The sequence below is a fragment of the Scyliorhinus canicula genome, chromosome 16 (genome assembly GCF_902713615.1).
Source record: "Scyliorhinus canicula chromosome 16, sScyCan1.1, whole genome shotgun sequence".
In the NCBI taxonomy this organism is placed as follows: domain Eukaryota; kingdom Metazoa; phylum Chordata; class Chondrichthyes; order Carcharhiniformes; family Scyliorhinidae; genus Scyliorhinus; species Scyliorhinus canicula.
Genome location: NC_052161.1, coordinates 121,247,156 through 121,390,937, shown reverse-complemented (window position 1 = coordinate 121,390,937; position 143,782 = coordinate 121,247,156). Strand labels below are relative to the sequence as shown.

The window sequence follows — 143,782 nt, the reverse complement described above, 5'->3', positions numbered from 1 at the left end:
GTCCACGTAAACTCCTGTCCTTTAAATGTGAAGGCAAATTTGTACCGGCACGCCTTTGCCAATGGGATTGACCAGAAGCCATTGCTAATGTCCAAAACCGTGAAATATTTGGAGTGGAGTCCCTGTTTGAGCATGGTCTCGGGACTTGTTGCTACCGTGGGGGCTACTGCTGGGGTTACTTTGTTGAGTTCCCGATAATCAATGGTCAGACGCCATGATCCGTCGGGCTTCCTCACTGGCCAAATAGGTGCATTATTGGTCGAGGCTACTGTCCTAAGTACCCCTTGCTCTAATAAGCTTTCTATCACTTTTCCAATTTCTCCCTCTGCTTCTAGGAGAAATCGGTACTGTCTCTGTGGTCCGGGGTCAGGTCCAGTAACTTGAACTTGTCCAGTCATTCTGCCGCAGTCGTGCCGGTGACTGGCAAATGCTGTCCTGTGTCGGTTCAAAACTGCCCTAACCTGTTTGTCCGTGCTAAGCGTGGTCAGGTCGAAACAATAGTCACCTACTGTGCTAATCCTGTTTGCGTACTCTCCTACTGTGAGAGTTGCGGGTGCTCTGTACGATTTTGCCATTCTCCAGCCACACTGATTGACTGGATCAACGACAGGCTGTGGGCATTCATGAAATCAATACCCAGTATGTGTTCTGCTGTGCGGGGCAGATTAACTAAAACAATGGGGTGTCTGGTGGAGATGTTCCCTAGCTGAATTGCTACGGGGGCTGCAATGTGACCCTGCTGCGAGTGACCTGTAAATCCGCTGAGTGTAATTGTGGATGTGGTCGGCCACGTGTCTGCCTGTGCTGTAATGGTGGAATTAATTATTGTGCAGGACCCTCCTGTGTCCCAAAGTAATTCTATGGGCTTCCCTCTAACCTTTGCTGTGACTACCGGCCTTCCGGATCGGTCCCAGAGGGTGTCACAGACCCAAGTGGGGGAGCCCGAACACCGTCAGTCCGTTCCGTCCACATTGGTCTGTCCTGACTGCGTCCCTATACTGTGAATAGGCTTAGGTTTGTCCCTGTTCAGAGTGCCTGTCTGCTGGCCTCTCTGAGATCTCTGTGGGCAGTTGCATTTCCTTGCAAAATGTCCTAATTGTCCACAGTTGTAGCATTCCTGCGACTTCTGTGGGGGGCTGTTCTTTCCCTCGTTTACCCATGCGGGGTTTTGGTGCGCTCTCACTGCCTGAATATCTGCTGCAGCCTGAGCTTCCTCTGGGGTCTTTAATTTAACTTTGCCCTGGACAGATTGTTCCCAAGCGCGGGACAATCTTTTCAGAACCCATTTCTCATTATGGGCCTCTTCTGAGGGGTCATAACTACTACAAACATTCTGTCCTGCATCTGTGGCGTGGGAGATTATGGTGCGGGTCCATTTAATCATATTGTCTCGGTTTAAATGTGCGCGGTCTAATTCACCAAAAACGGCAGTGAAATGGATCCACAGCCTTCCTGCGAATGCTGTGGGATGCTCTGTCCTCTTTTGCCTACACTTATTTAGGCCTTCGACTGGGTCTCCTCTGTTATACCCTATCGCGTCTAAAATGGATGTATGCATCTCTTCGAGGGTGCCTCCTCCAACGTTCTGTGGGTCGGGGAGGGCTGCAACTACTGATGGGTCTAAACTCAAAACTGTGAGCTTCACTTGCTCTCTTTCATCCAGGCCGTACATGGTAGCCTGCTGTTTCACTTTCGTGAAAATTGGTGGGGGTCTGCGGTGGGGAGGAACGGGGTGATTTTCTCACATGCGTCCCTGAGTCGGGTTACAGTTAAGGGGGTGGTGTAGGTGACGTCGGGTGCGCCTTCTGTGGTTGCCTTTCTTTGGGTGGTGACTGGGTTCATAGGTGCGGGTGCTATCTGATCTGTGGGGGGTTGGGGCGCTTTCCTTTTCTGTTGCTCTGCTGGCGCACATGTTCCCTGAACATAGCGCTGCGCGGTTTCGCTCAATTCTTGCCAATCAGGGGCATTTTCCTCATCTAACCGTGTTCCAAAGGTGCTTTGGAACCCATTCTGTACTGAAAGCAACGATTGCAGCTCTGCAATCTGCTTCCTACACTTTGCGTGGTCCACTGTGCTCTGTCTTTGCTCAGTGGTGGCAGCATGGAGTGCTCTTAAAGCTGCCTTTAGGTCAGAGCATTGCCTCTGCAATGCCTCTACCTGCTTTTCTGACTCTTCTCGTATCAGGACTGCACGCTGCACATCTTGATAGGCTTTTTCGTATTGGGTCTGGGAACTGCTCAGATGGGCTAGACACGACTGATGTGCCCTCTTGGCATCATCCACCTCTCTATCCTTCTCTGCCAGCTTCCCTCTTAGCTCGAGGTTTTCCCTTTCGATGTCCCTGACATCCACTTTACTCATTCTATTCCTCTCCACTAACTCTGCTCGGAGCGTCCGAACGACCTCCTCTGTGCCTCGCAATTGTGCCAAACAGGACACAATTGCCATCGGCTTGCGTGCTTTACTTAGATTCTTTTTATGAATTTGGGAGAGGTTTTCCCACCAAGTATGTCCTATACTCCCGGGCCCTGTCTCCTCATTGACACAAAACTCATTCCAAAGGGGCCATCCTTTCCCTTTGAGATATTTTCGGAGTTCCAGCTCCCATATGGGACACTGGCCTACTCTGCTACTGCTGGTCGCTGCGACCACGAACTGCTCTGGGTTCATGAGGCGTTCCATTGCCTGCATGGCCATTTCCTCTTTCTGTCTTTAATTTGGAACGGGGGATGATCAGGTAATGTTTTAAAATATGGGTACGGCTTTTGCTATATTCCGATTATAAAACTCCCGACAGTTTGTCGCAACAAAAATCTCTCAGGTTAACCTTACAACCCTGTTAGTTACGCTTCCGAATTATCGTTATTGATTTGAACTCCTTGAACACCTGTGGTATTTCCTTTTTCCCAATTGGATTTCCAATTCAAATTTCTGGGTTCTCTCGGAGTGGGGGGGCCACTTCTTTTTTTTAAAATAAATTTAGATTACCCAATTATTTTTTCCAATTAAGGGGCAATTTAGCGTGGCCAATCCACCTACTCTGCACATTTTTTTTGGGTTGTGAGGGCGAAACCCACGCAGACACGGGGAGAATGTACAAACTCCACACGGACAGTGACCCAGAGCCGGGATCGAACTTGGACCTCAGCGCCGCGAGGCGGTTGTGCTAACCACTAGGCCACCGTGCTGCCCGGGGGGCCACTTCTAATCGAGTCCCGTCTGGATGTCGCCACTAAATGTTGCTCGTTTTGGGTGAGTGTGCTTAACACTCACTTGGCTCGGTTTCTCATTCTAAGCTCTGCAGTCGCCAGGTGCCGTAAAGACACCGTCACAAGTTTCAAGGTCAAATTCAAAGCAATAAAGCTGTACACCAATTAGTAAGTCCAAAACAATTAGAGTTTATTATAACACAATTATAATAACACTCATGCACACGCTAAAGATTAAACCTACTTCTACCACTAAACAACTAATACTTAGCTAAGAAGGAACTGCGAGGTCAGGGAACAAGGCCTTTGTTCTGGTCTGGTCTGCAGGCTTCGGATCACTATCAGTCGGCAAGGGTGTAAGTAATGCCGGTTTCAGGTAGCGGTCGTCGTTAGGCACTTACTTATTGGCGGCTGCTGCTCAACGGCTGATGTAGAAGACAGGGGTCTGGAGGCTGGAGTCGGAGGCCGGAGACAGGAGACTGAACCATGTGTGGGACCTTTCTTTTATAGGTCCCAGGGGGTCCGCGCCCCTTTGGGCGGGCTCCCTCACCTGCTGGGGATCGATTGGGCCTCTTCCCAATCGATATGGTTTGAACCCCCCAATCCTAGGGCCGTTCCTTGATCGCTGGGGCGGTTCTTAGGACTTATTGTCCTGGGCTTCTCTGGCTCCACCGTGTCTGGTCTGCTATTGAATGTATCGATTGATACTTAATTTGTGTCCATTGTACCTGGGACTGGCCCGGTATCACCTCATTAATATGCTAACGGCTTTCCATTTACAACGCTGCCTGATCTCTGCAGCTGTCGGGAAACCGGTTTCTGCAAGTGTCTCAATGCATAATTGCTCTGCAAGCTGTTTGCTCTTTAACATGTCCGTTTTCCCTGCACTCTTTGCAGTCTTCCATTTTGTGTTCGTTAGTGGCCATCTTAGATGGCTACACTTGTTACCCCTGGCTAGCTGGAATTTTTCTGTCAGTTCGTCCAGTGTTGCAATCCTGCCGTCCGTGTATAGGTCCCTGACTGTCAGTGTCCCTCCATCCTGCCTCCACCTTTTGAAGGTGGCGTCAGTCAGTGCTGGTGTGAACCTATGGTTGTTGCAGATGGGAGCCTTGTCCGACATTTTGGTCAGGCCAAATTGCTGCCGCAGTTGGTTCCAGGATTGGAGGGTGGCTATCACCACCGGGCTGCTGGAGTGTTTTTTGGCTGGGGATGGGAGTGCTGCCGTGGCGAGAGCCCGGAGGGAGGTCCCCGTGCAGGAAGCCTCTTCCGCATGCACCCACTCGGCTTCTGGCTCCTTGATCCATCCCCGTATTCGCTCGCCTGTCGCCGCCCAGTGGTAGAATTGTAGGTTTGGGAGGATAGCCCCCCACTGGATTTTGTTTTTTGTAGGACCTTCTTTGGGATCCTAGCATTTCTCCCCCCCCCCATACGAACGCCATGATTAGTTTGTCCAGCGCTTTGAAAAAGGCCTTGGGGATGTAGATCGGAATGGATCTAAACAGGAAGAGGTACCTGGGCAGTACGGCTGGACTCTCCCCGTGAGGGAGAGTGGGAGTGTGTTCCATCTTTGCAGGTCCTTTTTTACTTCCTCCGTCAGACTGGTGAGGTTCCATTTGTGGATCCCCAGGTAGCGGGATTTGTGTCAGGCTTGTTTAAACGGCAGTCCCGTTAGTGCTGCCCCCCCCCCCCCCCCCCCCCCCCTACTTGTGGGTGTACTGGGAAGATCTCGCTTGTGCTCATGTTGAGTTTGTAGACCGAGAAGGCTCCAAACTATTTCAGGAGCACAATGATTCCGCCCATACTGCTCTGTGGGTCCGAGATGTAGAGGAGCAGGTCATCTGCATAGAGTGAGACTCTGTGCTCTCTGCCTCCCCTTCGGATCCCCCTCCAGCTTTTTGCTGCCCTGAGGGCGATTGCTCGCGGTTCGATCGCTAGTGCGAACAGCAGCGGGGACAATGGGTATCCTTGTCAGTTTCCTCTGTGCAGCTGGAAGTATCGGGAGTTGGTATTGTTGGTCCGTACGCTCGCCATGGGAGCGTTGTATAGGAGCTTTACCCAGGAGGTGAACCCTGTTCCAAGCCCGAACCGCTCCAGTACCTCTGTGAGGTATTTCCATTCGACTCTGTCAAAGGCCTTTTCTGCATCTAGGGAGACTATCATCTCTGGTGTTCTCTCCCCAGAGTGGGTCATTATCACGTGTACTCTCTCTAATTCCTTCCTCGGGTATGGTGTCCAGAACTAAAGAGCCAGGATCAGCTTTGTTCCAACTAGGTCTCTTTGTTCCACTATTCAGTTGGTTACAACAGAGTTTGAATTTAAGAGGGAGGTGATATTGCCAATTTAATATGTATTTGTCCATGTATAGCTTGGAGCAAGAAGTCAGTCAGCCTTAAGTTTAGTTTCCTTACGTTTTTAATCACCAAAACTCACTCAGGTAAAGATACAGAAATTATTAACAAAAGGCTTAAAATGTACAAACATGTTCAACTACCGACTAATGCAGGAACAGCATTTACAAGTGAGCAAAAGCAAAATAAATCTGCAAAATAAAAAACAAGGAACCAGTCAGAAAAAAAATATTTACAGTGTTGAAAGATCCCTGGGATTACTCAATGGAGAAATTTGTGTTGATTCTCCTTTAAGAACTTTCAGCTTGTAGCAATGAGGTCTTCTGGTGGGTTTTTCAAATCACAAAAAGAGCTTGTTTTGACAAGAGAGATTTCAGAAGAATGACAGATGAGATTAAGGCTGTTAACCCTGTGGCTGTCACTCCCTAACTATACAAGATCCAGTATGTTTTCACCCAAGAGCAGGATCACACAACCTCTCTCTGAAAGTTTCATAGACGCCGTCTCCATAAAAATCAGCTTGTCATCTTTGCAAATGCAATATAATAGTTTCTGTAGCCAGTGTCCTTTACATAGGTTCAAAAAGTGCAATACATATGTATGTCAAGCTGATGATGTTATAAATTAACATATTCAATATAACACATATTTGTACCAGCTTGGATAAAATAATATCTTGAGAACAGAAAACAAAGAGTTGTGGTAAATGTTTTTCGGACTAAGGGATTGTGTTCTCCAGGGGTCAGTGCTAGGTCACTGAATTTTTGATACACATGAATAGCTCGGACATTTGAATAATGAGTAAAATTGTAAAATTTGATGATGTGACACAGAGAGAATCTTGGGTTGTATAAATAGAGATGCTGAGTACAAAAGTGGGGCAGTTATGCTAAAATTTTATAAGATTCTGGTCAGGCCACAGCGAGTATATTGCGATCAGTCTGGTCACTATATTTCGGAAAGGATATTAGAGTCCTTGAGAGGGTACAGAGGAGATTCACCATAATGGTTCCATGGAAGAGGGACTGTAGCTACAAGATTAGCTGAGAAATGCTGGGGTTATTTTCCTTGAAGCAACAGGATTGAGGGCAGATTTGATAGACGTGTACAATCTGACAGGTTTAGAGTTGATAGATAAAGAAAGTTTTTTCCCCCCGGTAGCTGGTGACACAGGAACTAGGGGATCCAGATTTATTAATAATAATAATAATCGCTTATTGTCGCAAGTAGGCTTCAGTGAAGTTACTGTGAAAAGCCCCTAGTCGCCACATTCCGGCGCCTGTTCGGGGAGGCCAATACAGGAATTGAACCCGCGCTGCTGGCATTACAAGCCAGCTGTTTAGCCCACTGTGCTAAACCAGCCCCAAGGTTTTGGGCAAGAGATGTAGGGCAAATGTGACACATCAAACTTATGGTGTCACTTACCTGGAACCTGCCACTGATATGGGCAGTGGAAGCAGAGATCCAGGGATGATTTCAAAAGGAAATTAGATGGGTACTTGAGAATAAACTTGCTCAGGGAAATGGGACTGGCGGGATTGCTGGCATAGACTCAATGGGCTGAATTGCCTCCTCCCGTGCCACAGGGAGTCTATGACTCTGTGACTCTGCCTCCGCCATACTCTCGGGAACTGCTTTCCAGATCCACTCACTGCTTCAAAGTTTTTTTTCACTATTGGCTCATTTGCCAAACACTGTGAATTGATGTCCTTTGGTTCTTGACCCTTCCACTAATGAGAACAGTTTCTCTTTATCTAATTTGTACAGACCCCGCGTGAGTTTGAACACTTCCATTAAATATCCTCTCAAACTTTTATTCTCTATGGCAAACAACTCCAGCTTCTCTAGTCCATCCACACAACTGACGTCCGTCTTCCCTGGAACCATTCTTACAAGTGTTTTTTACACCCTCACATCCTTCCTCTAGTGCAGTGCCCAGAATTAGATACATGACTCCAGTTGAGACCAAACCATAAATTGTTAAAGATTAGTCATAACGTCCTTGCTTTTGCAGTCTACGCCTCTATTTATAAAACCTGAATGTCCTTTTAACCATTTTCTGAACCTGCCCTGCCACCTCCACCGACTTGTACACACATCCCCCCAGGTGGCTCTGCTCCTGCACCCACTTTAGAGTTGTATCCTCCATTTCATATTGACTCTCTGCATTTTTCACGTCAAAATGTATCACAGAACCCCTTCTTTAGGCTTCTCTCCATTAAATGTCATCTTGCCCATGTCCACCCATCTCACCAGCCTGTCCATGTCTCTTGATGTTTATCGCTATCCTCCTTACAATGCCTCAAAGTTTAGTGTCATCTGCAGTGCACACCCCAAGCCTAAATCATTAACATGTCCAGAAATGCAGTGGTCACAGCTCCATTCCTCGGGTGACCCTCTTTGTATACCTTCCAGTGTATGACCACAACACCCCGTTTCCTGTCACTCAACCAACCTCACGTCAGCCACTCTTCCTTTTATTCCATGGGCTTCAACATTGCTGGAGATTGTATGAAGTGTCACTTCACCAAATGCCTTTTAGGAATCTATATGCACCGTGCCAACCACATCACCCTCAGTCACTGCACTTCAAAGTAATTTATTGGGAGTGAAATGTTTTGGGACACCCTGAGTTTAGTTGTTTCCTGTTAGTCGTTCGCTGCTAAGGGAGATAAAAGGGTGGTAGGCAGTGAAGGGATTTTCCCATCTCTGTCAGAAATTGAGTCATTACTTCCCCCTCTTCCTGAGTCTCTCCTCTATCAGGGGGTTGGGGGTGGGGCAGTGCCCTCTGAACCCAGACAGAGACATCACCGGCTTGCATTTAATTTGGGGCTCATTGGGGCTGGTTTAGCTCACTTGGCTAAATCGCTGGCTTTTAAATCAGACCAAGCAGGCCAGCAGCACGGTTTGATTCCCGTACCAGCCTCCCCGGACAGGCGCCGGAATGTGGCGACTAGGGGCTTTTCACAGTAACTTCATTGAAGCCTACTCGTGACAATAAGCGATTTTCATTTCATTTTGATGCAGTGACATCATGCAGCACGGTGGGAGAGGAACGGGGGATGGGGGGGGACGGACGTTCCAGGAGACACATACTGGCCTCGTACAGACTGGCCCCAGACCAGCACAGGCTGGTACGGTGCTGGGTAGCACAGACTGGCACATCCAAGCATGGCAGAGAGAGAGCAGTGAGGCCAAGGAGGTTTGACTGAGTCCAGCGCTACCCCTCTCTCCCCAACTCAAGTCAGGTGTCCCTGAGAAACTTCTATTGGTCAATCACTGTTCCTTGACCCTTTCTCAGATTACTCTGCTGTACATTTTTCATTAAAGCAAATTTTCAGCCTTGACATTTAAATCGAGTCAGACTGAGAAGGTTCTCACCCAAGAACAGAGTGTGACAGGAAACTGCTCAACCCTGATTAGATCAGTTGTTAAAAGGTTAAATGAAAAATATCAAGAAATTGACGCACAGCATCATCTTGCAAATTGAAGGAAAACGCCCAGTCGGTGGACTCATTGTTTCACAAGAATCTGAGCATAACCGAGCCTTCTTCCTCTTTATCCGCCCCAGCAAGTGTTTGATTGGACACCGTCGACGGGACCTTACATCCTCCATAAACCGGAGCTCATTGATTACGCTGTTCACCCAAATCCTAACTCGCACCCGGGGCTGGATTCTCCGCCACGCCACTTTTCAGCCTCTACCCGCCAGCGGGATTCTCCGTTACGCCGGCCGGTCAGTGGGGTTTCCCATTGTGGGGCAGCCCCACGCCATCGGGAAACCCCGGGTGCCGGCAAAACCGAGCATCCCGCCGGCAGAGAATCCCACCCCTGGTCTCCATTCATCCAATCGCCCCATTACACCCTGACCTATATTGGCTTTCAGCCCAGCAACACTTTGGGTGGGATTCTCCAGTCCCCAGCCGCTGGTTTCTCGGCCGTTCACTGGCAGCAGGATGCTATCTTCCCGCCGCGTGTCAATGGCATTCCCTATTGTAACCACCCCACGCCACTGGAAAGGGGGGGGGGGGGGGAGGTACACTGTCGGCTGGAAAAGTGAATACCAACGACTGGACTGCCCTTGTTTTAAAATTCATATTCTTGCTTACTAAAACCCTACCCTACCATATCTAAGTTCCTCCATTCCCACAACCCTTCAAGTTCAAGAAATTCGTCAATGCTGATCTCTTGCCCATTCTCGGGTTTAATCTCCACAGCTTTGCTTTCAACTTCCTAAACTCGGGAATTCCATCCTTAAACCTCTCTCTCCTCTTTAAAAAAATCTACCTCTGTAACTAAGCTTTCCACCTGCAACCCAAATAACTCCTGATGCGGTTTGGTGCCTGTGGTAGTCACCACTGATGTATATACTGTATATATGGGTTTTACGGTAAGGCCCCTGTACTACAGGTACGGGGTGGGGGGTAGATCCCTGCCTGCTGGCTCCGCCCAGTAGGCAGAGTATAAATATGTGTGCTCCCCGTACAGCAGCCATTTCGTCAGTTGCTGTAGGAGGCCACACATCTCTGTGAAATAAAGCCTCGATTACATTCTACTCTTGTCTCGTCGTAATTGATAGTGCAACAGTGCCAAACTTTGTTTGTGAATAATCCTGTGAAGTATCTTTAGGCCATTTTACTCTAAAAGGAGCTTTCACTGTTCAGACTACTGAACATAAATGGATCGCAAGTGCCCCCTCCTGGCCTCCTGCAATATTTCACCAGTACAAACGGAACATTTTCCCCACACAGCTTTGCATTTCATTTCTCATCCCATCTCATCACAGATCTGTGAGGACAGTATTTAAATCCCCTCCCATATTCTTGTATAATAATCCTGACACAGATGGAGGTATTTGGAGGCAGTTGAATTAAATTACTAGAATGATCCAGCAATTTATTAGTGATAATTGCAGATCCAACTGCTCCCCACCCCCACTCCTCCCAGAGCTTTATTCTGTATCTAACCCCGTCCCATCAAACACTCCCAGAACAGATAAGTACAGGGTTAGATACAGAGTAAAGCTCGCTCTACACTGTCCCCAAGTGACCTGTGAAGTGATGGGAGAGAATCGCTCGCCCAAGCAGATTCACTATCCACCAGCTTTCAAAGTCAATAGAAGCAGACACACTGGGAACGCTTTTGTCAAAAAAGGGGAGAAAATTGCTGGCCCAAGAAAACCAAGGAAGGAACTGGGAGTTTTATAATCCAACAATGGTGAGCTTTGACAATCACTGACCTCACTCAACACACAGTAGCTCAGCACAACAATCTGCATTTAAAGACATCCAGCTAATCTACCCATACCCTGCCCCACAGACCCTGTGCCCAGTTGGTCAGCACCCTCTCACCAGTCTGGGCCCTGTGTCCAGTCAGTGCCTGAGACCTGAGCCCAGTTGTTCAGTGCCTCAACACACAGTACCCACAGCACCCAATCTCTGGGGTATCATATCAGAGCCCTGAAGTTTGCATCAGTGTCAGTGAAATCTTGTTGATATTTCATGGAATCACTGCCTCGATCGAAAGGAAAATTTGACTTATTTGTTTAAAACTCAGACTATGTGATGAATCTCCATTTCAGAACTATGTAGGCAATCCCAAATTTCACTCATAGTCCAGAGGCACTGCACTCACAAGTGGGTGTGACAGTGAGTGTGAACTCACCACATTCTCAGTGGTTCAGCTGTCACCCCAAGTCAGAGGGTCAGTGAGAACTGAGAGCCAATCACTAACCACTGACCGGCCGTCGCTGCTCGATTCTGCCACTGCCTGCCCATTACCAGTCACCTCCTCTTCCTTGTCGAAGCGGTACACAGCAAACTGCCCGTCCCCCCCAAAAAAAACCCCACCATCCTCCCCGTCATCAGTTAAGTGATCTCAGGGTGTGTGGACTCTTGACACAAACAGATCTGCAACTCTGCACAGCTTCATACGGAGTTGGGGGTCTCAACTAATTTGCCCTGAAATCCAGCTTCTCAGCCCAGTCAAACAGAGAGTCAGCCGAGCACAGTGCAGGGAACATCAATAAAAGATTCTTTGAAGTCAGATTACAGCAAAACCAGAAATAAGGAAAAAGAAACGAGTCTCACTGTCAGCATCAAGGGACCACCACCAACGCTGAGGCATCAAAACTACTCAGCAGTCCTGTCCAATATTCAGTCCACTCCAAAGATTCTACACTGTGTTTAACTTGGTGTGTTTAAATGCCCGACCCTGTTAGCCACTAGAAAAGTTGAACTCTTCTCCTGGATAACTCCAGGTAGCAGGATCAGTGTTCCAATCGGGAGACCCCGCTCTGTGTCTACCATCAGCTTGCATTATTTGTTGGCTTTGTCAGTCAGTGGCCACGTGGCTTGCTCCAGCTCTCAGTAATCAGCCACAGGTATGGGGTCACGGTAAAGTTTCCCCTCCTCCTCCACCGGGAATATGTGGGAGTCCCCTGCATTCTGCGACTTCATCGACTCCTGCTGTGGAAAGTGGACATGGGATTCTGGGTGCGTAATGATGGGATCTTCCTGGTCTGGGTTGACACAATTTCCGGGATCCACTCCCACGTATATAGGGGTCACAATGTAGACAGAGCCTGAAAGAAAGACAGAAAGTGTCTTCTGTTAGTGAAGGGGTTTGGAATATTGAAAGAGGAAGGGAGGGCTGAATAAAGAATTCTGGTTGAGGAATATCCCTTGATAAAGAGAGAAGCAAGATGAAACAGAGATGGAGACTGACAGACCGGTTTGAGAAGTTCTCACCTTTCGCCCTGCTGGATAAGAATAAACTTTTGAAATATTCCTTGCGTTTAGAAAGCAAACTGGCGACGATGAGGATGATCATAAAGGCAAGAAGCAATCCAATTGCCAAGTACAAAGCAACCATTTGTCCTGTAACACAGCAAAAGAGAGACACCAGATCAGAGTATGTCTAGGGAGTAAGACAGAGAACAGCCTGCATTTATATAGCATCTCCAACATATATTAACAAATATCTACGTCTTCACTTTCTCTCTGTTGTAATCTCACTCTTTCTTGAGTGCAACAGCAAAAGACCACGAGAGAACAAGGTGGGGAGAGAGAAAAAGAGGTCACACTTTGTCACACTGTTCTATCTAACGAACAGCCAGTTTCCTCCAAGGATTCAGCAATTGTCTTGAATTGATAGAATCCCACACATCCTGTCCCTTTTCTTTCTCAGTACCCAGGGATACATACCATCTATCTTTGGGGATTTTATTTTTTGAACCCTTGCAGCCTATCTTGGTCTTCCATCTGACTTACAACAGTTTAAAGAAGCATGTTTTTGGGGGCACCTCTTGTGAATAAGGAAGGGTGTTTATTCAAAATATTTACTATTTTGTGCAAATTTCCCATCTCAAATTGTTTGCATCTATAAGAACATAAGAACTAGGAGCAGGAGTAGGCCATCTGGCCCCTCGAGCCTGCTCCGCCATTCAATGAGATCATGGCTGATCTTTTGTGGACTCAGCTCCACTTTCCGGCCCGAACACCATAACCCTTAATCCCTTTATTCTTCAAAAAACTATCTATCTTTACCTTAAAAACATGTAATGAAGGAGCCTCAACTGCTTCACTGGGCAAGGAATTCCATAGATTCACAACCCTTTGGGTGAAGAAGTTCCTCCTAAACTCAGTCCTAAATCTACTTCCCCTTATTTTGAGGCTATGTTTCCAGCTGACAGCTCTCCTGTTGTTGTGGCTCCAAGGGAATGTTTCACCATTATATTTCGCCTCAAATTTTTTAGCCTTTTGTGACATGGCAGGCGGTAATTACCAGGCTGCCCAAGTCTTAAAGGGAATCTTGGGACAAGCTATCACAACAATTTGCATTTTACAGTGAGAAGTTAGGAGCAGAAATTTCAAACCACTTTTGGGGATTCTTAATATTAAATTTAAGCATTTGGTTTTTAAAAAGAAAACTTAAACACACAAGATTAGATTCACAGAGTTAACAGTTGTTCTACAAACATTTCCCAAAAGATTTCTGCTCAGTTAAACTCCCCTTTTGGGCAACAGTCCTCATAGATTTTCTTCATAAAAATACCAGGGAAGATTACCGGAAACATCCACTGTTGCTGCAGGGTCTCGGAGGGAGGCAGAAAGGCACTTTCTTCACAGGTCTGTGTTAGCACACATGCTTTCAGGATCTCATGGCCTCACACCTACTCTACAACCTTCAATCGCTCTTTAAATATATTTTTCCCCTTTCACTTTTAAATGTATTTCTTTTACATCCCTTTGGAAGTTCCCTTTCCCAGAACATACAGATCTTCCATGTTTTTTTAGTAAGAAGCCTTACAACACCCAGGTTAAAGTCCAACAGGTTTGTTTCGAATCACTAGCTTTCGGAGCACAGCTCCTTCCTCACGTGAATAAAGAGGAGGGTTCCACAAACATATAGAAAAATTAACTGATGCAAGATCATCTTGCATTTACAATCTTGGCCAATTGTACATTCATCTTTTGAAATACAGCAGTTAAATTCAAGTCACTTTCCTTATCTTCCTAATGTAAATTCCCATTCATCCTGCTCACTGGCCTTATCTTAGTCCTGTTCAATGCAAAGTACCTGCTTTCAAACCTAATCCCTTTTGATGTTTCTAACTTTTCAGTAAACTGTCCTCAGTCTAATTCATTTAGTCACACCCACCCACACAAGCCTGTTCCACAGAACACCACAGTGATATTGGGAAAATATTGAAAAATATGATATTTTTCGTTCCACTTTCCCAGGCTCTCTCTCTACACCCTTACCTGGATTGTATGTTTGCGAGTTCGTCTGTTAGCAAAAGGTTAAGGGGTGCATTGGAATGAGCCCTGCACTAGGGATGAGGATGGGGACAAAAAAAATCATTCAGGTTTACAGAGATTCCCAAGTTGACTCACTGTTTCCTTTGGGTGTTGTGACTGCAGTGGATAACGTTGTCAGATTCAGCTTGTCGTCGATTGGCAGCCAGGTGGAGATAGCGAGGATGCTGGTTGCTATGGTGCTGGTTCTGGTCGCTGGGCTGCAGACAGCATCTTCAGAGGATGTACCTTCTTTCACTAAATGTGTATTTAACTGGGAGCAGCTGGAGGAAGAACAGACAAAAAGCAAAGTCAATGAGAGTACAAGTACCTGGGCCCACTGAAGCTCATTTCTTGAAACGCGAACCTCTCCTTCAGGCAGAACATAAGAACTAGGAGCAGGGGTAGGCCATCTGGCCCCTCGAGCCTGCTCCGCCATTCAATGAGATCATGGCTGATCTTTTGTGGACTCAGCTCCACTTTCCGGCCCGAACACCATAACCCTTAATCCCTTTATTCTTCATATCAACCGTGCTGAGCGTGCCTCTTGGTGGAATGGGCATGGCCAAACCCAGTAGGCCGCACAGCTGTGACCAACTGACTTGGGGGAAGGCTGTGGAGCAGGGGCGGGTGAGGGGAGAGTGGTTGTCCCTGGCTGATTCTGACACTTGCACATAAAGACCAGCAACAGACAGGTATGTGTTCCAGCCTCCATTTTGTAAATCTCTTGCCATGAAAGAAGGAAAAACTAGCATTGATGTAGCACTTTTCGCACCCTCAGAACATCCCAAAGCATTTTTTCAGTCAGTCAAATGCTTTTGAAATATGCCAACATTAACCAGTGTGGCAGCTGACATGTGCAGCTTGGGTGAAATGGATGACTTTATTTTATAATGCTCCTGTAAAGCACCTTGGGACGTTTTATGACATGAAAGTATTTTGATCAGCTGTTGTTGTACAGTTTTCAAAGCCCTCACCACATGGGTTTTCCTTGCCTCTCATATCTGGGTTAATTGTTGACTCACTGATGGAGAGGGGGCGGCATGGTGGTGCATGGTTAGCACTGCTGCCTACGGTGCTGAGGACCTGGGTTCGATCCCGGCCCTGGGTCACTGTCCGTGTGGAGTTTGCACATTGTCCCCGTGTCTGCGTGGGTCTCAATCCCACAACCCAAAGATGTGCTGGTTAGGTGGATTGGCCACGCTAAATTGTCCCTTAATTGGAAAAAAAAATTGTGTACTCAAATTTAAACAAAAAACTCACTGATGGAGGCTGATTGCAATGATTAGTCAACAATGACCAGTTAATCTGTTTCAATAATATTGATTGAAAGATAAATACGTATTAATTATTGGGGTGACTACACTTAGGATATTGTGTAGCATTCTGGTCAGAAAGGATATTGCAGCTATTGAAAGGGTAGAGCTCAAGAACGAGAGAGCACATACTTAAAGTGATTTGCAAAAGAAGCAAAACTGATGAGAGAAAAATCTTTTTCACTGAACGAGTGGTTTGGGTCTGGACTGCACTGTTTGGAAGTGTAGTGGAGGCAGGTTCAATTGAAGCATTCAAGACGGCATTAGATGATTACTTGAATAGAAACAGTGTGCAGGGGTACAGGGGATAAGGCAGGAGGATGGTACTAAGGCATGATACTTGTTCGGAGATCTGGTGCAAACATGATGGGCCGAATGGCCTTCTGCGGTGTAACAATTCTGTGATGCCATGAGAGCAACTGGAACGATTGAGGACTTGGAGAAATTGGATTCACATTACTATCTTCTCAGGGCAGAAGGAGGCTATTCGGCCCATCCAGTCTGCACTGGCTCTCTGAAAGAGCATTGTACCTTGTCCCACTGCCCCCTGCCTTATCCCTGTAACCTTGCACATTCTTTCTTTTCAGGTAGCAATCCAATTCCCTTATGAATACCACGATTGGGCAGCACGGTGGTGCAGTGGTAGCACTGCAGTCTCACGGCGCCGAGGTCCCAGGTTCGATCCCTGCTCTGGGTCACTGTCCATGTAGAATTTGCACATTCTCCCTGTGTTTGCATGTGTCTCACCCCCACAACCCACAGATGTGCAGGGTAGGTGGATTGGCCATGCTAAATTGCCCCTTAATTGGAAAAAATGAATTGGGTACTCTAAAATTTTTTTTAAATTAATACCTCGATTGAACCTGCGGCCACCACCCTCTCAGGAAGTTTGTTCCTGAATGCAACCACCCTCTTGAGTGAAAAGAACTTTACCTAGATCAATTCAACCCCTTTTTCCTATTATTTCAAATTTGTGCCCTCGCGTTCTTGATGCTCTCTTGAGTGGAAAGTTTCTCACTATTTTCCCTGTCCATACCCCTCAGGATCTTGAAAACATCTATCAAGTCTCCTCTCTGCCTTCTTCTTTCCAAGGAAAAGAGTCCCAACCAATATATCCTCAGTTCCTCATCTCTGGAACCATTCACGTAAATGTCTGGAGAGCGATTAAGTGAATAGGGCCATGTTCACACTAGAAACAAGGTTTTTTTTTAAATTTAAAAGAAAAATAAATTTAGAGTACTCAATGCATTTTTCCAATTAAGGGGCAATTTAGCATGGCCAATCCACCTATCCTGCACATCTTTGGGTTGTGGGGACGAAACCCACGCAGACACGGGGAGAATGTGCAAACTCCACACGGACAGTGACCCAGGGCCGGGATCGAACCTGGGACCTCGGCGCCGTGAGGCAGCAGTGCTAACCACTGTGCCACCGTGCTGCCCTCACTGGAAACAAGGTTGAGAAATGGTGTGGTTGCTGTTTTTGGGACTCTAAAGTTGCTGAATAATGCCCAACATGAAAAGCTCTTTCACCTTGTCCAGAACAGTTGAACCAGAGGGCACGGCCTGAACTTTAACAGGGGATAAATTCAAGCCTGGTGTGCACGAATTACATTTCAGTGAACGAGCGGTCAAGCGATGGCCCCCCTGGAGGAATGATGGAAACACGGAGTGCTCATTTACCCACATGAAAACGAGGGATTTCTTTCAGAAAGTAACATTTTGGGGTACAGTACATGAGCAGTTTAAAACTTGACATGTGAGTGTAGCTCGCTTGGGAGAAACAGATGACTTTATTTTACCTTGCGCCTGTAAAGTATCTTGGGACGTTTTATGACATTAAAGGATTATGATCAGCTGTTGTTCAGTTTTCAAAGCCCTCACCACAGGGGTTTTCCTTGCCTCATGTCTTGGTTTGCTGTTGACTCACTGATAGAGGCTGATTGCAATGAGTAGTCAACAATTCCATGATTTTTTAATGACCAGGGTGGTAAATCATGAAGTAAATGGACCTTGTTTTTTCCCAATAAAGCAATTGCTACATTTCTCATCCATTGTGCAACCATAAATCCCATCAGTGAATGGTGGCTACGGAGGGCTGACCTTGCCCTCATCCAACATGCAATGATCCTGTTCTGTAATTCTAATTCAGTTCTGTAGAATATCATTTGGATCCAAAACATTGATCCTGTTTCCCTCCACAGATGCTCCCAGACCAGCTGAGTTTATCCAACATTTTCTGTTTTGGATTCAATAATACTTTCCATCAGGGATCTCAGAGTATTCATCAGGATGGCCAGAGAAATAGGCACGTGAGGCCAATTGTAGCTCCCCCTACAGCCGGGACTAAAGCAAAGAACCAAGAAGGCATCCTGGGCATCTCCTGCTCCAGGTCCTTCATTTCAATTAGGAAATCCTTAGCCTCACCACCACAAGCAACGTCTCTGCTCAATCCACTTGTGTTGCCTGTACTGGGGTCTTCTCTAACTGGGAGCGATCAGTGAGGCACCCAGGCATTCACTCACTTGGTATGAGGCCGGCACTTGGCAGAATCAGATAGGACATCGGAAAAGGTGCCCTTGGGGCAAGGTTTGCAGACAGTGTCTTTACTGGAGTTTCCTGTCGATAAAGCAGAAAGAAAGTGAGCAAGAGACAAATGATAATCACTGGGTGATCATGCTTAATCAACATTAAATTCAACTGACAAGTTTACCAAAAAAGAACAGCTGCATTAAAGCTGCTGATAAAAACTCCTGACCACGGCTACTGCATCCTGCGCTTTACTAACACTGTGCTCGTCTGATCTGTGCTTGTCCCGGTCTGCGCCCACCGATAATACGCTCCATCCGGTCCTCGCGAACGACTTTGGAACAATTTTCAACCCAACCTCATTCCAACAGAAAATATTCTGCCTAAATTTAACACAATTTTAACACACCTTTGGGCTGTTCAGAATTTTTCGCATTGTGGGGCGTAATCAAAATATCATGTATGCAGTCCACACCAGTTCATTCAAATTAAAGATGGTTTCATGTTAAATCTTTGGTTCATATCTGTTAGTACTGCCAGTTTCCGATTGCTACAGGATTGTGACATCACTGTCTGCCCAGTACCCTGTCCCAGGATGGAGGAGATGGTGGCAAAGTAGTGATGTCACTGAACTAATAATGCAGAGGCCCAGTCTCATGCTCTGAGTACAGGGGATCAGATCCCACCACACCAGAAATTTTAATTCAATTCTGAAAACAATTTCAGTAATGCCCTTGAGGGAAGGAAATCTGCTGTCCACACCTGGTCTGGCCTACATGTGACTCCAGACGCACAGCAAAGTGATTGGCTCTTAACTGCCCTCTGAAATGGCCTAGCAAGCCACTCAGTTCAAGGGTAATTAGGAATGGGCTACAAATGCTGGCCTTGCCAGCTCTGCCCACATCCCATGAAAGTGTAAAGAAGGACATTACTGTCTCTCACACCGCACAGCTTCCTGATCTCTGCCAATCTCAGTCTCCTCTCTCAGCCCAATTCACTCTGTAATTCTATCCTCTCCATGCGGGTTGAAACTCAGAGAATCTATTACTCACCGGTTTTGATCACTCCTTCTCCCACCCTGCACTTTTGGTGCTGGACGCAATGATCGCAGAAGTTGAGACTCTGAGATTTGCAGTACATTCCTGGTTTACAAGCACAGATCTGCCTATTTGTTGGGGAACATCTTTGAACTTCTTGCTGATCTAAAGAAATAAATCAGGAGGCAGAAGTTGCATTAATCACATTCCTGGGATATGAGGAGGTGCTGCTGAGACTTTCATAGAGCCATGCAGCACAGAAACAGGCCCTTCTGCCCATCGTGTCTGTGCCAGCCATCATACACCTATCTACTATAACCCCGTTTTCCAGCACTTGGTCCGTATCCTTGTATGCTATGGCGCTTCAAGTGCCCATCTAAATGCTTCTTAAATGTTGTGCGGTTCCAGCCTTTACCCCCCCCCCTTCCGGCAGTGAGTTCCAAATGCCCGCCACCCTCTGCGTGAAGATGTTTTTTCTCAAATCCCCTCTAAATATCCTGCCCCTTGCATGATCCTGAATTTAAAATTTGCTACAACTCCTCCATGTCCAGTTACTTTGCTTTGAACGTGTTCCTGCGCTGGGTTCCACATTCCAGCCATTCGCACAAGTGATATTCAACTTTGGAGGGCATCACAGCAAAGATGAATCCTGCTCCCAGCCAAGAGAGACACTTGGTTGAATTCCCCAGCTGCTGGTCAGAACAGGGATGCTGGCTGATCTGCTTCTACCCAATGCAGAGACACTGAGTCCAATTGCTGCCCCTGTTGCACCAACTGGTCATTGGAGTATCATAGCCAGTCACACTCCAGAGGTAAGAATGGGGCAGGAAGTGATCAGAATTGGAGTGGAGATGGGTGGCAAGTTAACAGTGATTAGCACTGTTGCTTCACAGCACCAGGGTCCCAGGTTCAATTCCCGGCTTGGGTCACTGTCTGTGCGGAGTCTGCAAGTTCTCCCCGTGTCTGTGTGGGTTTCCTCCGGGTGCTCCGTTTCCTCACACAGTCCCGAAAGACGTGCTTGTTAGGTGAATTGGACATTCTGAATTCTCCCTCAGCATACCCGAACAGGCAAGTAGGGGATTTTCACAGCAACTTCATTGCAGTGTTAATGTAAGCGTACTTGCGACAATAATAAAGATTATTATTACTACATTGGAGATATAGGACGTCAGTGGGGTGCGAATCTTGGGGTCCATTGGGGGAGGGTGGGTAATTTCCCAAAGTGTATTAAGATTATTTTGGATCTGACAGTTCTTGATCTGATTCTCTAGTCTGACTATGATGCATTTACAAATTTAAGTTGAGATTTACCGTTTTGACAGGTTCCCACACAGAGGGTGCACTCGTATGAATTACTCCATTCCTCTTTGTATGTGCTGTTTTTACAATGTTCACAGATAGTATCATCATTAGACGTGCATTCAACTTTTCGATATAACCCTGAAATCAAAACCAGAAAGAAGTGTGAATTTGCATGTAATGAGAAAGAGATCAAACCAGATTTCTAGCCTCTAATTATATGGCTGGTTAATGTCGTGTACAGGAAGGTCTGCAGTGCCAGGCTCATGTTTATTTCTACTTCAGGAGGAAATGAGCAACAGAGTACAGTTGTGTGTGAATGTGAGCAAGCATGTGTAATTACAATTAATGTTAGGAAGGGGACACAGGTCAGGAGAGATAGTGTGGGCCTACTTGACATTGATCTAGTTCGATGGAAATGTGGCCGAGTGTGGAGTGTGATCTAAGTACATTAGGTACAAAAGGGTGAAGTGCAACAGTGAATGAGCCTGCAAGGATAGCTGTGAACGCCATCATGATGCGAAAATATTGGAGCGCTAATTTCAGTCGGTTGCACTAGCGTGTCGCCCGGATGGACAACTCACAAAAAGGAAACCTAAAATCTTTCAGGAATTTCTACGTACAAAAAGGATAATCAAAGGAAGGGCGGACCAAAAAGGAGATCTTGCTGTGGATACAAAGTATTGAATCGGTACTTTAAGAATCTATCTTCACGTTATCCCAATGTTACCGGAAAACAAAAGGTACTAAAGAAACGGAAAAGATAAAAATAGATCAAATGGAAGCACTTATACAAGGTTGGCAGCTTCAAGGGAAAGTCCAGATGAGCAGTGTCCTAGATTATTGAGAAGGGTGGAAATTTCAGAAGCTCGGTCAATGGTGCCAGAGGACTGGAGAATTATTAATAACAGTGCAGAGAGATAAATGCTATAATGGCAGACCAGTCAGTGATGGGGAAAAGTTTAGAGGCATCACCCAGGACAAAATTGATTGGTACTTGGATAATATGTGTAAATAAGTGAAACCCAGCAGAGATGTGCTAATGCAAACTGTGTTTGAGTAACCTGATTGAGTTCTTTAATGAATAGGGTTATAAAAACAGAAAATGCTGGATAAACTCAGCAGGGATGGCAGCATCTATGGAGAGAGGAACAGAGTTAATGTTTCACGTCCATATTCTACAGAATGGAATTTGGGTTGATGAAGACAATGGCCCTTAATGACCCATTTGCATCCATTTAGCAGGCCAGGCATCCTATTCCCCTGCCCTCCATGATTCGCTGGTCCCCTGGACTTGGAATCATGTGGGTGGGAATCACAAAGATCTCACCAAACGTGAGCCTGACGTGGTGGTCCCCACAGTGGGCTAAGGGGGTAACTCCTGAAGCGAGTTGCCCCCAAAGTCCATCCGAAGGCCAGCCCCCCCCCCCCCCCCCCCGCCTACAATACACAACCCGAGTACCCCTCCTGTATCAGACCCCTCATCTTCTTTCATGGGTGACTGACTCTGCAACCCCAATGTTTACAAACACCAACCACATCAAAGAGAGATAAGTGGATTCCAATCATTGCATTCCAAACACTCAAGTGTGTGATTGAAATGCACTTACCTCTCTTTGATGTGGTTGATGTTTGCAAACATTGGGGTTTCAGCACTTAGAGTCACTCACCGATGAAGGGAGTTGAATGAATCAAGGCTGCAGCTGTTTTGTGGAAGCTGCCAATCAGAGCCCACTACGAGAAATGAATAATGGGTTGCAGCTACAGGATCTGAGGGGTTTAGACACAGGTCACAGTGTTCTTTTACCAGGAATGGGTATATGGCGCTTCCAGGTGCGTGTTAATACTCTCCCTCTAACTAGGAGGTCTGTGTGGGGTGGAGTTCCTTTAGTTAGGGTGTCCCCCTATTAACGGGGTGCCTGTGTGGGGGCCCCTATTAAGGAGGTCCCAATATTAAGGGGGCCCCTGTGGGGGTCTCCCTATTAAGGGGATCCCATTTGGGGTCTCCCTATTAAGGGGGCCCTTGTGGGAGGTCTCTCTACTAAGGGAATCCCGTGGGGTGAGTCAATCCGTACTTGGGAGAAGGGGGGCACCCAGAAAACCCAGGGTGGAGGGCTGCTTTGCGATGCAGGGGGATGGGGGGAAAACGCAGGACTTCGCTATCGGTACGCTCAAAATGGCGGCTCAATAGCAGGATTCCCTAGAGATAAATTTGCATGGCAAGGAATTGCGAATTGCTTCCTGATATGCTCTCCCAGAGGGAATGTGAATCAGTAGCAATTCTCCTCCGGCGGGAGAACGTAGGATGCTCCATCCAGCAATGCCTGAATCGCGAAATATGATTGGGCAGAGAATTCAGTGTCAGCTGGAAATCCAAGTTGGTGCCAGGCACCAAACGGAATGCCATACTCCAATCCCTCAACAGTGGCGGAATGCGTCCTACGCCACACACTGGCGTGGGCATGCAAATGGTACAGTAACACCATTGGCATTTAATTAATGGGCCCTACCCGGCATTCCCCGCGATGCTCAGCCTCTGTCAAGAGGAATTACAGATGGTGAGGTTCACCCACGGTATTTCAAATCGCGACACGGGCGCCGTGGTTGCTGAGGATGAGAGAGGGGAAACGAAGAGTGTCCAACATCGCTATAGTGTGCTGACAGTTGGCTTTTTTGACATATATTTAGAGTCCCCAATTAATTTTTTCCAATTAAGGGGCAATTTAGTGTGGCCAATCCACCTACGCTGCACATCTTTGGGTTGTGGGGGTGAAACCCACGCAGACACGGGGAGAATGTGCAAACTCCACGCAGACATTGACCCAGAGCCAGGATCGAACCTGGGACCTCGGTGCCGTGAGGCCACAGTGCTAACCACTGCGCCACAGTGCTGCCCTGTGTGCTGACAGTTGTGTCGCTAGCTGAGGGGCATCGTCCAGGGCCAGCGAGAGTAGTGGAGGGCAGCCTCGAGGTGGGCCATGCGGTGGGGAGGACAGGTACAGACCACCATTGCCGCAGCCTGCAAGGCAGCCATCCGGCTGCATGCCGCTGGCTACCCCTTTGCGCCACGGGTGGTATCGGTGCCTCCCAGGTACCCTCTGGCCCCAAGCTGACCGACCAATGGGATGGGAGTGCTCCAGCACAACAGTGCCATCACCTTGGCTGGGATGAGCATCAGCTCGCATCGGAATTCAACGTTCTACGTGGCGCCGGTGCTCGCCCATTAACGGGACCAGAATCGGGCCGAACACTGGCACCGCTTTCGTCCAAGTAGAACACTCGCGATTCAGTCTCAGCGTCAGCACTTAGTCTCCCGAACAGAGAATCTCGCCCAATGCATTTGATGTTTTCTTATTTGGACTTTCAAGAAGTGTTTGATAAAGTACCACAAAATGTCTGTTAGGCTACAAAATTGGCTCAGAGTCAGAAAACATAGTAGTGACGAAGTGATGTTTTTCAGATTAGAGTGAAGTACATATTGGAATCCACGCTGGGATCTCTGCTCTTTTTGATATATATTAAATGGGTGGGGAGGGCATAACGTCAAAGTTTGCTGATGGCACAAAGCAATGTATTAAACACTCGACAAAGCTTCAGGGGGACATAGAGTTCTGGTGAAATGACCAGACACATGGCCGATGAAGATTAAAGTCGAAAAATGTGATGTGACTCATGGTGGTAGGGCGAGGGGAGGCAATATAAAAGTAAATGGTCCGGTTTTAAAGAGAGTGCAGGGTCAGAGAGATCGCAGATCTAACCCAGGTCTTTGAAAGGAGCAGGACAAGTCAAAGATATAGAGTCATCGAGGTTTACAGCATGGAAACAGGCCCTTCGGCCCAACTTGTCCATGCCGCCCAGTTTTTAACCACTAAACTAGTCCCAATTGCCTGCATTTGACCCATAACCCTCGATAATCAGCTTTAATATATTGAATCCTTGTGGCTTTATAAATAAAGAAATAGAACACAAAAACAAGGAAGTTAGGCTAAACCTTTGCAAATTGCGTTCATAAAGGAATTCATTAAATACTTGAAAGGGAAATATCTTCAAAGTTACGGGGTAAGAGCAGAGGAGTGAATGAATTGAACATCTCTCTCAATGAGCAATCAAAAGTACAAAAGGCTGAATTATCTCCTTCTGTGCTGTATCATTTTATCGTCACTACTTGCGTTCCAGGAAATTATTCAGCACTTTTTGCAGTTCTGAATGAGCGGGGCTGGGTTAATAGGGGACACTGTTTCTGTTTTAATGGGCTTGGGTACGCCAAGTGTTCTTCTGGGAACCTTAAGATACAGCATGTGGTCCAGTTACTGATATTCGAGTAATATAGCACTGTCCTCACTTCAGCTCTGACTGCTGCATGCCCTGTACCAGCCTCATTGCTGCCACTGTTTTGGTTTGAAAATAATAGTGAAAGTAAGATGGGGACAGAGTGAGCAGTGTGTAGGAGGCTGCACTGTGCAACTCTTGCAGATTAAAATCAACCAGTCAGAAAGAAAAATTAGATCAAGTGCGACAAATGGGAAAGAGACAATGAGCACCATTCCCATGTACTTACCTCAAACCTCAAACGGATAAATTGAAGCCCAGAGCTGGATGCTGGCTCCATATTGCCCTCCCACAACGCTCTTAACTCCAAGACTCAACAATTAGCATATGAACGAGACACAGCAGAGGCAGGGCAATGACACCGAACTACAGAATTTGGAGTATCTGATTGAGATGTATAGATTATTGTGTGGGGCAGAGAAGGGAATCTACAATATGATTTAAACCAGGGCACAGGCCACAATGGAAAGTAGGGCAGAGGAAATAAGAATAAATATCAGAAAAGGGTTATATGCTCAAAAAGAGTTCAAAATGATCAGAGTAAATCTACTCAGCAAAGTTATAAAAGCAGGGACGGCATAGTGGCACAGTGGTTAGCACTGCTGTGTCACGGCTCCGAGGACCCAGGTTCGATCCCGGCTCTGGGTCGCTGTCTGTGGATCTTGCCCCCACAACTCAAAGTTTAGGCTAAGTAGCTTGGCCACGCTAAATTGCCCTTTAATTTAAAAAAGCAAAGCGATAAAAGCAAAATAATCAGGCCCACTCTAAATACAAGAAGCTTTACCTTGTTACTAACCCATGATGGTACCCACCCTGGGAGTGTTTTATGGGACAGGGTAGAGGGAATGGATCTAACTCGTACTACATACAGTTGCCACGGGGCAAGTGAAAATGTGTTTCACTTTTTTTTAAAATTTAGAATACCCAATTCACTTTTTTCCAATTAAGTGGCAATTTAGCGTGTCCAATTCACCGACCCTGCACATCTTTTTGTTGTGGGAGTGAAACTCACACAAACACGGGGAGAATGTGCAAACTCCACACGGACAGTGAGCCAGAGCCAGGATCGAACCTGGGACCTCAGCGCCATGAGACTGTAGTGCTAACCACTGCGCCACCGTGCTGCCCTAAATGTGTTTCACTCCTAGCACTGGGAGCAGTCACCTTAAATGAACATAAAGTTTATCAGAAGCAGTTGCTGTCCCTCAGATGTTGAGGAATCATAGAATCCCTACTGTGAAGAAGGAGGCCATTCGACCCATCGAGTCAGCACCCACCCTTCGAAAGAGCACTCTACCCATGTCCACTCCCCCATCTATCTCACCTTAGCCCCATAGCCTGCACATCCCTGGACATCAAGGGTCAATTTAGCATGGCCAACCCACCTAACCCACACATTTGTGGACTGTGGGAAGTAACCAGAACACCCAGAGGAAACCCAAGCAGACACGGGGAGAATGTGCAAACTCCACACAGCCAGTGACCCAAGACCAGAATTGAACCTGGGTCCCTGATCCTGTGAGCAGCAGTGCTAACCACTGTGCCACCATGCCAGAACTGCAGTCCGAGATGGTGAGTGACAAGGTACAGAACATGAATGACACAATCCTGTTCACGAGACTTTGAGGGTCACAGTAATGCTCGATCAATGACTCCAGAAGCGAGATTGGATGACAATTGAAGGCTTTATTGGACTAGATGTTTCCCCCAGCAGCGCAGGTACAGAATGCAGCAGCTGGGGAGACACAGACTCTTATACTCCGCCTTACTGGGCGGAACCAGCAGGCAGGCTTCACCAATGATCTTACTGTCTCAGGTACCTCCCACACCAACGATCTTACAGCATCAACCAGGTACCGTAATACCCCTAATACCGACTACCACACACAGCAACACGAGGTCTGAGCCAGACTGACAATCGGAGGAAGGTCTAACCCAACTGAGAGTAGCCACATTTCTATAGTTTTGTTTAAAATATGTTTGTGGAGTTTGAGGTATGCGTGTGGGAGAAGCAGCGACTATTCCCTGATACAGACTGGAATTGAAGCCTTTGGTAACTGGGTTGAAACCTCTTAATGATGTGGAGATGCCGGCGTTGGACTGGGGTGAGCACAGTAAGAAGTCTTACAACACCAGGTTAAAATCCAACAGGTTTGTTTCAAACACTAGCTTTCGGAGCGCAGCTCCTTCTATTCACCTGAGGAAGGAGCAGTGCTCTGAAAGCTAGTGTTTGAAACAAACATGTTGGACTTTAACCTGGTGTTGTAAGACTTCTTACGAAACCTCTTAAGTTATAGCACCAGCGTGAAAGCTTCTGTCGCTCACGTGACAGAAAATTATTGACCAATAATTGATCATTGATCTCTGTGTCATGCAGGATGTGAATCAGAGCTAAAATGCAGCTGGGTCACAGTAGGAACTGACAATGCAGGTTTGTAATAAACATACCAAAATTATTATCCTGAATCACATTTTTAAATAAATTTAGAGCACCCAATTCTTTTTTTCCCAAATAAGGGGCAATTTAGCATGGCCAATCCACCTACCGTGCACATCTTGGGTTGTGGGGTTGAGACCCAATCAGACACGGGGAGAATGTGCGAACTCCATACGGACAGTGACCCAGGGCCGGGATTGAACCCAGGCCACTGTACTGCTTCCTTTTCATATACTTACCAAGTTTTAAAAATTATCACAGTCTCTATGTCGATAACCCTTTGTGCTAGAATATTTGTGTTACATTAACCCTCCGTGTGAAAGTAAAGCTCATTTCACACCTCTCTTCCTTTGAGACTCTCAATCAGGGCCCTGGATCATTCACTCTTTTCCCTCTCAAATCGTTTTGCAGTGTTCGAGAGCCTTTGTTCATTGTTCCCTTAACTTCTGCTTGACTGAAATGAATCTATGCAGTTGCATCCCTTGGGAGTGTTTGATGGAGCAGTGCGAAAGGAGGTTTACTCTGTATCTAACGCATCGCTGCATGTACCCTGGGAGCATTCTCAATGGGACACTATGCAACAGGAACATTGCCCTGCAACCAACTCCTGTCCTGGGAGTGTTTGATGGGGCAGTGTAGAGGGAGCTTTACTCTGTATCTAACCCCGTGCTGTACCTGCCCTGGAAGTGTTTGATGGGGACAGTGTAGAGGGAGCTTTACTCTGTATCTAACCCCGTGCTGTACCTGTCCTGGGAGTGTTTGATGGGGACAGTGTAGAGGGAGCTTTACACTGTATCTAACCCCGTGCTGTACCTGTCCTGGGAGTGTTTGATGGGACAGTGTAGAGAGAACTTTACTCTGTATCTAACCCCGTGCTGTACCTGGCCTGGGAGTGTTTGATGGGGCAGTGTAGAGGGAGCTTTACACTGTATCTAACCCCGTGCTGTACCTGGCCTGGGAGTGTTTGATGGGGCAGTGTTGAGGGAGCTTTACACTGTATCTAACCCCGTGCTGTACCTGGCCTGGGAGTGTTTGATGGGGCAGTGTAGAGGGAGCTTTACACTGTATCTAACCCCGTGCTGTACCTGGCCTGGGAGTGTTTGATGGGGCAGTGTAGAGGGAGCTTTACTCTGTATCTAACCCCGTGCTGTACCTGGCCTGGGAGTGTTTGATGGGGCAGTGTTGAGGGAGCTTTACACTGTATCTAACGCCGTGCTGTACCTGGCCTGGGAGTGTTTGATGGGGACAGTGTAGAGGGAGCTTTACTCTATATCTAAACCCGTGCTGTACCTGGCCTGGGAGTGTTTGATGGGGACAGTGTAGAGAGAGCTTTACTCTGTATCTAACCCCGTGCTGTACCTGGCCTGGGAGTGTTTGATGGGGCAGTGTAGAGGGAGCTTTACTCTGTATCTAAACCCGTGCTGTACCTGGCCTGGGAGTGTTTGATGGGGCAGTGTTGAGGGAGCTTTACACTGTATCTAACGCCGTGCTGTACCTGGCCTGGGAGTGTTTGATGGGGCAGTGTTGAGGGAGCTTTACTCTGTATCTAAACCCGTGCTGTACCTGGCCTGGGAGTGTTTGATGGGGACAGTGTAGAGAGAGCTTTACTCTGTATCTAAACCCGTGCTGAACCTGGCCTGGGAGTGTTTGATGGGGACAGTGTTGAGGGAGCTTTACACTGTATTCCTGGTAACTGAGAGCAGTCAAAGTGTTCTTTGGTCTGTTCTGGTTGAATCATAACCTGGTACTAAAACCTTTTGTGGTTACATTGATGGGGTTGCAGTGGTGGTCGGTAGTGGGGTAGGGTCATGTGTGCATGGTCAATAGTGTGTAAAAGAGGGTAGCACGGTGGCGCAGTAGTAGCACTGCAGTCTCACGGCGCCGAGGTCCCAGATTCGATCCCGGCTCTGGGTCACCGTCCGTGTGGAGTTTGCACATTCTCCCCGTGTTTGCGTGGGTTTCGCCCCCACAACCCAAGATGTGCAAGGTAGGTGGATTGAACATGCTAAATTGCCCCTTAATTGGAAAAAATGAATTGGGTACTCTAAATTTAAAAAAACTTTTTAAAAAAGGGTGTGTAAAAGATGATATGTACCTGGACGGCAATAGGAGCAGCATCGATCCTGATCGTCATTGTAGTATTGGTTCTCCTCACAAGTCATCTTATATGCTTGATACCTCTAGCGAGACACAAGAGAGAGTGAGAGGAGGGTCAGCGGTTGATCAATAAGCATTCAGGAAATTTCATGTGTCTGGGATAAATATGCTGCCTTTAGATTCTAGTTCTCCGATCCCACCGCTCTTCCACAGCACCAAGCCTGCCTTTGTACTAGTGTCTAGTTCTAGTCACTGCAATGCCAGGAGGCTGTCAACCATTAGAGACAGAGAAGAGAGGAGTAAACAAGACTGATTTCCAATATCGGGTGTCTGAGACTTGAGGCAAGGGAGGCAGGGGCTGTCAGGTCATCCCTAATGCCCCCCTTGTCCATTACGGCTGGTGTTTCAAAGGTTTGAATTGATCTCATCTTACACTTTTTGTCTCGTTTGTTCATTATGAAAAGGGTCTGGTGGAAAAACGTCTCATTTGGAAACTAAAGAAATGAGCCAAAAACAAAGTGTGTTCAATTTATTATAGTTTCATCTCTGGCTAATTTTCTCCACAATGTGAATCTCGCAGATATATTGTATGCAAATTATCAACGGGATGATTTTCCATCAGGCTGTGGGTCACACAATTGGTTAAAATAAAACAAAAGGCAATTTGCCAGCACTCACGGCCTATTAGGATCCAGGGAAATGGGTTTAGAACAGGCTCACAACCGGCATAAATGTGCAAAACAATAGAACTCTGAATGGTGAACAGTCCACAATTGAGTGAGCTCACAGCACAATGGGAGGAAACCCACTTGAAGTGGGCAATAATGCAATATAAAAAGCTACATACAGAGTGTAACCTCAGCTCTTCAGCCTGTGAATTCCTAACTCCTCAGACCTTCAGGGAGAGGAGGGGGAGCTGAACCCCAGTGAGAGTCAGCACCTTCAGGGAGAGGAGGGGGAGCTGAACCCCAGTGAGAGTCAGCACCTTCAGGGAGAGGACGGGGAACTGAACCCCAGTGAGAGTCAGCACCTTCAGGGAGAGGAGGGGGAGCTGAACCCCAGTGAGAGTCAGCACCTTCAGGGAGAGGAGGGGGAGCTGAACCCCAGTGAGAGTCAGCACCTTCAGGGAGAGGAGGGGGAGCTGTACCCCAGTGAGAGTCAGCACCTTCAGGGAGAGGAGGGGGAGCTGGACCCCAGTGAGAGTCAGCACCTTCAGGGAGAGGAGGGGGAGCTGAACCCCAGTGAGAGTCAGCACCTTCAGGGAGAGGAGGGGGAACTGAACCCCAGTGAGAGTCAGCACCTTCAGGGAGAGGAGGGGGAGCTGAACCCCAGTGAGAGTCAGCACCTTCAGGGAGAGGAGGGGGAGCTGAACCCCAGTGAGAGTCAGCACCTTCAGGGAGAGGAGGGGGAACTGAACCCCAGTGAGAGTCAGCACCTTCAGGGAGAGGAGGGGGTGCTGAACCCCAGTGAGAGTCAGTACCTCGAGGAGGGGAACGGCTAGATTGATGAGACTTTAATGTAATCTTCCTTTTTAATTCAGTCTCCCAAGTTTCTGTTTTAACTCTTTGTCTCTGTCCCCATTGATCTCAGCTGGTTCTGTTTCATTGAAGAAAATACACATTAAGACTGTTGCCTTGGTTCAGGACATGATAAGGTGGGGGGGGGGGGGGGGGGGGGGGTGGAGCACCCCAAGTCAGACGACATCAATATGTATACAAGAACCACACACATACTGTAAATATTAAATGTTAAATGATACTGTATAAATTGAAAATACCAATGAAAATATGTTTTTAAAATGTCAGAATAAAAAGGCAACTTTAGCTTGAATCATGAGGGCACGAAGAGCACCATATTTTGAGGGACACTGGCACAGTGGTAATGGAGGGGTGATAGGGGCTTTTCACAGTAACTTCATACTTGTGACAATAAAAGATTATTATTATTATAGCAATCCAGAGGCCAAATTACTGCTCTGGGGACATGGGTTCAAATCCCACCTTGGCAGCTGGATACATTCAGTCAGTCTGTAATTCACAGCAAGTCTCTTTAATAGTGACCATGAAACCATTGTTTTTTTTTAAATAAACATTTTATTGAGGTATTTATGGTTTTACAACAACAACAAAATAAACAATGTACATGAATTTAAAAACAGAGTGCAAAAGCTGTCTTCCTCCCTTACAGGTCCCACCTTTACTAACCCCTCATTCTAAACTAAGCTAACCACCAGCCCTCCCCCCCCCCCCCCCCCCACCCCTTCTGCTGACGATTAATTTTCCGCAAAGAAGTCAACGAATAGTTGCCATCTCCGGGTGAACCCTAACAGTGACCCTCTCAAGGCCAACTTGATTTTCTCCAAACAGAGAAAGCTACCATGTCCGATAGCCAGGTCTCTGACTTCGGGGGCTTTGAGTCCCTCCAAGCTAATAGTATCCGCCTCCGGGCTACCAGGGAAGCAAAGGCCAGAACGTCTGCCTCTTTCTCCTCCTGGATTCCCGGGTCTTCCGACACACCGAAAATCGCCACCTCTGGACTCAGCGCCACCCTTGTTTTCAATACTTTGGACATGACATTCGCAAACCCCTGCCAGAACCCCCCAAGCTTCGGGCATGCCCAGAACATATGGACATGGTTCGCTGGCCCTCCTGCACACCTATCTTCTACCACAAAGAACCTGCTCATCCGGGCCACTGTCATGTGGACCCGGTGAACGACCTTGAATTGTTTGAGCCTGGCACATGATGTGGACACGTTGACTCTACTCAACGCGTCCGCCAGAGACCCTCCTCTATCTCTCCTCCTAACTCCTCTTCCCATTTGTGTTTCAGCTCCTCTGTCTGCATCTCCTCTGACCCCATGAGTTCCTTGTAAATGTCAGAAACCCTCCCTTCTCCCACCCACACTCCAGAAACTACCTTGTCCTATATCCCCCTTGATGGTAGGTGTGGGAAGGTTGAGACCTGCCTGCGTAGGAAGTCCCACGCCTGCAGGTACCTAAATTCATTTACCCTTGCCAATCCAAATTTCTCCTCCAGCTCCCTCAAGCCTGGAAAGCTCCCCTCTATAAACATATCTCCCATCCTCTCAATCCCTGCTCTCTGCCATCTCCGAACCCTCCATCCATCCTTCCAGGAGCAAACCGGTGGTTATTACAGATTGGGAACCAGACCGATGCTCCCTCCGCCCCCACATGCTTCCTCCATTGCCCCCAGACCCTCAGGGCCGCCACCACCACGGGCTGGTGGAGTACCGTGCCAGCGGGAATGGCAGAGGTGCCGTTACCAACGCCCCAAACTGGTGCCCTTGCATTAGGCTTCCTCAACATGCTCCCATACCCACCCTCCCCCCCCCCCCCCCACCACCACCACCACCACCAACTTCCAGATCATGGCTATATTCGCCGCCCAATAATAATTACTAAAGTTTGGCAGCGCCAGCCCGCCCTACCCCCGGCTCCGCTCAAGCATCCCCTTTGTTACTCGTGGGGTCTTACCCGCCCATACAAAGCCAGTGATTACCATATTGACCCGTTTAAAGAAGGACCGTGGAATAAAGATGGGGAGACACTGAAACACAAACAGGAATCTCGGGAGGACCGTCATCTTCACCACCTGCACCCTCCCAGCGAGTGACAACAGAAGCGCCTCCGAAAATCATCCTTCATTTGGTCTACTAACCGGGTCAGATTTAACTTGTGTAGCCATTCCCATGCCACCTGGATGTCTAGGTACCGGAAGCTTCCCCCCACCACCCTAAACGGCAGATCCCCCAATCGCCTCTCCTGCCCCCTTGCCTGGGCCGCAAACATCTCACTTTTCCCCATATTTAGTTTATATCCTGAAAACTGGCCAAATTCCCCCAGAGTCCTTATAATTTCTTCCATCCCCTCCAGTGGGTCCGAAACAAACAGGAGCAGGTCGTCTGCATAAAGCGAGACTCTGTGTTCCACACCCTCCCGGACCAGCCCCTTGAGGCTCTCAGCGCAATTGCCAGCGGCTCTATGGCCAATGCAAACAGCAGTGGGGAGAGGGAGCATCCCTGTCTCGTCCCCCGGTGCAGCCTGAAATAGTCCGATGTTGACCTATTTGTCCGTACGCTCGCAACAGGAGCCTGATACAACAACCTGACCCAGTCAATAAAGCCCCACCCAAATCCGAATCGCCCCAGTACCTCCCACAAATATTCCCATTCCACCTGATCAAAGCCTTCTCTGCGTCCATTGCGACCACTACCTCCACATCCCTACCTTCTGGTTTAGCTCACTGAGCTAAATCGAGGCTGGTTTAGCTCACTGAGCTAAATCGCTGGCTTTTAAAGCAGACCAAGCAGGCCAGCAGCACGGTTCGATTCCCGCACCAGCCTCCCCGAACAGGCGCCGGAATGTGGCGACTAGGGGCTTTTCACAGTAACTTCATTGAAGCCTACTTGTGACAATAAGCGATTTCCATTTCCATTCTGGGGGTATCATGATCACATTTAACAACCTTCTTACTTTGGCCGCCAACTACCTACCCTTAACAAATTCTGTCTGGTCCTCCCCAATCACGTCCGGAACACAGTCTTCAATCCTAGAGGACAAGATTTTGGCCAGCAGTTTGGCATCCACATTCAATAGGGATATTGGCCTGTAGGACCCACATAGCTCCGGGTCCTTATCTCGCTTCAGGATCAATGAGATCGTGGCCTGTGACATCGTCAGGGGAAGCACCCCACGCTCCCTTGCCTCATTGAATGTCCTCATCAACAACGGCCCCAATATCCCAGAGAACCTTTTATAAAACTCCACTGGGTATCCGATCGGCTCCGTAGCTTTACCCGACTGCATGGCCTTCAGACCCTCTGCTATTTCTTCCAACCCGATCGGGGCCCCCAGCCCTTCTACCAACCCCCCCCCCCCCCACCTTCGGGAAATTCAGCCCCCTAAAAAGTGCCTCATCCCCTCCGGCCTAGCTAGGTGTTCCGACCCATACAGCCTACTATAAAACTCCTTGAACGCCTTATTCATCCTGCTGAGTCTCATACCAGGTTCCCGTTCCCATCCTTTACTTTCCCTATCTCCCTGGCTGCCTCCCTCTTTGTAATCTGCTGCGCAAGCATTCTGCTGGCCATCGCCCCATGCTCATAGATCGCCCCCCCCCCCCCTCGCCTTTCTAATCTGCTGCGCAAGCATTTTGCCGGCCTTTTCCTCATGCTCATAGATCGCCCCCCTCAGCTGCTCTACCACTCTCCCTGTAGTTAACAAGCCAAACTCCGCCTGTAGCCTCCATCGTTCCCTTAGACACCCTGCCTCTGGGGTCTCCGCATACCTCCTGTCGACTTGCAATATTTCCTTTATCAGTCGGTCCGTCTCTGCTATGTCTGCCTTCTCCCTATGGGCCTGTATATAGATCAGCTCCCCTCTAACCACCGCCTTCAATGCCTCCCAGACCACCGCCTCTGAAACTTCACCCGTGTTGTTGACTTCCAGGTAGTTCTGAATACATTTCCTCAGCCACCCGCACACCTCTCGTCAGCTAACAGTCCCACGTCCAGCCTCCAGTGCGGGCACTGGCTACTCTGCCTCGCACTGTAGGTCAACCCAGTGCGGGGCATGATCTGAGATTGTGATCGCCGAATACCCAGTGTCCACTAACCCTGTCAGTAGAGCCCTGTTCAAATTTAAAAATTTATCCGGGAGTACACTTTATGCACGTGTGAGTTGAAGGAGAACTCCTTCACTCTCGGCTGCCCAAATCTCCAGGGGTCCACCCCCCTCCCCCATCAGCTCCATAAACAACTTTAGCTCCTTTGGCATTGCTGGCACCCTGCTTATCCTTGAGCTCAACCGGTCTAGCCCAGGGTCAATAACTGTGTTAAAGTCCCCTCCCATGACAAACTTGTGCGAATCCAGGTCCGGGATCTTCCCCAGCATCCTCTCTCTAAACTCCACATCATCCCAATTTGGCTCGTACACATTTACTAGTTCCACCGGCATCCCCTCCAGTTTCCCACTGGCCATAATGTACCGACCTCCCACATCCGCAACTATTCTTCCCGTCTCAAATACCACTCGCTTATTAATCAGGATCGTGACCCCTCTAGTCTTCGAATCCAGCCCCGAGTGAAAGACCTGTCTGACCCATCCCTTCCTTAATCTGATCTGATCAGTTACTCTAAGGTGCGTCTCCTGTAACATTACCACCTCCGCCTTCAGTCCTCTCAAATGCGCGAACACGCGTGCTCTCTTAACCGGCCCATTTAGCCCTCTCACATTCCATGTGATCAGCCTAGTTTGGGGGGGGGGGGCTCATCGCCTTCCCCCCTTCGCCAATCAGCCATCACCTTTCTTGGGCCAGACTCCAGCCTGCGCCCAGTAACAGCGCTATGTAAACCAACCCTTCAACAAGCATAACATCTGCTCATCCCCCACTGTGCTTCTGTGAGCTAGCCCGCCCAGTTAGCTTGGTGACCCCCGCCCATGGCGCCAGACATTCTCCCATTCTTCTCCTGGCCACCTCCGCATTCAGGTCCTGATAGATCCGCCGGATACTGTTCTCCCATTTACAACTCCGTGTCTGCCTGGCCCACCGTAAAATACGCTCCTTGTCCAAGTACCTGCGGAATCTCACCACCATTGCCCTCGGGGGGACCCCACTCGCGGCTTCCTTGCGAGTGCTCTGTGAGCCCTGTCCACCTCCAAGGGTCGGGAGAACATCCCATCCCCCAGCAACGTCTCGAACATGCCCGCTATGTATGCCCCAGCGTCCGCTCCTTCGGACCCCTCCGGGAGACCGACGATCCTCAAGTTCTGCCGGCGGGACCTATTCTCTAGATCCTCCACATTCTCCAGGGGCCTTTTCTGCTGGTCTCTCAGCATCCCCACCTCCAACTCCACTGCAGTTTGATGTTCCTCCTCCTCAGCCAGCGCCTTCACTACTTTCTGGATCGCCCGACCTTGGGCATCCAACCTAAGCTCCAGCCGCGCAATCGATTCTTTAATCGGGTCCAAGCATTCCTGTTTCTGCTTGGCGAAGCCCTCCTGTATAAACTGCATCAGCTGCTCCGTTAACTGTTGGGTCGAAAAGCCAGGACTCCGACCATCCGCCGTGCTTTCTCCCGCTGCAGCTTCAGCCCAAGCCTTCTCTGTTCGTCTGTTTCTTCCTTTGCGAGCACTTCTAGTCCACCTCTCCATGCACCGATGTAGGAATCCACTCCATTATTGCCTCTACCATCAATTTACCAAATCAAGTCCGATAAGAAATCGGGGGAAAAGGTCCAAAGGTGCGACCCGAGCAGGAGCCACCAAATGTGCGGCCTTCTCCTTCATAGCCGCCACCGGAAGTCTTCCAGGAAGCCATTGTTGATTGTCTGAAAAACCCCATCTAGTTCACAAAAGTCCTTTAGGGAAGGAAATCTGTCAGCCTGGTCTGGCCTATATGTGATAACTGGACAGATCACCCAGCATTGAATTAGGCACTGCAAACAAAGCCTGACCCTGCCATGTCCTCCTTACTAACATCTGGAGCTTGTGCCAAAATTAGGAGAGTTGTCCCATAGACTAGTCAAGCCGGACATAGTCATCCTCGTGGAATCATACCTTACAGATAATGTCCCTCACCAACCTGGGTATATCCAGAGGGGGTTGCAGAATGGTACACAGTCAGGGGAAAGGTGCTCTCGGAGTTCTCAAATTAACCCCTGACCCCATGAAGTCTCATAGCATCAGGTCAAACGTGGGTAAGGAAACCTCCTGCTGATTACCACCTCAGCTGATGAATCAGTACACCTCCATGTTGAACATCAATTGCAAGAAGCATTGAGGACGGCAAGAGCACAGAATGTACACTGCATGGAGATCTTCAATGTCCACCACCAAGAGTGGCTTGGTAGAACCTCTATTGATCAAGCTGGCTGTGTCCTGAAGGATATAGCTCCTCGGCTAGAATTGTGGCAGGTGGTGATGGAAACAGCCAAAGGGAAAAACCTACTTGACCTTATCCTCAGCAACCTACCTGTTGTAGATGCATTTGTCCATGATAGTATAGGTAGGAGTGGGGACAAAATCCCACCATTACATTGAGGATGCCCTCCAATTGTGTTGTGTAGCACTACTGCTGTACAAAATGCAATAACACTTTGAGCAGATCTAGCAACTCAAGACTGGGCATCCATGAGGCGCACCTAGAAATATGAACTACTATAACGAGATAAGCTCAAAGTGTCAAAAGTATCCCCAGATCGCGAGCTCCAGAGAAGTGAAGACAAATATTGTTTCCAGGCAATTAAAAAACAAACTGTCTGCTGAAAGGATTACCTTTTCTGCAGAACCTATAATAAATATATTTATAATAAATATAAACATATTCAGGGTCACATAACTTTAAAACTTCTCTAACTACAAAGAAAAACTCATTTTTCAACTTAATCTATCAAAATCTTGTGTTATATTCTTCAACTTTGCCCAAATTTAATCTTTTTGTCTATCCTTTTTTCCTGCTTTGAACCGGTTTTCAATTTCCAACGTTCATTACTTAACCAGGTTTGAAAGAAATCTTAGTTTATTTTTTTGAACTTTTCTTTTGGTTTTTTCAATATGTTTGAGCCTTCCATCACGTTTTACTGCGCGGCAGAGGTGCCGGTTGGAATCCACCCCTGGTTTTGTATTTTTCCAGTTAGTTTACAATTTGGGCGATGTGAAGGCACCCTTCACCTTCCCATTCTGTAATGAACTGGAGTTCCACCTTTTCAGCATAAGCCTCATCAGCGCCTGACGCCATGGTTCACGGTTCCTCTGTCCGCTCTCGGGGCATCCCTCTACAATTCCCAATGACTATTCCATTCCCGGTTTGGATTTGTCCTTTTACTCAGCTGTTGATCTACGCAGTAGTTGGTCGGGAGTATAATCAAAGCTAATACTCACCAAACCGTAATCCTGCCTTCACTACTGTATTGAGCGGATTCCATCCTCATCGCCAGTTGTCAGGGGATCCGGCTATCTAACCACATTGGTTTTTTTCCTCAATTCAAAGAGACTAGATGCAGACAGGATTCTTCTTTCACTGGTTTATTCGAGCATGCAGGGGAGCCATCGCCACAAAATGGCGTACACGCTCCTTAAACAACACATTAAGTCTTATACTTTTGCATTATCTCATAGTTATTTGCAAATACCAATCAAAGATGGACGAAATATATTATCTTTAACCCATTACAATTAGTTTTCCTACTTATGACACTCAATATACATGATTATATTTACTCGGGGCAGCACGGTGGCGCAGTGGTTAGCACTGCTGACTGCGGCGCTGAGGACCTGCGTTCGATCCCGGCCCCGGGCCACTGTCTGTGTGGAGTTTGCACATTCTCCCGTGTCTGTGTGGGTTTTCCCCCCACAACGCAAAGATGTGCAGGGTAGGTTGATTGGCCACACTAAATTGCCCCTAATTGGAAAAAAATAATTGGGTACTCTAAATTTATTTTTTTAAATGATTATATTTAACCAATTACAGCATCTATATGCTTCTCTAATTACAATACCCAATCACTAAAAGGCACATCTACATAATTACACTATCAGCAAACACACATCCGTAGTCCTTGAATGTTATCTGTATCCTCTAACGTTTTATCAAAGCTCCCATCCTCTTGTCCATTGTTCATCTTGTTTGTGTAGCCCAAACAATGGGAACATACTGTACTCAATAGAAAAGGGGAATTCTGCCGCATTCACTGATTTTAACCCTATCAATAGACTTCAGCCAATTTAATTCCCTCCAGGTGACATCAATAAACAGTGGAAGGCACTGGATAATGCAAAGGGTCTGGGCCTTTATAAACATGTGCTCCAGAACTACCTGTGCTCCTGACCAAGTTTTCCAGTGCAGCGACAACACTGGCATCAACCAGGCAATGTGGAAAATTGGCCAAGTATGTCTTTTCCACAAAAAGCAGGAAAAATCCAACCTGGCCAATTACTGCACCATCAGTCGTTCATCAGTAAAGTGATGGCAGAGGTCATCAACAGTGTTACCAGGCAGCATTTACTGAGCAATAACCTGCTCACTGAAGCTCAGTTTGGGTTTTGCGAGGGCCACTCAGGGCCTGATCTCATTACAACCTGAGTCCAAACATGGACAAAGGAGCTGAACTCCAGAGGTGAGATGAGAGTTATTACCCTTAACATCAAGGCTGTATTTGACTAAATGTAGCATCAAGGAGCCCGAGCAAAACTGGAGTCAATGCAAATCAGAGAGAAAACTCTCCACTGGTTGGAGTCATGCCCAATATAAAGGATGATAGTTGTGGTTGTTGGAGGCCAATCATCTCAGCTCCTGGACATCACTGCAAGAGTTCCTCGAGGAGTGTCCGAGGCCCAACCATTTTCAGCTGCTTCACCAATTACCTTCTCTCCATCATAAAGTCAGATGTGGGGATGTTCACTGATGATTCCACAATGTTCAGCACCATTCGCAACTCCTCAGATACTGAAGTAGTCTGTGGCCAGATGCAGCAAGACCGATGCAATATTCAGGCTTGGGCTGACAAGTAGCAAGTAACATTCACGACACACAAGTGCCAGGCAATGATCATCTCCAACAAGAAAAATATCCAACCATCTCCCCTTGACACTCAATGGCATTCTCATAGCTGAATCCCCGCCTATCAACATCCTGGGGATTACCATTGACCAGAAACTGAACTTGACTAGCCATTTGACTACTTTGGCTACAAGAGCAGGTCAGAAGCTGGGATGCCCAGGGGGAAGGGCGATGGTGATGCTTGGAACGCCGGGGGGGGGGGGGGGGGGGGGGGAGGGGGCTGCCTCCAGTTTGCTTGTGACTATTAGCTGTACCTGCAGTCTGATCCACAGATTTAAATTCAGTCACAGGAGGAAGCAAATCATTTATATATTGTCTGTTCACTGACAAAATCTTCCAGCCACTCACAGTGTTGGAATCCTGGATGAGAACCAGCTATTTGCAATATGTAAAACTGTGAGGAAAGGTTACTGCACCACAGGTATCGTTTCTGTTAAAACAAACTTTAATTTAAACGCAGAATTGACCACATCAACAACAGAGAAAGTTTTACAGTTAACAGTTAAAATAGCTCTTAAGTCAAAGTAACTGACTTCCTAAACCTGCCATTTTATTCCAATTAAGTAAACCAATATATTTCAGATATCACTCATGGATAAAGTCAATAACCAGGTTTCTACTTGCTTTTCTCTGTGCAGAATCTTTGGACAGAGGACCCTTCAGGACCAAACTGAAACACACCTGTTCAAATGAGAGCTCTAGGGCCAACTGACTTTTCAGATAGACCTGGTTCCCCCCATTAACTACATCATCTGTACCCAAAGCATTAGGCATTTTTTGCCTCTTCTTACAAGATGTCCCTTGACTTGTTTAGCCAGGACCAAACTTAATACACCTCATAAATTATCTGTACTTCGGGGTTCCTTCAAATTAAACAATATTCCATTAGCTAGCTATCTGTAAACAAGTAAATGGTTCTCAATATCTATTGGCAGAACATTTCACCTGCAAACCACTGATTATCTTACGTTTATGACCCCTTAATCCTAACTCCAGCAGTCATACTGTCTGTATGCATCTTTCTTAATCCAGGCCTTAATAACGTTACTACAAAAAATATAAAATATGACAATTTCTTACATTCATCACACTCAGCAAGTGGTCAGCAAAATACCAGAAGGACGAAACTATTGGGAGGCAAGGGTCAGTACTGAGGGAGTGCCGCACTGTCAGAGGGTCAGTACTGAGGGAGTGCCGCACTGTCAGAGGGTCAGTACTGAGGGAGTGCTGCACTGCCAAAGGGGCAGTACTGAGGGAGTGCTGCACTGCCGAAGGGTCAGTACTGAGGGAGTGCTGCACTGTCAGAGGGTCAGTACTGAGGGAGTGTCGCAGTGTCAGAGGGTCAGTACTGGGGGAGTGCTGCACTGTCAGAGGGGTCAGTACTGAGGGAGTGCTGCACTGCCAAAGGGGCAGTACTGAGGGAGTGCTGCACTGCCGAAGGGTCAGTACTGAGGGAGTGCTGCACTGTCAGAGTGTCAGTACTGAGGGAATGCTGCACTGTCAGAGGGTCAGTACTGAGGGAGTGCTGCACTGCCAAAGGGTCAGTACTGAGGGAATGCTGCACTGTCAGAGGGTCAGTACTGAGGGAGTGCTGCACTGCCGAAGGGTCAGTACTGAGGGAGTGCTGCACTGTCAGAGGGTCAGTACTGAGGGAGTGCTGCACTGTCAGAGGGTCAGTACTGAGGGAATGCTGCACTGCCGAAGGGTCAGTATTGAGGGAGTGCTGCACTGTCAGAGGGTCAGTACTGAGGGAGTGCTGCACTGCCGAAGGGTCAGTACTGGGGGAGTGCTGCACTGTCAGAGGGTCAGTACTGAGGGAGAGCCGCACTGTCAGAGGGTCAGTACTGAGGGAGTGTCGCAGTATCAGAGGGTTAGTACTGAGGGAGTGCTGCACTGCCGAAGGGTCAGTACTGAGGGAATGCTGCACTGCCGAAGGGTCAGTATTGAGGGAGTGCTGCACTGTCAGAGGGTCAGTACTGGGGGAGTGCTGCACTGTCAGAGGGTCAGTACTGAGGGAGTGCTACACTGCTGGAGGGGTAGTACTGAGGGAGTGCCGCAGTGTGAGAGGGTCAGTACTGAGGGAATGCTGCACTGTCAGAGGGTCAGTACTGAGGGAGCCCCGCACTGTCAGAGGGTCAGTACTGAGGGAGTGCTGCACTGTCAGAGGGTCAGTACTGAGGGAGTGCTGCACTGTCAGAGGGTCAGTACTGAGGGAGTGCTGCACTGTCAGAGGGTCAGTACTGAGGGAATGCTGCACTGTCAGAGGGTCAGTACTGAGGGAGTGCTGCACTGCCGAAGGGTCAGTACTGAGGGAATGCTGCACTGCCGAAGGGTCAGTACTGAGGGAATGCTGCACTGTCAGAGGGTCAGTACTGAGGGAATGCTGCACTGTCAGAGGGTCAGTACTGAGGGAGTGCTGCACTGTCAGAGGGTCAGTACTGAGGGAGTGCTGCAGTGCCGGAGGGGTAGTACAGTAAGAAGTCTTACAACACCAGGTTAAAGTCCAACAGGTTTGTTTCAAACACGAGCTTTCGGAGCACGGCTCCTTCTTCAGGTGAATCCGATATGCAGAAGCCTCCGAAAGCTCGTGTTTGAAACAAACCTGTTGGACTTTAACCTGGTGTTGTAAGACTTCTTACTGTGATCACCCCAGTCCAACGCCGGCATCTCCACATCATGGAGGGGTAGTACTGAGGGAATGCTGCACTGTCAGAGGGTCAGTACTGAGGGAGTGCTGCACTGCCGAAGGGTCAGTACTGAGGGAGTGCTGCACTGCCGGAGGGGCAATACTCAGGGAGTGCCACACTGCTGGAAGGGCAGTATTCAGGGAGTGCCGCACTCTCAGAGGGGCAGTACTGAGGGGGTGCCGCACTGCCGGTGGGACAGTACAGGGAGTGCCACACTGTCAAAGGGGCAGTACTGAGGGGGTGCCGCACTGCTGGGGGGGGTAGTACTCAGGGAGTGCCACACTGCCGGAGGGACAGTACTGAGGGAATGCCACACTGCCGGAGGGACAGTACTGAGGGAGTGCCACACTGTCAAAGGGGCAATACTCAGGGAGTGCCACACTGCCGGAGGGACAGTACTGAGGGAATGCCACACTGTCGGAGGGACAGTACAGGGAGTGCCACACTGTCAAAGGGGCAGTACTCAGGGAGTGCCACACTGGTGGAATAGCCTAATTTTAGTTGGGAATTTAAATCGAGGCTTCTGCATATATAAGATCCCATTGTACTATTGAAGAGGAGTGGAGGAGTTCTCACCATTATCCGGAGGTCAATATTCCTCCCTCAATCAACATTACCAAAAGCAGTTTAACTAGTTGTTGAGAACTACTTAGTTTCATTCAAAATGTTGACCGGTTAGACTGCAGAACGACATTCATTTCAATTCATTGTGCAAGGTGCAATTAAATATTTCCAAGGTGTAAAAAGTTCGATCCAAAAGTACAGCCAGTTTTCACAATTTAGCTGAGGCATCACTGAAGATCAAGAACTATCAGCAATCAGTTGCACTGTGCAGGTCAGTAGGGTGGGGAAGGATCAAAGCTTCCTCACTCTGGGGCAGCACAGTGGCCTAGTGGTTAGCACAACCGCCTCACGGCGCTGAGGTCCCAGGTTCAATCCTGGCTCTGGGTCACTGTCCGTGTGGAGTTTGCACATTCGCCCCGTGTCTGCGTGGGTTTCGCCCCCACAACCCAAAAATGTGTAGAGTAGGTGGATTGGCCGCGCTAAATTGCCCCTTAATTGGAAAAAATAATTGGGTAATCTAAATTTATTTAAAAAAAGCTTCCTCACTCTGCTGACTGTGAGTTATCATGTTTATCGCCTCAATATCAGTGAGGAAATGGGAAGTGATAAGGTTCCCAGTAATGGACAACAAGCCCAGTGACATTAATGTGGTGGAGAACACTCCCCCTCCTTTGGCTTAGATCAAGCGTGAGATCAGGTGTAATGCCTGTTCTTGTCCACTTGGATGTCTCTTTAGAATCATAGAATTTACAGTGCAGAAGGAGGCCATTCGGCCCATCGAATCTGCACCAGCCCTTGGAAAGAGCACCCTACTTAAGCCCAGGCTTCGACCCTATCCCTGTAACCCAGTAACCCGACCTAACCTTTTTGGACATTAAGGGGCAATTTAGCATGGCCAATCCACCTAACCAAAAAGCCCCTGGTCGCCACACTCCGGCGCCTGTTCGGGTACACGGAGGCAGAATTCAGAATGTCCAAATTACCTAACAGCACGTCTTTCGAGACTTGTGGGAGGAAACACACGTAGACACAGGGAGAACGTGCAGACTCCACACAGACAATGCCCCAAGCCGGGAATCGAACCTGGGACCCTGGTGCTGTGAAGCAACAGTGCTAATGACTGTGCTACCGTGCTGCCCCCTTTTGTGGGCTCCATGAATTGGATTCAATTTGAATATTATTTGTTTTCTGGAGCAAGTGTGGTGATTAAGGGCTAGCCCTGTCTGCTCTGCGCCTTAGCTTTGTAACTCTGAGAAAGATATTTTTTTAAAGTGGGGTAGAGACCCTGCTGATCTTAACAGGCCACATTGTCTCTGGTCTCCCAGTCCAGCCCTCCCTACTTGCACAGACCGCTGAATGTCGAGGGCAGGTTTAAAGTTTACGTGTGGCTCTATAATTTTGTGAATTCGAGATGAATACAATGAGAAACCTGAGGTCAGTGACTGAACATATTATTATGTGGCAGGTCCAAACTTCTCTCAGACCCGAGAATCGAGAAAGGGACAACTCAACAAGAATGAGGTGACACTGATAGATAAACTGAATCAGATATAATTACACTGCACGGTTGGGAGCTCATTTAGAGGATGATCACACATTTCTGCTTGATTATAGAATCTTCTCACGCAAGCATCCCTCTCCTTCTGTTCCCAGTACACTGATGAGAAACACTAAATCATTGAAGGAAAGGTGCCATCTCATTGTTGCATGCTTCTCACTGGCATGCAGTTGTGAATGGGTTCACCATGGTAACCAGCACCAAGGTATCTGCCCAGCCAGCTAGATGCTGACAAAGGTGTGAAGAGGAATGGGCGACCTGGCTTGATACATTTTAATAATCTGGCAACTCACTTCTCAAACAGAGATCTACCTGACATGACCCATATAGCTTATCACTTTGATGTTGCCATTACTGTCCCATGTGCAATTAATATGAGGTCACAAAGTTACATGGGACAATTCGCCCCTGCCAATTAACCCTGAATATTCCGGTTTTCAGCACTGTAGGTAAATTGTGTAACTTGTGCACGTGCAGCCCTGAACTAGGGGAGCAGCCCACTGCCACATGACCCTCAGTGCAGGAACAGTTAATACAACTCCCCCGGCCATGCGACAGGTTGCCAGGCCAAGTGAAGACTCTTATTGTCATGGCAACAGAGTGGTTAGCACTGTTGCTTCACAGCTCCAGGATCCCAGGTTAGATTCCCGGCTTGGGTCACTGTCTGTACGGAGTCTGCACGTTCTCCCCGTGTCTGCGTGGGTTTCCTCCGGGTGCTCCGGTTTCCTCCCATAATCCTAAAATGTGCAGGTTAGGTGGATTGGTCATGCTAAATTGCCCTTAGTGTCCAAAAAAGGTTAGGTGGGGTTACTGGGTTACGTGGATAGAGTGGAGGTGTGGTCTTAAGTAGGGTGCTCTTTCCAAGGGCCGGTGCAGACTGGATGGGCTGAGTGGCCTCCTTCTGCACTGTAAATTCTATGATGTTGCAGCCTAGACTCCCGGATCAGAGGGGACCGCGGGAGAGCAGCTGTGGCCCCTGGGCCCCAGTCCACGCAGAGAGGAAGAGGCAGGGTGGAAACAGCAGGGGAAAAGGGAGACATTACAGCTTTCAACTCTCCAAGCCAGTGTGTACTGACCAATACCTTTACAGAACACCTGTGCTGCGCTGGCCACAGACAGAATGTCAACTGAATTGCTTTCTTACTGAGCAATGTCCGTGCTATAAGCATTAATACAAGAAGCAACTTCTAACTGAAAAGGGAGCGGGTTGGATTCGGGAATGGGGATAGACAATGGCTCTGGGTCTTCCCAATATTTGATCTCAGGAAATGTCAGCTCATCTCATCCAGGATGGTATATCGTGTGAAGAATCAGAGCGGTGTTAAGAGAGGAGGTGGTGTGTTAGAGGTGTTATTAGTGAACATGTGAACACGAGCAACTTCTTAATTATAAATATACAAAGGTGCCTGACTAAGTGAGTCCTGATTATGTGAATTACTTCCTCCCCCCCACCCCCCGTGACTGATGAGAATATATCAATTAAACGGCTGTGGATTGCTAGTTTCTGTTGCTAATTGTCCACTGCCTGACACATATTTGATGCTCAGAAAGTGACTGATTCAGAGAAATTGTTCACTCTGAAAATTGATCTGGTTAAATTTTGAATAGCTTCATGAGATGTTTGATCTCTGTACTAACCACATGAATCACACTGGTCGACAGTTCATGAATTCAACCTATTCCAGGAACGATGAAACAGCAAAACAAAATAGAATATATCCTTGGAGCTAAGTCAGTCCCAATCAATTTAATACATGCACATGATTCTCACCAAGTTCTACAAGTAAATGTGTTGTTTTTCCCTGGTAATGACCTACCTCCCCTGTGGCGTACAGTTTCAAAGATTGGCTATATCTAGGGATACATCGGCATTGTTATCCCGTATCAGCCTCCCCGAACAGGTGCCAGAATGTGGCGACTAGGGGCTTTTCACAGTAACTTCATTTGAAGCCTACTCGTGACAATAAGCGATTTTCATTTCATTTTATCCCCAATCCCGATCAATTTCTGATTTAAGTTGGGTAAAATAAAAATAAGATTTAAAAAATATTCTTAAAATTCTATTCTTCTGTTCCCCGAGAGGCAAATTTGCTAGTTATTTTTCTTTTAAAAATCCACCCACTCTTCCCTTAAATCCTGTATTAATCCAAAACTAATCCCATTGACTCTCCGGCCAGAGGGAAAAGCCTTTTCCATTCACTCCACTAAAATTTAGCATTTATTTTTAAACTCTCCCTTTGTAACCTCCTCTGCTCCATTATAAACACGTCCCCTACCTCAAAGCATTCCTCCTAAAAGCAAATAAGCTCTCATCCCTGACAACTTCATGGTTAATTCGCAATTTAGTTTCATGCAGGTACCATCCAGGCTGAGTTGCTGCTGGAGTTGGCGCGGAGTTTGTGTTAATTGCCTCTTCGGCAGAAAGTCGCACTTTCCCGCTGGGATCAGTGGACCTGGAGTGGGAATGCTTCTGAATATTTCTCGCCGCTAACTCGAGGGACTGATTGAGGCCAGTTGTCGCCACAGAACAAACCCCGACACAGCGAATTCCCACTTATGTTCATCCTGCTGCCTGGCTGGGACCCGCAGAGACAGGTCCAGCAACACGCCCCCTCCCCAGGGGGCAGAGGTCCAGCAACTCGCCCCCCTGCCCAGGGGGCAGAGGTCCAGCAACTCGCCCCCCTCTCCAGGGGGCAGAGGTCCATCAACTCGCCCCCTCCCCAGGGGGCAGAGGTCCAGCAACTCGCCCCCCTCCCCAGGGGGCAGAGGTCCAGCAACTCGCCCCCCTCCCCAGGGGGCAGAGGTCCAGCAACTCGCCCCCTGCTCAGGGGGCAGAGATCCAGCAACTCGCCCCCCTCCCCAGGGGGCAGAGGTCCAGCAACTCGCCCCCCTCCCCAGGGGGCAGAGGTCCAGCAACTCGCCCCCCTCCCCAGGGGGCAGAGGTCCAGCAACTCGCCCCCTGCTCAGGGGGCAGAGATCCAGCAACTCGCCCCCTCCCCAGGGGGCAGAGGTCCAGCAACTCACCCCCTCCCCAGGGCACAGTAGTCCAACAATGGATTCCTTCCCGAAGGGGTCAGAGATCCAACTCCCCCCCCCCCCCCCCACCCAAAAGACAGTGGTCCAACCCAGCCTCCAGGAGCAGTGGTACAAACTCCCCTCCCTCGGCAGTGGTCCAGCACTGCCCCCCGGGAGGCAGTGGTCCAGCACTGCCCCCACCCCCGTGCCCGAACAGAGCCGGACACCCATTCAGTTGGCTCTGGATGATCAGCAACGTCTCTCAGCCCCATTCACACACACACACACTGCAGTCTGTACCTCGCTCCACGCCGCTGCCGTTAGCAGCCAGAGGCAGAAGGGAGCCGCTGTACTCCGCTGCCCCATCATTCTGCTGGCTGGTGTTGGGATGTGGACCAGTTGAAGAGGAATTGCTCCGGGAATCAGCTCAGCTCCTTGGCAGATCCACTCTGAATCTGACTGCCAGACCCGGGGCACGTGTCCTCCACCGCGGGGAGGAGCCAGGGAGGCGGCTCCACACCAATCGCTGAACAGAATGGATACACGAGCTTACAGTGCAGAATCAGCGGCCATTCGGCCCATCCTGTCCTTGCTGGCTCCCTCGGAGAGCAGCTCAGCCTCTTCCCCTTATTTTCCTCATCCACGGCCCTTTTGAACAAGACCCACAGGCAGAACATTTTCCATCCCAACTATCTGCATGTCGAAAACAAAAATTCCCCCCTGTTCCCCTCTGCTGCTTTTACCAATCACTTTAAATCGGTGTCCTCCAGTTCTGTACCCTTCGCCATTGCAAAGCTTTCCCCTGCCAACTCTGCCCAGACCAGGTCTGATTTTGCACATCTCTCTCTAATCTCCTCTTAAACTCCTCTTTTGCAGATGACACTAAAATAGGTGGGTCAGTAAGTTGCAATAAAGAAATATAAATTTACAAATGGATATGGGATAGGTTGGGTGAGTGTGCGGGTCCAAACTTGTCAGATGGAGTTTAACGAGGGCTTTGTCCATTTTGGTCGGAAAAATAGAAAGGTGACTTATTGTCTAAATGGAGGGACACTTCAGAGTGCTTCTGTCCAGAGGGATCTGGTGGTAGGGGGGGGGGGGGGGGGGGGAGAGAGAGGGGGGCACATACATGAATGGCAGAAAACTAGCATGAAGGTACAGCAGATAATAAGGAAGGCAAATGGAATTTTATCATTTATTGCCAAAGGAATAGAGTTTAAAAGTAGGGAAATGTTGCTGCAACTGTACAAGTTAGTGAGACCTCACCTGGAGTACTGTGTACAGTTTTGGTCCCTTTACTTGAGGAGGGATGTGGTTACATTGGAGGGAGTTCAGAGGATGTTCACTAGATTGATTCCAGAGGTGAGGGGTTTGTCTTATGAAGAAAGATTGTAACTGAAGTCCCTCATTCCCAGAGCAATTCTCATAAACCTTTATCTGTACCTTGTCCAATGCCCATCTTTTCTGAAGTGTGATCTCCAGAATTGGACATGAGATTCCAATTGAGGCTGTGTGGTGTTTTGCAAAGGTTCACTATCATCTCCTTGCTTTTTGAAAATATATTTTTATTGTGGTTTTACATTTCAACAAACAACACAATAAAACCACAGGAATGGCACAGCACCACAAGAAAAAGTAAAAGCTTAACATAGATGAATACAGAGGAGAGCAAGGCAACAGCAGTGCAATTGGGTCTTTACAGTCATTTGACATAAGTTGATAACTTCTAAAATTCCCAGCAGAGAAGAAGGGGGAAACAGGATAGAACTTGATAAAATGGTGCACACCTTCCCACGTGGTGATTTCTCGTAATTACCATGAGAGCTCAGGATAACGTTTTCATGCCGTGTTTGGGCACGCACCAATATACATCACCCTCAACTCCAGCAACGCCAGAGGCAGCAATGCCACATCACCACCTCCTTCCTTAGTATATGATGCACGATCAATAACTCCCAAAGCGAGATTGGAGGACAATTGAAGGCTTCCCCGTGTGTGCGTGGGTTTCCTCCGGGTGCTCCGGTTTCCTCCCACAGTCCAAAGATGTGCAGGTTAGGATTGGCCATGATAAAATTGCCCTTAGTGTTGGGTGGGGTTACTGGGTTATGGGGATAGGGTGGAGGTGTGGACCTTGGGTAGGGTGCTCTTTCCAAGAGCCGGTGCAGACTCGATGGGCCGAATGGCCTCCTTCTGCACTGTAAATTCTATGAATCTATGAACAGATGTCTCCCCTAGCAGCGCAGGTACAGAATGCAGCAGCTAAGGAAACACAGACTCTTATACTCCGCCTTACTGGGTGGAACCAGCAGGCAGCCAATGATCTTACAGTATCAGGTACCTCCAACACCAATGATCTTACAGCATCAGGTACCTCCAACCTAGGTACTGTAATACCCCTAATACCGACTACCACATTCACCCCCTGTTAGAAAAAGAGTCCGGCGGGGGTGGTGGTTTTGCGTTGTAGTGGTGGAGGTTATGGCGGTACCCGTCGGTAGTACAGTGTTTCGCCTTTTTATATGTCACACAAATTATTTACAGGTATATATTTACAGATACATTTCATAATGAAGCTATTAGTCAATCGGGGTCCCTGGTCGTCCTCTGTGATCGTCGCAATCTCGGCGGTGATGCAGGCGCCGGCTCGGGCATCCATGACTCCGGGAGTGTGGCTTCTTCAGCTTCATCACCCCTGGGTGGGACCAGTGGAAGGAAGTACAGTCTGCAGTGTGGACCCTCTCGATCAACGGGTCCGATTTGTGCACCCGCACGTGTTTGCAGAGCAGAATGGGTCCAGGAGCTGCCAGCCAGGTTGGGAGCGAGGACCCGGAGGAGGTCTTCCTAGGGAAGATAAGGAGATGTTCATGAGGTGTTTAGCTGGTCGTGGTACACAGTAGTGATCGAATGGAGTGGAGTGCATCGGGGAGGACCTCCTGCCAGCGGGAGACTGGGAGATTCCTGGACTGGAGGGCCAGTAGGACGGTCTTCCAGACCGTCCCGTTCTCCCTCTCCACCTGCCCGTTTCCCCAGGGGTTGTAACTGGTCGTCCTACTGGAGGCAATGCCCTTGCTGAGCAGGAATTGGTGCAGTTCGTCGCTCATGAAAGAGAACCCCCTATTGCTGTGGATGTAAGCAGGGAAACCGAACAGTGTAAAGATACTGTGGAGGGCTTTTATGATGGTGGCTGCGGTCATGTTGGGACAGGGGATGGCGAACGGGAACCGGGAGTACTCGTCAATAACGTTCAGGAAGTACGTGTTGCGGTCGGTGGAGGGGAGGGGCCCTTTGAAGTCCATGCTGAGGCGTTCATAGGGGTGGGAAGCCTTCATCAGGTGCGCTTTATCTGGCCGGTAGAAGTGCGGCTTGCACTCCACGCAGATTTGGCAGTTCCTTGTGATGGTCCTGACCTCCTTGATGGAGTAGGGCAGGTTGCGGGTTTTGATAAAATGGAAGAAACGAGTGACCCCCGGGTGGCAGAGGTCATCGTGAAGGGTCCGGAATCGGTCCACTTGTGCATTTGCACATGTGCTGTGGTATAGGGCATCAGGAGGCTCGTTTCGCTTCCCGGGACGATACAAGATCTCGTAGTTGTAGGTGGAGAGCTCGATCCTCCACCGAAAGATCTTATCGTTCTTTATCTTGCCCCACTGTGCATTATCGAACATGAAAGCTACCGACCGTTGGTCAGTGAGAATCGTAAATCTCCTGCTGGCCAGGTAATGCCTTCAATGCCGCACAGCTTCTACTATGGCTTGGGCCTCCTTTTCAACGGAGGAATGACGGATTTCGGAGGCATGGAGGGTGCGTGAGAAGAAGGCCATGGTCCTGCCCGCTTGGTTGAGGATGGCCGCCAGAGCTATATCGGATGCGTCACTCTCAACTTGGAAGGGAAGGGACTCATCGATTGCATGCATCGTGGCCTTTGCGATGTCTGCCTTTATGCGACTGAAGGCCTGGCGGGCCTCTGCCGACAGGGGGAAAACCGTGGATTGGATTAGTGGGCGGGTCTTGTCCGCATAATTGGGGACCCACTGGGCGTAATATGAAAAAAACCCCAGGTAACGTTTCAGGGCCTTGGAGCAGTGGGGGAGGGGAAACTCCATGAGGGTGTGCATGCGTTCAGGGTCGGGGCCTATGACTCCATTGTGCATTACGTAACCGAGGATGGCTAGACGGTCGGTGCTGAATACGCATTTCTCCTTGTTATAGGTCAGGTTAAGGAGACTGGTGGTATGGAGGAATCTGCGGAGGTTGGTGTCGTGGTCCTGCTGGTCATGTCCGCAGATGGTGACGTTGTCGATGTACGGAAACGTGGCCCGCAAACCGTACCGGTCAACCATTCGGTCTATCTCTCGTTGGAAGACCGAGGCCCCATTTGTGACACCGAAGGGAACCCTTAGGAAGCGGTAGAGCCACCCATCTGCTTCGAATGCAGTGTACTTGCGGTCGTCTGGGCAAATGGGGAGCTGGTGGTAGGCAGATTTGAGGTCCACCGTGGGAAAGACCTTCAGTGCAATCTGATTGACCAAATCAGATATGCGGGGGAGAGGGTACGCGTCGAGCTGCGTATACCTGTTGATGGTCTGACTGTAATCGATGACCATCCTGTGCTTCTCCCCGGTCTTTACAACCACAACTTGAGCTCTCCAGGGGCTGTTGCTAACCTGATGAAGGTCCGGTCCTGGGCACTATACCATCTGCTCCTGGTGGCGACGGGTTTGCAATCGGGGGTGAGGTTTGCAAACAGGGAAGGTGGGTCAACCTTGAGGGTCGTGAGACTGCAGACAGTGAGAGGGGGTATAGTGCCGTTGAATTTAAAGGTTAAGCTCTGGAGGTTACATTGGAAGTCCAATCCCAGGAGTGTGGCAGCGCAGAGGTGAGGGAGGACATAGAGACGGAAATTGCTGAACTCTCTTCCCTGGACTGTGAGGTTAGCTATGCAGTACCCCTTGATCTCTACAGAGTGAGACCCGGAGGCCAGAGAGATTTTCTGGTTAACTGGGTATATAGGGAGGGAGCAAAGCCTTACCGTATTGGGATGTATAAAGCTCTCTGTGCTCCCGTAGTCGATCAGGCACGATGTCTTGTGTCCGTTGATGAGTACAGTCGTCATAGCGGTCGAAAGAGTTCGGGGCGGAGACTGGTCCAGTGTCACTGAGGCAAGTCGTAGCAGAAACTGATGGATTTCCTCGGGCGGTGTGCGGTCATCTGAATCGGGATCTTGAGACTCCAGCCAAGATGGCGGCGCCCACAGGTCGCACATGGCCAGGGGTGGGCAAGATGGTGATGCCCACGAAGCGCACGTGGTCCCTGGGGGACAAGATGGCGCCGCCCGGTGTCCGCACGTGGGTCGCGGGATCGAAGATGGCGGCGCCCACGGGCCGCACGTGGCCTGCGAGGAGGGGAATGGTGGCGGCCCCGGTTCGCCTCCGGAGACAGCGGCGACCGCCCGGGCCTAGCATACCGCCACAAAATGCCTATTCTTCCCACAGACCTTGTAAGTTGTGGATCGGGCTGGGCAGCGTTGCCGGGGGTGCTTTGCTTGCCAGCAAAAATAACATCGGGGCCCCCTGGGGTTGCCTGGCAGCCGCACGGCACAAGCCTGTGGGCGGGGGTTGGGGATGCGTCGGAATCGGCTGCGGGTGGGGTCCACGCTGCCCATGGGGCTGCCCCGCGGTCGGGGACATACGCTCGGGCGTTGCGGGAGGCTACGTCTAAGGGGCTTGCGAATGCCCGTTCCTCCTTGAGACCCAGCGTCTCCTTTTCCATCAGCCGCTGGCGGATCTGCGAGGACAGCATACCTGCAACGAAGGCGTCCTGGATTAAAAGTTTGGTGTGGTCATTGGCTGAAACTTGCGGACAGTCACAGTTCCTCCCTAGTAATAGCAGTGCGCGGTAGAATTCATCTAGCAATTCCCCGGAATTTGTCGTCTGGTAGCTAGAAGATGTTGGGCGTAAACTTGATTTACTGGGTGAATGTAGTGTCCTTTCAATAGGGTCATCGCGGCCTCAAAACCGTCCGCGTCCTCGATGAGCGTGTAGATTTCTGGGCTCACCCTTGAGTAGAGAACTTGCAGTTTCTGGTCCTCCATGGGTGTAGTTGTGGCCATCCTGATGTATCTGTTGAAACACGCCAGCCAGTGTTTAAAGGTCGCTGCTGAGTTTGCCGCGTGGGGGCTAAGTTGCAGACACTCCGGCTTGATGCGGAGCTCCATTCTTCAAATCTAGTTCAATAAATTGATGCACGATCAATAACTCCTGAAGCGAGATTGTAGGACAATTGAAGGCTTTATTGAACTAGATGTTTCCCCCAGCAGCGCAGGTACAGAATGCAGCAGCTAGGGAAACACAGACTCTTATACTCCGCCTTACTGGGCAAAATCAGCAGGCAGGCTTCACCAATGATCTAACAGCATCAGGTACCTCCAACCTAGGTACCGTAATACCCCTACTACCGACTACCACAGTATACCAGACCCATCTGCATCCTGCAGGATTCAATCATGGATTAACTCGCCCCGTCCATAAAAGAAAAAAAAAATAGTGTGCGAGAACCCCAGTTTGAAAGGGGTGTTAAACATACACCACACAGCTCAACATAACCCCAATCTCAGGCCCAGTTCAGAACCAACATCATTCTGTGCAATTATACAGGGAGGACCAGCAGCTACTTGTTCAGATTATGATCAATGACGTCGACGCCTCCCAACAAAAGGGATAGGGATTTACCAGGAGTGGTTCACAGGATAACAAAGGGTCAGAACACAAATGTGGGTCCGTATTCCCCTGGCGCATGCCTACCATCATGAAGAAGAGAAAAAAAAACCTGCTCAATCAAATAATAGCGCCACAACCAAAAGGAAGGCAACAGGATATCAACTAAAGCACAGAACACAGTTCAAATCCAGGCCCCTATGCACAGAAGAGTCCTCTCAGGATGTCCCTAATAGGTGCCTTGAGAAGGGACATCCCAAGTTCTGGGGGGGGGGCAACAGGATACCAAACACCGCACCGGAACTGGCCTCGCCCAGCACACGCGGAAACACAAAATTCACTGCCTCTAGGATCTCTAGCACACCCCAAAACCTAGACCCCAGCCATTCCTACACCTCCTCAACCGCACCCAGGGCAGTGCACCTCCCCACTGAACAGCACACAGCTCACCTAGATGAAGAGAAGGAAACAAAAACCAAGAAGAAATCGCCCGAGTTGGCCGAGGAACAATCGACAAATCAATCAAGGATTAATTCAGCTTACCGTGGCGTGCGCCACTACCCATTTCCAGAGAACAGCGACCTCAAGGAAAAGTCATAAGGAATCCGGTCCTTCCGAGGATATATAATCTGCTCAGGCACGGATTCTTAAATTCAAAATGACAAAAAAAGAAATTCTGATACAGTTAGCTCTAACTGGGGGGCTCTCCTCGAACTCAGTGAGGGTTTAACTAACCCTATCATCTACCCCCACCATCCACCCTTCACCCTCACCATCCACCCATCATCCCCACAATCCACCCATCACCTCACTCATCTACAGTATAAACGAGATAAGGGGTATCAAAGAAAGCACTCCCCTCCCATAACCACAAGATCTGTAACAAATAATGACAAAAAAGGAGTAAAACTGCACAGACCACATTTCACATAGTCAATTTAATATGGTTTTTACGAGAACAAGATAACAGACAACAATTCGCCCTCATGCTCGCATCTCAGACGCCCTTACAGGAGATTAACAGTATAAATTATCAATAGCATTATCACAAGGGAAACCATCCAGGATTAATAATAATAATGATAATCTTTATGGATAAACTCTGGAGTAGGAGCAGGGGTGAAGGCATTTTTTAACAGATTTTTGACAGAGCAAAGAAATGTCTTTATATTTTTAAATTACAAGTTGGATTATCCAGAAAATCAGAAGAATAGCATTGGAGAAAATCTTTTAATTTTATAAGCATTTATTTACAGAAGTGCATATTACAAACATGTGCCTCCTCACCCCAACCACAATGGTTTCAATATGTTTGTTTTTGTAGGGAGACAAATTAATCCCCTCATTAATGCCTGTCATCGGCATAATAGGGAGGCACGATAGCACAGTGGTTAGCACTGTTACTTTCCAGTGCCAGAAACCCGGGTTCCATTCCCAGCTTGGGTCACTGTCTGTGCGGCGTCTCCATGTTCTCCCTGTGTCTGCATGGGTTTCCTCCGGGTGCTCCGGTTTCTTCCCACATGTCCCGATAGACGCGCTGCTTAGGTGAATTAACCATTCTGAATTTTCCCTCAGTGTACCCGAACAGGCGCTGGAGTGTAGCGTCTACGGGGCTTTCACAATACATTCATTGCAGTGTCAATGTAAGAAGGCACAGGGAGGAGAAATTACCAAGTTTGGGAGAAAAACGACCGTGAAAAAGGGGGTTAACGGAAGTCCGCCGGGGAGTGAAACAGGAACTGTAAGGAAAGTGGAGGCTGGAGCACCAGGGGAGGCTGGAGCACCAGGGGAGGCCGCATCACTCACAGCCGAAGAGAGGTGATGACTGTGGAACTTGACAAACAGTTCACAGAGCACATGGAAGCGATGAAGAAGGAGATGGGGGCGGTATTGAAAGTGCTGGTGGAGGAGGCGATTTCCCCGGTGAGGACGGCGGTATTGAGCGCAGCGGCGGAAGTGCGGGAGCAAGGCGAGACACTGAAGGAAGTGGAAGAGACATTATCGCAGCACAATGGTCAACTTACTTCGATGGGGAAGGAGATGCAGAGGGTGATAGAGACCAACAAGGGTCTGCGAGCCAAAATGGAAGACCTGGAAAACAGATCCATGCGGCAGAATCTGAGGATTGTGGGTCTGCCCGAAGGGGTGGAAGGCCCGAGGCTGACGGAGTATTTTGCCGTGATGTTGGCAAAGCTATTGGGGGAGGGGGATGATCCTTCCCGATATGAACTGGATTGGGCTCATCGGTCGTGGAGGCCTGTACCAAAGGCGAATGAGCCGCCAAGAGTAGTAACTGTGTGTTTCCGTAGGTATGGCGTGAAGGAGAAGGTCCTGTGCTGGGCAAAGCAGAAGCGGGTGGTGCAGTGGGATGGAGATGGTATATGTATATACCAGGACTTTACGGTGGAGCTGGCGAGGAGGCGGGCTGCCATCAGTGAAGAAGGCACTGTACATCAGCAAGGTGCAGTGAGGCATAGTATATCCAGCTAAGTTGAGGGTGACCTACAAATCCAAGAACTTTAATTTTGGGACGGCGGAAGCAGCGGAGGAGTTTGCGAAGGCAGAAGGACTGTGGTTGAATTGAGAAATGGTCGTGTACCAATGTAACCTCATGTAACTTTATTTTTTCACTGCGTGTTGGTGTATGTACTGAATGAGTCGACGCTGTATATATATGGACAAGGGAAGAGATGGGACTTTCATTTGCAATGATGGTTCTTTGGGGCTTGGGTGTGTATGCAGGGTTTGTGTGCTAAAGGGGATTTCTTGGTTTTCCTGGGACCAGGCAAGGGGGAAGGAGACCCGGGTGGGAATCTCCACGCTGGCCGGTTTAACCCGGCCAGTGAATGGGAGTGAGGTGGGGGGAGGGGCTGCGGCCATCGGAGCCTGGTAGAACAGGTCTCGGTGAGTCTAGCCGGGGTGAAAAGTTGGGGGGAAGGAACCGAGTTTGGGGGAAGGTGTTTACAAGAGGAAGCGGAGGGGAGGAGTCTGGGAGGGGGAGGGGGTATCTACAATTCATGGGTGTCATTCACAGTACTCTTTCAGGGATTGGATGGCATTGAATATTGGGGGGGGGGGGGGTTGGGGGTAGACTGTATATGCCAATGGTGACCATAGGCGATTCCTGATTCTTTTTTCCACCTTGGGAGGTTTAGTTTTATTTGATATTGATATTGTCAGGTGGGCCGTGTTTGGGGGGTGGTGGGAGGATGGGATCGCTTTTGTTGGTAGGGGGATTGACATTGTATTCGTTACCGTTTACTGTTTGTTGGTGGGGTGTAAATTCTGAAGAACATGTGAAAATGGAGAATAAAGATATTTATAAAAATAAAGATTGGCCTCAGGACCCCTTGTTTATTTTCTAATTTAGAGTACCCAATTAATTTTTTCCAATTAAGGGACATTTAGTGTGGCCAATCCACCTACCTTGCACATCTTTGGGTTGTGGGGGCGAAACCCACGCAAACACGGGGAGAATGTGCAAACTCCACACGGACAGTGACCCAGGACCAGGATCGAAGCTGGGATCAGAGCTAACCCACTGTGCCAACCTGCTGCTCCTGAATTCCCAGTTGATTTCTTGGTGAATATCTTATAGTGTTGGCCTCTGGTTTTGCATCTGCCCATGAATAGCTGTGTTTACAATATCAAGTTCTAACAAGAATTAAGTGCTTGTTTTAAATCTCAATCAGAAACTGGCCTTTGTTCTGAATGTTTTATTACAAAACTTTGAATAATCTCCTGACGTTTCTCACTCTGCCTTTTAGTTTCTGATTCTTTTATTGAGATGACGAAGCAGTTTCAGGTTTGTAGCAGATGAGCACGGTTCAACTAAGTATGGTCAGCACTTCCCAGCAAAACTAAGATTGAGAAAGTTCCATTATTACCCAACCTAAGTTATCGAGCAGCTGAGACTTACCCCCCACCCCATCCGCCGAATCTTTGCTCATTTCAGGGGGACTCAATGCCTTACCAAGCAGAGCCGCTCCAGAACTCTTTGGGTGCTGCTCTGGATCTGGTAGTTCCACGTGTCTAACGCAGCTCACCAGCTATGCTGCATTTGACCTTAATTTTACCCTTTGCTAAGTTGTCTGAGACTCTGAGATCCTGGGCTTTTTATCGGTGTCTGCGGAGAGCACGGTTGTGGGATGGATTGGATATGCATGAGACCCGAAAAAGGCTGATTTTTATAAACTAAAAAAATCTATTTCTTTCCCATTTAAATTAAAGATTTGCGTTATATATTGCCTTTCACAATATCAGTATGTCCCAAAGCACTTTGCCGCAAATTAAGTATTTTAATGTTGCAGTAGAAGAAACGTGAATTAAATTTGTACGAAGCAAGACCTCGCATACAGCTGTGTGATAAATGACTAGATAATCTGTTTAGTATCTTGACGAGGCATTTAACTCTGAGCTGAACCTCCTGTCTGATCGTCTAGCAGTTACTTCCAACTCTGCAACATAGCCCATCTCTGCCCTTTCCTCAGCTTATCTGCTGCTGAAGCCCTGATACATGCCTTTGTTACCTCTAGATTTGACTATTCCAGTGATCTCTTGGCCAGCTATCTTGCACTCTCCATAAACAGGAGCTCACCAAAAACTCAAGATTCCTACATCCTAACCTGCACCAAGTCCCATTTGCCCATCTTACCTGTGGTCCCCGAGCTCCACTGGCTCTTAGAATTGCTATAGTGCAGAAGGAGACCATCCAGCCCATCGAGTCTGCACTAACCCTCTGAAAGAGCACTCCCCCAAGACCCACACCCCCGACCTATCCCCTCAACCATAAGACATAGGAGCAGTATTAGGCCATTTGACCCATCGAGTCGGCTTCGCCATGTAATCACGGCTGATATGTTTCTTATCCCCATTCTCCTGCCTTCTCCCCATAACCCCAGATCCTCTTATTAATCAAGAACCTATCTATCTCTGTCTTAAAGACACTCAGTGATTTGGCCTCCACAGCCTTCTGTGACATAGAGTTCCACAGATTCACTACACTCTGGCTGAAGAAATTCCTCCTCATCACAGTTTTAAAGGATCGTCCCTTCAGTCTGAGGCTGTGAACTCGGGTTCTAGTTTTTCCTACAAGTGGAAACATCCTCTCCATGTCCACTCTATCCAGGCCTCTCAGTATCCTGTAAGTTTCATTAAGATCCCCCCTCATCCTTCTAAACTCTAACGAGTACAGACCCAGAGTCCTTAACCGTTCCTCATGTGACAAGTTCTTCATTCCGGGAATCATTCACGTGAACCTCCTCGGGACCCTTACCAAGGCCAGCACATCCTTCCTTAGATACTGGGCTCAAAACTGCTCACAATATTCCAAATGGGGTCTGACCAGAGCCTTATACAGCCTCAGAAGTACATCACTGCTCCTGTATTCTAGCCCTCTCAACATGAATGCTAACATTGCATTTGCCTTCCTAATTGCCGACTGAACCTGCACGTTAACTTTAAGAAAATCTTGAGCTAGGGCTCCTAAGTCCCTCTGTGCTTCTGATTTCTTAAGCTTTTTCCATTTAGAAAATAGTCTATGCCTCCAGTCTTCCTATTGTATTCCATCTGCCACATCTAACCACTGTGCCACCGTGCTGCCCTTTTATCATGCACTTCTAAGTATTCCGCAATCTCATCTTTAATAATGGACTCTAAAATCTTACCAATGACCAAAGTCAGGCTAACCGGCCTACATTTCCCGTCTTCTGCCTCCCTCCCTCCTTTTTTAAAAATAAATTTAGAGTACCCAATTATTTTTTCCAATTAAGCGGATATTTAGCGAGGCCAATCCACCTACCCTGCACATCTTTGGGTTGTGTGGGGGGGGGGGGGGGGGGGGAGATACACAGCTTTCTCCTTTAGAACCCTGGGGTGTAGTCCATCCAGTCGACCACCTTCAGACCTTTCAGTTTCCCCAGAACCTTCTACTTAGTGATGGCCACTGGGCCACTGCACTCACCTCTACCCCCCCCCCCCCCCCCCCCCCCCAATTCTCCGGACGTTCTGGTCTGTTCCACCATGAAGACTAATGCAAATAAACTATTCAGTTCTTCTGCCATTTTTTTGTTTGGATGTTGTGGATAGCACAATCGCTTCACAGCTCCAGGGTCCCAGGTTCGATTCCGGCTTCGGTCTCTGTCTGTGTGGAGTCTGCACATCCTCCCCGTGTGTGCGTGGGTTTCCTCCGGGTGCTCCAGTTTCCTCCCACAGTCCAAAGATGTGCAGGTTAGGTGGATTGGCCATGATAAATTGCCCTTAGTGTGTCCAAAATTGCCCTTAGTGTTGGGTGGGGTTACCGGGATATGGGGATAGGGTGGAGGTGTTAACCTTGGGTAGGGTGATCTTTCCAGGAGTCGGTGCAGACTCAATGGGCCGAATGGCCTCCTTCTGCACTGTAAATTCTATGATCTATGATTAATACTACTTCTCCAGCCTTATTTTCCAGTGATCCAATGTCTATTCTTGCCTCTCACTTAGCTTTTACCCTACGCATTGATTACCTAGCCTATGTGTCTTTTCTCTTTTTTTAAATAAATTTAGTGTATCCAATTAATTTTTTCCAATTATGGCGAAATTTTGCATGACCAATCCACCTACCCTGCACATCTTTGGGTTGTGGGGGCGAAACCCACGCAAACACGGGGAGAATGTGCAAACTCCACACGGACAGTGACTCAGAGCCGGGGTCGAAACTGGGACCTTGGCGCCGTGAGGCAGTAGTGCTAATCCACTGCGCCACCGTGCTGCCCCTAACCTGCACGTCTTTGGACACTAAGGGGTAATCTACAGAACTTGCACATCTTTGGATTGAGAGAAGAAACCGGAGCATCCAGAGGAAATCCACGCAGACACGGGGAGAACGTGCAAACTTCACAAAGTCACCCTAGGCTGGAATTGAATTTGGATCGCTGGCGCTGTGAGGCAGTAGTGCTAACCACAGTACCATACTCTTGGTCCAACAATGCCTCAATGGTAAAATTCTCTTTCTCATTGTAAAACCCACCGTATCCTCACCATTCCTTATCTCTGTAATCTCCCCAAATCCTACAGCCCCCATAGAACTCTACTTTCCTCCAATTCTGGCTTCTTCAGCGTCCCTGATTTTTACACTGTCACTGGGTAGCCATACCTTCAGTAGCAGTGGGCCTAGGTGCTGAAATTTCCTGCCAAAACAAGCAATCATGGTCACCACTCAAACTACATTTCCTGCCGAAATCTCTCCACCTCTCTCTCTCTCCTTCTTTAAAAGTAACCTTTGGACCACTTTTTGAGTTACCTGCCCTCATACCTCCTTATGTTGCTCACATCATTTTTTAAAAATTGAATATCACTTCTTCTGTGAAGCACCTTGGAATGCTTTATAGTGCTGAGGTCACTACGAAAGTGTCAATTGTTCTTGCTGTGGATACATTCTGGCCAGGATATGAGAAGCTTCCCCTCCTCTTTTTTAAAACAATGTCAGAATGAAAATGGTACCTCCAAATGCGCAGCACTCTCTCAATACTGCTCTTGGAGAGTCAATCTAGATGTTGTGCTCATGTCTCTGGAGTTGTACTTGAACACACGATCTTCTGACTCAGAGGCCAGTAAGCTGCCACTGAAATCAAGGCTTACTCAATTTATTTTTATCTCAATAAATTTATTTTTATTTTGACACCACAATAAAGCCAGAGTTGAGCCATCCAAGGGGTTTGGGAGTTGGAGCAGGGGTGGGGAAGTGGGATTTAATGCAGTTTGAGTGGTGACCATGATTGCTTGTTTTGGAGGGAGGTATGCAGTGTTGCCCCCCCCCCCCCCCCCCCCCACCCCCAGGGGTCAGTGTTGGGATGACTGCTCTTTTCGATATACATTAATGACGTGGACCTGGACACACAAGGAGTCATTTGAAAGGGTGCAGAACACCACACAACTCAGAAGTGCAATACTGAGAAAGATAGTGACAGAAACCAGGAGGACATAGAGAGACTGGTGAAATGAGAAGTCACAAGGCAAGTGACTTGATACATTGTGGTAGAAAAATGAGAAGAGGCAATATAAACTGGTACAATTTGAAAGAGTTTCCAGAAACAGAATGACCTGGGGTCCATGTACACAAATCATTGAAGGTGGCAGGACAGTTTGAGACGGCTGTTAAATGGAGTACAAAATCAAGGAAGTTAAATCACTAAATAGGCCCTAGTTGGAGTCCAAAAGATTTGCAGGTTAGATGGATTGACCATGCTAAAATTTCCCTTAAGTGTCCAGGGATGTGCAGGTTATGTGGAATTACAAGGTTAGGGCAAGGGAGTGGGACTAGGTAGGCTGCTTTTTCAGAGGGTTGATGCAGACTTGATGGGCCAAATGGCCTCCTTCAGCATTTCAGGGATTCTATGTCTATTGTGACCAATTCTAGGCATTGCACTTTAAGAAGGATGCCAGGCCTTAGAGAAAGTACAGATGAGAGGTGCTAGAATAGTACCACAGATGAGGGACTTTAGGTTATGCAGAGATTGGAGAAACTGTGTGTGGTGCTGTGCTTGTGAATAGTATTTTACGCAGTTAGCAATGCGACCTCCAACCAGCCGCCGGCTTCAGACCTTGGTCATTTGATGTGGAAGACTCATCAGTTGGTAGTAAGGCGTACAACAGGACAGTCTCACATCGCATAGTTCCAGAGCATCCTGGTCTGTATAATATTCTGCATGTTATCTTTCCACGTGTTCTTCAATAAATCATCATTCTAGTTATGTCACCAGTCGGTCTGTTAGCATTATTGCAATGGCAAGATGACAGAACAGAACATGGTACCAGGAGGATTGAACATTTAAAGGTAACAGCAGAAAAGACAAAATAAAACCGGCCGAAGAACGAAAAAAGATTCTTCAACCGACCTGGTAAACTGCAACATGTGACGACTCAATACAAACAATGGTGAAGCTTGAGGTGGAAGGTTTAAAGGCACCCCAACGGTTCAAGTATTGGGTAATGTAGAGGAAAACGTGTGTGTTTTCAAAAAGCAGTTTAAGCTCTATGTTTCAGCCCTTGGCCTGCAGGCACAGCATGATGAGAGGCATTGCTGCTCACGGTGGCAGGTCCACAAGCTATCAAAATCTCCAGTACTTTTGCTTTCAATAGCAAAGAGGAAAGCAAGAGATATGATCAAGTGATAGAGTACTTCAATCGGCAATGCTCTCTGGAAAAAATGAGACATTTGACATTTGAAAGATATATTTTTCGAAAGCGTACCCAGAAACCAGGCGAATCTTTTAACAGTTTTGTCACTGATTGAGACTGAAGGAGCAGTCCTGCAATTTCAGTAATCTAAAATCTTCGATGGTCCGCAACCAAATAGTATTTGGCATATTAAATGACAAACTCAGTGAGAGATTGCTGCAGGAAGAAGATCTGATATTGGAAAATGCAATTAAGATTTGCCATGAAAGTGTGTTGCTGCACAGCCAATCAGTCCACTCAGCTCAAAACATTTTTGCGGCAACATGAAAGAAGATGCATGTGCCATCAGCACTGTTACGCAGTTCGTTAAGAAAAGTGGTATCAGTGTGGGCGGCCATTTTAAGCGGCCGATCGGGTCCACCATCTTATGCCAGAAATGTGACAATCAACATGGTCCACGGCAATGTCCAGCATATGGAAAAGTATTTTCCAGGTGTGGCTATACAAATCACTTTGCGAAACAAAGTTTTTTGGGTCCTTCAACAGATTAAATCAGAGTAATTAATGCAGTGGAGGTGATGACCCGAGAAGAGCAGTTCTTCATTGATCTAATTGCAGATAAGGACCAGAGCAGTCCAACCAAAAAAAGTGAAGAAGTCCTTCTGAATAGTCATGAGCAGCTGTATGGTCCAACCGCGAGTAGCCAGACGGTTACTGCGACTCTCAACGAGATATGCTGGTGCACTCATTCGATGAGAAGCAAGCGAAAGAAAGTCCAGGTGAAAGATAACAAATCTTTTTGTTACCAAGTGAGGCGCTAAAAGAGCCAAAGGGAATTCCAGACTTCTGGTTAAGAGTCTTCAAGAAAGGGCGCCACGTGGCGCAGTGGTTAGCACTGGGACTACGGCATGAGGACCCGGGTTCAAACCTCGGCCCTGGGTCACTGTCTGTGGTGTTTGCATATTCTCCCCCCCGTCTGCGTGGATTTCACCCCCATAACCCAAAGATGTGCAGGTTAGGTGAATTGGCCACACTAAATTGCCCTTTAATTGGAAAAAAAATAATTGTGTGCTCTAAATTTATTAAAAATAACTTTAAAAAGTCTTCAAGAAGACCTATATACTCAGTGGTATGATACAGAAGCATGGTGAGCTTATAGTAAAGCATCTACAAGATCTGAATGTTAGGCAGCATAGTGGCGCAGTGGTTAGCACTGCTGCCTCATGGCGCAGAGGTCCCAGCTCTGGGTCACTGTCCGTGTTGAGTTTGCACATTCTCCCCGTGTTTGCATAGGTTTTGCCCCCACAACACAAAGATGTGCAGGCTAGGTGGATTAGCCCCGCTAAATTGCCCTTTAATTGGAAAACATTAATTGGATACTCTAGATTTATTTATTTTTTAATCCGAATGTTAAATGTTCAGAGCTTACACAGCCAATGAGCGTCACTTTGGAGTTTAAGTTTGAACCAAATGAGTATTTTACAAACAAGGCAATTACAAAAGCTTATCAGCTGAAATCGCAGCCTGACAAGCGTGAATTCTCATTCTGTGACGAACCAGAAATCACTGGATGCACAGGGTGCCAGGTTGACTGGAAGAATGGAAAAAGTGTTACATTGAAGAACATTAAAATGAAGGCAAAGTATAACGGTTGGAGCACTCTCAAAACGGTTATGAAAACTGTACCAAATGACTCATTCTTTCATTTATTCAGTCCTCCAGAAGCTCCGCAGCATGGAATGTTAAATAAATATTCTGCAGCAAGACTCGCTGCTGACTTTGAAATTGGTTGCCTCCTGGGTGAACACATAATTCCATATGCAATGTCATACCTTACAGGAGAAGTCTTTGCTAATGATACTGACTCAGAGGATGAGTACCTTGATGATATTTACGAAGACCATGAAGACGATGAAGAAAGCAAAGGTTTGGAGGATGAGCCGGAGCTGGATGAATATGAAACGCTAGTGAAGCTGTTTGGCGGGAGATGGCAAACTCAGTGAGGGAGCCTGTGCAGCACTACACCGGTGGTATGGCAGGAATGACGAGGTGATCACAAGGGACGTCCAGCCTGTGCCAGACACCGAGAAGTACGAACGCTCTGAGATGGCAAACATAGAGATGGAAAGTAAGATTGCAGTAGCAGATACCTCAGAGGAAAATGATGTTGCTCCAAACCAACTAAAAATAGAAGACATAGTACCCATTCTGGAGAAACTAGCTCCAGAAGCATAAATGATCATCACAACCCTATGAAAAAGTTAAGACAGTGGACTCCCCAATAATCAAGGCCACTCCACTGAAGAATGAGCTAGAAAGCAAGTGTCGGCGTCCGTATGCAGTTTCCACGGTGACGGATGATACGTACATAATAGTACATGATAAGGATGAGCCACAACCTGTATCTGTATGCAGCTCCACAACGACAGTTGATACTGGGTTTGGATGCAGTTCCAAGGCGTTGGATGATATATATATATATACACTATCATAAGATGAGGATGAGTCACTACATGGTCTCTCTGGGAAAGATGATTTGGCATATTAATTTCAAGTGACGAGCAGCCATTACTTGAGGCTCAAGCACAAGATGTAGGGACAGCGTCCAACTCTGGGGACACTAATCCAACCCAGACACAAAGTGTGAGGCAACCCAGACACCAGACTGCAATCCAACCCAGACACCAGAGTGCGATCCAACCAGACACCAGAGTGTAATCCAACCCAGACACCAGAGTGCAATCCAACCCAGACACCAGAGTGCAATCCAACCCAGACACCAGAGTGAAATCCAACCTAGACACCAGACTGCAATCCAACCCAGACACCAGAGTGTAAGGCAACCCAATCACCAGAGTAAAATCCAACCCAGACACCAGAGTGCAATCCAACCCAGACCAGAGTGCAATCCAACCCAGACACCAGAGTGTAATCCAACCCAGACACCAGAGTGCGATCCAACCCACACACCAGAGTGCAATCCAACCCAGACACCAGAGGGCGATCCGACCCAGACACCAGAGTGCAATCCAACCCAGACACGAGAGTGTAATCCAACCCAGACACCAGAGTGCGATCCAACCCACACACCAGAGTGCAATCCAACCCAGACACCAGAGGGCGATCCGACCCAGACACCAGAGTCTAAGGCTCTGCAGCTGGTCGCTGAAGGTGCTGACTTAACCACCACCGCACAGTCCCTCAAAAGTACGCCAACACCAGACGTCTCTGCAGACGACTCATAAACTACTGCTCCCATGGTGCAGGCCATCTACCAGACCCAAACGGAAAAAGAGAAGCAGTCACAAAATCGCCTTCAGAAAAGACAAGACGAGCAGTCATAGAATCAGTCACAAATCACACCCAAAACAAAAAGAGGAAGAGGAGAGTGGGAGCACCATGAATCCGAGAGTGGGGGCACGGCGAGTCCGAGAGTGGGGGCACCGTGAGTCTGAGAGTGGGGGCACAGTGAGTCAGAGTGGGGGCACCGTGAGTCTGAGAGTGTGGGGCAACCATGAGTCTGAGAGTGGGGGCACCGTGAGTCTGAGAGTGGGGGCACCGTGAGTCTGAGAGTGGGGGCACCGTGAGTCTGAGAGTGGGGGCACCTTGAGTCCGAGAGTGGGGGCACCTTGAGTCCGAGAGTGGGGGGCACCGTGAGTCTGAGAGTGGGGGCACCGTGAGTCCGAGAGTGGGGGGCACCGTGAGTCCGAGGAGTGGGGGCACCGTGAGTCCCAGAGTGGGGGAGCCACCGTGAGTCTGAGAGTGGGGGCACCATGGGGGGCACCATGAGTCCGAGAGTGGGGGCACCGTGAGTCTGAGAGTGGGGGCACCGTGAGTCTGAGAGTGGTGGCACCGTGAGTCTGAGAGTGGGGGCACCATGGGGGGCACCATGAGTCCGAGAGTGGGGGCACCATGAGTCTGAGAGTGGGGGCACCGTGAGTCTGAGAGTGGGGGGCACCGTGAGTCTGAGAGTGGGTGGCACCGTGAGTCTGAGAGTGGGGGCACCGTGATCTGAGAGTGGGGGCACCGTGAGTCTGAGAGTGGGGGCACCAATGGGGGGCACCGTGAGTCTGAGAGTGGGGGCACCGTGAGTCTGAGAGTGGGGGCACCGTGAGTCTGAGAGTGGGGGCACCTTGAGTCTGAGAGTGGGGGCACCATGGGGGGCACCATGAGTCCGAGAGTGGGGGCACCATGGGGGGCACTATGAGTCCGAGAGTGGGGGCAACCATGGGGGCACCATGAGTCCGAGAGTGGGGGCACCATGGGGGGGCACCATGAGTCCGAGAGTGGGGGCACCGTAAGTCAGAGAGTGGGGTTCACCGTGCTGTCCCAGAGAGTGGGGGCACCATGAGTCCCGACTTGGGGGCACCGGAGTCAGAGAGTGGGGGCACATGAGTCTGAGAGTGGGGGCACCGTGAGTCGAGAGTGGGGCACCGTGAGTCCGAGAGTGGGGAACCATGAGTCCGAGAGTGGGGGGCACCGTGAGTCAGAGAGTGGGGTGCACCGTGAGGTCTGAGAGTGGGGGCCCCGTGAGTCTGAGAGTGGGGGGCACCGTGAGTCTGAGAGTGGGGGCACCATGTGTCTGAGAGGTTGGGGGCACCGTGAGTCTGAGAGTGGGGGCACCGCGAGTCTGAGTGGTGGGCACCGTGAGTCCGAGAGTGGGGGCACCGTGAGTCTGTGAGTGGGGGCACCATGAGTCCGAGAGTGGGGGCACCGTGAGTCCGAGAGTGGGGGCACCGTGAGTCTGAGAGTGGGGGCACCGTGTTGTCTGAGAGTGGGGGCACCGTGAGTCTGAGAGTGGGGGGCACCGTGAGTCTGAGAGTGGGGGCACCGTGAGTCCGAGAGTGGGGGCACCGTGAGTCTGAGAGTGGGGGCACCATGTGTCTGAGAGTGGGGGGCACCGTGAGTCTGAGAATGGGGGGCACCGTGAGTCTGAGAGTGGGGGCACCATGAGTCCGAGAGTGGGGGCACCGTGAGTCTGAGAGTGGGGGCACCATGTGTCTGAGAGTGGGGGCAACCGTGAGTCCCAGAGTAGGGCACCGAGAGTCAGAGAGTGGGGGCACCGTGAGTCTGAGAGTGGGGGCACCCGTGAGTCTGAGAGTGGGGGGCATCGTGAGTCAGAGGTGGGGGCAACCGTGAGTCGAGAGTGGGGGCACCGTGAGTCTGAGAGTGGGAGGCACCGTGAGTCTGAGAGTGGGGGCACCGTGAGTCTGAGAGTGGGGGGCACCGTGAGTCTGAGAGTGGGGGCACCGTAAGTCTGAGAGTGGGGGCACCGTGAGGCTGAGAGTGGGGGCACCGTGAGTCTGAGAGTGGGGGCACCGTGAGTCTGAGAGTGGGGGCACCGAGAGTCTGAGAGTGGGGGCACCGCGAGTCTTAGAGTGGGGGCACCGCGAGTCTGAGAGTGGGGGCACCGTGAGTCTGAGAGTGGGGCACCGTGAGTCTGAGAGTGGGGGCACCGTGAGTCCGAGTGTGGGGCACCGTGAGTCCGAGAGTGGGGGCACCATGGGGACACCGTGAGTCCGAGAGTCTGGGCACCGTGAGTCCGAGAGTGGGGGCACCGTGAGTCCGAGAGTGGGGGCACCGTGAGTCCGAGAGTCTGGGCACCGTGAGTCCGAGAGTGGGGGCACCGTGAGTCCGAGTGGGGGCACCGTGAGTCCGAGAGTCTGGGCACCGTGAGTCCGAGAGTGGGGCACCATAAGTCCGAGAGTGGGGGCACCGTGAGTCCGAAAGTGGGGGCACTGTGGGGGGCACTGTGAGTCCCACTGAGGGCACCAAGCAAAAAGACATCAGCAATGTGGCCGACAGACCGGAGAGTTATACGCAGCAGCAAAGAGCATTGCGTGGAGAAACAGAAGCTGAAGACGCAGGGGATGGTCAACAAGATACGGGGCGTCAGGCGCATCACCTCAAAAGGCTACGGCACAAAAGACTGTCGGGGATGTACAATGAGCTGTGCACAAAGGACACAGTTAGCAGGCATATCATGTAAATTAAAGCACAGTTTAAATCTATACATATATGTGCCACATGTGTTAAACGATAATATAATAATGTTTCTGTATATGACAAAGAATGTTTCTGTATATAAACGTTAACGGCTCCAAAGGAAAGGGGATGAGGTGATTTGCCCTGTGAATAGTATTATACGCAGTTAGCAATGCGTCCTCCAACCAGCTGGTGGTGTCAGACCTTGATCACATGATGTGGGAGACTCATCAGTTGGTAGCAAGATGTACACAGGACAATCGCACATCGGTAGTTCCAGAGCAACCTAGTCTGTATGGTATTCTATGTTATCCTTCCACATAATAATAATAATCTTTATTATTGTCACAAGTAGGCTTACATTAACACTGCAATGAGTTACTTTGAAAAATCCCCTAGTCGCCTCACTCCGGCGCCTGTTCGGGTACAATGAGGGAGAATTTAGAATGTCCAATTCACCTAATAGCACATCTTTCGGGACTTGTGGGAGGAAACCGGAGCACCCAGAGGAAACCCACGCAGACACGGGAGTACGTGCAGACTCCACACAGACAGTGACCCAAGCTGGGAATCCAAACGTGGGTCCCTGGTGCTGTGAAGCAACAGTGCTAACCACTGTGCTACCCTGCTGCCCAACAATCTAATTAAGTCACCAGCAGTTCTGTGAGCATCATTGCCAAGGGCAAGACACAGAACACAACACTGTAGTTGTTCTTCCTTGGCGTACAGAAGCGATTTGGTAGAGGTGTACAAAATTACAAAGGGTTTTGAAAAGGAAAAATAAAAAAATAAACTGTTTCCAGAGGCAGATGGGTCAGTAACCAGAGGGCACAGAATGAGAGGCAACATGTGGAAACATATTTTCAAGCAGTCAGTTGCTGCATCTGAAATCAATCTGAAAGAAATGATGGAAGCAGAATCAATATGAATTTCCAAAGGGAATTTGATAAATGCTTAAAAAAGGGGGGGGGGTGGGGGGGGGGGGGGTGGGGAGATGTGTTACAGGGCTCTTGGGGAAAGTGCTGGGAAGTGGGACTACCTGGGTACTCTACCAAGTAGCAGCAAAGGCATTGTGGCCTAATGGCTTCCTTATGTGCTTGGCATCCATGAACGTAATAAGAATAAAGTTTTATTTCTGGCCCAATTTAGAATTTTATTTCAGTGATCATTGGGTCGGTCCAGCATTTGTTTTCATTGTACAGAACTGATTTCAAATGAAAAAAAAACAGCCTGGCTATTGAGATAAAACTGAAAATCCACAGGGAAGAGGAAGAGAAATAATGTTTTGAGTATTGGCTATCGAGATGGAATACAGGAACTGCAAATTGATTAGTAGCTAATCCAAATTGATTACCAGGCGATTTGATTAGTAAACTCTGAGGTAGTGGTAGGACAAGTAGACAGGCTCAGTTCCCTGCAGTGCCCAGGTCTCCTGGTGTCACAGGCTTCTTTCCAGCAGCAATGACTCATTCACCAACACTCAGCACTCCATATCTATCTATATCTTCATGATCTGATGCATTTCAGGTCATCTCCTTCTCGCATCCACTCATCTGTAAACTGCGGACAGAGGCTGATTGGGCCTTGGTTAAAAAAAGTTAGAGTGCAGTGTTGACACAAGTTTCATGATGCAACCTGTTTTCCTGGTTAAAATAACTGCAGCAACTACAAAACTAATGACCAAACCTGACAAATGAGTCTTTCCTCATTAAAGAGAGCACAGATTAGGGGCGGTATCATTGAATAAGAGTCTTGAGGGATAAGAGAGGATACATTAGAGGCAGACTGTATCCAGTGTTTAAAGGTCAAGCTGAGGAACCATAGGTTAAATGAAAAAAATTTAGAACAGCGTATCAAGAGAAACTTATTCAAACAGAGTTGAGCGGCTGTGGAACTCACCAAGGTAGCGGCTGATGCAGAAACCGTGTTAACATTCAGGATTAGATTGAGTTGGTAGGTGACGGACTAAGAGGACTTGAGAGGATTTCTATCCAACATCATTGGGTAAATGGTTAAAATCACATGCTGGGTTGGAGGTTGGGCCTAATGTGGTTTGCTTCTGTGTTGTAACACCTGTGTCTTGCTGTGCATAGCCCACGTGTAACACAGGAAGAAGTCACATTAGCTGCAGACTGGATTAATTCAACAGGAGTGAGGGATCTGCTCTCTGTCTAGACTGACAGGAAATGGTGGACGGGTATCAAAGGGAACGTGAACCTCAGGGACAGCTGTGGGGAGGGGTGTTACTGAAACACAAAGTTGAAGCAAACTCTCTGTGATATGGTTTATTTTTTTTCTCAAGTGATCAGAGATGTGCCGCGGCAGAAGGGGGAGGGGGGCCGTATCCTATCCAACATCATCAATCACCGGGAGGCTGTCGTAGGAATTTGCCTGGGCCGGTTTGGTGTCAGGAACTCGCAGGGAGCCGGCGGCGGGCCGAGGGGGGCGGCGGCCGAAGCCCAAGGCCGCGGTCTCCCCGCCCTCCCGGATGGGGCACTCGGTGATCTGGCAGGATTTACAGTCGGCGAGGGAGCACGGCTTGTCCTGCCAGAACTCTTCCAGGTCCACGTTCCTTTTGGCCGTCTCCGACGACACCACAAAGTAGCGGATTCGCCCTTGTTTGCCAATGTCACACATACACACCCAGGGCTCCCACTCGTTCCACTGGAAAGCCGGGACACCTGGGGATAGAGGAATGCAAACAGTCAGACTTTCAACCTCAAGGCGCCAAAACCCAAAGATCCTCGGAAACAATTTGGATCCAGGCCACAGGGGTGATGTTTAATCTCATTGGAGATTCACCGAATATTAAGAATCATAGAATTTACAGTGCAGAAGGAGGCCATTCGGCCCATCGAGTCTGCACCAGCTCTTGGAAAGAGCATCCTACCCAAGCCCACACCTCCATCCTATCCCAGTAACCCCAATCGACACCAGGGGCAATTTTGGACACTTAAGGGCAATTTAGCATGGCCAGTCCACCTAACCTGCACATCTTTGGACTGTGGGAGGAAACTGGAGCACCCGGAGGAAACCCACGCACACACGGGGAGAACGTGCAGACAGTGATCCAAGCCGGGAATCGAACCTGGGACCCTGGAGCTGTGAAGCAATTGTGCTAACCACTATGCTACCGTGCCCGACACGGTAGACAATTTTAATTAAGACAATTTAAAATTCCCAAACATCTGAAATATGATGCTTCATCCAGCCAATCAATTTTTTGTTGTTGATTTAATCTATTTTTAAACCAGGGTATTTGCCGTTGCTATTGTTCTATCTGCACCCTCTAGATTCTGTCGTTAGCCATTTGGAAACCATGAGGTAAATATAAATGTTCTGATGTTTCAGTACATAGAACCAGAAAATGTTACAGCTCAGAAACAGGCCATTCGGTCCATCACATTAGGCAACCAGTGCAATCCCACAGTTCTGACCCCGAACTGTTTGACATTCTTTTTCAAACAACGATCTTATTTTTGGGGTGGCACAGTGGTTAGCACTGCTGTTCACGGCGCCGAGGACCCCGGTTCGATCCCGGCCCCGGGTCAGTGTTCATGTAGACTTTGCACATTCTCCCTGTGTCTGCATGGGTCTCACCCCCACAACCAAAAGATGTGCAGGTTTGGTGGATTGCCCCTTAATGGAAATTGAAAAAAAATAAAAAAACTATCTTCTTTTCTGTGAAGAGGATTTTGATATTCTGCTTCTACATTGGCCCCAGTCAGAGTTTAACCATCCTGTGCTAAATTTGGTGTTCACTTTGCATTAAAAGTGGGATGAATGTCTCGCTAATATCTCAACAAGGAATTACTGAATGACACACGCCCTTGAAGCAGGTCATTCGGCCCATCATGTCTCTACTAACTCTGTGGAAGATCCACCCAATTAATCCCACATGCCTACCATTTCCCCATAGTATTTATCCAATCCCCTTTTGAAAGCTATTACAGTATTAAGTCTGCTTCCACCACCCTGTCAGGCAGTGCATTCCAAATCACAACTGGCTGTGTAAAAACTAAAATGTTCCTCTTATCCCCTCTGGTTCTTTCGCCAATTACATTAAATCTGTGTTCCCTGTTCCCTACCCTTCTGCCACTGAAAACAGTTTCTCCTTTTTGACTCCATCAAAGCCCCTCATGAATTGGAACACCTCTACTATATTCCATCTCAACCATCTTCAAAAGAAGCTTTATTCGCTTTTCCTCATATCTTCGGTACCTTATCCTAGGTACCATCCTCGTAAATCTCCTCTGCGCAAACTGCTAAAACGTGGTTTCCGAAATTGAACAGAATATGGTCAGTTGAGAGGTAACCAGTGTGTTGTAAAGATTTGGCATAACTTCTTTGCTTTTGTACTCGATTTCTCTATTAATGAAGCCAAGGGTGTTTTGTTAACATCCTTCTCAACTTGGCCTAACACCTTCAAGGTTTTTAAATGTGAGTCCAAGTCTGTCTGTTCCTGCACTTCCTTTAAAATGGTACCTTTTTACTTTAAATGGCCTCTCCTATCAAAATGTATCATGACAAACTTCTTTGTGTTAAACTTGCAATAGTGTGTTGGCCTATTTCACCAGTCGATGTCCTACTGATGTCTGTTACTAACTTCATCGCTTATTACATTCCCGAGTGCCTTGTATACCCAAGTCGCGCTAAATATACATCAAAAGGTCAGTGGTCCTAGCAAGACTTCCCGACTCCTGTACTTCCAACTCCCTTGGAATAAGGGCCAACATTCCAATAGCCTTCGTTGATTACATGTTGCACATGTACGCTAGCTTTCTGTGTTTTCTGCACAAGTGCCACAATATTCTGTGAATGTTCAGCACCATTCGCGATTCCTCAGATAAGGAGCAGTCCATGTCCAAATGCAGCAAGGCTTGGGCTGACAAGCAACAAGTTACATTCATGCCACACAAGTGCCAGGCAATGACCTTCTTCTACAAGAGAAGATCTAACCATTGTCCGTTGACATTGCTGAATCCTCCACAATCAACATCCAGGGGGAGGGGCAGGGGGAGGGGGAGGCGGGGTTACCATTGATCAGAAACTGAACTGGAATACTGTAGCACTAGTGCACTACGCTGCTGACAGCAGACACCACGCAGCAGACGGCAGACACCACGCTGCTGACAGCAGACACCACGCTGCTGACAGCAGACACCACGCAGCAGACGGCAGACACCACGCTGCTGACAGCAGACACCACGCTGCTGACAGCAGACACCACGCAGCAGGCACTATGCTGCACTCAGCTGAACCATACAGCAGACACTATGCTGCAGACAGCGGACGCCACGGAGCAGACACTATGCAGCAGACACTACACATTAGATGGCAGACACTATGCAGCAGACACTATGCAACAGACACTACACAGCAGACGGCAGACACTATGCAACATACACTACGCAGCAGACGGCAGACACTATGCAGCACCATGCAGACGCCAGACACTATGCAGCAGACACCAGAGACAAGCAGCAGACACTGGACCAAGTAACAGACACCAGACACAAAGCAGACCCAAAGCAGCAGACACTATGCTGCAGACACCAGACATTATGCAGCAGACAGCCAACACTTTTGCTGAATCATAGAATTTACAGTGCAGAAGGAGGCCCATTTGGCCCATCGAGTCTGCACCAGCTCTTTGAAAGAGCACCCTACCCAAGCCCACACCTCCACCCTATCCCCATAACCCAGTAACCCCACCCAATACTAAGGGCAATTTTGGACACTCAGTGCAATTTAGCATGGCCAATCCACCTAACCTGCACATCTTTGGACTGTGCGAGGAAACTGGAGCACCCCGAGGAAACCCACGCACACACGGAGAACGTGAAGACTGCACAGACAGTGACCTAAGCCAGGAATCTAACCTGGACCCTGGAGCCGTGAAGCAATTATGCTGCCCACTGTGAAGACAGCAGCCACTACACTACAGGCAACAGACACTGCACTGCAGTCAGCAGACACAAGGCGGAGGACACTAGACACTATGTTGCAAACAGCAGACACTATACAGCAGATACTGCACTACAGATAGTAGACACAACGCAGCAGACATTATGCTGCAGACACAAAGCAGCAAACCACCAGACATTATGTTGCAGACAGCAGACACTACGCAGAAGACAGCTGGCACTATGCAGCAGATACTGCACTGCAGACACCAGACATTAATCTGCAGCCAGCAGACACAGAGCAGCAGACACATGGCGGCTGAACAGCCAGACATTAATCTGCAGCCAGCAGACCACGAGCAGCAGACACATGGCGGCTGACAGCCAGACATTAATCTGCAGCCAGCAGACACAGAGCAGCAGACGCATGGCGGCTGACAGCCAGACATGAATCTGCAGCCAGCAGACACATGGCGGCTGACAGCCAGTAAATACTCCCCAGCCTATTTTACCCCCGCTGCCCCAACCCAGACCGCGGCCTTAGGCAGCCGGCTGTCCCCCGGGAAAACGCTGCTCTCTCGGTCCTTCCCCAGAGTTGAGGTTCTGCTTGGCCTGTTCACTCGGGGTGCCGGCTGCCAGCCACTGCCCGGGTTTTCACCTCCGCTCTCTGTACCTCCTTGCTGGGCTCCAGGCCCCGCCTCCCACTCCGGACCGGCCCCGCCCACCTCCGTCGCCAGCACCAATAGGAACAGGCGCCAGCTCGTCGCCATCTTTAAACACCAGGACGCTGTAACCTAGCAACCAGAGCCGGCCCCACAGTGCGCATGCTCCCACTAGCTGTCACTCACATAGGGATGATGTGGAGATGCCGGCGTTGGACTGGGGTGAGCACAGTAAGAAGTCTTACAACACCAGGTTAAAATCCAACAGGCTAAGTTCCGCACGCATGAGACGGAACTTATCATGCGTGCGGAACTTAGCCTGTTGGACTTTAACCTAGTGTTGTAAGACTTCTTACTGTACTCACATAGGGGGCAACCCAGCAACCAGGATGGATTCCCGGCTTGGGTCACTGTCTGTGCGGAGTCTGCACATTCTCCGTGTCTGCGCGGGTTACCTCCGGGTGAACAAAGAACAATGAAAAGTACAGCACAGGAACAGGCCCTTTGGCCCTCCAAGCCTGTGCCGACCATGCTGCCCATCTAATCTAAAATCTTCTACACTTCCTGGGTCTGTATCCCTCTATTCCCATCCTATTCATGTATTTGTCCAGATGCCCCTTAAATGTCACTATCGTCCCTGCTTCCAACACCTCCTCTGGCAGAGTTCCAGGCACCCACTACCCTCTGTGTAAAAAAAAACTTGCCTTGTACATCTCCTCTAAACTTTGCCCCTCACACCTTAAACCTATGCCCTCTAGTAATTGACCCCTCTACCCTGGAAAAAAGCCTCTGACTATCCACTCTGTCTATGCCCCTCATAATTTTGTAGACCTCTATCAGATCGCCCCTCAACCTCCTTCGTTCCAGTGAGAACAAAACCAAGTTTATTCAACCGCTCCTCATAGCTATGCCCTCCACACCAGCAACATCCTGTTAAGGTCTCTTCTGCAGCCTCTCTAAAGCCTCCACATCCTTCTGGTAGTGTGGCGACCAGAATTGAACACTATACTCCAAATGTGGCCTAACTAAGGTTCTATACAGCTGCAACATGACTTGCCAATTCTTATACTCACTGCCCCGGCCTATGAAGGCAAGCATGCCGTATGCCTTCTTGACTACCTTCTCCACCTGTGTTGCCCCTTTCAGTGACCTGTGGACCTGTACACCTAGATCTCTCTGACTGTCAATACTCTTGAGGGTTCTACCATTCACTGTATATTCCCTACCTGCATTAGACCTTTCAAAATGCATTACCTCACATTTGTCCGGATTAAACTCCATCTGCGATCTCTCCACCCAAGTCTCCAAGTGATCTAAATCCTGCTATATCCTCTGACAGTCTTATCGCTATCCGCAAGTCCACCAACCTTTGTATCGTCTGCAAACTTACTATCAAGCCAGTTACATTTTCCTCCAAATCATTATATATACTATGAACAGCAAAGGGCCCAGCACTGATCACTGCGGAACACCACTAGTCACAGCCTTCCAATCAGAAAAGCACCCTTCCATTGCTATTCTGCTTTCTATGACCTAGCCAGTTCTGTATTCATCTTGCTAATCACACCCTGATCCCGTGTGACTATTCACCTTTTGTATCAGTCTGGCCATGAGGGACCTTGTCAAAGGCCTTACTGAAGTCCATATATACAACATCCACTGCCCTACCTGCATCAATCATTTTGTTACCATCTTTGAAAAACTCTATCAAGTTAGTGAGACACGACCTCCCCTTCACAAAACCGTGCTGCCTCTACGCTAATACATCCATTTGCTTCCAAATGGGAATAGATCCTGTCTCGAAGAATTCTCTCCAGTAATTTCCCTACCACTGACGTAAGGCTCACCGGCCTGTAGTTCCCTGGATTATCCTTGCTACTCTTCTTAAACAAAGGAACAACATTGGCTATTCTCCAGTCCTCCGGGACATCACCTGGAGACAGTGAGGATCCAATGATTTGTCAAGGCCTCAGCAATTTCCTCTCTTGCCTCCTTCAGTATTCTGGGGTAGATCCCATCTGGCCCTGGGGATTTATCGACCTTAATATTTTTCAAGATGCTCAACGTCTCGTCTTTTTGGATCTCAATGTGACCCAGGCTATCTACACGTCCTTCTCCAGACTTAACATCCACCAATTCCTTCTCTTTGGTGAATACTGATGCAAAGTATTCATTTAGTACCTCGCCCATTTCTTCTGGCTCCACACATAGATTCTCTCCCCTGTCCTTCAGTGGGCCAACCCTTTCCCTGGCTACCCTCTTGCTTTTTACGTATGTGTAAAAAGCCTTGGGATTTTCCTTAACCTATTTGCCAATGGACTTTTTGTGACCCCTTTTAGGCCTCCTGACTCCTTGCTTAAGTTTCTTCCTACTTCGGGTGCTCCGGGTTCCTCCCACAAGTTCCGAAAGACATGCTGTCAGGTGAATTGGACATTCTGAATCTCCCTCTGAGTACCTGAAACATGTCCTGGGATGTGGCGACTAGGGGCTTTTCACAGTAAACTTCATTTAGTGGTTAATTGTAAGCCTACTTGCGACAATAAGATTATTATTAGTCCATTTTGCAGCAAAGCCAACAAGAGTTCAGAACGCCAGCTCTGGAGAGAGTAGAGACCTAGGGCTGTAGCAGATGGAAGGTTTTCCAAACCAGTATCCAGCCCCCATCTCCCACAAAGACGGGATGATGAGAGCTAGTCAGAAACGTATGGAGATAATCATGGGGGAGTTTAATCTACATATATAGCGGAAAAATCAGATGGGTAAAGGTAGCAAAGATGCAGAGTTCATAGAATATTTTTCAGGATAACTTCTTAGAAGAGCACGTTCTGGAGCCAACTAAAGAACAGACTCTATAGACCTGGCATTGTGCAACTAGATATGAGGGGGTGGCATGGTGGGCACAGTGGTTAGCACTGCTGCATCACAGCCAGGACCCGGGTTCAATTCCAGCCTAGGGTGACTGTGTGGAGTTTGCATTTTCTCCCCATTTCTGCGAGGCTTTCTGCCAGGTTCTCCGGTTTCCTCTCACAATCTAAAGATGTGCAGTCTAGGTGGATTGACCATGCTAATTGCCCTTAGCGTCCAAAGGGTTAGGTGGGTTTACTGGGGGTAGGGTGGAAGTGTGGGCTTAGTAGGGTGCTCTTTCCAAGGACTGGTGCAGACTTGAGCCAAATGGCCTCCCTTCTGCACTGTAACTTCTATAATAACCTTATAGTGAAGGCATCTCGGAGTAGGAGCGATCATAATCTGATTGAATTTCACATTCTCTGGAGGAAGGCAAGAATGCCTTGACGACTAGTAATTTTAACTTAAATAAGGCCAATTATGGGGGCAGCGTATGCAGTTTTGGTACCCTATCTGAGGAAGGATGTTCTTGCTATGGAGGGAGTGTAGCGAAGGTGGATTCCTGGATGGCAGGACTGTCATATGAAGAGACTAAATTGGTTAAGAGTTATATTCATTGGAGTTTAGAAGAGTGAAAGGGGGATCTCATAGAAACTTACAAAATTCTAACAGGATTACACAGGGTAGATTCAGAAGATAGGTGGGGGTGTCCAGAACTGGGACTCATAGTTTGAGGATTTTAGGACTGAGGTAAGGAGAAATTTCTTCACCCAGAGAGTGGGGGAAGCGTGGAAGATTCACTACCACAGAAAGTATTTAGGCCAAAACGCTGTGTAATGTCAAGAAGTAATTAGATATAAAAGCAAATTATTGCGGATGCTGGAATCTGAAAACCAACAGAAAATACTGGACAATCTCAGCAGGTCTGATAGCATCTGTGGAGAGAATAGGGAGCTAACGTTTCGAGTCTGGATAACTTTTTGTCAAAGCATGTTGTCAAAGTAATTAGATATAGCTCTTGGGGCTAAAAAGATGAAGGGATATGGGGTGAAGGGTATTGAATTTGATGATCAGAATGAATGGGCGGAACAGGCTCAAAGGACCAAATGGCCTCCTCCTTCTGCTATTTTTCATTTTAAAAAAAATGTTTTTTCCAAATAAGGGGCAATTTATTGTGATCATCCACCTATGCTGCATATATTTTTAGGTTGTGGGGTGAGACCCACAGAGACATGGGGAGAATATGCAACTGCACACGGACAGTGCTCTGGGACCAGGATCGAACCTGGGACCTCAGTGCCTTGTGGCAGCACTGCTAACCACGGTGCCACCCCTATTTTCTGTGTTTATATGAAAGTGAAGCCAGCTAAAGTGAACTGGGTCCTCGGTGCCATGAGGCAGCAGTGCTAACCACTGCACCACTGTATTCAGACTGGAGAGAAACCAGTCCCTTTTGGCTTTGATTTACATAGCCTGATTTCCAGCACATTCATACTGGAGCAATGTCCTACCCTGTGTGGGAAGGATTCTCAACTGGTTTGATGAAATATCAGTACCACACTAGGAGCCATTCGCCAATTCAGTACCAGAAAATGATTTCCTCAGTACTCAGACCTTTTGACACAAGAATGTGATAAACTGATGAGAGTTATTAAAATGTGTTTGTTTGCACTTCCAAATGGCCTAATTCTGCATTATTATTTCCTTCATGTGAGCTCAGTCATAGTTGTGGACTGGAAGTGAGTCGAACAGGGGATTCAGGATTCACTTGAGCTCGGAGTCATAATCTAGCCTCACATTCATTAGACTACTGAAGGTAGTGCTGCACTGTTGAGGGGCAACCTCTTTTCTTGAGATATTAAATTGAGGCCCCATCGATCTACAGGTGGATGTAAAAATCAAGGTGGCACGACTGGGAAGACCTGGGGAGTTCACCTGTGTCCTGATCAATATTTATTCTTCAACCAACTGATTATCTGGTAATTTTAATTCCTGTTTATGGGACCATGCTATGCACAATTGGTAGCCACATTTCCGACATTGCAACAGTGACTATATTTTGAAAATATTTTATTGGATTTGCAAAATACATGTGAAAGAAATCACAGATTATAATCACAAAAAAAATTGGATATTCTTTTTTCATTTTAGAGCAAGGCCTGGAGTATGGCACATCAGGTAACCTTATACTGCAACACAATGTTTAGAGTGAGACTGCTCACTGTCTAGTAACACAAAAGAGTTTTATTGAGAAAGTTACGAGTACAAAATTGATTGCAGTAAAAGATAATATCAGGACTTGAGCCAGAACATCACAACACTGCAAACAGAAATTAATTAAAGCATGCAAAATTCAAGTTACAATTTAAAACAAAGACAGGTCATAGGCTAAAGTCTAAAGTCAGACATCAAAGGCAGAAACCAGCAGCGAAACATACTCTCTGACCAGTTAGTCAGACCACACCCCGTCAAACATGCCATATCCACTGCTGCTTCTAAAAGTCATCACTTTTAAATAAATAATTCCAAGGGGCAATTTAGCATGACCAATCCACCTAGCCTGCACATCTTTGGGTTGTGGGGGTGAGACCCACGCAAACACGGGAGAATGTGCAAACTCTACATGGACAATGACCCGGAGCCAGGATCGAACCCGGATCCTAGCTGCCATGAGACAGAAGGCTAACCACTGCGCCACCCACAGTAAGTCATCACTGAGCAAAATGGTAGAGGAGGAAAGATGTTACCCCCAGCCTTCCACCTGGGGCGACTAAGATTAAGCAGTAGGCATCGGTCCCTCTCGTCCAGTTGCTGGTCAGTGTGATTGTTCAAATTGCTCCACACAGGCAGAAGTGGGAGAGCAGCCTCCCACATTTCATCCCAGAATTTCCTTCGATTCTTCATTAACTGATAGTTTCCTCAACAGCCCTGCCAAATCAAGGAGTAGACGCAGGACTCCTCTTTGCTCATTGATGCACTCACTGCACTCCCAATCACACCATTCACCAGTAATCATCTCTTTCGTCTGTTTTAAATTATTCAATCAGTGATTTCTCATTGACAAAATGTGCATTAAAAACACAAAAGAAAATAAAATGAACATTGAAAATCTCCCCAGCCACAAACTTCAATTTGTTGCTCACTTGCTATAAATGGCCTGCATTTGCAGCACAAAAGGTTTAATATCAGTCAATGGCATCTGCACACATATTACAGTACAGCCACATGGTGGACACACATACACAATGAACAATTGCTTATCTCACAGGCAAACGGGGACACACTCATGGACGCACTGGTGACAACTATTGTTCCAGCTATGTTCTCTTTCCATGGAAGCCTTGGCAGAATCAACAATGCCAGAACTTCCTCGGGATTCACCTGACTATTGTATCTTACTGAAAACCCGGCTTGAATGTGCAAATAGGTAATTCTACTAGTTTTGCAACCCACTGGTTCAGAGAATACAATTACAAACTGATTAAGAATGAGCAATAACGTCAGATTCCAGGACAGATCATATCTCAATATTGGGGAGGAACTGTAGACAGAGTGAGCTCTCAGCACCGTACACAGACATCATGAGTATCATCTCACTGGATATCCTCTGGCTCCATTTCACATTATTATTGTATCCTGCCTTGCCACGGGTCTGTTACATTGCCAAATGGAACAAGGTCAAATGTTCAGCGTTGCCACATGGTGCCTGGATTGGGAGATATGTAGGACACACCATTGCTAGAAATACACAGCAACTCAATCCGACAAGTTACTACTTAGCAGCAAGGTTTATCTCCAAAACAAATGTTTCATTGCCATTTATCTTTCTGGCCTTGCTGGATCTGTTGTGCATGTTAAAGCATTCTCTTTTCCCCCCCATCATTACTTCATTAATTTTGCAATTCAATTTCAAACATACAGCTGCAGTAACCACCTGTTTTCCGAGTATATTCAAATAAATAAGTCAAATGGAATTTCCAGAATTTCCAGTCACACCCAAAAGACTCACACAGACTGACTAGCTTGCTGTGTATTATCCCTGTTCCAATTGCATTCTAATATTCACAATTCTTTTTGCTTTTAGCTGGGTTGAATTCGCACAGCCAGAATTTTGAAGGGTGAATTTAGAATTTAGAACAGTACAGCACAGAACAGCCCTTCGGCCCTCGATGTTGTGCCGAGCAATGATCACCCTACTCAAACTCACATAGCCACCATATACCCGTAACCCAACAACTCCCCCTTAACCTTACTTTTTTAGGACACTACGGGCAATTTAGCATGGCCAATCCACCTAACCGCACATCTTTGGTTGTTAACAGAGGCAGATCCACCCTCACTCCCCCACCCTTACTCGAGTTTTCAATGGTTACTGTATGCAACCCATCTCCCAAACCACAGAATAAAAACTGATTTTCTTTTAAAATCCCTTGATTGCAACAAAGTCAGGCACTGAATCAGCTCCCTGTTTATGTTGGCTGTCAGGTTCTAACAGACAGGGTAGGATGTGAATGAGGACTGTTCAGTCTCAGTCTCTGAAACTGGTAGCCTGTGCAAACGTGAAAGACTCAGCAGCTCATCTGACCTGGTACCTCCAGCCACTCGAGACGCAGCAGCACTCTGGAAGACAAGCACAAAACACACACATGTTACTGGTTCAACTGTTTCTTCAAATAAATTCAAGAACAGAAGGAAGCTCTTTGCCAGCACAAGTCAAGCTTTGTTTTTCCAATTCCTTGTTCATTACATTTTCTAATTATGTTCCAAGATCCTGAGGGGGGTTGACAGGGTAGATGGTGAGATGTTTTCACTAGTGAGAGTCTTGAATAAGGGGACATAGCTACAAGATAAAGGGCCAGTCATTTAAAACGGAGGTGGGCAGCTATTTCTTCTCGCAGAGGGTGTGAATCTCTGGAATTCGTTGCCCCAGTGGAGGCTAGATCATTAGACGTATTTAAAATCGGAGGTGAATAAAGTATTTGATAGATCGAGGAATAGATGGCTATGGGTAATTGGCACAGAAAAGGAGATGAAAGCCGTCATAGATCAGCCATGATCGCATTAAATGGCAGGGCAGGCTTGAAGGGCCTGGTGACTTACCCCTGCTTCTATTTTGTGTATTCAATGAATTCTGGGGAGGAACGGTGGCGCAGTGGTTAGCACTTCTGCCTACGGTGCTGAGGATCCGGGTTCGATCCCGACCCCGGGTCACTGTCTGTGTGGAGTTTGCACATTCTCCCGTGTCTGCATGGGTTTCACCCCACAACCCAAAAATGTGCAGGTTAGGTGGACTGGCCAGGCTAAATTACTCCTTAATTTAAAAAAAAAAATTGGGTACTCTAAATTTATAGAATTCTTTTTTTTTTAAGTGTTCATTGAATTCCATTTTAAATGCTGTGAAAGACTCAGATTTAAACAGCTGCAAGAAAACAATTTTACTTCTGTGTAAGGGAACTCAGAGCTGCACACGGTGTTGGTTCCACTGATAGATTAATTGATTGTGAAGAGAACTGATAACGTTGCTCCGGGCAAATTATTCACTAAAGGGTTCAAATGTGAATTGACACAATGTAGGAGCCTAGAAACAGAAAAAAAAAATCAATCATCACATGTTTGTATAATTCCAATGTCCTTAATAAGTGAGGGAAAGTCAATTAGTTGATCAATTACTTCAGGTAGTGTGGCGAGAAGGTAATGTTTGAACTCTGCTAATCAGGGTAAATGTACCGTCAGAGCAATACTTGTAGCTTCCACCCGTTGTCCAGGGCATTGGGTGAGACCACATCCGGAATAATATGTGCAGTTTTTGTCTCTTTATTTGAAAAAAAGATAAGGTAAAAGGTAAAGTCGCCATAATCCTCGATGACCATCGGCTGCTTTTCCTTTGAGGGGGAGTGCTGACTGGTAGTAGTTAACCTGAGGATCACCACACCTCAGGTGAGGGGCAAAGGTTGATAATAATAGGCCTCCTTTTTAAGATGGAGATAAGGAGAATTCCATCTCTTGGGGAGTTACTAGTTTGTGGAATTTTTTGTCCCCAGGAAGCAGTGGCGGCTGGGTCATTGAATTTATTCAAGGCAGAGTTTTGATAGACAAGGGTATCGAGGGTTACAGGGGGCAGACAGGGAAGTAGAGCCTGAGACCACAACCAGATCAATTATGCTCTTATTGAATGGTGGAGCAGGCTAAATGGCCCACTCCTGCTCATAGGTCCTACCTTCCTATGAGCAGAGGCAAACCCTGGGTTGAAATCTTTCCACACAAACATTGAAAAATATCTGATGTTTTCCACACTCGGTGATATTATTCAGTCACAGGTCACCAGAAACATTTATTCGCACAGCATTACCAATGGACAGAATACAGCTTTAGTATCTTACCAGGTTGGAGAGGTTACAAGTCCAACGGTGTAGGAAGATGTTTTGGGTTCCACTGTGCTGCGCAAGTCCCAGGGTGTTGCAATAGGATGGTGGAAGGCATGGTACTCTCCCAGCCCAAAGACATGCTGAGGGCAAGACAATGCAAGATCAGACCTCTCAGCAATGTGTAACACAATCACTAACATTTTGACAGTGTACAAGGCACCAAACTCAACCCTGCCCTCCTCAAATGTTCATTTAAATTTTCTTTCCAGAACTGATTGGGTGAGTCTTCTCTTCCTAATTCTGCTGAATTATTGCTCCGTACTGCTAACTCAGCACAGGCTCTTCTATAATCAGATAAACTTTTGGTTTAACTATTCTTCATGCATTTTCTATTGCATTGTAAACATCAACATTTGTATCCAACTGGACCTGCTGGTAGTCACAGTTAAACAGTAAAAAAATATAAGGTTTTATATGTTAAAATAAACTCAAGAATTTGGTACATGGAGATCATGTGTTAGGAAATATAGTTGGTTTAAATAATTAATAGTGAGTATTTTTAAAATTTATTTTGTACAGGATTGTGGCTTCGTTGGCGAGGCCAGCATTTATTGCCCATCCCTAATGTTCTCAAGAAAAGTGGTGGTGGTGAGCTGCCTTCTTGAACCACTACAGTCCATATGGTGTAGGTACACCCACTCTGCTATTAGGTAGGGAGTTTGAGGATTTTGAATGACAGCGAAAGAACGGGGTATATTTCCAAGTCAGGAAGGTGAGTGACTTGAAGGGGAACTTCCAGGTGGTGATGTTCCCATGTATCTGCTGCCCATGTCCTTCCAGATGATACTGGTAGTGAGTTTGGAAGATGTTGCCTGAGGAACCTTGGGGAGTTCCTGCAGTGCATCTTGTAGATGGTACACTGCTGACACTGGCCGCTGGTGGTGGAGAGAGTGAATGTTTGTGGCAGGGGTGCCATCAAGCGGAGTGCTTTGTCCTGGATCGTGTCGGGCTTCTTGAGTATTGTTGGAGCTGCACTCAGCCAGGCAAGTGGAAGTATTCCATCACACTGCTGACTTGTGCCTTGTTATTGGTGGACAGGCTTTGGGGAGTCGGGTGGGAAGTTACTCGCTGAAGGATTCCAAGCCTCTACCCTGCTCTTGTAGTCACAGAATGTATATGGCTGGTCCAGTTCAGGTTTCTGGTCAATGAAGACCTCGAGGATGTTGATAATGGGGGGTTCAGTTATGTAAATGTCACTTAATGTCAAGGGGCGATGGTTTGTATAAAACTCCAGGCGAGTGACCACATGGAAGCAATGACTAAGAAAACGTAATATTTATTTTACCTATTATAATGTAGCTTTTACTCCCCCTAAGGGTCTCCTGCACCCGGTCCACACTCGGACCAGGGTATTTATGTTCCATGGAGCCCTCCTGGTTGGTTGATTGTATCAGTCTTGTCAAACCTTACAATAACTTCATTGCAATGTAAGCCTACTTTAAAAAAATTTTTTTTTTTTTTAAAAAAGAGTATCCAATTATTTTTCAATTAAGGGGCAATTTAGCGTGGCCAATCCACCTACCCTGCACATCTTTGGGTTGTGGGGGTGAAACCCACACAAACACGGGGAGAATGTGCAAACTCCACACGGTCAGTGACCCAGAGCCAGGATTCAACCTGGGACCTCGGCACCGTGATGCAGCAGTGCTAACCACTGCGCCACCATGCTGCCTGCAATGTAAGCCTACTTGACAATAAGATTATTATTATTGTCTGGATAGGTGAAGCTACAAGGTAACACTCAAGAAGCTTGACATCATCCAGAACAAAGCAGCTCGCTTGACTGTCACCATCAACATAAACATTAATTTCCTACACTAGCAGTGTGAACTATCTACTTTAAAAGATTCACTGCAGCAACTCATCAATGTTCCTTCAACAGCACTTTCTAGACTAGAAGACAAGGGCAGCAGACACTTGGAAACACCACCACCTGCAAGTTCCCTCCAAGCCACACACCATCAACTGGAATTGTATCCCACCATTCCTTCACTGTCATTGGATCAGATTCCTGGAAGACCCTTCCTCATAGCACTGTGGGGTTCCCATACCAAATAGACTGCAGTAGTTCAAGAAGACAGCTCATCACCACCTTCTGAAAGGCAATTTCAGATGAGTAAGTAAAGTAAGAAGAAAAAGAATTGCCAACACCTGTGGCTAATTTGATCAAAACCATCATAGCCATTGGAACTGTCAGCTTGATTACAATTAGGTACCAAGGATTCTGCAATCAAAGACCAGGGCCCTTAGGTATGACTGAATGGACATGGCTGATGCTGTAGACAAAGTTCAAGCAAGTAAGTGTGAGATAGACTTACCGACGGCAGTGACAGACTGTCAGTGGGATCAAAACTTTTCTACGGTGTGGCTTGTATTTGTGTGGAGGGAGTAAGGTTGATCTGGGGATGCTGACTCTGAAAGTGATACAAACACAGAATAAGTCAAATCAATTTGCTGCCCCAGCCCAAAATACTGTTCCAAGAACACAACCACCTCTAGGTTCCTGACCAAATTGATAACTGCAAACTCCACTCTACAGTTGAGACAGCAACTATCGGAGCCACGAATAAAATCTATAACACTTGAGAAGCCATGCTACTTTACTTCAGTTATTCCCAATATCTGCCTCACATTGTAATTACCCACTCACTCAGTGTGCATGCTGAAGGAATGGCAGTCAACGGAGCTTTCTTCTCACTGGTAACAACCATGAGAGAACCAAGAAGCAGAATCACGTACAGTTTTTAAAAGAGAGAATGACAGTTGAGTGAGATATATCCACAACAGATTCAAAAAGAACACAAAACAAAAGACCCAGGACTCTTGCTTACCAAATCTCAGCATTGTCGTCAGGAGTCTTAAATTCCTGGTAGGGTCACTCATGACAGGGCGGCATGGCGGCGCAGTGGTTAGCACTGCTGCCTCACAGCGCTGAGGACCCGGGTTCAATCAATGTAGAGTTTGCACATTCTCCTCGTGTCTGCATGGGTCTCATCCCCGGAAACCCAGAGTTGTGCAGTGTAGGTGAATTGGCCACGCTAAATTGCCTCTTTAAAAATGAATTGGGTACTCTAAATTTATTTTTTTAAAAGGGTCATTCATGACAGTAAGGTCGGAGGGGAGGAACCAGACAAAGCCTCAACAGCGGGTCAGGTGGAAGTATGATATCAACAGCTGCAATGGCAGATGAAGGCTGCAGCAGGGAGAATCTCAGTCATCAAGGTTCCCTTGCTACTGGAAATGGACTTACCTTTGTCAAGAACCTTGTGTCTGCTGATGTGAACTCCATACCCACATTAAAGATGGAGTGCAGCAAGCGCCTGCCTGGCAGAAACCAAACACCCCCCCACCCATCACAGAAACGACACACACCACCACAGAAATGACACACGCACAGAAACGACACACCACAGAAATGGCACACGGACAGAAACAACACACACACACACACACGGTAGTTTTCTTCAAAACTGAACAGCCATCTTCAGGATCCACTCTGCTCACCTTGCATGGGGAAAGGGCTAGAAAAGGTTGCCTAAAATAGTCTGTTTCGTCTTCAACCTGGCTGGGAAAGTCACATCCAGCTAGGTTCACCCTACCTGTGGTCAGAAAATTAAAGTTAAACTGAATTTTGGAACCTGGAATGTATGAACCCTCATGGACAATGAGTAAAACAAATCAACCAGAAGGGAGAGCTGCCCTCGTCACCCATGAACTGAGGCACTTCAACATTGACATCGATGCCCAGCAAGAGACCACAAAGTGGTGAAGAACAGCTAAAGGAAGATAGCAATGATTACACTTTCTTCTGGAGAGGAACACTGAGGATCAGCCAAGACGCATAGAATTGGATTCACCAATTCTATTTCTATCTAGAATTGGATCAGAACAAACGGGCCAACTGACTCTTGGAGGTCCCTTTCGGGATCAACATGATCCTCCCACTACAACTTGCCAAGAACTGGAAGGCAATGGTCATGACTGCCTGTGCCCCAACCCTTTGTGCCAATGATGAGTGCAAAAAGAGTCTTCTGCTCCACCCTTGTACACCCTACTCTCCAACATTTCAAGGAAGAAAAGATCATCCTCCTTGGGAACTTCAATTCCACGACATTCCACAGACTATTTTTAGGGCACCTTTTCTAGCCCTTTCCCCAAGCAAGGTGAGCAGAGTGGATCCTGTCGGTTCAACAGGACTCCCAACTCTGGAAAGGAACCATCGGAAAGGAAAGAGTTGGAAATTGCAACTCCAATGGGGTTCTCCTGCTCACCAAATGCGCAGAATACCAGCTTGTCATCACTAATACCTGATAACAATCAAAGCACTGGCACATGATCGACTAAGTCATTGTCCGATCCAGAGACCAAAAGGATGCCCTCATCAAGCGATGACCAGTGGAGGTGACTGCTGGACAGGACACCAGTCATCTGCTCCCCTATATCCATCAAATTCCACCAGAAGCAGAGGAAGATGAAGAAACAGCTCAGAAAAAGATCAACGTTGAGCAGCTTCAAGAACCAAACATGCTCGTGAACTTCCAACAATGTCTTCTCCAAAATATTCATTCTGATAGAATGAAGGAAAACTGGAAACAGTTGAAGACAGCCATCACATCAAGCTGTGGAGAAACCATTGGCTACAAGACCGAGTCCTTCCACTCCAGCAAAATCTGTCTTCAAGCTACCAGGGAGGTAAAGGCTGGAACAATGGCCTCTCTCGCCCCCTGGACAGGAAAGACAGGATAAAGATAAACTGATTCCACTGATTGGAGATTCTAGAATGGGGGGCATAGTCTAAAAACTAGGGCCGACCATTCAGGAGAGATGTTAGGAAGCACTTCTACACACAAAGGGTGGGAGAGGTTTGGAACTGTCTTTCACAAATGGCAATTGATCTCGATCACTTGTTAATTTTAAGTTTGAGATAGGTAAATTTTTGAAAAGCAAAACTATCAAGGGATATGGGCGTAAGGCAGGTATATGGAGTTAGACCACACATCAGCCATGATCACTTTGAACGGTGGAGCGAGCTTGAGGGGCTGAATGGTCTACTCCCGTTGCTATGATGCCCAGAATTAGCCAGGGCATAACCTGTGATTTATAAAGATTTAGCACAATTTCTTTGCTTCTGTACTCTAGACCCCTAATTATAAAGGCAAGTATCCTGAATGCTTTTTTAAACAGTATTTTCAGTTTATCCTGATACCTGTGAGGAAAGGTTGAGCAGGTTGGGCTTGTACTCAGAGGTGGTTTTATTGAAACATACAAGACTCAGAGGAGGTTTGGCGGGTTAGATGCTGAGGGGATGATTTTCTTCATGGGGAATCTAAAACTAGGGAGTACAATAAGTCAGAAATGAAGAGGAATTTCACCACTCAGAGCGTCATTAATATTTGGAATTCTCTACCCAAGAGAGCAATGGAGACTGAGTCAGTGAATGTATTCAAGGTTGAGTTGGAAAGATTTTTGATCTGCATGGGAGTCATGGGTTGTAGGGGGCAGGGAGGAAAATGGAGTTGAGGCAATGATCAAATCAGCTATTATCTTATTGAATAGTTCAAGGGCCTCAATGGCCCATTTCTAGTCTTATTTCTTATGTTCTTGATTACTTATTGGATTACAAACCTGACATTTAACATCAGTCTTCTTTTTCTGTTTCATTTTATCTCCAGAGCCTTGATGACTTTCCTTTTCCCCTCATGGGAAAAAGTATCATGTCTGTACCTCAACCATCTCCTCTTTGAAAGCCTCCCCCATTGTTCAATTTATGATTTACCTGCTAATCATAGTTTCCAATCCATCTGGACCAGAAACCTTTTCAATTCACTGAAAATTTCCCTCTTCCAATAGCTGGCTTTTAAAGCAGACCAAGGCAGGCCAGCAGCACGGTTCAATTCCCGTACCAGCCTCCCCGACAGGCGCCGAAATGTGGCGACTAGTAGCTTTTCACAGTAACTTAATTTGAAGCCTACTTGCGACAATAATTTTAATTTCATTTCATTCCTCGTCATTTTCCATAACTACTCTAAACTAATGACACTCCTACAGGTATACGCTGGGATCCTGTTATAACGCAGTCTGTTATAACGTAGAACTTTGTATAGCATGGGGCCATTTGCAAACAAGGCCAAAGGTTTCCTCAACAGCTACACCTTAAAAAAATAAGCCAAACTTTTAATGATGTAGTTGATTTTAAAAATACCTGCTTTATTCATTTAATTTGGAGCATGAGGACTGGAAATTGTAGGGATCTGCATGCAATATTGGCCCTGGTATTGGTGATAGCAATCCGGAATGCTGGGTACCAGCTATGAAATAGGAACTTCATGGATTACATCATAGAGAGGTCCAAGTGTATAATCTTACATCTGTACAGGCTTCCCCGTCAATTCCTGTCATTGTAAATTCCTATGGCCGCATTTATAGGGAAACTATGCAAACTTGTTACTCAATAATAACAGTACGCACCCATTGGTTATCCTGCAACACCAGTTCCAATTATAAATATAGACCGAGGAATTTATAATAGGAATGTAGAACATCGATGGTGCGCAAGTGGGTAATGGAGGGGGAGGGGGCAGCATGGAAACGGATGGAGAGGGCGTCCTGTGGAGATACAAGCCTGGGGGCCCTGGTAACGGCGCCGTAGCCGCTCCCTCCTCCGAGGTATACCACGAGTCCGGTGGTGGTGGCTACCCTCAAGATCTGGGGGCAGTGGAGGCGACATAGGGGAGAAGTGGGGGGCTCGATGGAGGCTCCGTTAAGGGGGAACCATAGGTTCGTCCCGGGGAACATTGATGGGGGATTTCAGGGTTGATACAGAGCGGGCATCAGACAGCTGAGGGACCTGTTTATTGATGGGAGGTTTGCGAGCCTGGGGGAGTTGGAGGAGAAATTTGGGCTCCCCCGGGGAACATGTTCAGGTATCTGCAGGTAAGGCATTTGCTAGGCGGCAGGTGGAGGGATTCCCTTCGCTTCCCGCGAGGGGGGTGAGCGACAGGGTGCTTTCGGGGGTCTGGGTCGGAGAGGGGAAGATATCTGATATCTACAAGGTTATGCAGGAGGCGGAGGAGGCGTCAGTAGAGGAGCTGAAAGCTAAGTGGGAGGGGGAACTGGGGGAACAGATCGAAGACGGGACATGGGCTGATGCCCTGGAGAGGGTTAATTCTTCCTCCTCGTGTGCGCGGCTTAGCCTCATCCAATTCAAGGTGCTGCACCGGGCCCACATGACTGGGACGAGGATGAGTAGGTTCTTTGGGGGTGAAGACAGGTGTGTCAGGTGCTCGGGGCGTCCAGCGAACCATGCCCATATGTTCTGGGCATGCCCGGCACTGAAGGAGTTCTGGAAGGGGGTAGCGAGGATGGTGTCAAGGGTGGTGGGATCCAGGGTCAAGCCAGGATGGGGACTCGCGATTTTTGGGGTTGGGGTGGAGCCGGGAGTGCAGGAGGCGAAAGGGGCCGTTGTGCTAGCCTTTGCGTCCCTAGTAGCCCGGCGAAGGATCTTGCTACAATGGAAGGATGCGAAGCCCCCAAGCGTGGAGACCTGGATCAATGACATGGCGGGTTTCATTAAGCTAGAGAAGATCAAATTCGCCCTGAGCGGGTCGGTACAAGGGTTCTTTAGGCGGTGGCAACCTTTTCTCGACTTTCTGGCTCAACGATAGGGTACGGGGACAGTAGCAGCAGCAACCCGGGGGGTTGGGGGGGGGGAGGGGGAGGGAAAGGTGTGGGGGGGGAGGGAAAAGGTGTGGGGGGGGGGGGGGGAGACGACGATGACTATGTTTGTTTATTTTAAGTTCTTCTGTTGTTCATTGGGGTTGGGGGGGTGGGGGATGGATACATGCGTCGATACGGTCTTGGGGTGTTACAGTTATTATGGGTTATTTTGTTGCATTTCATTGTTTGTCGTTACGTTTTATATTTTCTGTAAAAAATTCCAATAAAAATTATATTTTAAAAAAGGAATGTAGAACATAGACTAGAAGGTGTGCCTTTAAAATGAGAAGTGAGTTACATCTGTGACATGATCTCATTAACTCCAACCTCTGACCCTAATTCACCTGAAACGAAGCCAGAGTCTGAGAATTAGTGAGAGCAAAAACATGAAGTACTTTCAGTGGATTCAGGCTCTGTTCTCTTTTGAAATTTTCTAGACTCCTCCTCTGCGTACACCCACCAGTTTGTGTTTCAGACATTATGGCTGTTGTTTTAGAAATAGAGCTGTGTTTAAAATAAAAACCTAGGCAATGAAAAATTGAAACTGAAGTGTGGTGTGTGCAGAGATGGATGGAATCTTACCGAATATAAGCAGGCTCCTCCAAAGTGTGTGGTCGTTTTGATTTAGGAGTTTTGCAAATGGGACAGGCTGCCGCTGGTTCCAGTGGGACTGCAAACAGGCGACTATTAACACGGTAAGAATGACTGCCTGAAAGAATCACAGTCACAGGTTTCAGAAAATGTTATCTTACCTAGATCCACAGTTGTTGAAGGGGTTAAAATCATTGACTGCAGCTAAGTTCCTGGGAAATTGCTGGGGCTACAGGGTACAGCTGCAAAAAACAATGGCAAGTGAGTCTTGATAGCTCACTGCTTTCTGGATAACAGCACAGTACTGCAAATGTGTTTTGATAAAGGCCATAATTCACAACTCAAGGTGCCAGACAGTCAAGGTTCACATGTATATTAATGATTTAGATGAGGAAACAAAATGCAATATCTCCAAATTTGCAGATAACACCAAGTTGAGTGGGAAGGTGAGCTGTGAGGAGGATGCAGAGGTCGTTCAGTGTGATTTGGACAAGTTGAGTGAGTGGGCAAATGAATGGCAGATGTAGTACAAATGCGAGGTTATCCACTTTGGTAGCAAAAACGAGAAGGCCGACTATTATCTGAATGGCGATAAATTAGGAGAGGGGAATGTGCAATGAGATCTGGGTGTCCTCGTGCACCAATCACTGAAAGTAAGCATGTAGATACAGCAGGCGGTAAGGAAGGCCAATGGTATGTTGGCCTTTATTGCGAGAGGATTTGAGTACAGGAGCAGGAACATCTTGCTGCAATTATACAGAGCCTTGGTGAGACCACAGCGGAGTATTGTGTGCAGTTTTGGTCACCTTATCTGAGGAAGAATGTTCTTGCTCTATGGGGAGTGCAGCGAAGATTTACCAGATTGATTCCTGGGATGGTGGGACTGACGTACGAGGAGAGATTGAACCGGTTAGGATTGTATTCACTGGAGTTCAGAAGAATGAGGGGGACTCATAGAAACCTATAAAATTCTAAAGACTAGACAGGGTAGATGCAAGCAGGGAGTTCCCGATGGTGGGTGTGTCCAAAAGTAGGGGGTCACAGTCTGAGGATATGGGGTAGATAATTTAGGACAGAGATGAGGAGAAATTTCTTCACCCAGAGAGTGGCGAGCCTGTGGAATCTATTGCCACAGAAAGTAGTTGAGGCCAAAACAGTGTATGTTTTCAAGAAGCAGTTAGATATAGCACTTAAGGCAAAGGGGATCAAAGGAAGTGGGGGAAAGCGGGATTCGGCTATTGAGCTGGATGATCAGCCAGGATCAGAATGAATGGCAGAGCAACCTTGAAGGGCTAAATGGCCTCATCCTGCTCCTATTTTCTATGTGTTTATTAATGTAGCTATATGTACGTGCCCTGTCGTGTCGCGTCTTTTCGTCCGACGTCACTTCGTCCAATGACACTTCGTCCACGTCTTTTGGTCCAACGTCTTTTTGTCCGCCCGTCTTTTGGTCCAACGTCACTTCGTCCAATTATCCAATTACAAATAACTCCGTATAAAACCATTTAATTGATAAAATGCAAGTACAATACAGCAAGTGAATTTAATTGTTAAAATGCAAGTAATTGATAAAATGCAAGTAAAATGCAAGTTGAAAAATGCAGTTAAAAAGTTAAAAAATCTAAAAGTGCAGTTAAAAAATCTAAAAGTTTACTAATTACATAAAATTCCCGAAATTACTTAAAATTGATGTAAATTGTAAATTCCCGAAATTTCCTAAAAGTTAGATTTCCAGAACTGTACCCGAGAGAGAATAATGGGGAGAGGACAAGATGATTTGATATTCTACAATTCCGACAGACACAGATATAAGTGGGAGTCTAATTGGATTTAGACAATGAGTGCAGTTCTGAAAGAAGCAGATTTATTTCTCGATTTTCGTCGAGTGATTAAAACCTCTGGTTGGCAGTGGGTTCTGACATTACAGGTCTGAAATGATCAAATATTCCATCAGGTACAATGGCTCTCATCACGCTGGAGCATACATGGGTGAATATCCTGCAGCTTATCTTAATAATGTCTGGAGATCAAGCAGCACAAATGCAGAACTCAACATCAAGAGGCGAAATAGGTGGAGAGGATCCTTGAGCAGTAACATTGAAAAACTAAATTAAACTTTTTGTAATTGGATAATTGGACGAAGTGACGTTGGACCAAAAGACGGGCGGACAAAAAGACGTTGGACCAAAAGACGTGGACGAAGTGTCGTTGGACGAAATGACGTCGGACGAAAAGACATAGCACCGTGCCCTGTTAGTGATTGGATATTATAATTAGGCAGGCGTAGAGTTTCTGTAATAGGTTAAATACTACTGTGGGAAACCAATGAAGTAATCAAGACTATTAGTTGTGATTGGATATTGATTATCTTTGAATAATGGTATAATTTCCATTGGTGTCTGCAAATTGCTTGTTGTTGGGCCTGAAAGTATAATGACTGTTGTATTCCTTTGTTCGGGGAGATTGTGGGCCACATGTTGGCAAACAAGATTCTTGCTGCAGCTTCAATAAAGGTCTTAAAAGAGAACTTGTGTGTCCTTGGTTGCTTGAGGGGAACTAAATACTCAGGACATCTGATTCAGCTCCCTAACAGTTGTCAACTGGCAAAATCACTGCAGCAGGTCAGTTTGAAGCCTGAACCGTGACGCTACGCAGGGCTGCTCTGTAGTTTCCCCCAATAACCTTGTTATAAAAACAGCCTTCGACTGAGGTCATCAATTTGTTCTATGTTCTAATTACTATCACCCTGTTTCAGGTTCTGTGGCATGTTAACATATGGCATCACATTCAGTTTTAAATTTGCTTGTGCTGTGGGCACTGGCAATTTAATGCCCATCTCAAGTATAGTCTGAGAAAATTGAGTTCAGGTCTCCTCTTCTCCTGAAGCTGCTGATTCTCCCTCAGGCTCAGGCCGCTCCTCTCCACAAGACACTATATGCCCACTGGCATTCAGTTCCCCATCTAACCTGAAGATGCCAACTGAAGCAAAAAAAAGACTTGCATTTATATAGCACATTACACAATCATCAGACATCCCAAAGCACTTTACAGCCAATGCAATGGGCGTCACGGTGGCTAGCACTGCTGCCTCACAGCTCCAGGGTCCCAGGTTCAATTCCGGCCTTGGGTGGCTGTCTGTGCGGAGTCTGCACGCTCTCCCCGTGTCTGCGTGGGTTTCCTCCAGGTGCTCCGATTTTGTCCCACAGTCCAAAGATGTGCAGGTTAGGTGGATTGGCTATGCTAAATTGCCCCTTAGCGTCCAAAAGGTCAGGTGAGGTTACAGGGATAGGGTGGAGGCGTGAGATTAAGTAGGGTGCTCTTCCCAATGGTCGAATTACCTCCTTCTGCACTGTAAATTCTATGTATTGTTGAAATGCAGTCACTGTTGTAACATAAATTCATTATTTTAATCTAGCGTTAATTCCACAACTACCAGCTGATGCCAGCTATCACTTCTCACCTAAATGGCCAATCTCAGGTGCCTGCCTTAAGTTAATATCAGCAGGCAATTTGACAATGGAGGTATCACAGTCAAATCTGATTCTGTTCTTAATACCTGACCTAAAAAAGCATTGGAATGTGATCAGGAACAGAAATTATGGCTGATTTTTCCCTATTTTCAATTGAACGGATATTGTGATTAGCTGTAGCTTCTACAACACAGGCAATGCAGCACAGGCCAAGCATGGTATCCACAATACTACAACACACAGCACCTTTATCCATTCAGCTCTTGCTGGACAAAACCTTCCAAACTAAAGTAGTTACTCACACTGGTGAATGTGGCGGTTGTAATCGAGCTTCTCTTGATCCATGGCTGGAACATCGAGTTCCTCTGCCCTGAAAAGTGAAAGAATAAGGTGAATGGCCCACTGCTGTTCTAAATATATATGTCGTTCACCAGATTCTAACACAATCAGCCAGAGCTCCCAATCATTAATCTGCAATCCCCGAATTTGGGCGGACCTGGGTTCCTTTTGCTGTTAACCGGCCTGCATAGCTGGGTTATAGAAACATTTAATTAATCACATGGAGAGTTTGTTGGTGGCTGGATATCAGAGACAACCAGAAATCAGTGAATGTTCCCTTGCAGAACAAAAATAAAGTTTTGTTGAATTTATTTTTCTAATTTTTTCTCAGAATGTTGCCATCATTGATTGGACCACATTTATTGCCCATCATTAATTGCCCATGAGAAGGTGGTGGTGAGCTACCTTCATGAACTGCTGCAGTCACACCCACAGCATTGTTAGGAAGGGTTTATAATTTTGTATACCGCTATGGTTCCCCCCTCAACCTTCTGTGCTCTAAGGAAAGCAATCTCAGCCTAACCAGACTGTCTTCATAGCTGAAACGCTCCGTCCCATTTTGTGTCACCTGCAAACCTTACTGATCACACCTCCTACTTTCACGTCCTGTTAGGCCACAGTTAGAGTACTGTGTGCAGTTCTGGTTGCCGCACTATAGTGTAGCTATCTAAAATGGCCACCTGCAAAGGACCATGGGAATTGTGGTCAACTTGTACACAGAGAAGTACACAGTTTCTGTGTATTGTGCAAGGAAGCCAGACCTGACCAAAACTTGCAACCATTAAAAGTCAATCACCATTTCCCCAAGGACAATAGAGTTTGAATCAAGCAATTACAGCAGTAGCAGACTAACCGGCGCCACTTCCCCTTATTTAGAAAGGCCTACGTGCCTGGGACAATGACAGCTGGGACCTGCCCAGCCACCAAGGTATTCTGCCCTAAATGGCCAGGAACAATGAGGGTGATTGAAACCTTATAAATCCATTGGAACTAGAGATAGGACTACCCAAAAGGGTGCGAAAGAGAAGGATAAGAAGCCCTGCGCACTAGGGATCGGCCTCTTTTGGACAGGCTTGTGTGAGACCAATTGCAGCACATCAACCAGCCAAGTTCAAGGACCCACGATCACTACCTGAAGGACGAGCCCAGCCGAGACGAACCTGAAGACTTCCAACCGACCCACGTGGACACAGATAAAGGCCTTATCTCCCGCACCGAGCCGGTCACCCCGAAGTTAAGTAAAGATAATCTTAGTTATTAGGTTTAGTTTAGTGCGTGGCTGCGTGAATGCATGTAGAACAAGTGTGTTTGTTAATAAACTGTCTTTTGAACTAATACACTGGTTGTGTGGTCATTCGGTTAATATAAGAAACAGCTTGTGGTTCATATAGAAATAAATAAGTCAACAATAGGAATGTGCTTGCACTAGAGAGGATGCAGAAAAGATTCACCATGATGTTGCCTGAAATGGAGCGTTTCAACTATGAGGACAGGCTAGTTAGGCTGGAGTTGCTTTCCTTAGAGCAGAGGGGGAACCTTAGAGGTGTCCAAAATTATAAAGGACATAGATAGGGTAAATAGGAAGAAATGTTCCCATTTGGAGAATAAATTTAAGGTAAGAGGTAGGAGATTTAGAGGGGATCTGAGGAAAAATGTTTTCACCCACAGGGTGATGGGAATCTGGAACTCACTCCTGAACGGGTGGTAGAAGTGGGAACCCTCACAACATTTAAGCAGCATTTAGCTGGGCACTTGAAACACCCTGGCATACAAGGCTACAGGCTAAGTGCTGGACAATAGGATGACAATGTGCTTGAAGACCGGCACAGACACAATGGGCTGAAGGTCTTCTTTTAATGCTGTCAAACTCTGTTACTCTAACTGTTGACCTTGTGTGATGAGTTCCATCACACTCCTGACTTGTGTGCTGTAGACATTGGACAGGTTTTGGGGAGTCAGGACATGGGTTACTCGCTGTAAAATTCCTAGCCTCTGACCTGCTCTTGTAGCCACAATATTTCTATGACTGGGCCAGTTCAGTTTCTGGTCAATGGTAATCCCAGGGTATTGATAGTTGGCGATTCAGCGATGGAAATGTCGTTGATTGTCATGGGAAGATTGTTGGATTCTCTCTGGTTGGAGATGGTCATTGCTTGGCACGTGTATGGCACAAGTGCAACTTTAGTATCGGAGGAGTTACGAATGGTGCTACACAGTAAACATCCCTGTTTCTGACCATATGATGGAAGGAATGTCACCGATGAAGCAGCTGACAATGGTTGGGCCTAGTACACAACCCTGGGGGACTCCTGCAGCAATATCCTTGGACTGAGGTGATTGAATTCCAACAACCACAAATGACTTCCTTTGTGTTAGGTTATGAATGCAACCAGTTTTGTTTTCACCTGGATTCCCATCATTAACTCTATTCCCAGCTCTGGCTTACTTCCCTGGCACGCACACATTCCTTCCCAGGCACCATTAACTCAAACTTACTCCATGTACTCCTGGTGCACACATTCTTCTTTGTTCACCCGTCGGAAGTCCTGCAGTTCCATAAAATACTGCTCAGATTTTTCTGACTTTGGTGAGTCAATGTCCATCAGACCTGAGCACAAAGCAGAAATCAAATGTCAATAATCCTGAGCTCCAGAGAGATCACACACGCCTCCTTCTGCATTGTAAATTCTATGATTCTAAAAAAGCACACCAGGAGAAATGAAGAACAAAACAGCCAAGGGGCAGTTGAAGTCATAGGAAAGTTGCAACATAGCCCAACATATTACCTGCTATCCAATCGTAGCCCAAGAATGGTCGCCTTGCCTGAACCTCTGCTCGGAGGCTGGATTCATCATGTGGAGACTGGAATGTGACATGACCCACATCATCCGCCTGTGAATTTAACAGGAAAGTTTAATAGTCTGAGCTGCAATGACCAACAGCGGGTCTGCAGGAGACATCAGCCCTCTTCTCCTCTATCAATGATGGCTGGGGCAGATATTAACACACACCATGCACCCAAGACAAACAGCAGCCTATAGAAGCAAAGGAGGAGCTCAGTCGATGCAACCCTAGACTGAGAAGCCACTGAGGTCATTTCAGCCTCACCTCATCCTTCCAATAGTTCCTTTATCTCTACTCTGACTCTGTAACTCTTGCTGTATATCCTTCCACTCTGGCTAGCAATGCAATTGGTTACCCACATCCTAGTATAACTCCAACTGTTGACGTAAAAGCTGATTCTACAGGTGCTCTTGGCTCCGAAGTCCTAACCCAGGAAAACCTGAAGCAACAAATATCAGTAATAAATGAGAAAAGCTGGGCGGCACGGTTCGATCCCAGCCCCGGGTCAGTGTGTGTGCTGTTTGCACATTCTCACGTGTCTGAGTGGGTTTCACGCCCACAACCCAAAAGATGTGTAGGTTAGGTGGATTGGCCACACTAAATTGCCCCTTAATTGGAAAAAAATATAATTGGGTACTCTAAATTTATGTTTTAAAAAGTAAATGAGGAAGGCTGCCTACCTTTGCCACCTTATTGTGAGATTCTAAGAGGATTGATTTTGGCTTCCGAGTATCTCTGATAAACTGCTCTCTGTGTCGATAATTGCCCTCATCCAACAACCAGTCCATATACAGTGACGGTTCTAGCTTCGACCTTGGCTTTGGGTCCTCACCGAGGCTCTGCACAAACCGGGAATGATACATGGGGCTGTTTCCATTGTAGTTGGCACCACCTGTGCTCGACTGTCCCAGAATTGGAGGCTCAGGCTCTCTTGTTACCGTCGGGGCGGAGGGGGGTTTAGTAAAAGGTGTTGAGCATTTAAGATGTTTTGAAACATGGTCGTCAGTCAGCAGCTTGCAAGGGATGCTTCTGGGTCTAGTCTGTGACTTTACTTTGCCCCTTTCGCAACTCAGTTTTTCCACTGGGATGAGGCTACCTTTCGGTGACATACCTATTGATGAAAAACAGTTTGGTTTGATGTTGGGAACTGTTCCAGCCTCACCATCAGGAAGCCAGTCAAGCAACTCCATGCCTGCTGCATCCCCTGCACCAAGTGTCCAGTTTTGCTTCTTGGCTCGTCTTGTCGAGGGACTGTAAAGTGCAGCACGAGATGCTTCCCTTCTCTTTTGGGATTCAGTCATAACCACTTCACCAGGCTGCTGTGATCCATCATCATACACCTTTTCCCCTGGCAGTTCTGAATCAGCCTGGTCCTTCAAATTGGGATTCTTCAGTGAGCTGGCATCTTCCTGCTGAAAGAGGTCAGGATATTATGTTTAGGCGATAATATAGGGAATAAGCAGCCTTAAACCTCAGATTCAAATCCAGCTCACAGATACAAAGCCACAATTTCAAATATAAGCTGAGAAAATACAATTTAAATCAAACAGCTCAATATCCAGATTAGAGGTCTTGTGTCACAGTGGGTCGCCTCCCTGCCTGAGCCAGAAGCTCCAGGCTTGAGCCCCATCCAAGGACTTCTTCTAAAATAAATTTAGAGTACCCAATTCTTTTTTTTCCCAATTAAGGACGAATATTGTGTGGCCAATCCGCCTACCCTTCATCTCTTTGGGTTGTGGGGGTGAGACCCACGCTGACACGGGGAGAATGTGCAAACTTCACAATGACAGTGACCCGGGATCAAATTGGGTTCTTGGCGCCATGAGGCAGCAGTGCTATCCACTGTGCCACCATGCCGACCCTCCCATCCCAAGGGTTGATGGCCAAGGAAGGTGTTTATACATCGCGGTCAAACATGTTGAGTTCGTCAACCTGAAAATACTTTCAACACACCAATGGCTGGCAGTAAGAGCGGGAGAGACTCCTGAACATCCAGATCATTTGATAGTTCAGTTAGAAACCCAAGGTTGGCGGGTGTAAGGTCAATGAACGTCACACCTATAGATTTTCAGGTACAAGGGTTAATAAAGCATGTTATATGGTAATTTATTCTGCACCTACCTGATGTCTGAAAATGTGATTGGATGCTACGCAACAAGGCATCTTTAATGAAGGAAAATGTCCCAAGTGTTTCATAGAAACATTATGAAACAAATATGGCAATTTGGTTTTTTAAATTTAGAGTACCCAATTATTTTTTCAATTAAGGGGGCAATTTAACTTGGCCAATCCACCTACTCTGCATATCTTTGGATTGTGCGGGTAAGACTCTCGCAGGCACAGGGAGGATGTGGAAACTCCACACAGACAGTGACTTGGGGCCGGGATCGAACCCGGGTCCTCGGTGTCGTGGGGAAGCAGTGCTAATCACTGCGCCACCACGCTGCCCCAACAAATATGCCATTGAGTCACAGGAGGAGATATTAGCGCCGATGACTGAAAGCTTAGTCCAAGAGGCAGGTTAGAAGAGAGGGACGTAGAAGTTGAGCAGTTTTGGAAGGGAACTTCAGAGCACGAATGCCAATGGTAGGACAGTTAAAATCAGGAATGCAGAAGAGTTCAGAATTGGAGGTGCTCAGGTATCTCAGAGGGGTCTAGGGTTGGAGGAGGTTAGAGTTGAGAAGAGGTTAGAGATAGGGACCAGTGAGGCTATGGGAAGTTTTGAAAACAGGAATAATTTTTTTTAAATCTATACGGTGCTCGTCAGAGAGCCAATGCAGTCAGTGAGGCGGGATGATGGGGAATGGGACCCAATGTGTCATAAGACACAGGCAGCAGAGCTTTAGATTAACCCAAGTTTGTGGAGAGTGGAAGATAGGCGCACGGTGGTTAGTACTGTTACTTCACAGTGCAAGGGTCCCAGGTTCAATTCCTGCTTGGTTCACTGTTTTGTGGAGTCTGCACGTTCTCCCCATGTCTGCACAAGTTTCCTCCAGGTGCTCCGGTTTCCTCCCACAAGTCTTGAAAGATGTGCTTGCTAGGTGAATTTGACATTCTGAATTCTCCCTCAGTGTACCTGAACAGTGTCAGTTTGGTGACTAGGGGATTTTCACAGTAACTTCACTGCAGCGTTACTGTAAGCCTACTTGTGACAATGATGAAGATTATTATTATGGAGGGAGGGTTGACCAAAAAAATATTAGAAGTGTCAAATCTAAAGGTAACCAAGGCATGGATGAAAATTTCAGCAGCAGGTGAGCTGAGGCAGGGCCACAGACAAGCAATGATGCAGAAATAAGATGATTTGTTTAGAAGCTCATCTGTAGGTCAACTGTGTCAACAAGTTTGGAAAACGTGTGGTTCAGCTGGATCCGGACAGTAGCCAAGGACTGGTGGCTAGGGAGCAGAGTTTGTGGCAGGGATCAAAAGCAATTGCTTCTCATTTTCCAAAATTTAGTTGGAGAAATGTTCTGTTTCCTGGATGCTGGACAATCAGCGTGACAATTTACTGAGGTGGGATCGAGAGAGGGTTAGTGGCAAGGTAGAACTGAGAACTTTGCTCTATATCCAACTCATGCTGCCCCTGCCTCAGAAATGATTGATGAGAGAATGTAGAAGGAACTTCATAGAATCATAGAATTTAGTGCAGAAGGAGGCCATTCGGCCCATCGAGTCTGCACCAGCTCTTGGAAAGAGCACCCTACCCACGGTCAACACCTCTACCCTATCCCCATAACCCAGTAACCCCACCCAACACTAAGGGCAATTTTGGACACGAAGGGCAATTTATCATGGCCAATCCACCTAACCTGCACATCTTTGTGACTGTGGGAGGAAACCAGAGCACCCGGAGGAAACCTGCGCACACACGGGGAGGATGTGCAGACTCCGCACAGACAGTGACCCAAGCCGGAATTGAACCTGGGACCCTGGAGCTGTGAAGCGATTGTGCTATCCACAATGCTACCGTGTTCTGTATTTAACGTGTGCTGTTCAGGGACAGTCGATGGTTCAGTATTGAATTACCAATATTTTTTAAAAGGCTGGTATGTTTAATGTTTGCATTGAAGAATGAAAATGAGATACATGATTTTCATTGTCTTTTACTGTTATTCTACATTGGACACTGGACTTTCTTGACAATATAAAACCTATGCCTACCTCAAACTTGTTGCCATTGCTGTTCCTTTGGGAGTCTGCAGCAAATCTATTCTGTGCTGAGTGAAGGTCAGTTGGACGGGTCCCATCGCCACTCTCGGGGGGCGGGAGCACATTCCATGGAGCCCTGAGCCGTTCCACCCTCAGTTTCTGTAGCAGCTGTTTGTTCTGATCTCGAAGGAGCTGCAGATAGTCGGAGTGCGACATCTTCCAACTGGAAACTCTCAGCAGTTGATGCAAATAGCAATTTTCATGACCGCTGGGTGTCCTAAAGTGCTTTACAGCCAGTGAATTACTTTTGAAAGACAGCCACGAAGCTCGATGCAGTTTGTCCCATGAACAGCAATGTGATAATGATCATCTGTTTTTTTTGAGTTGTTGGGTGCAGGATAAATATCTATTGGGACGCCAGGAAATAACTCTCCTGCTAGTCTTCAAAACAGTGCATCTGTGGGCAGATGGGTTTAAGGTTCTCGTCCAAAAGTGCAGCTCTCCCCTCAGTGGGAGCTTCAGCCTGGCTCAAGTCTCTGGAGTTAGGTGGGGACGGGGGACTCTAACCTTCCCAGACAGAAACTAGAATGTTCTTTGGGGTCCAGAATAAGACTAACTGCGAAAGGTCTAGCGTTTAACTACCGAGAATCGGGAATATACAGGGGCGGGGGTTGGGTTTAACTACCGAGAATCGGGAATATACAGGGGCGGGGGTTGGGTACAGCCGGCACGGAGCGAGGCTGCTGGTGATGCCCTCTCCGGGGTCGGATTACCAACTCTCCCTCGGTGCCTCACGCCGCCATTTAATTGACCGTTTTTTTTCCCGCTGTTGCGCGTGCGGCGCAGCAAGTTGCTCTGATTGGTTGGCTGGTCACCTTATGTCTGATAGGCCACCGCAGCTGTCTGTCATCAAACGCAGACTCCTTATTGGTCTGGACGCCAAGGGGGCGTATGCCATCCATGGGTGACAGGTGAGCGGAAGGTGCCTCTTGTCCAAACCTGGAACTCGCTGGGCCATGCAACCTGGCCAGGCCACTGCAGCTCGGGTGGGCTCATACTAAAAGGCCACATTTCGCCACAAGTTTTCACATCAAACTTATCATAGAATCTACAGTACAGAAGGAGACCACCCGGCCCCTCGAGTCTATCCTGGCCCTTGGAAAGAGTACCCTACCTAAGCCCACACCTCCACCCTATCCCCGTAATCCCACTTTACCTTTTTTTGGACACTAAGGGCAATTTAGCATACCAATCCACCTAACCTGCACATCTTTTGTCTGCGGGAGGAAACCCATGTAGACACGAGGAGAACGTGCAGACTCCACACAGACAGTGACCCCAAGCCGGGAATCAAACCTGGGACCCTGGAGCTGTGAAGCAACTGTGCTACCATTGCTGCCGAGGCAAACCTATGCCTAGGTTTGTTTTCCCTGCCTATATCCCCATGACTCTTGCTTCCATCTCCCTCCACTTACAGATCAAAGAATGTTCAGAGTACAGCAATGGACAGCTTGGACACAAAGGAATTTTTTGCAATTAATTTATTTTATCATCTGTTTTACACAAGCCCAGTCCCAGTTATCAGATGGCAAGAACAGTACATCACAGAGGGAGCTTTACATACATTTTAAACAAAAAATACTTAATGAAACTTGAGAACAACCTTGAGCAGCAAAACATAAAGTGCACTTTGAATAATTTATAGAAAAAATCCAACTTAATGGGTACAATCAAAAGTAGTGAGATTTAGACCCATTCTGTTGCCTTGTTACATGGTAGCATCAGCATTAAGCCTTCTGATCATCATCTATACCCAACAGTTGCCACTCAGTGCAATGGATCAACCTGGCATATCTGGGTGCAGCTCAGCCTAGATCACTCATTTCATTCTTTAGGAAAGAGCAGAAATAGTCAACAAGTTAATTTTCATCAAGAAGCTTAATATTTCAATCATTAGCCGGTCTTTTCTTGGAGATGCTAACTATTGTATTTCCAGAATTATCAGTTCTTATTCTTTCCAATATATTTAAATGTTTAAAACTAAATATAAGCCTCAAAGCAAGTCATAAACACAAAATAAGCTTCTTTAAATGTATTATATACTTAAGTTTCTGTTTGAGTGATCAAGAGGCAGATTCATTGTTGTGGTTCTGGGGACAAGGTTGACAGTCAAACCTGTTATTCATGATACACGTAATGCATTTTGTTGTAAAAAAAAAACAGGTTCAGAACGACTGCAGCTCTCAATGCTCCCAGTACACCGCAAGATTTTAAAACGGTTTACTAACGTTCAGGGTAAAGGATTTCCTTCATCAGTAAAGCTGGTGGCAACAAGATCACCATGACAATAACACAGCAGGGGTCCAGAGTTTTGAATGCTCACCCTCCCTTTGGGATACTGAATGAAGTTGATGCAAGGGATGTAGCTCTCACACCATCAAAAACTTTTCACTGCATTGTGCAGACAATCCACAGGCATAGGATCCCCAGTGTTCATCACCCTTGGTCTTTACAATTACAGGAAAATGGCTGAACTTTCATAAATGTGACTCATGAAATGCAGAAAGCTCCTCACACCAACATTTTCTTACTCATCATTCCAAACAGTTTCTGATCTGGGCTTGGGGGTGTGTGGGGTATGCAGAGCAAGGGCTAAGTGAAGACCAAACAATCACACTGGAATTCTTCCTTCCCACTTTCCAATATCTAGTGGATTAAACCACACATTCCGATACAACATGAATCTTTCCCAAGTTTACAAGCTCATTAACCGAGTCTATTCAGATTTGAATTTCAGTTCTCCTTTTGTTTCTCTGCACAGCTGATTGACAGATTGGGAATAATATTACATGCCAGGACTCCATTCAGATCAGGCTCACCCTCTGTCAATACAGACCAACAATTCAGTTTAGGGTACAGATGAATTAAAATTAATTATCTCAACTAAAACAGTTACCCAGAGTCAGTTGCAGGCTGGAATCTCATCAAGAGGGTTCAGGATATTTACATATAGAACAGATAGCGAGGAGCAAGTCACAGGTGGAATCTAATCAAGGAGTTCAAAGTAGCACAGACTGCGATGTTTAAAAGTTTTGTAACCTCTCTCGGAGGCCCAGATTCAAACACATATTGTAAAAATCAGAATGATCTGTGAGCAAAGGGTGACCCAGAGACATCATCTTCTGAACTCCAGGTTGATGTCAAGTACATCGGCTGCAGATGTTGAGCATATCTAGGGGTTCCAAAGGCTTCTGTAATGGCATGCAGTTTAAATGAGAATAACATCTTCAAGACAAACAGCAGAAAATGCCACGGGAGGGGGAGGAGAGAAAGAGACTACGATTGATCAGGTGACATGTCCCAAAATATGACAAATTCCACGTGCCCAGAGCAAGACAACAAACTCGAGCTACAAGACGAGTCTGAACCGATTCATGTTCTGAACCAAATATAAAAGGCAGTCTCCTGCTGGCTGTTCAGTGCAATTCGCCATGCGTAAAAAGTCAGACACTGATCAATGGGTCACTACATTAATTTAGCCCCAAATAACTTTAAATAAATTCTCAACTGTTTATAAATTATTCCAACAAAGAAATGAATTAATATCCCAACAACGCCCCCACCCGCCCCTGGTGTGACAGTTAGTGTTGCATTTGTGTGTCAGGCAGTGGAAACATCTCTCAATTTTGCACGCACCATTCGCCCTCTCATCTGCTCTGCTCCAAATATTGATGAGTGAACATGTTCAGTTCACTGTCCAGCCATCCAGCCTTGTTCCTGCAAAGAATAACACTCAGTTACAACAAGTAAAGAGATCAAGGAACCGGTGCACCTCCACCAGGAACTCGATGCACCATGACTGACCCAGCGCAACACCTAATTCTTCAAGCAAAGCCAAACACATGACAGCTCCAGAGACTCTGCATTTCCACCTTCATTACAATCATGCAAAGCCAAGTTTGGAGTGAGTTTGGGTTCCTCATGCTCTTTCCCGCTCTAATGCAGACTTAATGCTCGAGTCAGGGATCCATCATGTAATCTTAACCTAATCTAAACTCAAAACACACTGGGCATTATGGAACAGCTCTGCACATAGCAGGAAACCTCTGGCAATCGGTCCCTGGGTCCAAAGCTGCCAACATTTGCCACTGATTTGCCGATGTCGGTGGGCACCCACCTGAGCAGCTTGGCTTTGCTCTGCAACGAGTCCAGCAGTTCAATCTTCTTATTTAGGTCCTTGATCTCCTCGTCCAAGTTCTGCCGCGTCACATCCACCTGCTGACACAGCTGGGCAAATGTTCCTGCCAATTCCCTGCAGAGGAAGGGATGGAAAGAGAAGCACCGTGAAGGGAGGTACAGAAATACAAATCCATACATTTACTGTGACAATAACTGAAAACAACATGTGGGTACCAGGAAGAGCGGATGAATCAGTGAAGGTCCAGCCGCTGATCTGTATCCACTGATTCCTGCTAGAAGTTTCAAATTGTCGAGACAGATCAGGCTTCACTGAAATGCCTTTCACAGAGGGAACATCCAACCAAAATTCACTATCTAGTTCCACATGTGAAGAACACTCAATGGTGTGCGAGACTGACAGCTGGTGGTACTGGGATAATGGGTTGGTGACCCTGGATCACATATCCCAACAAGAGTTGGTGCTGCGAGTGAGAGTGGTGGTGGTGTGCAAAAAGAGTGTTCAAAAATCAGAGGGAGGTAATATTTTTGAAGATTGAAGGGAGCAGCCTGTATTTGCAAACAGGAGGGTACGTATGAAGGAGGGGAGGGGTGGTGTCTGGCTCCATTCCAACCCCAGCACTTACTCCGTTCCCATACTTACTGTTGCACCTGATGGCTGCAGTTGGATCCAGTGTAACTAACAATGAGCTGCAGCTTCTCGGCAGCATAATCCACGAGCTGACGTTTGAAGGCTCTTTCTTTGGCTCTGGTCGTCCACGTCAGACGCTCGTACACGTACAGGAGGCCGTACATCCCCATGCTCAATGCAATCAATCTCCAGCCCACTGCTTTCCACACCTGACACACAACCAGACAAGGGGATCACATTTCTCAAAATCCCTTACACCATTCTTCATAAATAAATGTGGGTTTATCTAGCTTGCTGCAACATTCCAAGCCCAGTCCCTGGGATTCAGCGCTGACAATTGTTCATTTACATTCACAAAAGGCAGACCAGAGGCTCAGCAAAGAATGACTGACGCTCATGCAGTAGCAGCCTGTTGAAAGCAAGAAATCAACAGTCCTTGGGTACATAATCAGTGCCTACCATCAAGAGACCATAGTCTGGTGAGAAGTGTTTTCCTGGAACGGGGCAGGGATAGGGGGGGGGGGGCTGGCGTTGCCCAACCTCTGTGGGTACTATTGGGCTGCCAACGCAGCGATGGTGCGTAAGTGGGTAATGGACGAGGAAGGGGCAGCATGGAAGAGGATGGAGGGGCGTCATGTGTGGGCACGAGCCTGGAGGCGCTGGTAACAGCGCCGTTGCCGCTCCCTTCAGCGAGGTATACCACGAGCCCGGTGGTGGCGGCTACCCTCAAAATATGGGGGCAATGGAGACGGCATAGGAGAGAAGTGGGGGGCTCGATGGAGGCCCCGATACGGGGGAACCATCGGTTTGTCCCAGGGAGCATTGATGGCGGATTTCTGGGCTGGCACAGGGTAGGGGTTAGGAGGTTGAGAGACCTGTTTGTGGAGGGGAGGTTTGCGAGCTTGGGGGAGTTAGAGGGGAAGTTTGGGCTCCCCCGGGGAACATGTTTAGGTACATGCAGGTGAGGGCGTTTGCCAGGCTGTAGGTGGAGGCTTTCCCTTGCTGCCCCACGTGGGGTGCGGGATGGAGTGCTCTCGGGGGTGTGGGTTGGAGGAGGGAAGATTTCGGACATATACCGGGTGATGCAGGAGGTAGACGAGGCCTCGGTGGAGGAACTGAAGGGTAAATGGGAAGAGGAGCTGGGTGAGGAGATTGAGGAGGGGACGTGGGCGGATGCCCTGGAGAGAGTGAATTCCTCCTCTTCCTGTGCGAGGCTTAGCCTCATACAGTTCAAAGTGCTGCATAGGGCCCACATGACTGGGACGAGGATGAGTAGGATTTTCGGGGGCGAAGACAGGTGTGCTAGGTGCTTGGGGGGCGCAGCGAACCACGCCCATATGTTTTGGGCATGCCCAGCGCTGTGGGAGTTTTGGAAGGGGGTAGCAAGGACGGTGTCGAGGGTGGTGGGATCCAGGGTCAAGCCAGGCTGGGGACTCGCAATTTTTGGGGTTGCAGTGGAGCCAGGAGTGCAGGAGGCGAAAGAGGCCAGTGTTCTGGCCTTTGCGTCCCTAGTAGCCCGGCGGAGGATCTTGCTCCAATGGAAGGATGCGAGGCCCCCAAGCGTGGAGGCCTGGAGCAATGATATGGCGGGGTTCATTAAATTGGAGATGGTGAAATTTGCACTGAGGGGATCAGTACAAGGGTTCTTTAGGCGGTGGCAGCCTTTCCTGGACTTCCTGGCGGAACGGTAGGGAAATAGGCCGGCGGCAGCAGCAGCAACCTGGGGGGGGGGTTTGGTTCGGAGGGAGAACTGGGTACATGGGTTTGTGGAATGTGGCGGGTGTTATCTCTTTCCCTTTTGTTATTTGGGTGTTCTTTTGTTTTTTCTTTTGTTTGTAGTTGCTTTTGAAGTTGGGTGGGTGTTGTTCTTGGGTTTTTACCGCGGTTGTTTTGTTAATATTGTTGTGATGTTTATATTTTATAAAAATTTCAATAAAAATTATTTTTTTTTAAAAAGAGACCATAGTCTGTAGAACAATCCAGTCAGACATCAATCATGTCTGTATCAATGGCTGCCACCATGTTTTAATCATTTTTCCTCCTTGCTCCCCTTTAATATTTCTCGCTCTCAAGCAACTACGTCATTCCCTTTTGAATCGGTTTCTGGATTCCACTTCAACTTAACTGTCTCTTTTCATTCTTTGTGATTGTTTTAATTTTGGGCCCTTGTTACACTTACACTGACAAGATAGAAATAATCTATCACCACATGACAACTGTTCATATTAAAAGCCTCCATCAGGTCATTTAGTAATCTTTCACCTTAAGCCAGCTGCTGTGGAATTGGTGAGTGAGGGGGACCTTGGTGACATGGCCTTTAAACACCCCCACCAACATTGCAATATACTTGGGTAATTTCAAGGTGCCAATGTGACCCTGTGGTTGAAGTCTCACCTCTCCAGTCAGAAGGCCATGGAGCCAAGTCTCCAGAGAGGACATTGGCACATGTTCCCAGCCAACAGCCAGTACGAAACAAAGGTTGCGGAACCTTGCAGGGTGGCACAGTGGTTAGCACTGCTGCCTCACAGCACCAGAGTCCCGGGCTCGATTCCAACCTTGGGTGGAGTTTTTACATTCTCCTCGTGTCTGCGTGGGTTTCCTCTGGGTGCTCCGGTTTCCTCCCAATCTAAAGATGTGCAGGTTAGGTGGACTGGCCATGATAAATTGTCCCTTGGTGTCCAAAGATCATAGAATCCCTATACAGCACAAAGGCCTTTCAGCCCATCGAGTCTGCACCGACCCTCCGAAAGAGCACACTACCTAGGCCCACTCCCCTTATCCCCGTAACCCCATCTAACATCGTTGGACATTAAGGGGTGTAGATTAGGTTGCGGGGTTATGGGGATAGGGCAGGAGAGTGGACCTAGGTAAAGTGCTCTTTCAGTTGGTGCAGATTGATGGGCCGAATAGCCTCCTTCTGAGGATTCTATGATACCTTAAACCGAGGTGCTGTCTATTGCTGTGTTTGTCTCCACAAAAGTGACTGCACTGCAAAAGTAATTCCTTGGCCCTGATGCAGCTCGGCATGTCCTGAAGTTGTGATCAGGTGCCAAATTAATTGATGTTACAGTTTCTCTTTAAGTTCCCAAAACCTTCCTTCTTTCTCCCCCTCACGATGCCAAGCAATGCCACTCTATCATGTCTGATGCATCTGTACTGGGTTATAGTAAATGCAGTTAAGAGGAACCCCCACTGTCGAGCTCAGACCTCAATTTCTTCACCACCACCAGCTGACAGTACAACCGGGCAGAGATCATTCCTGTTAATGGATAAACAGCTATCACTTACCACACCCCCGACCACCAGTATCCCCATTGATGTCCGCGAAGTTAATGAAGCCAATCCTGTTACCATAGAAACCATGAGTTCTTCCTGGGTCATGGACCCCTGGGGTAATGATGGTAAGCTGGTACTGACTGGAGTAATGGGTAGTTGCCGTGAGACCTAGAAACATAGGAGACCAAGGATCAATGAACATCAGATAGCCTAAAACCAGTTGTGAACCTCTTAAATGACCCAATGCAGCAATTAGATTACAGGAAAGTAACAGAGGAAGCAATCACCTCCAATCTCTGCCGTGGTTCAGTGGCAGCAACCTTGCCTCAGAGTCAGAGGTGCATGAGTTCAGGTCCCACTCCAGAGACTGGAGCATATCATCTAGTCTGAGGACTCCAAGTGCAGTTCTGTGGGAATGCTGCACTGTTGGAAGTGCCATCTTTTGGATGACACTTGAACCTGAGGCCCTCTGTCCAATGGAATGATTTTAAGAAAGGCAGGGGAGATCTCCTGTTTGCCCTGGCCAATATTTAATCCTTCAGCCTTCATTAAAAGCCAAAACTAGATAAGGATCAAATAATCTGTTTCCCTCTTTGCTTTACCTGGTCATTGTATCCAGCGAGTGCTCTGCGACTATTCTTTGGGCCCAGGAAGCGATTGACGAGCATTGTCCATCCGAGTGAGAAGTGGAACTCGATGTCTTCCTGGAAGTCAGCACAGAGCCTGTCACAGTTCATGTCGTAGCTGAGACTGAAGCGCTGGCGAGGTACCAGCACATCTACCTGGCCCCTCTCTGCGGGTGGCAGCAAGGGCTGAAGGCTATCTGGAATGGGAGGGCGAGGAGGGGAAAAGAGAGAAATCATTACAAAATCTTCCAATCAAAAGGGGATTCAGGATTCCCACCAGCTACCAAAAGGCTGGAGAAACCGCCCCCCCTCCCCACAACCCTGTACATACCCCTCCCCCTGCATCCCCTCTCCCCCCTTGCACCTCCTCCCCACGACCCAGCACACCCCCCCCACGACTCTGCACACTCCTCCCCCTCCCCTGCACCCTCCCTCCCCACGACTCAGCGCACACCCCTCTCCCTGTGCACCTCCTCCCCACGACCCAGCACACCCCCCCCCTCCCCACGACTCTGCACACACCCCTCCCCCTGCACCCCCCTCCCCATGACTCAGCGCACACCCCTTCCCCTCCCCCTGTGCACCCCCCCCCCCCCCCCCCCCCCAACGATTCTGCACACACCCCTCCCTAAGACCCTGTACATGTCCTCCCCATGATCCGGTACACCCTCCTGCACATACACCCTCCCCATACCCAGCAAATCCCTCTCCCCACGACCCTGCACACCACCCTCCCCCTGCACAACCCCCTCCCCATGACCCTGCACACCCCTTCCCCCTGCACACCCTCCTCCCCACGGCCCTGCACACCCTCCTCCCCACGGCCCTGCACACCCTCCTCCCCACGGCCCTGCACACCCTCCTCCCCACGGCCCTACACATCCCTTCCCCCTGCACACCCTCCTCTCCACTGCCCTACACACCCTACTCCCCACGGCACTATACACCCCTTCCCCCTGCACACCCTCCTCTCCACGACCTTGCACAACCCCTCCTCCCCTGACCCTGCACACCCCATTCCCACTACCCTGCACAACCCCCTCCCCCTGCACACCTCCCTCCCCAACTCAGCATATCCCCCTCCCCCTGCATACACCTCACCCCTTACACCACCCCTCCCCCCGACCCTGCACACACCCCACCCCTACACACACCCCTCCCCCTGACCCTGCACCCCCCCTGATCCTGCACCCCCTACATCGACCCCCCCAACCGATCCTACACACCTCCGATACCTCCACCCTGCACCAGGCTCCATTCACCCATCAGCCCCACCCATGTGGGCACCTGTTCCCAAACACATGAAATTGTCATTCGAAAATTCAGAAACGTGGCCAAAAAAAGACCATGTTCCATCCAGTGTGTGTTCTACCAGTCATGATACATTGTTAAAGGATTTGTTGCCTAATCACATGAATTGATATCTCTTAGTTAGTCCGTAACAAACTCAGACATAAAGTGAGGAAAACCCCAGTTGCTGAGAGCTTTGTTAACCAAAAGCCTCCAAAGTATGTTCCACACTTACCGCACACTCAACCCTGCCTCCTGCTCCCCCTACCAATCTATGCAACCATCCAGAATCTACTCACCACCCACCCTCAGGGTCCACCAGTTGACTGATTTTGCCTGTCTGTGTGCTCCCTCACATCCTCTAACCACTCCCCAAAACTCCCTTTGTCTTCCCACTTCTCTGTCTGCTTCATTTGATGTCCTCTCCTCGTTCCCGCTCACCTCGATGTTGGAGCTGCCTGGGAACAGTAGTTGTGTAAATGCTCGGTATGTAAACGGCTTCAAATCCCACCATGGCAGCTGGTGGCATCTGAATTCAATGAATAAAATCTGGAATGATGACCATGAAACTATCATTGACTGTTATAAAAATGCATCCGGTTCACGGAGGTCCTTCAGGAAGGGCAATCTGTCATCCTTATCCCGTCTGGCCTACATGTGACTCCAGACCCACAGCAATTTCGCTGATCCCTTACAGCCCTTTGAAATAACCTAGCAAGCCACTCATTTCATGGGTAATTAGTGAAGTCCTTACCCAATGAAGGAATTTTTAAAAATGCACATGTTGCCTCTGCTGATGGAGGACAGAATGGATGGACAAGTAGCAGGACTGGAGACTTTTACATCCTTCAGGGGGAATTAAACCACAAACAAGCCCAAAGCTGCAGTTTGTTGCCAAGTTCAATACTACTTACTGACACATATCTCAACTGGTTACTCTTCCCCTGATAGTTAACACTGTGAAAGGGGGGGGGGGGGGGAGCAGCACGGTGGCACAGTGGGTTAGCCCTGCTGCCTCATGGCGCCAAGGTCCCAGGTTCGAATCCCGGCTCTGGGTCACTGTCCGTGTGGAGTTTGCACATTCTCCCCGTGTTTGCGTAGGTTTCGCCCCCACAACCCAAAGATGTGCAGGGTAGGTGGATTGGCCACACTAAATTGCCCTTAATTGGAATTTTTTTTAAAAAACACTGAAAGGACTGAACGCTCAGACTGACCAATCATTTCCTGCTGGGTTTTCTGCAGACTGGTTGTTATGGTGACCGAGCAACGCTCAGACATGTTGCGCCCAAGTCCATCCTCAATGTGTTTGTGGAGCTCCTGTAAGAAGGGGGAAACAAGATAAGGATGTTTAGAAGGTGGAAGAAGAGAAAGGACTGCCTACAGTGACCTTGAATTGAAGCACTCCTTCAGATTTAATCCCAGGGTCTCCAAAAGCACAGATGCCCCCAAACCCAATCTTGCCTCCTCTGCAGGGGTGTTGAATGCAGTTGTCTCCCAGTTCCTTGTTGTCAGATTATTGGAGTCACTTTGCCGATCAAGTCTGGTTCCTACAATGGTTCCCACTTTGATTCTGTTAAGATTGGCAATCCTCAAAACTTTCCTCTAGTTCCTTCCTGTTCTACACACAAACCCCGTTTCCTGCACTCACTGTGTTGAGTCCCAAGATTCATTTCACCTCCCATCCAAACTCATTCCTTCTCTGGACGTTCCGCCTACAAGCTACAGACTTTTATAACCCCAAATAGGCATCACCTAGCACTGCCTCCCTTACTTTCCCACTCTCTCATTCTTCACCCTCAGCCCTCCACTAATCTTTCCAATACAGAAATTATGATTAGTTTTCTGCTCTAACCACCAGCCGAATTGTGACTGGGGATAAATAAAGCTGAATGAGGGGACTGGTTTAACAAGCAGACTCCTGTCACCGACAATGCCTTAAAACAATTGTCAAAAATAACTGCTCTGTTAGCATTCCTGAAACCAATAATCATATCACCCACCAGCATTTTGTGGGAATTGAGCCCAGGGAATCAATCTGCTCACGCTCTTGGTCATCGATACTCACACCCTTGTAGACTTTGAGCACCACCTGGGAAGGGTGAAAATCCATCTGGAAATCATCCACCAACGTGGCAAGGTGGCGGATTTCTTCTGCCATTGCGTTCGAGACCTGAGACACAAGAAATGGCATCTAACAGCAGCCTGGTAAGATTTAGAAGCAGGTCAAAATACATGGAGCACAAGAAATAGTCCAATCCCCGAATGCTACGCTACTCCAATGTTTCACTCTCACCTGCCGCTCCACCTCCTCAGTGATCTGTTTGATTTTGCCTTTACAATCCTGGGTCAGTAAATCCAGTTGATTGTCTATAAACTCCAATCGATCCATTCGCTCCTTTCTCTGGTTCAGGCAATGCACCCTGCAGCAAGGTTAAGGGTCAGACCCAACATCAGTTAATCCCAAGCCCACAGTTAGGGTCTGAAGGACCCTCTTGTACAAAGTCATTTCCATTTTAGTTCTTGCTTCCTTATATAGAGACCCCAATTCTCTGCAATTAATGGAATTGCCCAATCAGATGTTGGTTGGGGATGAGGGTTCGAAAATAGGCAGCCTGTTGATGCATCAACAAACGTCTAATACTATTGGCCCTAGTCAGTACGCACCTCTGCTCCGTGGCAGCAACATGCACGGAATCCATGATTTGTCGCAGGGCTTCAGAGATCTGCTTGGCACGGACTGTGTGTTGCTCAAACTTGGTCTTCACTGCCGACTGCGAGATACATTCCTGCAATATGTATTCAGAAAAGGGAGAGGTAAAAGGGTGGCTATGGTAGTCAAGGAGGAGTCCGGAAAGGAGAGTCAAGAATGGTTTATTATCAACCCCTGGTTTAGGAAAAGTATATACAAGCAACAGTCCAAATCTCAGCCAGGACAATTCTGGCATGCTGGCTCCTACCTGCGCTGGGTTTTATCCTGTGGAGTTAACACGCCCACTAACGGAACTCCTCCTGTGGCTGCAGGGCAGGGTCGGAGGTTGTGTAGCATGTCAGGGATTGTTGTTTCCGTGATGACTGTTTAGGGGGCTCTGCTGGCGATTGACCACTAGCACGATCGCTGTCGGAAACCTCGGACGCCTGGGTCTCCAACTCGGAATCCATATCGATCAAATCTCGCATTTCAGTGGAAGGGCTCCCAGGGATGACATCTCCAGGCCCCCATGTGCTGGATTAATGTGGCTGGAAGACTGGTGGGGCATGTCTTAACACTGGCCCCCTGCTACTGAGGTGATCAAGGTGCTGCCGCATGTCCGTTCACCTGTCTTTACATGGTACGAGACTGGTCTGGTTTGTTATATCACAGTCCCTGGAATTCAATGGGCTCCATCCCTGAAGTTTCGGACATACACCGCATCTCCTAGTCACAAACACCTGGCCAGTGTCCACCTGCCTCGACCCTGCCTCTGCAGGTCCCGACTGCGTTGCATTCTCCCACCAATATCTGGGAACATGAGGCTAAGGCAGGTCCTGAGCCTCCGGCCTATGAATAATTTTGCTGGTGCTACACCGGTCGTGGCATGTGCCATTGTCCGGTAACAAAGTAAAATTCTGCCAATCTAGTTTCCATGGATCCCTTGGTCTGTTTCTTCATCCTTCTCTGGAAGATCTGAACCACTCGCTCGGCCAGTCTCGAGGAAGGGTGATACGCGCCATCCATATGTGGTGAATGGGGTACCATTATCCGTAACTAGCACTTCTGGAATGCCATGAGTGCAGGAGAGCCGTAGCTTCTCCACGGTGGTCTACGACATGATGGATGACATCTGATGGACGTTCAGCCACTTGGGAGTGGGCATCTAGCACGAGTAAAAACATGAAAGCTTGGAAAGGGCCAGCATAATCGCCGCACAGACGTACCCAAGCCCTGCCCAGACATTTCCATGAAAGCTTGGAAAGGCCCAGCATAATCGCCGTACAGATGTACCCAGGGCCTGTCCAGACATTTCCATGGATGCAGTGGTGAGGTTGGTGGAAGCTTCTGATGTTCTGGCATGTGGTACATTGTTGGGCCAGTCGTTTGATCTCGCCATCCAGGCCTGGCCACCACACAAAGCTCCTGGCCAGCATCTTCATTTTTGACACCCCTGGATGCCCGTTCTGCATGTGCTGGAGTATTACCCGTTTGCCCTGGCTTGACATCATATGAGCCCCCCCCCACAGGAGATTGCCATCTTCCACATGGCACTCCTGCTGCATCTGGGTGTCAATGTCCTGTAGTGCTTTGGGTTTCTTCCCCGAAGACCCCCATGCAAGATATTCTTTGTGGCGGATTTCCGCCAAGACTGAGTCCTTTTGCATCCAGTTGCGTATCTCAGCGGCGGTGGCCGGTAAGGCGTCCATAGTGTTTAGCGTTGAAATTACCTTGTCAGCCCTTGGTAGGGATTTGGGGGGGGGGGGGGGGGGGGGGGGGGGGGGGTGTGCGTGTGTGTTAGTAATGGGAATCGGCTCAGCTTGTCCGCATTCACGATCTGCATGCTTGGGTGATGCTCGAATATGTACTCGGTCACCGCAAGCAATAGGGCTCGTCGCGTAGGAGGCCATTCGGCCCATCCAGTCTGCCCCAACCCTTCGAAAGACCACCCTATCTAGGCCCAATCCCATGACCTATTCCTGCGATGCCACCTTAAGGGGCAATTTAGCTTGGTCAATCCACCTAACCTGCACATCTTTGGACTGTGGGAGAAACCGGAGCACCCGGAGGAAGTCCACGCAGACATGGGGAGAATGTGAAAACTCCACAGTGACGCGAAGTCGGAATCGGACCTGGGTCCCTGCGCTGTGAGGCAGCAGTGCTACCCACTGTGCCACCGTGACGCCATCTTGACAGATGCTATTGGCAGAATCACCTTGTCCTCTTTAAAAAGCCCTAGCGATGGCTTGTGGTGCGTCACTTTGATGAATCGCCACCCATATACACATTGATGACATTTCTTCACCACAAAGACGGTGGTCAGTCCTTCTTTTTCGATTTGGACATAATTGCATTCTCAACGGCCTTTTTTAGATCCAGCAATGGTTTGGCCAACAATTTCCACTTGGGTTGCCATATTATTCACTCTGCATACAAGGCGGTCCTGCAGAATTGCCAGTTTGCGCAATTATGCCAGAAATTTGGTAACCAACTACCCTGGGGTTCTCTCAGCTGTGTTAAATTGGTACCTTTGCTCAATGACCAATGGCTTAGGGTCACAAGCACCACGAGCTCTTCGAACGTCTGGAGTCTAGGGTTGCCGGGTATGTCAGGCTCTTTATGAGGCTGAAGGTGGGGGCCCCACAGGCGGTCAGAAGAATTACCGTCTGGTGATCATCCCAACGATAGCATTCACCTTAAAAAAAGTGTACGCTCCTGAGCCCAGTCCTCTGCACCCACATAGAGTCTGCCAAAGTGCGACATTTTCAAAACGTTGCACACCAGGGAGATTAATCGGGTCGTCCCCGTGGGTTTTGTGGGGATTATTACAGCGGATAATGCAGAAGTCAGCCTAGACCCTTCAGAAAGAACGCAGAAGGGGATGAGCTTTGATTCACCCGCAGAATGAAAGAGCAAAGTTGTAAGAATTTTCTGAATGTACTTACAGAACACAAGGGCCTTCAATGAAAGATGTCAATCAATCCCATTACACAGCAAAGACTCACCTCAAATCGTCGCTCAAAGTTCTGGAACTCGAACATTCTTGCCTGGAACCCCTCTGCCAGTGCTCCACCTGTTCACAACACACAACACACAACACACAAACAGCATGAGCTACAACACTTCTCTCTGAGACATGCAGAAACTCAGGCATTACAGCTTAAACTGGCAGAGTCAGGGCTGGTAAAAGATTTGCAACAAAAGAGACTCAGGGTGCGTGTCAAGTTAGCTTTCAAGCTAATTATTTTGGTCTAATAAGTGACATTTTCTGATTTTTTAAAAGCACTGTCCACCCTGGTTTGGGCTGAGTTGGCAATTTGCCTCAGTATCTCGGCGTTAAGGAGGGGATGATCCCACTCCTGATTGTTAACCAGTGATTTCCGCTGGAGACAGTGTTTGTGTGTATGTTGGGCTCAATTATGTGACCCTTTCCAGTGGAACAGACAGCACGCTTTTCTCACATAACTGTGCACAAATCTTAAAATCAAGCATGAGATATGGTGGCCCCTGCCCAGCTTTATGCAATTTTATAATCTGGGTTTAGTGACCCTGTGGCCTTTGAGGAAATGTCAGAGGTCATTTATTGTGGAAAATCAGCCAGTTATAAACCTGGGTGAAAAATATTGAATAAATACTTGTAGGGGAAAGATTTACCAGGCAATGGGGAAGAGTCGGACTAACTAGTTCGCTCTTTCAACGGTGAGCTGTGGCTCCCTTCTGTTCTGTAGGACTCTATTGGTCAGGAATACAATTAATTACAATCAGGTTCCTTCGACCAGGATTAGCGGAAACATGCGTCGATGCCGTCTGCCTCCCTCGTACCTCCTTCTGGCATCCCCTGTGCTTTCTGGATGCGAGCATTCAAAACCTCTTTGGCTGACACAAAGAAGATGCGATCTGTGGCCTGAGCCCGATCCACCACTCCCAACTCGTCCACCAGGAAGCTGGTGCAGCGATCCATATGCTGTCGACGCACCTGTCACCGTGGAAAGAAGTGGCACATGATTTACACGATAATCAAACAATGCCAGGTCGTTGAGCAAAGAGAAACTCCAATATTAATAAGGCTCCAGCCAGTTTTGGGTAATATCCTGACTAACCCTGTAATCATTGAGATTTCCCTGCAGAGCATGCGCAGGGCAGTCTCTTGAGTGACAATTCACACGAGACATCAACACGACTCGGAGACATATGTTTCCGCCTGCATCCCCTTGGCACTGGCAGGTTGTCTGTGGAGCAGTGTGTAGCGACTCCTCCGGGAAGGCGCTACCAGCTGCTGCTCAAATTACAACATTCGATGACAAGGCGGCCACCTCATGAGAAGCTGCCGCGCTTCTCCCTGGGGCAGAGAAGTTTAGGAGATTTGAGAGGGTCACAATCATGAGGAGCTTGACAAGAGTAAATAAGGAGCAACTGCTTCCCATGGCAGAGGGGTTGGTAATCAGATCAAAGGTAATTGGCAGAAGAACCAGAGGTGACACAAGGAAACATTTTTTAAAAAGTCAATGAGTTGCTGCGATTGGAAATGCATGACCTGGAAGAGTGGTGGAAGTAAATTCATCAGTAACGTTTCAAAGGAAATTGAATGAATACTTGAAAATGAGAGATTTGATAGATCATGGATGCAGAGCAGGGCAATGGGACTAACTGAACAAACAGCATTTTCAAGTATACACAACTGGCCAAATGTAAGATTCTGTGATTCTGTGACTCCAAATGCAATGAGTTTCACAATTCAGCCGAAGAAGCCCAGGGTCTCCCACACCTGTCACCCTGACACTCACCAGTGCCACACCCACATGGTGTGCTCAGAACCTCACACAGCCAATCACAGATCTGCTTGTAATAAAGTGCCCGCCGCACACCGCTCACCTCCTCCATGTACTCAGGTTCTGATGCAGATGCATCCCAGCGGTTATTGAGGATAAAAACATTGGGCTGTGACAATCGCTCGTTGACTTTGTGAAAGAACTGCTTCTCCTGAAACAGAAACCAAGGGGTAAAACCTCATCATTGAACTCGATCAGTTAGTGACATCTGCCCGAATGCAACCGAGTCTCGCACATTGTCGCCTGTACACGACAGAGCTTGCGCACACTTGCCTGTACACAGTGGTGTTTCGCTCACTCACCGTCTGCATTAACGTTGACTCAGAGTTTGCCACCAACACAAATACATCGGCATCCAGGCAGAATTTATCAATCCAGCTGTCCAGTTCTGTGGTTACATCAATTCCAGGACTGGGAGAAACAAATAAGAGAGAGAGGAGCTCATTAATAGCAATGTATAGGGCAGCGTACTAGTAATTACACAGGAGCGGAACAGAGTGGGAATAAGTGCACTGAGGTTGAATACACTCTTTCATACCTATCCACCAGAACCAGATCATCTCGCAGTAAAGCACATTTCATCTTCGGCCACATGACAGAGACAAGGCTACCCGCAGTGAGTTGTTGATCTTGGTGAAGTGCGTGAGCCAAATGATTCACAGTCTATAGAAGACACAAAAACCTTTTAAACAAGAGCTTCTTAAATGATCAAATTCATTCCACAGCCCCATTGCTCCTTCTATTCCTGGTGGTTTTGCCTCCGGCTTTAGCCCAAATTCAATCACAGGGAGTAGAGCCTGGTTTTCAGAGCCCACGTTCTCTCACAGTTCAGCTCTTATTGACACTGATGCTGAAGGTCAGCGGGACTGTTCCACCACGTCCCTGAGCTCGGATTCAGGATGTCAGAGTTGCACAAGGACAGCCAGGGAGCTCCTCGGTTTCACTGGAGCAGAACTAAGGTCAAAACGCAAGCAAATTGGTGGGAAGGAAGGGATTAGCAATCCTACGACTGTTCCCTTCTGTAGCACCGCTACCATCAGCCACCATAACTCATAGTGAGGGGACATGGAATTCATAACCAAGTCAAAGAGAGGATCTCAAGAAAAGCACTTTGCTCGTTCATGTTGGAACAGAGTGCGAGTGAAAACCCTGACTGCCCCCAACACCCCAATTGTGATCCACATGCTCCCCTGACCAAGGCATTCACTCAAAACCCTCAGCCTGCTTTACACAACTGAGCTCAGCCCCGAGATCTGACAAACACCGAGGTCCCTGTCCCACACTGACCATACCAGAGGTGACAACTGCTGTCTAACCTTGATGTTTCGTTTCTCCTCAGATCCTTCCGTGAGCAGGTACGCCTCGTTCCCGTCTGAGCCCTCCACGCGTAGGAAGCAGTTGGTGGTGTGGCCAATTCCCGAGGGCAGGACTTTGTCCCACAACATGGCATTGATCACACTGCTTTTTCCATTGCTTGTTCTGTAAACAAAACATATTTTAACCTGACACAAATTGGCAGAGTGGACACCGCATCGTAGAACAGCCGGGAGCTTGAGAACTGCACCACACACACAACTAACGGCACAGACAGGAGGCAGAGCACCACAGAAACAGCATCAGTGAGAGCTCACGAATTAATCCCGCAACACCAACCGGAAAACCTCAGTCGCACTAGGAAGGTGCAAAACACTAGGCTGATGTCACACTTACTGGGACACCATCATCAATCGGCTGGAGAGAACAGGAAGCATGTGGGGACTGCTGAAGACCAAAGGTGCTGACAGCTGGGACTGATGGGAGACCAGTGACAGTACAAGTCGTTAGTCTTTGGAACTCCTACCCCTGAGTGCAGTGGACGCTGGATCATTGAATATATTTAAGGTTGACTTAAGGCAGATTTTTGATCTACAGAGAGTCAAGGAATATGGGGGGGGAGGGGAGGGTGACAATGAGGTAGGCTGGGAAGTGGAATTAAAATCACAAACCTATCGAATGGTGGAGCAAGCTTGATGGGCTGAATGGCCTACTATTTCTTGTGATCCCTGCTTGAAGCAGGGACAGTACCTGACAGGGAATTAGTACAGTCGTGTGGAGGGTGCGACCTACCTGCCAAAAAACGCGACCTTCATGTGACGCCGTGCCAGCACTTCACTGATCCCTCCGACCTTCGTGAGATAGCCAATCGCCTCCAGCACCTGTTCCTCTGTGGTGACTGGGTCCAGCTCTCCATTCTGGTATGTCTCTGTGGAATAGAAAAGGACCGAGATAAAGCAGTGGCACGCAGTTTGTGGAAAGCAGCCCAGATCTGAGGCAGTGCTCGTGTTTGAGAATGAAGACAGTTGCCATGATGCCTGGGGGCAGGTGGCTCATACACAGTTCAGTAATTGAGGTGCCAGGGAGCTGCACAATTCCCAGTCACCGAGACACGGAAGTGAGATTCAGGATGTTCCACGTTTTTGGATTGCTGTTAGGTCATCACTTAGAGCAGAGATAACCTAGTTAAATACAAGGCCCACTCCCCCCTCCATCCATGCAATCCAGAGAGCCTTGGTACAGCTCCTGTTATGTGGCATAGGAACCCAAGAAACTATTTCACAAATAATTTTATTAGTGTCACAAGTAGGGTTACTAACACGGCAATGAAAAAATTACCTTGTCGCCACATTCCTGCGCCTGCTCAGGTACACGGAGGGAGAATTCAGAATGCCCAATCTACCAAACTAGCACGTCTTCCGTAACTTGTGGGAGGAAACCAGAGCACCCAGAGGAAACCTACGCAGAAACGGGGAGAACTTGCAGACTCCGCACACAGTGACCCAAGCCGGGAATCGAACCTGGGACCTTGGCACTGTGAAGCAACAGTGATAACCACTGTGTTACGGTGCCACTCAGGCAGAGCTAACAGGAGGCCAGGATCGGGCACAGGCCCAGAGCAGCAAAGATTACAGTTAAGGGTTGGCGTAAGAAACTGCATTTAAAAAAAAAAATTTGGAGTACCCAATTATTTTTTCCAATTAAGGGGCAATTTAAAGTGGCCAATCCACCTATCCTGCACATCTTTTGGGTTGTGGGGATGAAACCCACGCAGACACAAACTCCTCACGGAGGGTGACCCAGAGCCGGGATTCGAACCCGGGTCCTCAGCGCCGTAGGCAGCAATGCTAACCACTGTGCCACCGTGCTGCCCGAGTAAGAACCTGCATGACTGTGTAGTGGATTTGTATCTCTGGTTCAGCAATTTGCCGGGTTTCTATAGTGCCTGCTTCATCACTACATCATGTTCATAACCCACAGCCTTATCCTGCACACAGCCATGAGGCGGTGTGAGTGATTAGAATGTGAAGGGGGTGTGGGAAATCCCAGTGAGACTACTATATCCCAGCCAAACAGACTCTTCATCACACTCATACTTGGGGCGCGTCAGCTACTTGTAAGTGCACTGCCCTCTCCAATCAGGTGAAAATCTCAACCCACCTTTGAGGAATGCAGCGCTCTCCTTGATGTAGGCTGCGAGCTGCTCAAAAATTCCATTGATTTTCTTTTTGGCAGTGACAAAGTGTTTGAGCGGAGACGCATTAACCTCAGCCATCAGACGCTTATCTTTCTTACCAACTACAAGTGGGTGTGAGCGGGAGAACATCAGGGACATGGCACTGAAACAATGAGAAAAATGTGAGATTCATAAACCAAACTGCAGTCATCTAATGTCCGGTTCCCTATTGGCACGGAGAGCCTTGTTGGCATTGCTTTGAAAGAAGGGGGAAGCAGGCACCACCAGAGGGACAAACTGTCCTGTATTTGAAGGGAGTGTTCCTTATTTGAACTGTTTGTCCCGTTTCCCTTAAGGGATGCCTTTTGTTCCATATTTCTTGGACAGCCTGTGGGAGGCTGGGGGTGAGTTTGGGGGAAAGGGAAGGCGAGTGAGGAAGTCGGTCAGTAGAGATAATGTTGTAAAAAGGCAAGTTGTTAGTTTTAGTTGATTTTAAACTGTCGCCCCACTGCACCCACTAAACACCCATGTACCCCCCAACCCCGCCCTGATGCTAACCAACCCTCCATGGTCAAAGTGTCCCATACTTTATTCACAATAGGTGGTCACCCAGGGCAGTGCTGGAGGTGGGAGATCAGCCCCATGGTGAGGGGATCGGCAAGCACGCAGCAGGAGGGGATCAACAACCACGCAGGGGAAGGGGGTTGGCACCCATGGATAGGAAGGACTGTCTGGCATGCAGGGGAGGGGGAGTCAATGCACATACGGGGGGGGGGGGGGGGGGGGAGAAATCAGCACACATACAAGTAGCCGGGGGAGTTGACACCCATGAAAGTTGGGTGGGAATTAGTGCCCGTGCCGGGGGGGGGGGTCATGCTGGGGACTGGGGGAGGGAAATCAGTGCCCATGCTGGGGGTGGGGCAGAATCAGTGCCCATGCTGGTGGGGTGGTGGTGGATCAGTGCCCAAGCTTGGGGTGGGAAGCAGTGCCCATGCTGGGGACTGGGGGGGGGGGGGGTGCACAGAATCAGTGCCCATGCTGGAGGCGGGGCAATCAGACCTCATGCAGGAGGGATTCAGGGGGAGGGAGGGATTCAGGGGGAGGGATTCGGGGGGCATCAGGGGGGGGGCGGGGGGCATCAGGGGGGGCGGGGGGCATCAGGGGGGGCGGGGGGCATCAGGGGGGGGGGCGGGGGGCATCAGGGGGGGCGGGGGGCATCAGGGGGGCGGGGGGCATCAAGGGGGGACGGGGGGCATCAGGGGGGGCGGGGGGCATCGGGGGGCATCAGGGGGCGGGGCGGGGGGCATCAGGGGGGGCGGGGGGCGGGTCGGGGATCAGTGCTCATGTGCCGTGGGGTGGGGGAGTGGCATTCATTCCCATGTGGGCGGCCAATGCCCAGGGAAAGGGTTTGGTTTATGACGGGGCTGTGGCTTGGGGCCTCCGCGAAAGAGCCCCGCGGCGGGAAGGACTCGCGGCTCAGTCACTGACCGCTCCGGGCGGCAGTGACCTTGCGCCAAGGCTGGGGGCTCGGACCTCGGTCACGACACGCAGTTTACCCAAAATAGGCGCGGCCGCGCCTACACCTAAACTGCTGCAGCCCGAATCAGACCTACGTTTGAGCTGCTCTCGCCGGGGCCTTGCCTGATCCACAGTTGCCACCGATACCTCGCACTGACGGGCCGGCCAACCGACCGACAGCCCCCCTCGCGTCACCAGACCGCGACCGACAGCCCCCTGCGCGTCACCAGACCGCGACCACAGTTCCCCATACGTCACCATCCCGTGACCAACAGTTCCCGACTTCACCAGCCCGTGCCCCTGGCGACCGAAAAGCTCATTACATCATCACCCCGCGACTGACAACTCCTTGCGTTATAATTTTGTCCTCGTTCTGTCTCCTGGGAAAAAAGGAAAATGGGAGGGGGAGATTAGTTTTATAGAGTAATAATAATCGCTTATTGTCACGAGTAGGCTTCAATGAAGTTACTGTGAAAAGCCCCTAGTCGCCACACTCCGGTGCCTGTTTGGGGAGGCTGGTATGGGAATTGAACCTGCGCTGCTGGCCTTGTTCTGCATTATAATCCAGCTGTTTAGCCCACTGTGCTAAACCAAGAAAGCAAAATACTGTAGAAAAAAACGAAAGGAAAAATGCTGGAAAATCTCAGCAAGTCTGGCAGCGTCTGTAGGGAGAGAAAAGAGCTAACGTTTCGAGTCCGATGACGCTTTGTCAAAGCTAACAGACAAAGAAAGTGAGAAATATTTATACTGTGGAGTGAGAATGAAAGATGAGTCACAGCCACAGAAACCCAGGGAAACTGGGTGCTAATGGCCACAGATACCAGGGGGAAAGAGTGTTAATGGCAGTCCCCAGAGAGGACAAAAGATGTGAAAGGTCGAACAGCAAGGAAAAATACTGTAGAAGCTGGAAACCTGAAATATAAACAGTAAATTATGGAAATATTCAGCAGAAATAGGTGGAAGAGTTAGGCGTAGAGATAGGTGGAGGACTCTGGAGCAAACTCCACCTCCTCATGTTTAATGTTTTAATTCCATAAGAAAAGATTCTGATGAATGGTCACTGGTCTGAAATGTTAAATCGGTTTCACTCTCCACAGGTGCTGCCAGACCTGCTAAGTTGTATCCAGCTTTTTCTGTTTTATTGCATTTCTAAACTACAACTAGTACCGTCAATGAAACAAAAAAAACGGGGGTGGGGTAGGAAGATGGGCGCGGGGGGGGGGGGGGGGGAGATCAACCAGAGCACAATGCAAACAAGGCAGCGGAACCAGAGGGAACAAACAGCAGTGAAGAAAGCAGGTTCAACCTCGTCAGCAGTACACCCAGATGGTAACAAAGGCACCCCTGGTATGTCCTAATACTGCAGGAATGGCACAGAGGGAGTCATAATCTGAAAAAAAAAAGTATTATGGGCTACAGGCAACCCTTCAAAACTGCTCCCGTTATCTCACTCTTAGCAAGGAGGCTCCCAACTGAAGATAGGAAAAATAGGTCATACTAGTACGGATGCCCGGTCAGCTCTCAACAGTGGCTAATATACTGGATCAGGGCCGCAACTTTTCAAAGTTTTAATGCGATGAGGAATGATCGATTCGTTCCAGGAGTGATATGATAAGAAATAGGGTATGGTTATTTTATAAAACAAGCTTTATTAAAACAAAAGAAAAACAAACAATATTTAAAGTTTTAAACTTCAACCCTAACAATACCAGATTCCATGTGGTTTCTTAACCCTATCACACAAATTCCCATTAAACAGTATGTAACATGACATGCAGCTCTATGCTCCTCTTACACAGGCAGGCAAACCTGATACTTGCATGCACAGAACACATTCCTGCTGGTAGTGAGGCTACCTCTTCCGAAAACCTCTCTCAGTGGCAACTGTTCATGACTTCTCTTGGTCACTTTTCAAATCCTTCTTCCCTATTCAAAACAGGATTCTTTCTCTCTTTCTAAGTTCTGCCCTTCAAAGGTTCTCTCCTGGGATGCCCAGACTTAAACCCACCATCATTATCTTGGCTGTTTGGTTTCCCACTCCCGTTTGTACAAAATAACAGAGATATGCTATTGATATGCAACTAACCTCCCATTGACAGACACGGAGGCCATCAGACTCTATAATGGGCCAATGGCTGATCAGACAGGAGTGTCCCGAAGGTCAATAAATCTCGAGTGACTCACCCTTGCTGAACAGGTGCACCCTGTTAAAGGAGATAAAGATGTTACAGACGGATATAGATGGGCTAGGACAGGGGTGGGCAAACTTTTCTGTGCAAGGGCCACATTCAGAAATTCACAATTCACAAAGGGCCGCATAGTATATTAAGTAAAATAATTACTTCACCCGGTTATGATTCTGGGCACCTCATATAGAACATAGAACAGTACAGCACAGAACAGGCCCTTCGGCCCTCGACGTTGTGCCGAGCAATGATCACCCTACTCAAGTCAACGTATCCACCCTATACCAGTAAGTAACCCAACAGCCCCCCCCATTAACCTTAAAAAAAAATTTTTAAAAAAAAAAAAAAATTTTTTTTTAAAATTTTTTTTTTTTTTTTAATGACTTGGTGGGCCGCAGAAATACCTTTGGCGGGCCGCATGCGGCCCGCGGGCCGTAGTTTGCCCACCCCTGGGCTAGGAGATTGGGTCAGAATTTGGCAGATGAAGTTTAATATGGATAAATGTTCCTTCTGCAGAATGTGGGAGGAAAGGGTCACCTCTAGTGTCCCTGCTGACTACATCTGCGGGAAGTGCACCCAACTCCAGCTCCTCGAGAACCGCGTTAGGGACCTGGAGCTGGAGCTGGATGAACTTCGGATCATTCGGGAGGCGGAGGAGGTTATTGAGAGGAGTTATAGGGAGGGTGCACTTCCCGCAGATGTAGTCAGCAGGGATACTAGAGGTGACCCTTTCCTCCCACATTCTGCAGGAGGAACATTCAAATGCCCTAGCCTCCATTCCCACTGAACTAACTTCCCAACTACTGAAAACTAAAAAAAAACTTGCTAGTTTAGCAATCCAACGGACAGAACTTTTTTTTTGGTTAGAGGAGTAGGATGGGTGGGAGACACTACGTAAGTAGTGTTTCGGTTAAAGCTGTCACTCGAGAACAGCCCCTTCACAAACTACCTTCAACTTACGCTGACCGCACTGCACGTATGCAAATCTCCCCGGATCAGCCAATCAGAAGCTCTGCTCTGCTGCCCTCTGCTGGATGCTTGCCTTCCGTTGAACTCCTCGGGTCACTTGTGCAGGTACACCTTCAACTTACGCTGACCGCACTGCACGTATGCAAATCTCCCCGGAACAGCCAATCAGAAGCTCTGCTCTGCTGCCCTCTGCTGGATGCTTGCCTTCCGTCGAACTCCTCGGGTCACTTGTGCAGGTACACCTTCAGCTTACGCTGACCGCACTGCACGTATGCAAATCTCCCCGGAACAGCCAATCAGAAGCTCTGCTCTGCTGCCCTCTGCTGGATGCTTGCCTTCCGTCGAACTCCTCGGGTCACTTGTGCAGGTACACCTTCAACCTACGCTGACCGCACTGCACGTATGCAAATCTCCCCGGAACAGCCAATCAGAAGCTCTGCTCTGCTGCCCTCTGCTGGATGCTTGCCTTCCGTCGAACTCCTCGGGTCACTTGTGCAGGTACACCTTCAGCTTACGCTGACCGCACTGCACGTATGCAAATCTCCCCGGAACAGCCAATCAGAAGCTCTGCTCTGCTGCCCTCTGCTGGATGCTTGCCTTCCGTCGAACTCCTCGGGTCACTTGTGCAGGTACACCTTCAACCTACGCTGACCGCACTGCACGTCTGCAAATCTCCCCGGAACAGCCAATCAGAAGCTCTGCTCTGCTGCCCTCTGCTGGATGCTTGCCTTCCGTCGATCTCCTCGGGTCACTTGTGCAGGTACACCTTCAACTTACGCTGACTGCACTGCACGTATGCAAATCTCCCCGGTACAGCCAATCAGAAGCTCTGCTCTGCTGCCCTCTGCTGATCATCAGTCGAACACCAGATAACTTAAAAGAACCGTTTATTTACCGCAGGGCTGTAGCACAGCTGTGACTCGAGAGTTACAGCAAGTGAAAAAGCAAATTTCTCTCAGTTACAGTTGACTATATATTCTTACAAAACCCATCACACCTTTCAATCATTAGTGATACAATTAGCTAATTACGCCCCTCCTTTAAGTAATTATTTTCTTCCCATGATTAGTAATACAGTTAGTTACATAGCATAGTAAATCTTTATCAAAAGTCCTAAGGAGTGAATCCTACCCTGGCTGTGTTTCGTTCCCACCACAGATTCCCACAGACTGTCAAGGTCATGATAACGCGTTCTCACAGGAACAATATATTTCACAAAGCTGGTATACAGACGTGACATTCCATTTCCCATCAGGCTCCGATTTAACTTGACCAAACTCTCATTCCATTTCTCATCATACTCTGATTCTAACTTGAGCCGAACTCTCACCGGCTGATCGCCGAAATTGATTTCTGCGTCGTCAATCGGAGAATCCTGCCCATAGTTTTTTCCGTTGAACATTACTACAAACCAAGCAGGATACTCAACACCGAATATCCATTTTTATACAGGGCAGCTTTGGCTCTATTAAACACAGTCCTCTTCTTCACTAGCTCCGCACTCCCACCTTGATAGAACCTGATGGCATGGCCTTCCCATTTAAAGTAACGGTGCTCTTTCGACTACCTTATGACCCTCCCTTTCTCCTTGTAGCTGTGGAACATGAAATGAAAAATGAAAATCGCTTATTGTCACGAGTAGGCTTCAAATGAAGTTACTGTGAAAAGCCCCTAGTCGCCACATTCCGGCACCTGTCCGGGGAGGCTGGTAGGGGAATCGAACCGTGCTGCTGGCCCGCTTTTTAAAAAGCCAGCGATTTAGCCCAGTGAGCTAAACCAGCCCTATATAAACTGTAATGTTCTATGTAATGTTCTATGTTCTATGTCGTTGGCGGATAGGATCAAGGAAAACCCTAAGGCTTTCTATAGGTATATCAAGAACAAAAGAATGACTAGAGTAAGATTAGGGCCAATCAAGGATAGTAGTGGAAAGTTGTGTGTGGAATCAGAGGAGATAGGGGAAGCGTTAAATGGATATTTTTCGTCAGTGTTTACACTGGAGAAAGACAATGTTGTAGAGGAGAATACTCAGGTTCAGTCGACCAGGCTAGATGGAATTGGGGTTCAAAAGGAGGAGGTGTTAGCAATTTTGGAAAATGTCAAAATAGATAAGTCCCCTGGGCCAGATGGGATTTATCCTAGGATTCTCTGGGAAGCCAGGGAGGAGATTGCAGAGCCTTTGTCCTTGATCTTTATGTCGTCTTTGTCGACAGGAATAGTGCCGGAGGACTGGAGGATAGCAAATGTTGTCCCCTTGTTCAAGAAGGGGAGTAGAGACAACCCTGGTAATTATAGACCTGTGAGCCTTACTTCGGTTGTGGGTAAAATGTTGGAAAAGGTTATAAGAGATAGGGTTTATAATCATCTTGAAAAGAACAAGTTGATTAGCGATAGTCAACACGGTTTTGTGAAGAGTAGGTCATGCCTCACAAACCTTATTGAGTTTTTTGAGAAGGTGACCAAACAGGTGGATGAGGGTAAAGCGGTTGATGTGGTGTATATGGATTTCAGTAAGGCGTTTGATAAGGTTCCCCACGGTAGGCTATTGCAGAAAATAAGGAAGTATGGGATTGAAGGTGATTTAGCGGTTTGGATCAGTAATTGGCTAGCTGAAAGAAGACAGAGGGTGGTGGTTGATGGCAAATGTTCATCCTGGAGTTCAGTTACTAGTGGTGTACCGCAAGGATCTGTTTTGGGGCCACTGCTGTTTGTCATTTTTATAAATGACCTGAAAGAGGGTGTAGAAGGATGGGTTAGTAAATTTGCAGATGACACGAAGGTCGGTGGAGTTGTGGATAGTGCTGAAGGGTGTTATAGGATACAGAGGGACATAGATAAGCTGCAGAGCTGGGCTGAGAGGTGGCAGATGGAGTTTAATGCGGAAAAGTGTGAGGTGGTTCACTTTGGAAGGAGTAACAGGAATGCAGAGTACTGGGCTAATGGCAAGATTCTTGGTAGTGTAGATGAACAGAGAGATCTCGGCATCCAGGTACATAAATCCCTGAAAGTTGCCACCCAGGTTAATAGGGCTGTTAAGAAGGCATATGGTGTGCTAGCCTTTATCAGCAGGGGGATTGAGTTTCGGAGCCACAAGGTCATGCTGCAGCTGTACATAACTCTGGTGCGGCCGCACCTGGAGTACTGCGTGCAGTTCTGGTCACCACATTATAGGAAGGATGTGGAAGCTTTGGAAAAGGTTCAGAGGAGATTTACTAGGATGTTGCCTGGTATGGAGGGAAGGTCTTACGAGGAAAGGCTCAAGGACTTGAAGTTGTTTTCGTTAGAGAGGAGAAGGCTGAGAGGTGACTTAATAGAGACATATAAGATAGTCAGAGGGTTAGATAGGGTGAACAGTGAGTCTTTTTCCTCGGATGGTGATGACCAACACGAGGGGACATAGCTTTAAATTGAGGGGTGGTAGATATAGGACAGATGTCAGAGGTAGTTTCTTTACTCAGAGAGTAGTAGGGGTGTGGAACGCCCTGCCTGCAACAGTAGTAGACTCGCCAACTTTAAGGGCATTTAAGTGGTCACTGGATAGACATATGGATGAAAATGGAATAGTGTAGGTCAGATAGGCTTCAGATGGTTTCACAGGTCGGCGCAACATCGAGGGCCGAAGGGCCCGTACTGCGCTGTAATGTTCTATGTTCTATGTTCTATTACATCTGGACTGCAAAATTTAGCATCCATTTTTACGATGAAATCCGGGGTGGTGCCGTTTTTCCGATGCTCCGCCCCCTCAATAATGACATACTCCAGGAGTATGCTGCATGCTACCTGAGGCCCTCCCCCGATGCTCCATCCCCGATGTGCCGACTTCCCGAGTGCATCAATCACAATTTTCGTTAACCTGGCAGCACTGTAGCACAGTGGGTAGCGCTGCTGCATCACGGCAACAAGGTGCCAGGTTCGATCCCGGCTCTGGGTCACAGTCCGTCTGAAGTTTGCAACATTCTCCCCGTGTTTGCGTGAGTTTCACCCCCACAACCCAAAGATGTGCAGGGTAGGGGGATTGGCCACGTTAAACTGCCCATTAATTGGAAAAAATGAATTGGGTACTCTAAATTTATTTTTTTTAAATTCTTTTTCATAAATCTGCTGTGGCGGCTGCAGACTGTGTCCAGCACTGCCACAGTCGGGGGGGGGGGGGGGGGGGGGGGGGGGGGGGTGGCAGGGGGGTTTCGGCAGGGGCTGGGGGGATCTGTGGGAGGTGGTCTGGGGGTGGTGAGGGGGGTTGCAAGGGGCCAGTTTTGGGCAGGCCGGGTCCGCCCTCGGCCAGCGCCATGTTGTACAGTGTGTTGCTAGTCCCGCCCACCGGACGGAGCATCTGTGCGTGGTCGGCACCGACTTTTTGGTCATAAGACCAGATGCATCCTCCGGACATAGCCGCAGAATCAGAGAATCCAGCCCTATTTCTTTGACGCACCTGAAGAGGCGGACATCTTTTGTTGAAACACACAAGTTGGGCATGGTAAAATTGAGTGTTTGGTTCCGACGAAGGGCATGTTGCACTGTGGGGTTTCATGGTTGTTTTTGTACTTGTTCTAGTTGGGGTTGAATTTCTATGATATTAGGAAGATATTAAGGAGATAGGAAATTGGGACCAGAAATGGGCTCGAAGATGTGGCAAGCAATTTAGGGGTTATTACACAGACTGAGGAAAAAAGCGGCGAGCACAGAGTCAGAGAAATACGCCCACACATTGCTTGAATTACATTGTCCCGTTCAGACTTAAGCTCGTTAGTCTGAATACACAGAAACATAGGAATTAGGTGCAGAAGTAGGCAATTCAACCCTTCAAGCCTGCTCCGCCATTCATACTAGTACGGATGCCCGGTCAGCTCTCAACAGTGGCTAATATACTGGATCAGGGCCGCAACTTTTCAAAGTTTTAATGCGATGAGGAATGATCGATTCGTTTCAGGAGTGATATGATAAGAAATAGGGTATGGTTATTTTATAAAACAAGCTTTATTAAAACAAAAGAAAAACAAACAATATTTAAAGTTTTAAACTTCAACCCTAACAATACCAGATTCCATGTGGTTTCTTAACCCTATCACACAAATTCCCATTAAACAGTATGTAACATGACATGCAGCTCTATCCTCCTCTTACACAGGCAGGCAAACCTGATACTTGCATGCACAGAACACATTCCTGCTGGTAGTGAGGCTACCTCTTCCGAAAACCTCTCTCAGTGGCAACTGTTCATGACTTCTCTTGGTCACTTTTCAAATCCTTCTTCCCTATTCAAAACAGGATTCTTTCTCTCTTTCTAAGTTCTGCCCTTCATGGCAGTTGGGAGCCTCCTTGCTAAGAGTGAGCTAACGGGAGCAGTTTTGAAGGGTTGCCTGTAGCCCATAATACTTTTTTTTTTCAGATTATGACTAGCGTTCTGGTGGAGAGAGAAGGGAGCTAAAGTTTCGAGTCTGGATGACTTTGAGAAAGCGTCATCAAGAGTCAAAACGTTCGCTCCCTCATCTCTCCACAGATGCTGTCAGACATGCTGAGATTGTCCAGTATTTTCTCTTTTTGTTTCTGATTCCAGCATCCTCAGTAATTTGCTTTTAGCTTTGGGTTCGTGTTTTGCTTAGGTTTGTTGGCAGTCTCAGTTTCCTTGCCTCTCTCTGTATTTGCATTTGGATGTGGTTGTATTCAAGGGCATTAGCTTTGGGGGAGGGGGAGGGATGGTTTATTTTTTTTTTTAATAAACATTTTATTGAGGTATTTTTGCTATAACAACAACAAAATAAATAATGTACATGAAACTATAAACATTGTGCAAAAGCCATCTCCCTCCCTTACAGGTCCCACCTTTATTAATACCCTACTCTAAGATAAACTAACCCCCCCCCCCTCCCTTCTGCTGACGATTAATTTTCCGCGAAGAAGTTGACGAACGGTTGCCACCTCCGGGCGAACCCTAACAGTGACCCTCTCAAGGCAAACTTGATTTTCTCAAATCAGAGAAATCTAGCCATGTCCGATAGCTAGGTCTCCGAAGGGGCAGCACGGTGGCGCAGTGGTAGCACTGCGGCCTCACGGCGCCAAGGTCCCAGGTTCGATCCCGGCTCTGGGTCACTGTCCGTGTGGAGTTTGCACATTCTCCCCGTGTTTGCGTGAGTTTCACCCCCACAACCCAAAAATGTGCAAGGCAGGTGGATTGGCCACGCTAAATTGCTCCTTAATTGGAAAAAATTAATTGGGTACTCTAAATTTTTTTTAAAAGCTAGGTCTCCGACTTCGGGGGCTTTGGGTCCCTCCAAGCTAATAGTATCTGTCTCCGGGGCTACCAGGGAGGCAAAGGCCAGAACGTCTGCCTCTTTCTCCTCCTGGATTCCCGGGTCTTCCGACACCCCGAAAATCGCCACCTCTGGATTGAGTGCCACCCTTGTTTTTAACACCGTGGACATGGCATCTGCAAACCGCTGCCAAAATCCCCTAAGCTTCGGACATATCCAGAACATGTGGACATGGTTCGCTGATCCTCCCGTACATTTTGCACACCTGTCTTCCACCCCAAAGAATCTGCTCATCTGGGCCACTGTCATGTGAGTCCGGTGAACAACCTTGAATTGTATCAGGCTGAGCCTGGCACATGTTGCGGACGCGTTGACTCTACTCAACGCGTCCGCTCATGGACCATCCTCTATCTCTCCTCCCAGCTCCTCCTCCCAATTGCGCTTCAGCTCCTCTGTCTGCGTCTCCTCTGACCCCATAAGCTCCTTGTAAATGTCCGAGACGCTCCCTTCTCCTACTAACCCTCTGGAAACTACCCTGTCCTGAATCCCCCTTAGCAGTAGGAGCAGGAAGGTTGACACCTGTTTACGTAGGAAGTCCCGCACCTGCAGATACCTGAATTTGTTTCCCCTCCCCAACTCAAACTTCTCCTCCAACGCCCTCAAAATCAGAAAGCTCCCCTCTATAAACATATCCCCCTTCCTCTCAATCCCTGCTCTCCACCATATCCGGAACACCCCATCCATACTTCCCGGGGCAATCCGGTGATTATTACAGATTGGGGACCAGACCGATGCTCCCTCTGCTCCCACATGTCTCCTCCATTGCCCCCAGACTCTCAGGGCCGCAACCACCATGGGGCTGGTGGAGTACGAGGGATGATTTATTGACGGTGTCTACAGATTTCTCTTTGTTCAGTCTTTTGATTTGGGTGGTTGGCCATCTTGGGTGGGCCTCTTTGCTGTACCTTTTAAGTATCTTATTGGTAATCTCTCTTGGTGGAAATGGTTGAACTCCAGATTGGGGGGGGGGGGGGGAATCCCCAATTTGTTTGGTCACCTGGAACATTAGGGGTTTGAATGACCCAGTGAAAGGATCGAGGGTATTTGTTCACCTTAAGAGCTTAAACTCTGATGTGTTCTTGCAAGAGAGCCATTTGCGTGTCAAAGACCAAACAAGGCTGTGAATGGGGTGGCGAGGACATGTCTTTCTTTTGGTTTTGATGGGAGGGCCCAGGTTGCAGTGATTTTAATTAATAGCAGGGTTCAGTTCTCTGCTTCTTAAGATTTTGGCAAACCCTAACGGCAGACACAATATTCTCTGTGGTTCTGTGGTGGGCACCCTGTAATTATGGCTAATGTTTACTCCCCAAACTGGGCCGATAATGAATTTTATTAGTACCATGCTGGCATTCCTCCCCGATTTGGACTCATATCAGCTCATTTTGGGTGGGGACCTGAACTGTGTCTTAGACCCTCGGTTGAATCGTTACAAGCCCAAATCACTTACTTCTTTGGGGGTGGCCAGAGCTTTGCTATCTTTCATGCGGCAGCTGGGGGGGGGGGGGGGGGGGGGGTTGGGAATAGCCTGTAGGAGCATTTTCAGGGACTGAGTATTGAGCTGGCTTTTACGTGGGGATCCTCCCTCTTAGTTACGCGTCAGCTAAACACAAAGACCTGCGGACACATCAACTCTGGTTAAAATGGCTTTATTTTCCAAACTTGGTCAACATACAAGTAAGAATGCTTTGGATAAATGCCAAAACCACTCTACTTTAAATTGTTTCAGGTGCAACAGTTAAACAATTTCCTAAAATCAGTAGCCCATCCCAGTTGGTCTCGATCCAATCCATGTAGCTGTTGATTTTACCTTGACCAATGAATTTTACTTTAGGCAGCACGGTGAATGCGTGATCAGCTCATGATTTAACCCCATCCAGTTTCCTGGCCATCTGTTGTTTTCCAGGATTGTTGTATCCACTGCCTCTCTCCTACCCCCATCTTCCCTTATCTCAGTGGTTCCTGTCTGTATCATTGTTTGTCTAAGTGCAGGATGTTGAAGATGGTTCCTCTTTGTATCATGGATTGTCAGAGCAGACAATGTTAGGGCTACTGATAAGAACTGCTTATTGAACTAGCTGTATTATTGCTGACTACATTATTTCTATCTGATTGTCTTAAGAACATGGGTAAGTTAGCTGGCTTAAATCCCATCATGCATTGCGGCCACTGCTTTTTGCAAGAGTTTAAATACTTGTTACTGATATGTTCTAAGAATATATGTTTAATGGTTAATAAGGATTACTGGATAAACTTTCTATGATTAGTCTGAATCCTCAATAAACTAACTTATGTAGAACAATTCTAGTGTTATCCTAGATATCCAGTTTTAAGGTGTCTCATTTCAGGACACCCCCTTCAGACCCTTGGTGCTTCTTGCACCCAGGCAATAAATATTTTTCATTTTACTCGCATGTGCATCAGGTGTATTCGCGGATTGATCATTTGTGTTCCCAAAAATCAATAAACTTTGCTCTTTATGTGAAAAATATTCATTCTGGCAGTCGGCATCTTATTTTGAGCTGTGTGGTATTTTGAATTATTAGTCTTTAAAGTAGATAGAATTTCATTACACAACATTTCACAGGTCAAGGACCCATTACCCAATGTCCTTGGGCTAATTGCATTTGCAGACTGACAGAAGGAGCACCTTTCACTGATGAAGATTGCAAATGACAAAAGACCCTCTCTCCAAACGTCTGGATATTGAGTCAAAGGGAAATACTCTTAGTAGAGGTGGGAACAGTTATAGAGGGTGGATTACAGTTTGGTAGAACCATAGACTTTCTACAGTTCAGAAGGAGGCTGTGTGGGTAGTACTATAAGTCCCACATTAACTCATGTGCCAGACTCTTATACTGAACCTCCCGCCCAAGCTTTTATTGTACATTTATATTGTCATGATTACATTATCACTATACCATTGTCAAGACCTTAAATTGAAACATGCAAGCGGTGTAGAAGACTTGTAACTTCTGTATCTACTGTCGGAGGAGAGGTGGGCTCTATCCCTGCTAATTCTTTCTGTAGGTTTGGAGGTTGTTCTGACATCTGGGTATGTTTTTGATTCCTCTCTTCCTTTCCTTCGTGTTGAACCACAGTTGGTCAGTTCGGCTGCTGCACTGGTCGATGATTTGCTCACCTACCTCATTTCTTGGCGGGGTGGACGAACATTATGCTCATCTCCTTGTCATTTCTTTTGCTTCTTCAGTTAGCGTGTGGATTGTGGCAACATCCTCTGCCACGGAGGGTATGCATTCCAGTGGCTGGAATGAGGTTTAGTGGTGTGCTCACCACTCTGTTTCACTGTCAGCAATGGACAGCTATCATCACGTTATGGTATCTTTTGTGGCTTTGGTTTGCTGGCTGGGAGTTGCAGAGTATATTCGGTGGTTATAGTATTGTCCTGCTGTAACGTCACTGGAGCCAGATGTAAGGCTCAAGTGTACTGCTGGTCGGTCTCTTTTACATCCTACACTGAAGGTGTTGTGGTTATCTGCTGGGTGATTGGCTAGTCTGACCATCTTATTTTTCCAGCACCTGAGACAAGAATGGACAAATCTGCTCCACAAAGATGAAGTCTCAGTCAGGATAAAGCTTTGAGTTTGGATGACTCTTTGCCACTTTGACAAAGAGTCAGCCAGACTCTAAACGTTAGCTCCGTTCTCTCTCCACAGATGCTGTCAGACCTGCTGAGATTGACAAGTATTTTCTGTTTTTGTTTCACTTTCCAGCATGCTCAGTAATTTGCTTTTATCCGAGTTGGGATGCTCTTTTTCTGTTTGAATACTTCAGAAATTGCTGTTCTACGGTGGCGCAGTGGTTAGCATTGCTGCCTGCGGCACTGAGGACCCGGGTTCGAATCCCGGCCCTGGGTCACTGTCCCTGTGGAGTTTGCACATTCTCCCCGTGTCTGCGTGGGTTTCACCCCCACAATCCAAAGATGTGCAGGTTAGGTAGATTGGCCACTCTAAATTGCCCCTTAATTGGAAAAAAATAATTGGGTACTCTAAATGTATTTTAAAAAAATTACAGCTCTGCATGATTGACAGGGATTGTCTTGACATCTGCCGTTTTGAGCAGGTCCAGGGTGTTGCACGTTTTACTATGGGCGTAAAACGCGTTTATTGGAGTGTATTAACACGCCTCCGAGTTCAACGTGTGCTTAACACTGCTAGGCTCTGTTCTATGTAATTATTTAAGCTCTGGAGTCGCCAGCTGCCGTATAGGCAACGTCACAAGTATTCCAAGGTCAAATTCAAAGTAATAAAGACGATACACCGATTAGTCAAGTTCAAACGATCAATATTTATTATACAGTTAATAATAAATACTCATGCACACACACTAAGAGACTAAGCTACAACTAAACATAAGCAAACAGAATACTTATCTAACAGGAACAGGCAAGGTCAGAGAACGAGGCCTTCGTCCTGGTTTTGTCTGCAGCCTTCAGCAAGCGTTCTGGCACTTGGGAGTCTAGTGGGCTTGGATCGCGTAGCGAGCGTTGAACTTACGGTTTCGGCGGCTGGTGCTCAACGGCTGGAGTCAGGATACCAGGTGTCAGTCGGGGCCGGAGCACAGGTTTAACAGAACCGGACAACACGAGGTCCCTATCTTTTATAGGGGTTCCGTTGTCCTTCCCTCTTCTCGGGCGGGCTCTACCTATTGGATCAATTTCTTATCGATACTGGATTAATTCCCCAATGCGAGGGGGTCTCCGTGATGGAGGGGGCGTTTCTTATGTCCTTTTGTTCGGAGGTTTCTGGTGCCTCGATGTCTGGGTCTTGATTGGAATGTGTCCATTCAGAACCAAATGTATCTATTGTGTGGGTGTTCAAGTCTGATGGCCTCATTAGCATGCAAAGCGTTTTGCCATTTGCACCTAGCTAAGGTCTCTTCACCTGAGCCCAAACTGGTTTCTGCTGCTGCAGAATGCAAACTGCTCTTTGCAGACTGCTGTTCTGGCTGAACTGTCTGTTTCTCAGCAGCCTTCCATTTTAGTTTGGCTCAGTGTCCATTTTGCGTGGCCAGCATGGCTACAAGGGCTACACAACTTTGCTCGAGAGAGAGAAAGGCTGTTTACGGATGACGGACATTAGCTCCAAGGATGGTTGCCACCATACCTCAGTGCATCTACACCTCTGCATTTTCTTTTAGAGCACTAGGATGTTATACATCAGGTTCAGAGAGTTTGTCAACTTTGAATCCATTAATTTCTCCAATACTTTTTCTTTACTCATAATCATTGCTTTAAGTTCCCCACTCTCATCAGACACATGGCTCCTCACTATCTGATGATTTTATGTCTTCTACTGTGAACGCAGACAGTTTCACATGTGTCATTTCCTCATTACCCTTCTCCTCTCAGCCTCTAAGTGACCAACATTTACCTTCACTACTCTATTATTTATATCTTTGTAAAAACACTTACAATCGGTTTTTAAATTTATGGCTATTTTACTTGGATCCACTATCTCCTCCATCAAGTTTTTGATCATTCATTGCTGGTATCCAGAATTCCCTTCATCTTTGGGCTAACTACTCTTCTGAACAATATTAGAAGACTTCTTTTAATTTAGTACCATTCTTTAACTCCTTATTTAGCCATGGGTGGATCACTTTTTCCAATGGAGTATTTATTTCTCAATAGAATGTAGCTTCTTACCTGGTTCATTTCATGATGCATTGATCTAGGAAACATAGATTTGGGAAACGTTATTTTAAGACCATACCAGGAAGGGGGAAGTAGCCCATTGGCAGGGGTGGATTGACAATGAAAACATCATGCTTTGGCACAGGACTCTGACCCTGCCGCTGGTTGCTCTGTGTACCGCCAGTCCTGGAACACACAGTCAGCTCAGCTGGAGTACACATCAACAGGGTCAGACAGTTAGCAGGATATTCAATCAGAGGCCAACTACTCCCTGCAAATGCAGAGCAAAATCAGATTCTGATTGGATGAGAACCAAAGAGTGGAAAGATAAGTGATGGCCGTGCAATATGAAGCAACGCTATCTATCTGACAGTCAAAAATACAGAAAAATTAAGGCTTGACAATAGGATGAAGCTGAGCAAAAAAACAGTGCGATTTTATTTTTTTAAAGTAAATTTAGAGTACCCAATTTTTTTTTAAACAATTAAGGGGCAATTTAGCGTGGCCAATCCACCTAACCTGCACATCTTTGGGTTATGGGGTGTGTAGCCATCTGGGATGGCCACGTCCCGATTCCAAAATGGACACTTTGCAAAGAATGCAGGGAAAATGGACAATACTGAGAAAGCAAGCAGGTGCAGGGTTTGTCTGTTGATTGGAGATGTAGCTCCCAGACAAGACCGATACTGCAAAGACATTACCATACTAATAAGCCATCTCCGGGGACAAAAGAGTAACATTTAAGTAAACAATACTAAAGCAGACACCCTGGGGCCAGAGGAGACTAGAACAAAGCAGGCCAACGGAAACCTAGGATACGCCCAGCAATCAGGGCATCCACCCCTTTATTGGAGGAAACCGATAGGAATGATCAAGATGCGGTCTAATTAATTGGGGCCAAGTTCAAGGCCCGCCCAAAAGTGCGCGAAGCCCTTTTGGGTATAAGAAGGATCCCCCAAGAGAGTCTCACTCTCTTGACCTTGGCTCTCAGCGAGGAGAGACCTACCTAGCAGCTGCACCAGAACAAGTCCAAAGTCAACACACGCTACGAGACAGATGCTCTTATCTGCTATTCCGTACCAGCTCAACCCTTGCAGCCTCAGAACCGGACAACGGCCATTGTTCCTCTGACTGAGTGGGCACCCGAAGCTAAATATAGGCTTTAGTAGTAGTGATAGTTTAGTTGGTAGAGTTTTGTGCATGAGTATATTTGACTGTGTGTGTAAATAAATGAGCATTGATTTCGAACTTACTAAGTGGTGTATCGAGTCTTTGATCAGTATTCGGTTTTGAACCCTGTGGCGGTATCGAAAGATACCTGCCGACTCTTGAGCAAACGTAATTAGAATTAAGGACCATATTAACCGCCATAAACAGAGCCAATTAAAGAGAGAACACAACGAGCAACAGGTGGAACCCACACAGACATGGGGGGAATGTGCAAACTCCACAGTGACCCAGGGCCAGGATCGAACCCGGGTTCTCTGTGCCGTAGGCAGCAGTGCTAACCACTGCAT

General features: G+C 47.8%; 3 protein-coding genes and 1 long non-coding RNA gene across 7 annotated transcripts; all 4 read right to left on the bottom strand.

The window, feature by feature from the left end:
• Nucleotides 1-10,073: 10,073 nt before the first annotated feature.
• LOC119979265 (tumor necrosis factor receptor superfamily member 1B-like) lies at nt 10,074-48,259 on the bottom strand. Its single transcript, XM_038821255.1, has 8 exons — nt 48,103-48,259; nt 29,397-29,481; nt 20,548-20,676; nt 19,252-19,401; nt 18,196-18,289; nt 14,455-14,639; nt 12,307-12,435; nt 10,074-12,140 (listed from the first exon to the last, which is right to left on the bottom strand). Exons 1-8 carry the CDS (start codon nt 48,169-48,171, stop codon nt 11,923-11,925), a joined length of 1,059 nt encoding a protein of 352 aa, XP_038677183.1. The 5' UTR covers nt 48,172-48,259; the 3' UTR covers nt 10,074-11,922.
• A 33,032-nt stretch (nt 48,260-81,291) lies between these two features.
• LOC119950810 lies at nt 81,292-85,572 on the bottom strand. Its single transcript, XR_005457419.1, has 2 exons — nt 85,450-85,572; nt 81,292-83,689 (listed from the first exon to the last, which is right to left on the bottom strand). It is a non-coding gene; the product is annotated as an uncharacterized LOC119950810 (long non-coding RNA).
• Nucleotides 85,573-87,808: 2,236 nt separating this feature from the next.
• On the bottom strand, nt 87,809-105,432 carry LOC119951051 (migration and invasion inhibitory protein). The gene is made up of 7 exons (XM_038774086.1): nt 104,616-105,432; nt 101,135-101,866; nt 100,397-100,502; nt 100,107-100,218; nt 97,574-97,641; nt 93,793-93,919; nt 87,809-87,908 (listed from the first exon to the last, which is right to left on the bottom strand). The coding sequence occupies exons 1-7, from the start codon at nt 104,817-104,819 to the stop codon at nt 87,809-87,811; spliced, it is 1,449 nt and encodes a 482-aa protein (XP_038630014.1). The 5' UTR covers nt 104,820-105,432.
• A 695-nt stretch (nt 105,433-106,127) lies between these two features.
• mfn2 (mitofusin 2) lies at nt 106,128-127,425 on the bottom strand. 4 transcript variants are annotated; one of them, XM_038821570.1, is made up of 18 exons: nt 127,245-127,371; nt 125,616-125,794; nt 124,248-124,383; nt 123,458-123,620; nt 122,680-122,804; nt 122,444-122,552; nt 122,185-122,292; nt 121,135-121,288; nt 120,318-120,385; nt 117,288-117,409; nt 116,917-117,043; nt 116,689-116,793; nt 115,838-115,940; nt 113,310-113,530; nt 112,720-112,875; nt 109,444-109,640; nt 108,781-108,915; nt 106,128-108,380 (listed from the first exon to the last, which is right to left on the bottom strand). In XM_038821570.1, exons 2-18 carry the CDS (start codon nt 125,788-125,790, stop codon nt 108,311-108,313), a joined length of 2,274 nt encoding a protein of 757 aa, XP_038677498.1. In that variant the 5' UTR covers nt 125,791-125,794; nt 127,245-127,371; the 3' UTR covers nt 106,128-108,310. The 4 variants fall into 4 exon arrangements, with proteins under 4 accessions (XP_038677498.1, XP_038677499.1, XP_038677500.1 ...); XM_038821571.1 differs by lacking the exon at nt 127,245-127,371 and having other exon boundaries at nt 106,128-107,854; nt 108,300-108,380; nt 125,616-125,790; XM_038821572.1 differs by lacking the exon at nt 127,245-127,371 and having other exon boundaries at nt 106,128-106,492; nt 108,300-108,380; nt 125,616-125,790.
• Between the last annotated feature and the right edge of the window lie 16,357 nt (nt 127,426-143,782).

Excerpts from the sequence above, each read along its gene's own strand:
- LOC119979265 (XM_038821255.1), bottom strand. The coding sequence starts at position 48,171 with ATGATGGGGCAGCGGAGTACAGCGGCTCCCTTCTGCCTCTGGCTGCTA. Across the intron at positions 20,677-29,396 it reads CTGCTCCTATTGCCGTCCAG|GGTTATATCGAAAAGTTGAA; the intron begins GTACATATCATC and ends TTTTGATTTCAG. Across the intron at positions 12,141-12,306 it reads CTTATCCAGCAGGGCGAAAG|GCTCTGTCTACATTGTGACC; the intron begins GTGAGAACTTCT and ends TCTTTCTTTCAG.
- LOC119951051 (XM_038774086.1), bottom strand. The coding sequence starts at position 104,819 with ATGTCGCACTCCGACTATCTGCAGCTCCTTCGAGATCAGAACAAACAG. Across the intron at positions 101,867-104,615 it reads GCAATGGCAACAAGTTTGAG|CAGGAAGATGCCAGCTCACT; the intron begins GTAGGCATAGGT and ends GACCTCTTTCAG. Across the intron at positions 87,909-93,792 it reads GAGGAGCCTGCTTATATTCG|AGTCAGCATCCCCAGATCAA; the intron begins GTAAGATTCCAT and ends TATCACTTTCAG.
- mfn2 (XM_038821570.1), bottom strand. The coding sequence starts at position 125,790 with ATGTCCCTGATGTTCTCCCGCTCACACCCACTTGTAGTTGGTAAGAAA. Across the intron at positions 112,876-113,309 it reads TCGCTGGATACAATGACCAG|GTCTCACGGCAACTACCCAT; the intron begins GTAAAGCAAAGA and ends CTATGTTTCTAG. Across the intron at positions 108,381-108,780 it reads AGCAAAGCCAAGCTGCTCAG|GAACAAGGCTGGATGGCTGG; the intron begins GTGGGTGCCCAC and ends TATTCTTTGCAG.